Below are 144179 nucleotides of genomic sequence, written 5' to 3' on the forward strand. Positions count from 1 at the left end.
AATTTGTCAAAGCCAACAACATGATTACTAGTATACTTATCAGTCATTTTTATTTTTAAAATTAGCATTTCTCATAAGGAGAGGCATTAAATATTCTGTGTGTATTTGTGTATAGTGAGTTCATGCTGAGGAATGTTGCTAGAAGACAATGCAATTCATATTATAAATATGGTGTCTTGATAATAGATAACTCTTAAGGACATGTAAGAGAGCCAGTTTGGTGTAGTGGTTAAGGCATCAGGCTAGAAACCAGGAGAATGTAAGTTCTAGTCCTGCCTTGGTCACGACGCCTGCTGGATGACCTTGGGCCAGTCACTCCCTCTCAGCCCTAGGAAGCAGGCAATGGCAAACCATTTCTGAAAATTCTTGCCAAGAAAACTTCAGGAATTTGAAGTTTTCTTGGCAAGATTTTGCCAAGAAATTCTCAGGGCAGTCACTGAGAATCAGACATGATTGAACGAAGTAAAAAAAAAAAAGCATGTAAGGGATGTCATCCTTTAAGAGGCTTGGAGGTTGAAGTCTGATACATACATACATACAGACATATATACATACATACATATTTATTTATTCACAGACATACAATATCTTGTGTTAAATAAAGATACTTTCAAGTTGAGCTTAGTTTGTCGAGGCTGTAGTTTCCTGGATTTAATTTTATTTATTTTTATCCAGCCTTTTGTAATGGTTACACTATCTGACCCTGGAGTTTCAGATTGTGCTCCTCTGTTTTAGAACCACATAATCAATTCAAAGCCACCAGAGTTGGAGTTGGTACAATCTATATTTTGTTTGTAAAATACTGATCGGTTTTTACACTATCAGACTCATGAACAGGAATTCAAAGATACCTGATTTATTAAAGAATAGTATGCAGGATCACAGAGAAAGCTGAGAATGATTAAAGCGCGCCAAATTCAAAGTAAAAACCCTTGGTGCAGATGAAATCCCTCCCCTTGTGGAATCTTCTCAAGTTCACAATCCCAGGTGCCCCTAATGGTTTCTGATGGTCTGCGGGAAAAGGCCTTGAACAGATAACATAATTCCAAACACATTCCATTGTACTGATACCATATACAGAGCTTGGTACAAGGTCTCACAGCAGCTCCCTCCCAAACAGAAATGCGCGTCAGCGCCATGGCATGTGAAACGTTACAATGTATAAACTACATTGAATCAGTGAACATGACATACTGCCCCCCCAAAATGAAGAATACATTAAGCAGCAGGCTTCAAAGGATAAGCAAGGTGGAAATGGTTAACTAAATCAGGAGCGTTAACATGGTGAGCAGACACCCATTCAGGATGAGGAAAATGTTTCCATCAGATGAGATACTGCAGGGTGCCTTGAAGTTTGCGAGAATCAATGATGTCCTCGACTTCAAAGTGTTGTTGGCCGTCAATCATGATTGGAGCAGGAGGAGGAGGTTGAGGGTGCCAGCGTGAGGAGTGGTGCATAGGCTTAAGCAAGCTGCAATGGAAAACAGGGTGCAAGCGTTTCAAATTGTGAGGCAGGTCCAATTTAATGGTAACTGGATTGATAAGCTGAACAATAGGAAAGGGACCAATGAATTTGGGAGCACGTTTTTTAGAAGGTTGAGGTGATTTGATAAATTTAGTAGATAGATACACCTGATCCCCAACTTTGAAGTCGTGTTGTAAGGAACAATGCTTATCAGCTTGAGACTTGTAAGCAGCCTGGGCATCAGCCAAAGCTTGTTGAATTACCGGCCAGGAATCAGACAGTTTAACAGCCCAGTCAGATGCAGAACATGTTTGGGAAGGGGGCTGTGGCAGTTCAGGAATGGGAACAAAGTTGTGACTGGAAACCACACAGAAAGGGGTTTGTCCGGTGCTTTGATGCACAGCATTGTTGTAAGCAACTTCAGCAAAAGGTAATAAGTCCACCCAATCGTCCTGATGGTAGTTAATGTATGCTCTTAAAAACTGTTCAAGAGTGGCATTTAAAATCTCAGTAGAACCGTCAGTTTCAGGATGGGACGATGTGGACAGGGTTTGTTTGGTGCCAATCAATTTTAAAAATGATTTCCAAAATTGGGAAGTAAATTGTGTGCCGCGGTCACTGACCAAACGGGAGGGGCTACCGTGGAGGTGGTAGATGTGGAGGAGGAACAGGCACGCCAATTGTGGGGCTGACGGGATGGATGCACATGGAATGAAATGAGCTTGTTTAGAGAAAAAAATCTTTTACCACCCAAATGACAGTTTTCTTCTGACTGGGAGGTAGGTCTACAATGAAATCCATAGAAATCTCGTCCCAGGGGCGGGATGGACTGGCCACTGACTGTAAAAGCCCCTGTGGTTTCCCTCCTTTTCATTTTGACGTGGCACAAACAGGACAGGAAGCAACATAGTCTTTTACATCACATCTTAAGGTTGGCCACCAAAATTGACGCCGTAGCAAATACAATGTTTTGACAAAACCAAAGTGTCCAGCAAGTTTATCATCATGGGAATGCTGCAAAACATCGGTTCTTAACGTTTCAGGCACATAAAGGCGGTGTTCCACCCACACCAGACCATTTTCAAAAGAAATGTCTCTGTTAGCTAGCAACCAAGTGTCAGATTTCAGTGCCTGGAGAAAGTCCTTCTGTAACTGACAAGGAGCTTGCATTTTCCGCTTCCCAGGCTGGGCTGGGGGCGGGGTCGCCTGTGCATGGGTCTGGCTCCTAGTGACAGCAACCAAGCCCAGTTGGGGTTCAGTGAGAACAGTCCCAACCACATCTGCCACCTGGTCAAGGTCCTGAGGTAAACGTGACAAAGCATCGGCCAGAAAGTTTTTCTTTCCCGGGATAAATTTTAACTGGAAGTTAAAACGACTGAAAAACTGAGCCCAGCAAATTTGTTTAGGACTAAGATGCCAGGGGGTGCAAAGAGCTTCCAAATTCCGGTGATCGGGCCAAACCGCGAAAGGGCATTTAGCGCCTTCAAGATGACGCCAGGTTTCGAAAGCGGCTTTTACAGCAAACACCTCCTTTTCCCAAACATGCCAATGGCGTTCGGTTTCAGAAAATTTCCTGGGCAGATAAGCGCAGGGTTTTAAGTGATTTTCAGAATCCCCCTGTAACAAAATAGCCCCAACTGAGGAGTCAGAAGCATCAAAGCGTGCCAAAATTAAACTAAAAACCCTTGGTGCAAATGAAATCGCTCCCCCTGTAGAATCTTCTCAAGTTCACAATCCCAGGTGCTCCTAACCGTTTCTGATGGTCTGCGGGAAAAGGCCTTGAACAGATAACATAACCCAAACAGATTCCATTGTACTGATTTCACATACGGAGCTTGGTACAAGGATCCACAGCAGCTCCCTCCCAAACAGAAATGCGCGTCAGCGCCATGGCATGTGAAACGTTACGATGTATAAACTACATTGAATCAGTGAACATGACACCTTTATTATTTTTATAAATAACTCAAGGCAGTAATCATACCTAGTACTCCTTCCTCCTCCTATTTTTCCCACAAAAGCAACCCTGTGAGGTGAGTTGGGCTGAGAGAGAGTGACTGGCCCAAGGTCACCCAGCTGGCTTTCATGCCTAAGGCAAGACTAGAACTCTCAGACTCTTGGTTTCTAGGACAGCACCTTAACCAAGCTGTTTGTAATTTTCATCTTCTGAAATGTTTTTTCAACCTTTCAGTCTAGCCTTCTAGCTCTGGAATTTTCAGGCAGTTCCCCGTTAAAGTACTAACCAGGACTAGTCCTGCTAGGTTCTGAGATCAGCCAAGGTTGGTTAGGTGCTGCCAACTGTTGGTGGTTAGGAGAGTGCCTCTATCTGTCCTTCTAAAGTAGAGTACAGTTTTGTGTCCCATTTGTGATGGATGGAGTTCCTAAATTGAGACAATAAGCCAGCAGGAATGCAGAACCACGCCAATGCTCAGTAGCCCAAGCCATTGTAGCCAAGCTGAAGGATGCTGGGACTGTGTATATGAAATGGATCTTCTTCTCTTCCTCTGAACATAATATGCATATGTAACATTTGGAAATATATTACCATTAACTCAGGTTCTTTATGAAGATCGTTGAGGTGATTTCTAGAATTACAACTAAACAAAGTTCAAAGATGTTCTCAAAAAGAATTCAGTCTAGTTCAGTAGAAGCCATCTGAGTCTGCCCAGAAACATTTTGCTACCTAAGCAAAAGGACACGGTCTTCCTTCTTCCCCACTGTCCTATATACAAAAAGGATCTTGATGGGTAATTGAATCATACTAATACTAGCAACAAGACAGCATCCTCCACTTCAGGCTACTCTGAATTTTATTTATTCAATAATTTATATGCTGCCTAGCAAATATTTTCACATGAATGATACAAGTGCTCCACATTACTAGGTTCTTGTGTACAATCCTCATTACCTGCAGTAAAGGGTTTTGTGAATCTGCAGATTTTTGGTTCTGTCTGGAGGAGGACTTTTGGAGAAAGGATGTTTGCATATATTTGATACATGTGCAAAATGGTGGATGGACTTTTCTGCTAGTGTAAAATAAGTTTTAGGTCTCATTATCTGTGGTTTTATTATCTGCAGTTATGCTGCAATTAAACCCCTGCAAAAAAAAAACCTTGTATGTTGGCACGTTTTCAGCCATCCTCACTGGGATTCATGAGAGCCATGGTCTAACACATCTGGGAAAAGTCTGTCTGTTCGGCATCTCTCATCGCTTGCCTAATGATAGGACTGGCTTGGTGTCCTTCTTGCTGTTTACACTATTCACACTGTTCAACATAATTAGCATAAGCTTTAGAAAGAGGTGGAAATAAGCCACTTACTTCTGTAAACTGTATTTTCCACAGGAAAACAGTTCTGAGGCCTGGGCAGCTCAGGTGGACTCCCAGTAACGTATGATACAATGTCTAGGGCCAACATTTGGCCAGAAAACATTTCCCCCATAAAGTAAGTTCAGCATTATTTTAAGCTGTTTGGCTCTGCCTCCCTTTTAATAAAGAATAGGTGCACCGGGGGTGTTTTTTGGCATTCCTTGTTTAAACAAAAGGGACATGTTACTCTGGCACCTTTATGGAACAGCCTAACATTTTTACCTCAGCCAAAACAGGCAAGGCAACGGCTGTACACAGCCTGCTTTGTGAGGTCTGGTTAATGAGGTGTGACTTTGAAGGCAGGTTAAAGGGCCCGCGTGACTCACTAACAGGTGAAAGGGTCAGCATGGTTAGCTCAGATATGCCCCCTGCTTCAGGGAAAGCCCCGCTGAGCCTGCTGCTCCATCAATGTGGTTTTTCTGGCAGAGTTATGGAAACGCTTTGTCACTCTGGCGGTTTTGCCTCCCCAGTTTAGCCAACAGCCCTCTCCTTCTCAGGCACCAACTGTGGCTGACCCTGCTCTTTCAGAGATCAGCCAAGTTGGGTGAGGTGCTGTAACCTGCTGAAGCAGGCGGTGCTGCTGAAAAAATGCTCCAAATTAACTACAGCCTCTTTCAGTGCCTTTCTGAGCCAAGACATCAAATACCTTCATTTCTCTGTAATATTGTTCAGAGAGGCACAAGGGGGTAAACAGCCTGAAAGCAGAGTGGTTTTCTCTCTTGCACTGCCACGCTGCAGGCAAATGCCAACTTTTTGTCTCATAAAAAGCAATCTTAGGAGTGATGGAAAGAAAGCAAGATCCGCCCTGTCCTCTGGCAAGCTGGGAAAACAAGACTTGGGCATTTTTAATTGAGGCTTGCAGAAGACAAAGAACTGGAGCTGGCATAAAGTGCTCAGCATTATCTCCCTTCATGGCAAGCACCTTTTAAAAAATATCTGGCTTACTCAAGCATACCACCAAAGGGCATCCGAGAGTCAGCAGTCCTGTGGCGTTTGTCCTTGGGCAACTGCCAGCAAAACCGGTTTCAGCCAGCAGATGTGTGCGCAAGCGGCAGAAATTCAGCTTTTCTGCCCCAGATTCCTTATGTCTGGCTGATTGTTTCTTTCTTTTTGTTCTCCCAGACCCTCCTGTTTTAGAGCTGCTTGTTTGCTTTAATTGTGACTGTCCTATTAGAAGAAGAAAAGTGGCATGCTGGACCTTTGTAACAAAACTGAGGTTCTGAATTATTTCAAATGTACTGTGAAGAATTTTAAAAGCTGAAACGGAGGGGCTTCCCTCCCCTGCACCCTCAAGAAGAACAGATAGCATTTGAAATAGCTAAAGCTTGTTTAACAGCCTAGCCTGAAGCAGCTGCTACAATAATTGGTGTGGAAACCAAATCCTGACCAATGGCACATCAAACAGCAACTCTTCCACCCAGGTTTTTTTTCAGTCTGCCTTCTTCTGAAAAAAGCACATGCTGCTTATTTATCTAATATGGTTGTACCATTATAGTGGTGGATGAATCTGTCCCTGAACCAGTTCATCAATGTGCTCCTGTGGAGTTCCGTATTTTACCCTATTTTTTGTGGGCAAGGTAAAATATGAAACTAAGGGGGTGCAGATATATGCACTGCTATGGTAATCTCCATCCAGTTCCATCCACCCTCCCTTAAGTTTCTGTGTTGCTTTGATCAGTGCTTAGTTCTTCTATTTCAGATTCTGTTACGCATTTTTGTTTTTAGGTACTTTGTAAAAAATTGAAGGTAAAATAATTTTTAGTGATGTAGTAAATAATCAACTATTCCCAAAAGATTCATGGCACACACACAAGGGTATACAAAATGCCAGGTATATTCTTCTGCTCAACAAGCAAGCACAGATGTGGAGTCAAACAGAATTTGTGTATTTTGGACCAAAGCTGCTTGCATGGAATAATCTATAGTTAAACTACAGTCCTTAGCAAGAAAACCTAAAGTGAGATGTCAAAATATATTTTCAGAACTCAGTGTATTTTCATTGTATAGAAGCATTTTAGGAACTCCTATAGACCTTCCTTTTTTTTTTTTTTAATTCATTCAATCATGTCTGATTCTTGGACACTGCCTGGACAAGTCCCTGCAGTTTTCTTGGCAAGGTTTTTCAGAAGTGGTTTGCCCTTGCCTCCTTCCTAGGGCTGAGATAAAGTGACTGGCCCAAGGTCACCCAGCTGGCTTTGTGCCCAAGGCGAGACTAGAACTCACAGTCTCCTGGTTTCTAGCCTGATGCCTTAACCACTGCACCAAACTGGGTCTCCTTGTTACAGGGAATATAAGTATTCCCTTATTACAGGTTGATGTTTTGCCCAAACCTTGTATTATTATCAAGAATCTTCACATAGTTCTGTTGAAACCATTGATTTTTCATCCATATTTCTCCCAAAAAGACTGCCTTCCCATCCCAGGTGGTTTTGGCAGTATATCTAAAGCCTGTCTCTTTTCACATGAACCTGTTTGTAATAAACCTCATAAATATATCCTACAGTCTATGATAGTGGGTATTTCAAGCAGGATTTTGATATCCTAAATATGCAAGTCTTCCTGAGCAAGAAAAGATTCACTCCTTGCCAACTTTCAGTGGGCTGTAAAGACTATTTTGTAGATAATTTTGAATACTGATTTATTTCTGTCTAATTGCAGTGTTGTTCTCAGATGTAAATAGCATGTTTTTTGCTCCTTTGTTTTTGTGGAGGGCTGTGGAGATGGCCTTGAGGGAAATATTCAGAAGTCATTACAAAAACAAAACCCCCAGCAGCATTCCTTGAAGCCTGTGAAAGGTAGGAGGTAGGATTAGGAATAGATCTGGGCTGCCTCTTCCCTGATTCACTGGGGTAAAAGAGCAAGGAGTAGGGGGTGGGGAGGAAAAACACAATCAGACCTGCAATATTTTGTTAATATAACCATTCCAATCAATCTTAGTTCTAATCTTCTTGTGGAGTTGTTTCCTGATCTGGACAATCTCAAAGGACCTGACAGTTCTGGCCTGAAACACTCAAAACTTGATCTGGGTACCTGATCAATTTGCAGACGTACCGTAATATACCTCTCCCTCTCCCTTGCATTGTGGAATGGCTCTAGTGTTAACAAAATGTGTACTTCTGCAGTAATAACAGTAGTTGAGCTACAGGAGAAACTGAATGACACAACAGAGTGGAAAAGGGAAGCACTGAGGGTTTTCTGCTGCTCCTCTTCCTCATTTCATATTAGAAATTTGAATAAAATAATAGGTGCTCCTTCTTCTCTGAGCCTAAGATGTTCTTTTTTTAAGGATAAATGACCTTGGGCCTCACTTTTAATTATCTGTTTATTGTTCAAACGGGAAAAAAAATAAAGGCAAGATGCAAAGCAGAGAAGCACTTTACCTTTTGTTGGCTCTATCTATCTATCTATCTATCATCTATCTATCTATCTATCTATCTATCTATCTATCTATCTATCAAATTTCTATCACCACTCATCTCCAAAAAAGGGGGATTCTGGGCGGTTTACAATAAAATCAGCAATTAAAACCATAAAAAATATAAATTACGATATAAACAACCAATAATTAAGAATGAAATAAGTAAAACAACTGCTTTGTAAGTGCATAACCCTTAGAGAGAATAGGAAACTTAGAATCTATTCCAACTGCACTTATTTGGGTCATGTGACAGTTGGCATGCTCTTGCAGAACAGCTGCTCATATTCTGAAGGGTAAGGAAGTCTGGACCTATACTGGTGCTGAGTTTGTCTACAGAGCAGTTTCTTAACCTTGGCCACTTGAAGATGTGAGGACTTCAACTCCCAGAAATCCCCAGCCCAAGTATTTCTGGGAGTTGAAGTCCACACATCTTCAAATGGCCAAGACTGAGAAACACTGCTATAGAATGCCAAAGTTCACAGAAGCTAGTGTAGGATGTCTCCTTGAAGGGCTGTATATGAAAAGTGAATTCAAGTATCCTGGCTCTTATTTTATACAGTAAGCAAAATTTATTTAAATAAGAAGATTGTTGTAAAAACTATGACTCCACAGGAGCAAACATAGGAGGAAAAAAGAAGGCCGGGAGAGATGCCTTAGGAGTGATTTAGGAAGGGAAGCTTTGCAGAGCAGAATGGCAGGTCCTTCCACGCACAGGGAGCGGCGTGGGAAAAAGAGCTGAAGGCAAGAGTGGGAAGAAAGTATTACAGCCATGGAGGAGGAGTGGGTGGAGCAGAGACTTATGGAGTGTCTTGGAGATGCACATAAGGTGTGCAGAGATGAAAGTGTGTCCAGGGATATATTGACCTGTGTATGGAAATCCAGAAAATTTAAAGGAAGGAAACATTTGGTGGAAAGAATCACTTGAAGTTTACTATCCTCAAAGTTGCAATAAGATTGTATATGGAACTTCCTTTGAGAAGATACCTATGCACATACAAACGTACTCCCTTTGATACATTTGCAAATGACAACAGTGTTCTCCTTTTGGAAGAGGCAGTTAACTGGCACAATTTTTCCCCTTTTTTATAACCTGGGGTACTTGCATGGTGAAAAGAACTTAATTCACTGGTAACACAGATACATACTTAGATTCAGAAGGTTATAGGTTTGATCTCTGGCAGTTAATATAAACAATTTTTACCTGAGATTCCAGAAAACTCTGCCAGTCAGAATAGATTCTTAAATTACATAGGGAAAAAGCCTGATCCTGGTATAAAGTATCTTTTCATGTTGGTATTAGCCTTGAGAAAACTTGAAGAGTTCTGCTGAAACCAGTGGGAGAATCATACAGTAACTGCACTCCCTAACAAGCATTCCAGGAAGCACTGCTGATGAGAAAACTTCTGTCAGCAGAGATCTTGTTCTGTTGTGAGAGAATGAACAGCAGTGCTGCTAAAACTCCCCTCCTGCTTCTCCAAGTTTCACTCACTAAAAAGTGAGTGAAACTTTTAGTTGATGCTAACGTTAGGTACCTTAGACGACCGACAGGAAGCTCTGGCATGGGCTGGTCCATGAAGTCACGAAGAGTCGGAAGTGACTGAACGAATAAACAACAAAAAACGTTAGGTGGCTCCCATTTGGAAACTTTGTTTAATGCTTCCATTGTATCAAAAGGAGATGCAAGATTTCCTGAGCTGCCATGAATTTTAAAGCACAGCAAAGGAAATGGATTAGACCCTCTAGAAAAGACTTTAAAAAAATTAGCAACCCACTTTGGCTTGATCTCTCTTTAGTTTGCTTATCATCTGTGTTTGCAGCCCTAAACCAGTCCTCCCCACTTAAAAAAAGTAGGGTGGGAATCCATGGATGAGAGAAAGCACTGTCACTATTAGCCTGGGGAAGGCTTGAAGAATGATTATCTAACTAATGGAAACTCATTAATGCTGTGTTGAGGCGGCTTTTTTTAAAATGGATTAATACTGAAATTGTAAATGACAGATGTTAATGGAAAGGGGAAAATGGAAGGGCTGGCTTCTCTTTCCTTTGCCAAATGCAAACAGGGGTGCCATACTTATTTTCCTTAGCTGGGAATGGGCTGAAAAAGGGTAAGCATGAAGAACAGTGTTCAAGAAAGTGAAAGAATGGTTGCTTTTTAATGCTCCTAAATACACTCTGGTCACCTAAACTATGAGCAAGGCAATTAGTCAAGGGATCTCCCTCCCCCCACACTCTTCATTTATCCCCACTATGTCAAACTGGTTCAATACCTGAATTGCTCTATTCCCCAGTCAAAAGCTACTTCAGAGAAACTATGTCACAAGCTTTATAAAACCAGTATTTATTGAAACATTTCATGCCACATAGTCTCACTGGTACAGCATTCTTCCTTTAATAAAATTATAAAATTTCTTTGAGTTGAGGTTTATGCCCATGTCATTTTCTTGGCAACTATATGGGAGTGTTTGTAGTTTGCCACTACATTCCTTTGGGATTTTTTAAAACTTCACAATTTAGCCTACAGGATTCTAAAATTCTCCTCTCTCTCCCTCCCTCCCTCAAATACACGGCTAATTTAGTAATCAAGAGAAGACAGACAATATAGTCGTATGCCTCTTAGTCGTTGTAAACAAAAGGAACTTGCTTGGGAATATCATGTAACACTCTAGTCATTCTACCCAAACACACTGCTCAATCTATTATTGTGGTGAGGATGAGATTAATTTACACACTAACACTAGGGTAACATCATCGCTAAGCAGTATGGGTTAGACAGGAAAGAATGTACCTAAAGCAGAATGGTTGAGCATGATGGGCACTATAGTTGAATACATCTAATTTCTCATTGAGAAAATGAGTTTAGACAATGTTTTGAACTTAACTTCAGATATTACTAGCTATAGGTACATTCTTTCCTGTCCTAACCCAGAAAGTACAAACAGGTTCTGAGGATTAACAAATCAGATTTAGTGGAAAGTTTTACTGGATTTTTGTCTCTTTCCCCAGAAAAGTATGGGTACTTCAGATAGTATTCTTGTAAAACAATTTGTACCAAATTGCAAGTTTCAGGCAACTTAATTGTACTTGTGTAACTATAGAATAGTCTTGGTTAAATTGAGATAATGAAGGCATGGATTTATAGCTAGAAAAACTGCGCAGAACAAACCAACATGAAAAGAAATGTAACATTACAATAAGAGGTGCTATTTTATTTTACAAATGATTTGAAATGTTCATTCCAAGGGTAGATGGTCATAAATTAGAATACAGTATCTTGTTAGACATCGATGCTTTTTAAGACATAGCTACTATCTGGCAGGGTTTTTTAAAGATTTATTTTTATATATAACTCAAGGCAGCAAACATACCAAATACTCCTTCCTCCTCCTATTTTCCCCACAACAACCCTGTGAGGTGAGTTGGGCTGATGGAGAATGACTGTCCCAAAGTCACCCAGCTGGGTTTCATGCCTAAGTATTTTGTATTCAAAAGAAAAATGCACTAATAAAATCAGAAACAGAACAAACATATGGAGTGAAAGAATCTAAGGCTGTTCCTGTGCCCTATCAAGATTGTGTTAATACAGTAGGTTCAAGTGGGAAATGGACTATTTCCCCTCCTCTCAGTTTTTCTGTTGAGATTTTTTTTAATACACAGCTTCTATTTGATTGGTCCAAATAGAACTATCCCAGCTCGAGCTAGTGTAATTTTCTCTTTTGATCACATTATCAGGAGAACGGGACAGCTTTGCACTCTGTGGATATATAGCCCATTCTGACACATCCCCAATGTGCTACTTAATCTCCTCCCTTCCTCCTAATATTACAAAAGCACCAGTGATGTCCTTTTTCACATTTTCATGGGCAAGATTTGGAAGCTGGAAGACAGTTAAGTCAACTGTCTTACTAGATGCCCTTTGAAGGAACTGGCAATTTCTAATGCCCTGGGATTGTAGGATTGCAACCTCAGTTGCAACTCCAATAATGGAAGTTCCATTATTCAAGGACAGCAAACACTGTTTTACTAGTGTAACAAAATTTAAAAGGGCTGTTTAGTAGTGGCCATGCAAAGTTTACTCACAAATCTGTGTTACAAAAGATAGTGAAAGGTGATGATTTTGATACCATATGTAATATTCCTGCCCCTTTTAGCCATTCCTTAAGAGTAACAATGATATGCCAATACAAGCTTTTTTTATGTTCCCATGCCTAAACATTTATATTTATTGTATTTCTATCTACTCTATACAAAATTTTGAAATGTAACTTCAGGGAAGAGTTATGAAATTATGTAGAATAGATCAAGCTAAAATTAATCCAAATTATGTAAGATATGTTGACCTTGTCTTCTATATTGTGTGGAAGTGATTTTTCTTAAATACTTTTCTACCGATCTACCTACAAAATACCGAGAATCCACTATTCATGCAATATACAGCTTCAGGCAAATGCATGGCAGGAAAAATATGTGCTTCAAGTCTTGAATCACAAGCACCCTCAACATCCATACTTTCCCTGTTGAAAGTATGTCAGCAATACAACCTGAATTATATGCTCACTTTCAACCCTCCCCTCTCATACTTACCTTAGGACAAAATTATACTCTTCCAATTACAGGGGCAGTTCAAATCGATACAAAGGTGGGAGAAAACAGATCATTTTTCTTATGGAACTAACTGTTTTCATTAATTTTTCATTAGACCTGCTTCGGTTTCACTATCCATCACTAGCGGAGCTGCTATGCAGTAGATTACATTTCAGTTATCTTCCATGCTTCCAGGATTTAGTAGATATTGCTTGATAATGCTGCAAGCATTGTGGCTTTAACTTTTAATGATCAATAATGTACCAAGAAAAGGTATCATTTTTGTAGTAGTAACAGTAGGAATTGTCTCACTTCTCTGAGCCAAAATGGTTTGTCATCGGAGTAGGTTCTGAAATAGAGTTTGAACATGGATTACATAAACTGCTCATCCACACTTATTTTTTAAAAAGAATACTGCATGAAAAGTAACTAAGAACTATTGTTAGTTAAGCTTGTTGCTGTATAAAACAGAGAAGTAGGTTTCTTTAGTCTATGGAGCAAGAATGATCATGAAAAAGGAATATTAAAATTTAAGGTGGCTATTAAAGTACGTATATGGATTCTACTGCCACAACTTAGAACATCTTTAGTACACATAACATTAAGTCATATAGTTATTAAGTTGTATATTTGTCTAAACTGATGTGCAAAATAAGCATTCTGATTTTTGCTAAACATGATATTTAAATTATGTATTGTGCCCATGGTAAGGTTCGGTAATACTGTTTTAAAATATAATATACTGAAAACATCAACAAATTCAAACAAATGCAGTGTTAATATGCATTCAGCTATAGCACTCTCTTTAATAAGTAGTCAAATTTCCAGTGTTCTTCCAAAGTTTTGAATGTTATAGAGTAAAATGTACTCAAAGGGAAAGCAGCCAGGAAGTATGCCAATGGCATTATGTGAATCCTCATATTGGCAAAAACATGCCCACAACCTTTAGATGGACATTTGAATTTCATTGTTTGTTCACATTCTATATCAGCCTTTCTCAATTTTGTGACCTTGGAGGAACCCTTGAAATATTTTTCAGGCCTTGGGGAACCCCTGCAGATTCAGGCTCAGATATAGGCCAGAAGTTACAAAATGATTATACTCGTTTCATGGGTAGGCCTGTATATTTGCAGTAACAGTGCTCTTAAACTAAAAATAAGGAATGAAACTTACCTTAATGAGAAGTTGCCTGAATTTGAAATAATTTTTTTAAATAAATTGTGATCTCCCAGGGAACCCCTAGTGACCTCTCACAGAACCCTAGGGTTCCATGGAACCCTGGGAGAAACTCTGTTCTATATAAATATTGTTTCACTATGGTGCTGTGACACCTCCAATTAAAGCCAATTTTGGCCACTATGGGCAGTGTATATTATTAGACTTCATTAGGAAACCACTTTTCCATTCTTTCAACTTCATAATTAAAGTGCATATGAGATATATAGGAGAAAAGAATTATTTGCTTCATTTTAATCAATAATATTCAATGAAAAAGCAAAATATTCAATGGAATAGCTGAAGCCAGTCTTTGCAAACTACTACCAGATGTCCATTCTCTTCAAATAAACCAACCTCAGCAAAGGAATCTTGCTAATAAATATGGATCACTCCTGAAGACACCAGTAATTAGGATAGATAGGTCAATAAACAAGGTGGGAAAAACTACCAAGCTAAGTTAAGATTTAATTTTAAACAAAAGCCAGACATATGTGAAATTTGTTACAGAGTTCAATTAACATACTGTATAGCTATAAGTCATAGGCTGCTGGAACCAATAATTAGGCCAAGCCTGGCACCTCATAATGAATATTTTCCCCTGGAAAGACAATGCTGACAAAAAACATAAGAGAGTACTCTTTTTGTATTATGAAGGAATTCATTTGTCACTGGCTCCAGCTCAAACTAGAGAGACAGCAGTTCCCTGGATCCATTCCATTCCACTCCCCACCCAGGATAGAGTCTTAACTATAGTTGCCCATTGATTGGTGTTTCCAGCCAATATGATATTGTTATAATAAAACTTCAAGATTAAATTTTTATTATTGTATGATTCCCTCACTGCAAACAAACACTGTCTCAATAATGCAGTAGTAACACATAGATCCTAAACCCACTGAGGTTCTTTTGTGATCAGTCTGTTCAGTAGATACAGTTTCTAATCAGACACTGATTTATGATTTTCCCCTCTTGAGGCATGTAATGATGGTTAAATGTCATACGCTACAAATAACTGTATAAAACTTCAGGAAAGGATACAGCAGAACTAGACTTCATAAAGATTATGGGGCTGCTAGCTTGAAAATGGCAACTTAAATTCTCTTCCTTCCTTTGGTGTCTAGCTCAATTTATCCCATGTTTTAACATTAGTGTATATTCCTGACAGTTATAACCAGTAATAAGAAACAGACACGGGGATAGGTCATCATCATAGTATTTATTTTTAAAAAAGCTTAGTTTATAGATAGGAAGAGGGAAATTTACACAGGGCAGTTTGTCAGCATCAACCAGGATTTGTTTTTTAAGTTGTAGTTTCTATATAAGTTAGAAGTACTAAATCAAGCACTTCATAATTCCTTAACGCTACACTTAACAATCAATAATTCATAGCTATTGTTATATGTGAGCTCAGCTGAAATGAAGCAAATGCAAATTAAAGTTATAACCTATGTGGTTGCTTTTTCTTTGTACTTGTATTTAAGAACAAAAATAATGCCTGCAGATGTGTAATAATTTTTATACTACATGTACAAAAGAAAATGTACAACCTATTAGGTTAAGTTGGGAAGCAGTTAGTATAATACAAAAGAAAGGGATTGGCACCTCTTTTTAAAAGAATTTTAGTTTTTCTCTAAGAAATAAATGGATAAATAGAACAAAAAAGAAACCCCAACCCTCCCATATAATTTTGAATTATAAATACAAGATTGAGACAGTTTTGGAAGAAGTAATAGCCCCAAATACAGAACATGTGATCTAACATGTCCATATTTTTTGTTAGGCGTGGGTAATCAAATCAGTGAGGAAATAGCCAAAGATAACAAGAAACTTTAATGCAAAGTATTGATCTTACTCCTGGTGATCCCTTACTCTCTCAAGAAATAATAAACCACTCACATTGAAGTCTGAAATATTTAACTGGCCTGAGGGGCTTGGAGCTTTCTTGGTTTCATTTCCAGTGTAAATAAACCTCAGGCTGCAGGAATGTCTGCATTCAAATGCCACTTGTCCAATAGCAGTAATTCCTAATAGAGAATTCTGAAGGATAGGAATGACAGGATAAAATAATTGGTTTTAGTTTCTGAACAAATAGTAAAAAAGAACAATGGTCAATATTATTGCAGAGTTTTAAAAATCTATTTCCCTCCCCAGTTCCAGTTCAGTTTACTCTCTCTTTGGCAAGCTGGTGATCAAAGAAAGACAAAGACATTGAAAGAAACATACAGAATTTAGATAAGCATGTTTGTAAATATTTAGACTACTTGTAAAATTCAAAATCAGATTCTATAGCCTAAAGATGAGCAGTAACTAGAATCCCTTGAATAGACAAGCTGGCATTTGCTCCGTTTGATGCAACTTCAGTCATGCTCAACATGGAGTTGCAGTATGTGTAAAACAAATATCCTTTCTCCTAATTGCTATTAACCTATCCAGTGGACTAAAACCAGTAAGCTCTAGGTTACTTCTAGAGCTTCAAGACTACTGTTAGAGATTAGACGCTTCTCTTCATCAGTGTAATTTCAACTTGATTCCTGTCCTGTTTCTGCATCAAGTACTTGGAGCATTTCTTACTGATTGAATCTATAAAAGCTATTCTCCTGGTAGCGTTGAAGTTGGGAAGCATCCGTTACTTATTAGACTACTCAAACTACTTTTCGTCACACTGCTATCGTCTTCCAGCCTGGGACAAAGCTAGACAACATGGAGCTGAGGCTGCAGCCTATTCTGTATCTTTGACATTATGTTTTCCCTTCCTTTACATACCAGTTTGGGGAAAGTGTCTGCTCACCACTGCCATTAAGAGTTGTCAAATAAGAAACAAATCTCTACAACTTTATTGATCAGGCTCATTTTTGAGAGAAATTTCAAAACTTCTACATTAGACACTGGGTGGTCAAAGAATGCTTTTAAAAATAATCAAATACCAAAGAACTAGAAAGAGGTATTTGTATTGGTAAAAATGCATTCAAAACCAATATAAGCAACAATGATCAATTTGCCTTCAGAAATTCGTTTCATTTGCAACTCTGGCCACATTATTCTGAGGAAGATCATATTGTCCATTTTTTCCAGTATATGTTCCCAGCAGTCCCTTTGGTACCACTTAGATCATGTTGAAAGAATACGTAATCTTGGCAGCTGATGTTCCTTCCATTTTTTATAAGTTACAGCAAAATACAGCATCCACTGGTGCAATAAAATGTAGTTTTTAAAAAAAAAAAAAAAGCTAAATTATAATCACCATGTATTAGAGAAATTATTACCCTGTAAAAAGAGAGCTGCTCACTTTTTCTTATTTAATATATTTATTGCTCGTATCTACCGATCTGATTTAATAAATGACATTTAACGAACTGTTCAAGATTCTGCTCTCTTTGTATACAGCTAATCAGTCTTACCAAGAAGTCTACATTTTGTTACCCCTGCATCATGTTTATTCAGCTCATAACTTCAGATTCCATGACTGACCTAAAGTACAATGTCATCGACATTCCAGTCCTCCACAATCAGTAATTCAATTCATAAAATAACATTCAGTGAAGAAATGTTTATCTGACTATTAAAAGAATTAGAAAGAAACAAGATACAACGTCTATTTCAGACAACTGAACGAGAATGATGAATTGCCAACAAAGGCTCCATGTCCTATAAAATGCAACACAAAAATCACAGTAATATTGAGCTGCAGCATTTATAAGTGGGAAGAACAACTTTCAACAACACATACGTGCCGTCATTTTTCTATCAAATATCCTACCCAGAGTTTTAACCATGTAAAGCCTATTGACTCTTATGAAGTATGCCACATATAGAACAAGAAACCATTTCTCATCATCTCACTCTTAAAATTCAATGTCTGGACCCATTTTTAAAATAAATGGGGGGAATTGTATAATATTAAATATAAGTACGGATAGTGCTGTTAAATTTTATTTTTCTTATATGTTTGTAGATTTTTCTACTGATCAAGACTGAAAAGGTAGATTTTTCCAGCTTTTCTGTTCCTTCTGTTTTACCATAGTGCAAAATAAGATAAAAATGCACATCCATTAAGATTAATTTCCATTAAATGGAAAAACAATCAGTTAACAATAATCCAAATTCAGCAATACAATATTACTGCTATTGTCCAAATTTACAGATTTGAAACCACAAATTCAGTCTACCTTCTCAATGAAACTGTGTTAATATTATTTTTCATCTTATCCAGCATTTTTACCTTAACTGCTTATGATACATATCACATTGGATAAATGAAATTATATTTAATTTTACAAGCTTACATTTCTGGGGTAGCACAAGATCGCTTTTGTCCATCAACATATTTTAGGGATTTATTCTCCTAGCTGTTTCTTGATATGTACTTAAGGGAAGTATGTAATTAGGTTATTTCACATTAAAAAAAAAAACCCTCAGGGTAATGCCTTTAGCCTTCACTGGTAAGAGCTATATTAGATGGATTCTTTCTACTTGAAGCTCTGAATTCAAATTTTTCCCAGTAAAGAATCACCAAAAAGAACAGAAGTGTTAATAGCGTTAGATTGCATATAGAAATATACTTTGTGGGAAAGGATACTGGAATAGTTGGTAGTAGGCAAGCAAAGCATCATTTTCTGAACAGTTTGGGACTTCTGTAATATAATTTGCAATCTCTTTTGAGAGTAGTCCAAACCCACTGAGACAGTTAGTATTACTTGGGGAAAAAAGGCAATTTTATTAGCATAACTTGAACTAAAAAAGGCAACTGTGTTGGTCCTTGGGAGAGGGTCTTAAAAACAGGTAACGTAAAAGTCTTATTAAGACCAACTTAAAAGAAGCAATGCGGTAATTTTTTACTTTTACAAATTTATTCATACTCCCATCTTTCCATTCTTGTTTTTTTCAAAAAAGACATTCAGTTTTTTCCCAAACTTCACATTAAAAAATAGGTAAAGAAAAAAAAAAGATGATAAAGTAACAGAAGTCCCAACTGCAACATATCCCAATACTATAATGCAGAACATATTTTGCCTACTAATAAAGTTAAATTTTCTCAGTAATTTTCCATTGTATTGGGAAAAAGAGTCAACAGACAATAATCATTCCTACAGGTCCAGACAATATGGGATTTCTTGTTTTAGTAAAATTGTAGATTGCGCATAGATGAGTTCACGAATACCAAAATAATAAAAATGTGTATCCCCCTTTGAGTTAAACTTGACTCCTGGTAACTCAGTGAACATGTCCACATAATTTTCTTGGCAACAGCATGGAAGCAGTTTACTGAATTAACACAAAATGAATTAAGTCCCAGTAACTGGTGGTGGTGGTGGTAGGGATCTTTCCCTTTTTGAGAAAGCCAAAACAATGCAGAAAGGAAGCATACTTTGTAAGAAAAAAAATGAATGTAAGACTTAAAAGGATAAATCTAAAAACCCTAATGAAGCTATACCAAGCAGAGATGTTAGGCATAGTTAAAGTAGTTCTGTAAATCTCCAATTAATTGCTTTACCAAGTCTTTAAAAAAAGTTCTACAAAATTCTATGACTAGCATTGGGATTTTACCATACAACCACCTTTTCAAACAAGGCTAAAAAATCAGTTAAGAAGAGAAAGTAGCACTATAAGGTGCAACAGGTTTTTTTGTTTTTTTTGCTACAATGGATTAGAGTATATCACTTTTTTTTTTTTACTAACTTCCTCATGCCTTCATATTTTTTTCGGAACAGAATTCATCACTGCTTACAGTGCAATTCTATACGTATCTACTGAGATCAGAAAGACTGATTCTCAGGTAAGTGTGTATGGTATTGCAGCCTGTAAATGCATAAAATTCATAACAAAGTGAGTTAAAAGCTATTTTTTTAAAAAAAATTACCTTATTTTGTTGTTCAGTGTTGATTTTAATAGTTCATTTTAAGAAAATTTATTGTACTTCATATATTATCAAGTTAAAAAAAACACTTTTGAATTCACTAGACTCAAACCAGGGCCACTCTACTACATAATAAAAAATTCTAGATCCTTTAAATTTTAGAGAGAGAGGGAAAAAATGTTCACATCTGTCAGGTGGACAGAAGTGTATGACTTCTGTACAAGCTACATTTTAAATTGTTTCTGACCTTTTCTTTTGCAATGAAGAAACTCTTCTGGAGTTGTGTTAAGTCACCTCCAAAGCAGACATCTGTAAACTTGATTCAAGGTGTATACACTGAAAAGCAGATTGCCATTTAACAATGGAAAATGGAAAAGAGATGTTAGCTTCCAGTAATGGCAATGGCTTCTTCACTGTCAATAAGGCCTTACTAAGGCCCAGGAGACTTAATGGCCATCACAGCACCAACCTCACTTACCCATTTTTATTTTCTTTTGCAAATGTAATGTTTCACATATACATATTTTACACCTTGAAGTTATTATTACTATTCCAAATGCTCCCATTCGAATACAAGCATGGTCTCTATATTTGATATAAACATGTCTTTATTCAACTTTTCATTCTAAAGCTGTTTTGGTGTCCCAACTGCACATGAAAAAGGTTCCCCTTTTGTTGCATAAGAAAAAGTGTCCTTAGTCCAGAGGTTCTTGCTTTATTCGAATGACAGAGGATGAACGAGATGTCCTTCTGAGTTCTCGCTTAAGTACATATTCACTGAATTGGGAAGAGTCTACTCCTCCTCCACATGAGCCAACAATTTCAAACCCTCTTTGTTGCAATCTCTCAAGTACCTACAAAACAGAATAAGAAGCTGTGTAAGTACAAAAATGCAATTCAGCAATCATATTCATTCCAGTTCCATCATTATTAAAATGTATCTCTGAAATGCTTCTCTACAGCTGGTACTCAAAGCCTGATACAATAATCATCCTTATGACTATATGATTATCCCTGAATTCTAACAGAAGATAAGAAACATAGGGCAATTATGCCTTAGCCTTATTTTTAACCAAAGTATTCACATACATCATGCAATATTGTTTTATTTACAGTAAACAATTTATGATAAATAATTTTAGCTTTCTTGAGATACTTGACTATTTTAGCTCCATTTTGAAAAAGGTAATCCCTGGCCTGTAGTTTTTACCATAAGTGTTCAAAGACAGATTGACAGATAAATTGGTCAAATGAGTATTAAGATCAGATTTTTTAAAACCCAGTTTGCTTAATTACAAAATAAAAACACATTGGTTGACTTCATAAATATATCTATAACTATTGTCAATTTATATAGCCACTCATATCACAACATTTAAAAATAGTACAACTTAATATAAAACAAACAACAGACTAGGAGCCAAATCAATCTAGACAAATAATATCCATACCACTAACTAACTAACTCTCTGACTCCTATGCCTGGGATAGTCAAAGGAGTTGCTATTTTCATGCCATGCTATAGTGTGGCCTGTTTGTTTGTTTGTTTTGGGCTTAGCATAAATGAAGCAGGCCATGTTTAGAACATGCCTAGTTACACATTTATTTTTTCTAGCTAACATCTAAGGATGTAGAGGCCTGAATAGTTGTTGAGCAAATATACTAGCATTTAATCCATACAAGACAGAAATGCCATTGGTCAGCAGGAAAGTTGATCTTGGACTAATACATATAATCTAAATGAGGCTACCTTCTCCTTGAAGAGTTTTATCTGTTATCTGGGTGTGGTCTTTTAACTCACTTGGATGACAAGATAGCTCCAATGCTATAGCCAGGAGTGTTCATGTTTGGCTGGTGAACCTGAGCAGATACGATTATGGGCATATAGGTTGAAATACTGAAATAGTTTCTAAGCAAATCTACTCTTGAAATATTGTGATTTATGTATTTTATTAGTTTTTAATCTTATGTTGTAAGCCACTTTGGGATCCTATATCTAAAAGATACATATTATCTAAATAATACAGATACTCATATCAAAATATATTTATAATAATAATAATCATTACTTTGAACAGCTTACATCCTTTAATATTATTAAACAACACCTGCCTATCCCAGGTCCTTGGGAAGAACTCGATAGGTGGAGAAAAATGCCAAATCCAGTCTAAACATCTGGCTGGCTGTGTGATCATCCATAATAATATCATCCAGGCCTTTGGAGAGGATGACTGATGCCCCTTTCTTCCTTTCTGTTCCCCCCTGGATTTATTTTCTTTGCCATCATTGTTATTTTGTTTTGTGCTGTTTTGTGGGTATTTTTCTATTGTTCTTTGTTTTTAATGTTTTAACAATGTAAACCACTCAGAGTCGCTTGGAGTTAGGTGGCATATAAATTTAATAAAATTATTTATTATTATTAATAATAATAATATAGTAAAATAAAAAGGTGGCATGTACTCTTGAACTCTCAGTGTTGTTCAAAACAGATCTTATATGTGGCATCCTAGAGTGTAGAGAATTTACAGAAATTCCACCAGCTGTTCAAATCAATGGCTTGCTTTCTATATGCTGAATTGCTTAAGCTGTTTGATTTTTATGAACAGGTTTGCACTGAACATTTTATATCATAAAATGGAAACGTTATCCTCCACATGGGGGAAAATATGGTATTATTTATTTTATTTTATTTTTATCCCGCCTTTATTATTTTTATAAATCACTCAAGGCAGCAAACATACCTAATACTCCTCCCTCCTCCTATTTTCCCCACAGCAGCAACCCTGTGAGGTGAGTTGGGCTGAAAGAGAGTGCCTGACCCAAGGTCACCCAGGTGGCTTTCATGCCTAAGGTGGGACTAGAACTCACACACTTCTGGTTTTTCAAGAACTCTAGAAACTGTTCTTAGATGCATTTGCATGCTCAATTACCTAATGTAGCTATTTTCAGCCTTGAAACCTGTGGAGTTACAGGTGAGGACCCAACTGAAATTTGTGTTGATTGAGCAAATAATTGGGGACAGGAGTATGGCCTTGCTCCTTCCATGTATTCAATGGCTCAGTGATTATACTAGTTATTCCAAAATCCATCACTTTAACAAGAAAATGGATAGAGGGGAAAATATTGCCTACAAAAGAAGTTATGCAGAAGTCAGAAAACAGAGATGCAATCTTTGGTTCTGTGATATTATTCTGCAGTGAATTTAGATAACCCAGCAATGCTGAATTTGAGTTGCATTTCTACTGTTTTAAGAAAATACAGCATTTCTGGTGCACAGAGGTTATTTAGGAGAAAGCAGACGTCACCAGAACTTTTGACATGCTTGGGCATTATGGATAGCATAAATTTAATTTAATTAGATTAATTTAAATTAATTTAATTTAAATAGATCAAGCCAATGATAGGCCTCATAATTTTTTTATTGTACATTTCCTTCTGAAAATAAGCTAAGAAAAAAGACCATATATAGAAAATGAAGGAGGGCTAGGTTACAAAAGAAAAGTATAAACAGGTGACTAGGAACCGTAGAACAAGTGTTAGGAAAGTGAAAGCTTGGAATGAGCTGAGGTTAGTAAAGGGAGTTAAAAGCTACAGAAAAGACTTCTTTAGATATGTTTAAAAGTTAGCATGAGGTTTTCAAGAACTAGTTTTCCCAAACTAACCTTATCTTAAAAACAAACAAACAAAACAGGTATCTTCCTTAACAGACTGTGAGAATTCTGTAGAATATCTTGTTCAGCAAAGCACAGCAAACTATCTTGTGACATGTTGATAAGCAAACTAATGAAGTATGACTAGATGGCATGTCATTTAAGTGGATTCACAAGTAAGCTCAAAATTATACTCAAAGAATGTTCATCAGTAGTTCCTCATCAAATTGGAAAGAGGTATCAAGTAGGGTGCTATGAAGTTTATCTCTGAATCCTCTACTCTTCAGCTACTTTTCTATTAATGACAAATGAAGAGGTGAAGGGAATGCTTATCACAATGCAGATGACAAACATTGATGGGATAGCTAATGCTTTAAAAGACAGGAAAAAAATCAAAATGATCTTGATAAATTAAAGAAATAGGATCAAAGTAACAGAATGAAATTTTATAGAGGTAAGTACAATATATGTCAGTTAAGAAACAAAACTCAAATGGTCAGCATTGGGAATACATGGCTTGGTAATGTTACTTGTAAAAAAATCCTGTCTGGTCAAGCTCCACCTTGAATACAGTGTCCATTTCTGGGTAACACACTTTAAGAAAGATTCAGGACTGAAACAGGTTCAGAAAAAAATGGTAAGGAAACTAGAAACTAAGTCCTATGAAGAAAGATTGAAGGAATAGGATATTTATAGCCTTGAGAAATGCAACTGAATATGAATAGCTGAAAGAATGCCATACAGATCAAGACCTGTTTTCTCTTGTTTTAGTGCAAAACATGAAATAATGTATTTAAGTTACAAGAAAGCTGATTCTGATTTATAGTTAAAAAATAGGACAGGCAGTTTAACATGAAATTACTCAGAGAGATGATAGGCTCTCCTTCACTAAGTGTGTTCAAGAGGAGGTTAGACATCCATATGTCTGAAATTTTTAAATTTTAATTCCTGCATTGAGTAGGGGATTACATTACATTGTATAAATGGCCCTTCATGGTGTAAACTCTTTCACCCATTTATTTGTGCATAAACGAATGCATTTTTAATTATATTGCATAAGCTTAAAGAGTGCAAAAAAGTAAAGAATAAAGATACAAAAGGCAAAACAAAAGTAAAAACTTTGTGAGGGGAATTTTTGTAACACATTCTCCCTTCCTTTCCATTATCTTTCCCTAACCACTACCTAAATATTTATGCTACATTTTTAATATTTAATATTAAACATTGGAAATTTTTGCTTGTATCTGTTCAAAGTCTTTTAATCTATTCTTAATTAATCTCAGTTCTTTTCCTAGAAGCCATATGCCAAATGTCTAAATCTGCCTTGCTCTGTAATGTGTCATATATAAGGGAGCTATTCCTGCTTAAATTTGGTTAAACTTTTATTATGAATACAGATCGAAAAAAAGACAAAGAAAGAAAAACCTAATACATTGATTACATACCTGAACTGAATTGAGATGACAATATCCATTTAAAGGAAATCTGATGACATGTGTTGAGTCATGATTCCAACCTGCATTGACTGAATTGCACATCACGTCACCAATTTCTGGGAAAACCTCTTCTATTAAAGACTTATCTCCACTTAAAGTAATTCTTTCTCCAAGATCCGGAGCAACACGTACAACCAAGCACTCACAAGATTTCGAAAACCGGCCTGTCTCCCGATCCTGTTTCCATCTTTCCATTTCCCCTAGCATGGGCTGAAGCTGAAAATACTTTGCTTCTTCATATAACAAACTGTAATCCTGAAAGATACATAATGTTCAGAGCCACAGTGGAAAAAACGTATTTCTCATTATGTAGTATGTGAACAGTTATTTATTTCAGCAGCTTATGAAGATCTCTACATTAATGGAAATCTCCATATTTTTCAACTAATAAGAACTTATGGATTTTTCACATTAAAACAAACAGGGAGGCTGCTGTATTGTTTTGTGTTTTTATTCTCTTCCAGGTGTAATGCACTTACTTGGTATGTATTACTCACTGCACTGAATTAGCTTACACACACACACAAACAATTTTTTCCCATATTTTATTGTATTTTATCTTATGAAGATACATTTTATCTTCACATTTTATCATACAAAGAGAAAATGTATTAGAAAATATGGGATTGGAGTGAAGAGTCCACACAGTATGACAACATCAGTAATTACTATGTGGATTTTTTTACAGGTCTTCCATAGAGTTCTGTATTTAATGCATACTTGGAAAAGAGAAGGAAGTGTGAGCAAATAGAATACATGTTCGCATACAACTATTCTCTAGTCTAGATCATTAAGGATACATGTGAAACCTTAGAGATACGTTGTGGATAGCAAGCTTGGAGACTCAGTTTGGAAGATTAAAGTAAAGTACATTAATTGCTAATATTTATTTATTTATTTTAATTTTCTATCCACCTTTATTATTTTTTATAAATAACTCAAGGCGGCAAACATACCTAATACTCCTTCCTCCTCCTATTTTCCCCACAACAACAACCCTGTGAGGTGAGTTGGGCTGAGAGCGCACGACTGGCCCAAGGTCACCCAGCCGGCTTTCATGCCTAAGGCAGGATTGGAACCCTCAGTCTCCTGGTTACCTGCCATAAATTGGTTAAAAATAACACTGTTTTGGGACCATACATTTTCTTGATGGCTTTTTTTTTTTGGTCTCAACTTTTTTTTCCGTATCTCAGTGTGATATTCTAAGCAAGCTACTCACATACAAATGTATACAGGTCTGCCTAGAAACAGATTCCACTGAGTTCAATGAAGCTCACAAATAAAAGTAAACCAGATTAGAAAATACTTACATACTATACATTTGGTGTATCTTAAAAAAGACTTTAAAAAGTTGAACTAGTCATTCAACTAATCCACTATTAGACTTTTATTATAGTAAATAGTTTAATAAGTGTAATAATTTACACTGAGTTTTATGATCTGCATTTGTGGTTTCAAATTTTAAGCAGTTTGGCAGCAGTATTGTATGTCTGTTCATGAATATGCATATTAAACTTTACACATTTAACAGGCTGTACAACTGGAAACTACAAAGAACCTAAACCTAAACTTCAGTATAATACGTAATGCTCTTCTGAGGCAGACTATTTAGGCATAGTGTTGTAATAATCTGAAGATTATTGCTCAAGAAGGTATCTATTACCTCTATTTAACAACATACTATCTATCATCATTTTTTTAACAACGTATCTCTAAATTTCTGATTTCTAAGAATCTGTACAGATTATTTATAGCATACGCTAAAACTTACATGCACTCCCCATCTGCCTGACCTTACCAGACAGGCAGAAACTACCAGAGTTAGGCGGTCCTTCAAATAAGCATGGCTAGCACCTTGAATTACACCAGGAAGCCAGTGGTAACCAGAGCAGCACACAGAGTTGTGACATCACGTGGACATATCATGTCATGTCTACCACTGCCTGCACTGCTGCATTCTGGACCAGGTGTACCTTCTGAATGGTCTTCAAGGGTAGCCCCATGTACAGCACACTGCAATAGTCCATCTGTGAGGTGACTAGAATGTGATTATCTGAAGGCCCTTCCGATCCAGGAATGGGCACAACTGGCTCACTAAGTGAATCTGTGTGTAATCCCTCTTGGCCACAGCTGCACCTGCTCTACAAAATGACCCCCAGATTATGCACCAATATCAAATGGGGAAGTGCTACCTCATCCCAGACTAAAGACAGAAACCAAATAGCCATTTTTCCTGTTCTTTCTTTTTGTTGTTGTTGCCTATTTTGCTTTGTGATTTTCTTTTTTTCTCAACATGCACAAACAATAATAAGTAACAATACAATGGAGACCTTAGTATTAAGTATTCAGCTTAAGACATAAACCTTTATTGTACAACAAATATTTTGATGTAATTTGCAGTTTTTATTAATGCTATATTTAGCTTTGGATGTAAAATTTAAACAACTTTATGCTTATTAACACCAACATTTCAAATCATAGTTAACGCTGATATAACTTTTTCTTTTTTTCTATCTTTAAAGGTCTAAGTTATGTAAACATTAGTGTTAATAATCTCTAGTCAATACTATATAAATACCAGTGTATCAAAATAATATAATGTATTACTTATGTCTTATAATAATATAATAAAACCAATTTTAAAAAAGGCTAAAGACAGAAGCCACAGAACTGGAAGGCCCAAATATATGCAGCCACTTGGTCTTGTCAGGATAGTCTGTTCCTCCCCTCTAGACTTGTAGATACTCCATACACTGGTACAGGACCTTGACAGCATCACTGGGATAGCCCAAGGTTGAAATGTAGAATTGGACATCATCAACATACTGAGGATATCTTGTGCTGATGGATATATTTCTAGATATAATGTGATCTTGGTTTGATATAGAGTAAGGGATTATTATGGAAATTGCTATATATTCTTGTTCTATAAATTTGGAAGTCACTTATGTAATCTTTAAAAAAAAATTGTGTTTCTCACTTTTTTATTTTTCTCTTTGTAGTTTTTTGCTTTTTTGTCGTTTTTATCTTTGCTTTAAACTTAATAAAGTTCTTATAAAAAATGAGGATACCTGACTTCAAACCAATGGATAATCTCACCCAGTAGTTTCACGTAGATGTTAAACAAAAGGAGTGAGAGCTTCAAGCCCTATGGCACCTAAAAAATGAGGGGCCAAAGGCTTTATGTTACCTCCCATCAACACCAACTGGAACTGACCACAGAGAAAGGAGGAGAATCACTGCAGAATAGTGCTCCCTACTCCCAATCCCCACAGCTGGTCCAGGATACTCTGATTGATAGTACTGAGAGCCACTAATAGGTGAAGGAACACTATGATGGAGGCACCATCCCCATCCCAGTTCTGCCAGTGGTCATCAGCAAATGCAACTAATGCTCTCTGCATATTGTCTACTTAGCAATTATTTACTGTTATTGAGTAGGAGTGGATGCCTATCAGGAGATAGAGCCAGGGTTCAAACAAGCAAAGCAAGGATTATGTAGAGGCAGAGGTGACAACAGGAAAAAATAACTTTTAGAAGCAAATAAAATGATGTTCAAAGCAAAAGTTTATATAGTTTGGCCCATACACTACAAAGCATTAATCTGAGTGTACATTTTTTGTTTCAGATTCCAGCAGCAACCCAGTGCAAAGAGAAAGGCAAATGAGGAATGTAACTCCAAGAGGCTAACAAGAAAGCAAACTAAAAAGAGAGAAAAGGAAAACAGACAAATATACTGAGGACTATATACTCAATCATCACCCATTTTCCCTAGATTAAAAAAATACAGAAAGAAATGAATAAAATAAGTACAGAGAAGAAAATAATATGAGAAGTGAGAGTATCCACACTGAGGAAACTGTAACACAATGTTTGTTTATTTCATCTCTGATTTCCACTTTTTAAAAACTTCAGTTTTTTAAAAATGTTAACAACAGCAATAGTTGCCAAACTCATCCCCTCATTAATCCCAATATTGAAATCTTACAGAAGATTAGTTATCTTTTCAAAACTGGCTTTAATTGTTTTATATATCAAAATGGAAGTAGTAGCAAATTCATCCTCATCATACACTGAAACTGTAGTTTCATTTCTACTTTGCCCACATGAAAATAAACATGAATTGTTAACAAGAGAATATATTTACTTTTTAAATGACTGACCTGCCTCAAGGAAAGAAAAACATTAGAGGTAGGTAAAAACAAACAAACAAAAAACAGATGCTAATCTCAGAAGGACATATCCGTGAATAGGTTCTTTCCAGATACCAAGTGTCATTTAGGATAGAATGCCATAAGAATTCTTGTGAAAGGCAAGTCAGTACTAAGGGATTCTGTAAACATTGCAGTTTAGATCTGTGACTAGAGCTTGGTCTCATTTCATCAGTCAAATATATTTTAGACTTTCCTACTGAGTAAAGAAGTAGAATCAGATGTAACCTGGAGCTTGTTTTTTAACCTCGGTACATGCAACCCCCTTTTTAAAAATATGGCCCTTAAGCAACAGGAATAAAAACATTGCACAATATTCTTCACTTCTTTTCATGGTACCTCCCCCATCTGATTTGAATGCAAACAAATTTCATCTTAATGCATTCGGGCACACCTTATAAAGATGTGATTAAATAAAGAACAGGGAAAAATTAACCCTGATGGCATTCCAATGTCAGAGATAATGTAACAGAATAGAGATCTCAAAAATACACTAGGTTTTATATTTTTAAAAGGTATATTTTTAAAGTTTTATTAAATTTCAGAGCCATTATAATTAATAAATCTTTAAAACAACCATTAGTAGCTTGTAATTTGATATATATAAACTAAATAGCAATATAGCAATGTAAATATATTATTATTAAACAACTATATACTTTAAAAAAGAAACCTAAGCTACTGTATATGGTAAGCAGAAACTGTAACAACAATCCTATATTAAATTACCTACAGAAGTAAAAACAAAAGGAAAAAAATTCTTAAGAAAGGGGGGGATTAAAAGAACTGACTAAACAAAATAGAAATTCAAACACCTCAACACATACATTTTATGTAATTATCATATAAATGTGATTTATATACACACACACACACACACACACAAGCAGACACATATTCAGACTATTTACATTATGTAACTTCAATGTTTTTGAAAGTCGTGATTCAGGTTTTAAATAATGAATTGAATCTACACATAAAGAATCATATTATCTAGTCTTCCTCTCCTTTGATATAAAGGTGTTTCAAAGGACGAGAGTTGACAAATTTCACTTTTAGAGTCTGGGATTAAAGCATTCAATCCAATAATTAATGTTTGGGATTTAAGCATTTTGTAAGTACACAATCACCTTTTTCACCACAGTCCAAGAATCCAAAGTTCTACATTGAAAGATTCCAGATACTTGGAATAGAATTTAACTGACATTAAAAGATACATTTCTTAGGAATTAATTAGAAGTATTCCCATTTAAATAGTATAACATTTTTTGAAATAGTATGAAATGCTTATGAGTCCAATACAGTAGATTTTAATTTTATATATCAAAATGTAAGATGCTTAAAAGTCCTAGCTAGAAATAAAGCTAAAGCTTATTTTTAAAAAATCTGATGGTAAGTTGAGTTTAATAGTAGAGCAAATTACTAATTGAGGAGAGCCAGTTTGGTGTAGTAGTTGAAGCCCAAAATATTAAAAGGACAGCAGATTTGGAAGGCTTGGATAAAGTCGTGGGAAAGTAAATTTAACCACTTCTTTATAAGTTGCTGTCTCACAATCACAGGCAAAATAGAAGAGAAGCCCTATATGACTAATGGCATGAAAGAACCAAAAGTTATATAAAGTACAGCTCTTTTTGTTTATTGCATTATATCCCATCTATTCTCTTTAAGTTCAAGGTGGTACACATTTTTTCCCCTAACCACCGTGTGAAGTAGGTTAGGCTAATCACCCTAAACTTTCCAGGTCTAAATTCAGCATCCTAATCATTTTTGATGATTATTGGCACTGAAATTCTTGGTAAGCTTCCAAAGAAAACATGGTTAGCAAAAGATTATCACTGAGGACATTTGGGGATTTGGGGTAGAGTATTAAATTTGAAAACTTATAAAGACACGCAACATGCAGCGGGTAACATGGCTGCTTACGAGCCTTCATGCTTGAAATCAGCCAATCAAGAGATGGCAGGAGATCTAATGCATTTTAATTTTAAAAGTGTCAGATTCCACAATCAAAGGATTGTTGATTCTTCTGATCGTGTTTGCCTGCAATGATGGATCAACGTATGTCAAGGAGAAAGATGGGAGGGGGGAACTGCAAGGAGTGTGAATCACTGTTGTTTGGGCTGGAAAGGGGGGAGTCAAGGTCATGCTGCCAGAGGCATCTGCGGCCGGTATGGCTGACTGTTAGAGGTTGGGTGAGAAAGAGACAGGAGGGGGGAGTGGGGCATTGGAAAGTTTTAATGAGTGAGTTTAGGCGGGAATCTTTTAATCGCAGCTTTCTTCTGTTCTGTACACTTGTTCTCAAGAAATCTGAATTCTGCATATTCCAATTGTGCATGAGTTGGGTCAATATTGGGACTGATGCTGTCAGTTCTTACAAAAAGTATTAACGTACTTTACATTCACTATGTAAATTTGATTTTTGTGTAAGATATACACTAGGAGGGAAAAAACGTTTTCCTTCAAAACCAGAAACCATCACCTTCCAGAGGTTTTGCTGAAATGTTTTGGCCAGCACAGGTTGAGCAGAAGAATGTTTTGGTTGCTTCAGCTTTTGGCAAAATGAAATCCAGATCAGATAGGCTGGCATATGTCACCCTCTCTCTGCCCTCCAGTTCCCAGCACAGCATATGCCACTAGTCTGCCCTCTTCCTGCACCTTCCTAGTGCCTTTCTTCCATCTCCTCATGCTGCCAATGTTCAAGCGCAGCACCCCCTGCCCCCGTTCTTAGCACCTTGCCTTCCTTTGCCTTTCCTTTCCTCACCTCAGCTGCCAATATCCTGGATTTTTCTCCACTACCTCCAGCTGAATGTACTCCAAACTAAACAATCCCATCTTGTTCTGCACTCGGAGAAAAATAGCCCTGTTTCATTTTGTGGACAGACCAAAACTTCTGAAACAGGCATGTTTGGGCTGAGGCACAGCCACCCAAAACCAGGTAAAAATTTGGCACAACCATTCTTTTCAGATTAGAAGCTGAATTTTGCTTTGTTAACTTCAAATATTCATTTTAATGATCTATTATTTGCCAGAACCAACCAAAGCAGTTATTCCTCAAGTGTTCTACAATTGTTAACTGCTGTTACTCAAACAATTTCCTCATAATCCTTCCATTATTATGAAGAAGATGACAATAAATACATTTTCACCTTGAAATCATCCGGTATGAGTAGTTTTGAAGTTCGTAGAAAATTCAAAATATATCTGAACATTTGGCCATCTCTGTCGATGAAGTAGTGCTGCTTCAGGCTATCCAAAACAATTGGCTCTGTGCCATCAAATAGCCTCCCAATTCTGAAAATAAAAGAAAAATCAAAACCAGCATGAATTTGCCATCAGCATACATAGCCATTAGTAGGAAATAAATCCTATCATCCTAATGGCTTGATTTCATAGTTTTGCATTGTCTAGTTAGCTAGTTACAATGAAAACAGAGGAAAAAGGATATCATCTCCATTTCTATAGCTTCTTAAGGCTGATCTGGGAATAAACCAATCTAAGTGAGGGTTTTGTTTTGGGGAAACATGCATAGGATTGTACTAGGATTGTACTATAAAACATTCCCTAATACCAGATGAAGGCCTATCAAGTTATAAGGACCCTTACCCATTTCCTTTAGTTAAAATAACTTACAACATAACCTTCAGGACAGAGATTAAAATGGCCTTCTCTGCATCTAAATAGTCCAAGAATTTAAAACCTGAAATTATTTTTGTTATATTCAAAATATTTAAATTTTTCATTCTTCAAATTTGACAAAAAAGTTCCTAATCAAAGGCTCTTGAGTAAATTGTCACAACGTAAGAGAACATGTCCCTTTATGGATCACTAACTGTTAGCAAAGAATAGGAATAAATGGGCAATTATCTCAGTGGATAAATTGTCATAGAAAATCTACGTGATTGCTAGGAGTCAAAAACAACTTGATGGCACATAATCAATCAATCAATCAGATCTCAGTGGAAAGGAATAAGAAGTGGAGTCCCCCAAGTATTCATATTGGAACTGGTGGCTTTTAACTTGTTATAAATTACCTTGACTTGGGGATGAGTGAGTTTGGCCAAGTTTGTGACTGATACTAATATTGAGGGAGCTAAAATACAAAAGTAATTGTGAAGGATACTGATACAATGGTGAAAGATTAAGCAAACGGCAAATGTAGTTCAATTTAAGTAAATATAAAGTGATGTACACTGGGGCAAAAGAACTTAATTTCACATATAAACTGCCGAGGTCTGACTTAACTGTAATTAACAAATAAAAAGATATAGAGATCACAGTAAATAGCTCAATAAAGATGTTGGCTTAGTATGTGGTAACTGTGAAAAAGGCAAAATTCCATGATAATTAGGAAAATGATTAAATATTAAAAAATACCAGCATTAGGAAAGGAATTTAAAATTAAAATGTCCTTATACAAATCGATAGCATGTCTGCAACTTGAATAATGTACACAGTTCTGATTGCCAGATTTGAGAAAGGATATAACAGAGCTGGAAAAAGTGCTGGTTCCAAAAGTCAAAGATAATAAAGGCATTCTGGGCTCCATTTTCTATTATGCCTCGCCAATCAGCTATAAAAACTAGGTTCCTGCCTCATAAAGGGGACACATTTTCCTGTGCTGAAGGATTCTACCCTCCTGTGCCCATAATCAGCAATGATAGCGGTTTCATAAGAAAACATTCAGTTACCTTAGAACAATTTAGCCTAATTCAAAGGTCACCACCTTTTTATAATTGCGAGTTTCATGTTCTTTTTAGTAGGCACATCTTCTATTTTGAAAGCAAGTTATACACAGTATATTCAAAGAAATTGTAAATAAGGTACTAATTCTGGCAAAGGCAATCAAAAAACAAACTGGTGGTGATGTTCTCTGCTGTGTTCTCTAGCATCCCAGGATAGATTACCTCTGTCTTTTTGCTAAGTACATGGACACATTTATAAACAAAAACAGTCCCCCATCATTTTTCTCTAATAATGGTTATAGGGCCTATGTGAAATCTTAAGAGAATTCTTGGAAGTAAAGTTGATTCTCAAGTTGGTGCTTTGAAGCATGTCACCGTCACATTTTAAATTTGTTTTTTTTAGTTATACATTTGAAAAAAGAGTGGAATGGGAGACTCTATAAACATCACAAAAAGTGTTTGTAAGTTCAGTAGCATCCATCTCCTTTTTGATGATACCACTTGAAATCAGTGTACAACATTTTGGTCAAAAGTAAAATGTTTGAATCCATTTGTTTTCCATAAATATCAAACAGATTTTAGTAGAATAAGGACATATACCATATCTCTATTGCTGCTGCTTCTATTAATTACCTGCTGCCCCACCTTTAGAACACAACATTTATTATCCAATGTTCTGACCTGTGTGTGTGCTTTTTTCAGACAATTTCTACGTATATTTCTCATTTAGACCATTTTCTGTAGTAATCAACTAAAGTTGGGAAAAGTAGCGGAAAATGTAAAGTGAGTGACTGTATTTTCAAACCATCTGTCTTTACTTTGTGGAATCACTGACCTTCTATTGAACTTCCTGAACATCTATTTTGATTTTCATGCTAAAAAGGGTGCAACTAGAAACTAAGCTAATGCTAAGTAGAGTGGATTTTATTTAAAATACACTTTAAAAGACTCAATTTAATTATTTAAAATACAATTTAAATAATTAGGAAGATTTTACTAACCACTATTTTTAGTAAAAGTGCTTTTTTGATTTGATTACTAGCTTCATTTTAGAAAGTAGCTACTGTACATGTAATATAATAGCTCTGGTCTGTGACCATAATAAACTCTATCTATTATATTACTTAAGGCAGCTTATAGCATTTAAAATTGACTATATTGTATTTTAAAGAAAAATTGAAACACAAAAAAAAATACAGAAAACAACCTGTGGAATATATAAAAATGATAAATCAAACAGATGTAAGAGTCAATGTTTGCCTACAGAAAGTATGTCTTTTTTAAAAAGGGGGGGAGGGAGGGAGGGAGTCTTGACCTGCTGGCAAAACACTAGGTGAGAGGGTGCTGACCGAGCTTCTGAGGATAAGATGCTTCCCAGATTTGGTGTGGCCATGAAGCAGGCCCTTTCATTCTCAGCCAGCTCTCTCTCACAGTAAGAACACATCAGTCTTGAGGGAGTGGTCAAGCCAATCTGAATCTTTGGGTCCAAAGCTGAACCCAGAAACATGTCCAAATGCTACAATCCATCCTAACTGGTTGAAAGCCTATTTCTCAACTGTTTACTTGACTAAGAACACTTCTACCTTGTCTGAAAAAAGTTTATATATAACTTTTTTCCCCTCACCTAGTCAGCCACCGGATACTTAGAACAACAAAACATTATCTGGCTGTATATAAAATAGAAATAGCGCTACATGCTATTCACATAAACTTCTCCACATAATCTGCATTTCAAATTCATTATTATGTTCCCTGCATTTTGGGATAGTGCACCCTGCATTAGTGAATAGAGGGTATATCTTGGCTTACTTCTGCACTGTATCTTCTCAGAAATAGAGTAGTAGCCTGTCATCCCTTTTTCAAAGCTATTCATTCCTGTTCTTCCACTCATCTTCCTCTGAACCTTTTTGAGTTTGTCTGAACCTTTATAAAAGTGTGGTACCTAGAACTGGACTTTATTATTCAAGGTACGACCTGACCAACCCCAAAGTAATTACTTCCTGTGGTTTAGAAACTAAGTTTCTGTAGTTGCATCCTAAAATTGCACTATACTGTACTTTTTTGCAGCCAAATTGCACCATCAATTCTTACTCAGTTTTCAATCAACTATTCCAAGAACTTTTCATCAAGCCAAATCTCTCTCATTCTATACCTATGGTTTTGATTTGTTTCCCAGTTGCATACCTTTGCATTTATCTCTGTTAAATTTCATTTTGTTATTCTCAGCCAATTTCTCTGTTTTTCTCTTCTGGTATACTAGTTATCCCATCTAATTTTGAGAAATCTGCAAATTGGATAAGCATTCCATCTCCTCACTCAGGGTCATTAATATGAATTTTGAAGAGTACAGGCCTCAGAACTGAACCTTGTGGACTAGTGCTCAGCACACCGATTTGATGTACAGTGCAATTTTAGGACGCAACTACAGAAATTTAGTTTCTAAATCACAGGAACAGAAAATTGCACAGAAAATCTGCACAGAATTTTGTAGGAATAGATCACAGGAATAGAAATTTGCACAGAAAATCTGCACAGAAATTGAATAATAAAGTCCAGTTCTAGGCACCACACTTTTATAAAGGTTCAGACAAATTCAAACAGGTTCAGAGGAAGATGATCCTATGAAGAGTGAAAGAAAAGGGAGTCAGTAGCTTTGAAAAAGGGATGATAGGCTAGTACTCTTATTTCTGAGAGGATATAATGCAGAAGTTAGTCAAGACATACCCTCTATTCATGTAGTGCAGGGTGCACTATCCCAGAATGCAAGGAACATAATAATGGATTTGAAATTCAGAAATGCAGATTATGTGGAGGAGAGGTGGTGAGTGGTTAAGGCAACGGGCTAGAAACCAGGAAACTGTAAGTTCTAGTCCCGCTTTAGGCATGAAAGCCAGCTGGGTGACCTTGGGCCAGTCCCTCTCTCTCAGCCCAACTCACCTCACAGGGTTGTTGTTGTGGGGAAAATAGGAGAAGGAAGGAGTAATAGGTATGTTCTCCGCCTTGACTCATTTATAAAAATAATAAAGGCGGGATAGAAAATAAATAAAATAAATGAGCACCTTCTGAGTATGATTTTCAAGGCAGCTATGGATTCAATATGATTTCATCCAGCCCACACTTAAGTACCGTGCTAATTAAGAATGTCATGGGGTGCTTTGTTAAATGCATTGTTGAAATCAAGACATAGTTGTCAGGCACTGGAGAAAGCAGATGTCTAGAGCCATTTCAGTTGGTTCTCAGATTTGAGTGTAATATTGAGACATTGATCACACTTATGAATATGTATGGCAGGTCGTACATCCATTCTGGCCCTCCCTTATCTCTTAGTGGCTTCAGATACTATCAATCATAGCATCTGTCTGGACCAGCTCCGGGGGTTAGGAGTGGGGTGCACAGTATTGTGGTTTTTCTCCTTCCAGGGTTAGTTTAAGTTGGTGTTGGCAGAGGAGAGATCTAGCCCCAAGTCCCTGTTTTGCTGGGACACACAGCTTCTACACTCTTCCCACTTCTATTTAACATCTACATGAAGGTACTGGATTAAGTTATCCAACTGCACAAGGTCAGGTGTCATCAGTATGCTAATGATATTCAGCTGTACATATCAGCTCCTGGCTGACCAAGTGATGCCATCAAGGTTATTTTTCATGTGTGGAGGTTGTGAGAGCCTATATAGGGAGAAATGGGCTTAAGGTCAACTCCAGCAAGACCAAGTAGCTCTTTTAGGGCATCCTACAGTAGCTCTGGGGATTTTTCTATCAATGGTTCTGAATGGAGTTGCACTGCCCCAGATGGAGCTGGTGTTCAACTTGGGAGTCCTCCTAGACTCTTGGCTCCTGCTCAAACAGGTGGCAGCTGTGGCTAGGAGAGCCTTAGTATCTTATGCACCAACTGCACCCATTCTTGGATTAGGAAGCCCTGCTCACAGTCACTCCTGTTTTGCTCACCTCCTTGTTGGATTATTGCGATGTGCTCTATGTGAGGCTGCCCTTGGAAGACATTCAAAAACTACCGCTGGTCCACAATACAACAGGATGAGTAGTTATGGATATACCTTGCTAAGTCCATGTAACACTACTGCATGAGCTGCACTGGCTCCCAGTAGCTTTCCAAGTAGAATTCAAGATTCTGTTTGTCACCTCTAAAGCCCTTCATGGCAGGACTGCCTGTCTCCAATTATTTCTGACTGTCTCACACGGACCAATAGGGTGGGTATGCTCTTGTTCCCCTTGCTTAAACAATGTATGATGAAACTTAGAAAGTGTGCCTTCTCTGTTGCTGCCCTGTGAAACAGCATATCCTCTGAGATTCAGATGGCTCCAACCCTGATGGCCTTCCATAAGGTGTTAAAATGGCTTTTCTCCCCAGCATTGGGCCAGAATATTAACCAGCCCATTTTTCAGGGGTTGTGGATGTGGACATGTGTGTCACCCCTGCAATTACGTATTTTTTAAAATGCTTTTACTGTTCATTATAATTATTACTCACTGTCCAGTATTTTATGTTGAGTGGGCAGCCATGTAAATAAAATTTCATTGAAGTTACCCAATTAAAAGAATGATATAACATTAGTCAATGTTCTTGACAAATCCATGCTGACTTCTGGTAATTATTACATTGTTCTTAGGAGAGTTATAAATAGCCCTCCTTATGATCTGGCCTAGAATCCTCCCAGCTACTGACATCAGAGTGACAGGTTTGTAGTACTCTAGTTTCTCCTTTTTGAAAACAGACAGGATTTTTAAAGATAATTATATGATGATCCAGAGGTTCTGGAGCTATCATTTTTGTGATACTAATACCCCCAAATGGTAAAATGAATTTGTGTAATCCCTCCCCAGTGAATAAAACTAATAATTTCATTGGAGTCAGGGTTCAGCAAGAAATATGCCACCCATCCATCCATCTCATTACAAATTAGTTGTAACAACCTTACAACTTTTAATATAATTTCATTAGAAATAAAACAAAAGCAAAACTCAATGTTATTTAAATTCGTATTGTCAATGAATTAGCTTGTTCAATTTTATATAACTCCTGAAATCTGGGTTTCATTTTGAGGACAGCCACTCTCTTCCAGTAAAGTCAGGAAAAAAATGGTGTTTCCTTGTCCTAAATCACCTTCTCTTAAATGCTGCAGCTTGCAAAGTACTCTTTCTCCCAGCACAGTCACACTGAGATAACCATTACAGCAAATCTTCTCATTGCTTTCCATCTTGGTGCTTGTAATCAGCCAATCCCCAAACTCTTGCAATTTCTTTCTTGTTTCAGCCCTTCTTCCTATCCCCCTTTCATAATTCCCCCTACAGAATGAGTGTCAGGTCAGATAGTCAGAGCTTTGCCTTTAGACTTCCTTATGCAAATGTGGTGTGTTAAAAAAAATCAAAAAGAACATGCTGGTTTCATACAATGATCTGGAACCTTCATGCTGATTTGTATCCAGCATACTTTTACATCAAACTGTAAGCCTGCTCAGAAACGAGGATGAGGAAGGCATTCTCTAGTGACCTGTCATCCACTGTCTTGCAACTCCCCTGGGGGTTGCAATCCACCCTTTCAAAAATGCAATGCCAGCTAATTCCTTCAGTACCCTAGGATGCAATTCATCTAGTCTTGGAGATTTAAATTCAAAGCCAAGAGGTATTCCATGACCATGTATCTTTCAGGTCAAGCCTCAATCTTCCCCCTCTATTCTGTTCTTCATAGTAGTCAAGTGGAACTTATAACCTCTTTTCTCAGACAAAACCAAAATAAGAACAGAATACCTTCCCTTTTAATTTACTATAAAGCATTTTGCTATCTTAGGGCTCATCCACACAGCCTGCATACCACAGTGCAAAGATATCCCACCTATCTTTTCTGGAGGACTTATCTCATAAACAGGCTAAAGACATGTTTTGGGGGAAGATAATCTAAAGACATATTGAACAGAGTGCCTGGATGTTACAAACATCACCCCAGCATACAGGCTGTAAGGTGATGGGTGGTGGTTTTTCCCTAATCATTGTCCTACAGTACTACCAAAGGAGCTGTACAAACAGCAGAACAACATGGCTCTGTTCCAGATGCATGTTAAAGACACACTGTTGGGGATATGCAGTTGATGCCAACATGATTGGCTCTGGGATGGGAACAGTGCAAGGCAAAATGACTACCTGGAAAAGCCCTTAATTGATCAGCTGATACTTCCTTTTTAATTTGGACGTACCTAAATAAGCTTGTTTTCTAAGTAAATTTAAAGCCCAAAGCAAGCTGGTATTGGTGAAGGATGCTAAGGTTGTTGTCACACCAACACTACACAGATTCTCTGTGAGTAGTTGTTCTTAATGTCTTTTCCCTCTTTCCATGTCTTAAATGCCTTTTCTTTTTATTTTCAGATTTTCACTAAGCCTTTTGTGCAGTCACATTGGCTTCTTCAGCAGTCTTTCATTTCTTCTTCCTCACTGCCACTCATACTGAGCTTGTTTTTCCATTAGCATTCCATCTGCTATAGAATCCTACTTCCCACTGCTCTGAGTTTATTAAAATTCACTTTCTTGAAGTCCAAGATAAGCATTCAACTACAATCAGCTTTTGTGTGTGTGTATGTGTGTGCGCCTTTGAGTCAGTGTTGACTCCTGAAGACTGCCTGGACTAGTCCCTGCATTTTTATTGGCAAGATTTTCGGAAGTGGTTGCCATTGCCTCCTTCCTAGGGCTGAGAGAGTGACTGGCCCAACATCACCCAGCTGGCTTTGTGCCTAAGGCAGGACTAGAGACTTACAGTCTCCTGGTTTCTAGCCTGGTGCCTTAACCATTACACCAGACTGGCTTTCAATATGCTTTAGTTTCCCTCAAAATCAAGAACCGTAGCATTACCTGATCTCTTTTCTCCAATATACCCACTATTCCTACTTTCTAGACTATGTTTTCCTATTTGCCAGATTAAGAATGGGTTATCCTGTTGTGTCTTCCTTCATCTCTCACCACTCTTCCTCACTCTGTGAATGAGAAAATTATCAGTAAGATAAATCAGAAAGGATCATGCTTAGCAGAGTTTCTCTTTCAACAGCCAGGGTAATTAAAGTCCACATTGATTCTACTACTCTTCATGCTTCTTAAAAACATAAAATTTGCTATTAGAAAATATTACACGTATATTTTAGCTCAGGTGAACTCTACAATAGTGGTTAAAGCAATGGGCTAGAAACCAGGAGACTGAGGGTTCCAATCCTGCCTTAGGCATGAAAGCCAGCTGGGTTACCTTGGGCCAGTCATTGTCTCTCAGCCCAACTCACCTCATGGGGTTGTTGTTGTGGGGAAAATAGGAGGAAGAAGGGGTATTAGGTATGTTCACCGCCTTGAGTTATTTATAAAAATAATAAAGGTGGGATAGAAAATAGATAAATAAATAAAACAAATCGCCAAAATAATTCACTTGAATTTCTGAGCAGGCTTGAAATCTTTTAACACACAATACAAATTCTCTTCTCTTTCCAATGCTTTTGTTCCAAACTATGTCTTCATACTACTACCCTGATCATTTATAATTAACCTTCTTAGTCTTCATGGTATCTATTAAATCGTATCTGTCTTCATATATTAGCTCATCTTATTTTCCATTCTTTTAACATCAGTGTATGGTCAACAAAGTTCATGACCTTTATGACTCATAAAGGTCATGAGTCTCAAGTCAGACTTCCCTCCTAGCAATCTGGATATAATTAATCCCCAGAACAAGTCTCTCAAAACTGTGATTAGTAATTAATTAGAAGGAGGCTAAGGTTTCAACACAAGAATTCCAATCCGTATTCTACTTTCAAATGAGAAACCAATAGAAGCAAACTATTATTTTGTAGTTTGACACTTAAACACCTAAAAGAGATTTACATACTATGTAAAATTGAACAAGAATTTTCAGATAATTTTAGATTAATACTACATATAAAACAATCTTAAGTATTACTGGAATCACATTAATTATCAATAATTAATGAAAATAGCTTATATAGTAATAATCATAAATCAGAATAAAAAAATTAGAAGATTTTTTTATTAAATTTAAAAAATCCATACTTTAACAAAATAGGCAAGTTCTAATATTATAAAGCCTTATGTTAAAAGAAACCCAAACTTTGGATGCAATACAGGGCAATGTGCAAAATTATACTCTGTAAATGATTCCCAAATTAAATTAAATTAAATTCTGTATCAAACTTTTTTCAAATACATTATTTTTGACAGTGATGCACACTCTCCTGTTCTGCAAGGTTCATTAGTCTATTGTTCTTCTAGAGAAGGAATCACATGCAATGTCCACTAAGAAGCATAAAGTATCCTGGCAGCTGTTATCATAAACAAAAACAACTCCATATACTTTGCAGAGACATATGGTTTAGTGATGTTTAGCCCTGGTCAATTTTCTTATGTATTTTCAGTGCAAGAATGAGGATGTTTGTCTCTGTTGTGAAGGCAGGGCAGTCCGCACTGTTTTGATAACTGCTGCTTGAGTTCTTATGTCACAAGTTATTCTCACATTAATATTCTTTCTGATTTTTGTAATGAATGATTTAGTATTCCCCATTAAAGCAACATTCTGCCTTCCTTCTTGTAGAACACAACTCTTTATCTAAGGTCCTTACATCAGGGTCTTCATCTCCTACCTTTCACAGAATTCAGTTTAAAGCCCTCATGATCAAGCTTACCATGCTTTGGTCAAACCCATTTTTATTAGTCCTTAAGAAGAGCAGAGAGCCAGTTTGGAGCCAGTTTGGTGTAGCGGTTAAGCGATCAGGCTAGACACCGGGAGACTATGAATTCTAGTCCTGCCTTAGGCACAAAGCCAGCTGGGTGACCTTGGGCCAGTCACTCCATCTCATCCCTAGGAAGCAGGCAATGGCAAACCACTTCTGAAAAACTTTGCCAAGAAAACTGCAGGGACTTGTCCAGGCAGTCTGAGAATTGAACACGATTGAATGGATTAAAAAAAAAAAAGAGCAACCCGCCTTGTGCCAGTAATTCATCACTTAGATAATTTGTATCATGGTTTCAAAACTAAATCTCCCACTGACACCATTTGCACAACCAGTAAGTTATTTATGTATTCTTTTTTCCCCTTCTATTTTTTTATGGCATGAAGGATGACAGCTTCACTAGCAGCCAGTTTCTTAAGACTCCTTCTTAAACTTTTGTAGTCTATGATGATTTGTCCCCATATATATTAGCAGGAAGAAATAACTGTTTGTGGGCTTGATGGATATTGGAAGTTTTGTCACATCCAAAATATCTGCTCTGGCAGACAGCATAGTTCATGAGCTGATGAGTTCAGTGGTGTATGTTTAGTTTTAATCCTAGTAGTGAATTATCAACTATCTTAACTCTGGGAAAACAGCTGCATCCCCTCTGCCCTTCAGGGATCGGCTTCCTATTCCTATTCTGCAAGGTTCGTTTTTCTTTCCTGGAAGGTTCACAGCTTGTTTCTTCTGTGAAGGTCTTAAAACTATGTGCCAGAATGAACATTATAATCAATAATGTTGATTCTGGTTCATTTTCTATGGCCTGCTGCCATGATAGACTTTCCTTTTGACAACTTTTCCAAAGATTTCAAGTCAAAGAGACATAAACTCAAAATTCTATTTGTCAGGCCTGAAGGAAAATGCTTTACTCACTCACTCCCCCCCCAACTTGCTCTTTGTCTCCCTTGCACTAATGCCTATTCCCTATCCAGATCTATTCCATTCCTCATCAGCAACCATTATTCACCACAGTAAGATAAAGGCTCAACTATGAGTTTACACATAACCATTCTAGAAAAACAAACTTCTAAGAGAGTTGACACTCATTATTCACTGGGTTTCCATTCCATCCAAACAACTTCAGGTAATAGGACTGTGAAAAACATACTTTATACATTGGCCATTCTGAGCTTGCATAAAATGCACATGCACGCACATGCGCACACACACACTTTAGAATGTGGAAACATGCAACCTTTTACTGCAGATAACAATGTCCAGTCTGCATTTTCTATCCATGCCTATGCAAAGCTGTAGAGAATGAAATTTCAGATATCACCAGCGATCTGCACTAGTGATAGTATTTGTGGATAACAAAGATATTTTAATCAATATTTTCACATATGGAAAATTGCTTTTTTTTTATCACTTCAGTTCCATTGTCTAATTTCTTTTTACTTTTCAGGACCATTCATTCTACGAGTGGCTCTCACTATAAAGTCTCTTCATACTTAAATTATGCCGTGATGCTTCTTCCCCTCTTTGTACCTCATCCTCCTTTCCTGAAAGGTCAGTTTCTTACCCATGCCTGCATTTGTTTAAGGTTTGTTTCTGAACTTCCAAGCAGAGGCATGATGAAATTGATAGTTTTTGTCAGCTTCACTGTGTCTCAGGGCAGAAACAGCAATACAGTTACAGGACAATGAACAATTCACAAATTTAACAAGATTGAAGATTAGAAAAGTTGCTTTTGTAGCAAGCAAATAAACAAATACAGTATTTAAAAATGAAATAAATGGACTGGTCCTCTTGACATTTTTCAGAATCCTACATGTTTCAGAACAAGGACGCATTTTGCCCTTCAATTATGATTCATACCAAACATGACTGAAAATATGAGTAACGATAGGGGAAATGTTAAACACTTTGAATTTCACTTTGAACTTACTGTACGGTTGTTTCTACTAAATTGTTCTTATAATTATCAACAAGACATGGGCTATCAGATCAGCTACCATAATAGGACCCAGGAATAGGAACTAAGGAGATTATCATGCCTCTTAACCCATGTCTTTTAAAGAAAGGCCTGGGGGCAGAACATTCATTTGAGCACTGTCTTCTACTTTTGTAGCATCCTATATCAATGTACTGTTTTTTTCTATTTTCTTTCTTGTCCACTGAAGTCAATTTCAGGAACTTGAAACACATCTTCGAATCATATTTTAACTGATCAGTTTTGCTACATTGAATGAAAAATATTCCAGTTTACAAATCCTTATTAGGTCTAACACTCAGAGTATAAATAATGCAGATTAGATAAACATGTTTCTGTTTTATATTTAAACATATTTTTCTGAGTTGTCTAAAAGTATGATGAACAACTGGTTCTCTCATTCATAAGAAGTCTAGTGGCAGTTATCAAAATCACAATGTGGGGAAGGGAACCACAGCAGTAGAGCATAACTGGGAGGCCCTCCGATCAGTCACTCATGCCCTGGTCATCTCCCATATAGACTATTGCAATGCGCTGTACATGGTGCTACCCTTGAAGAGTATCTGGAAGCTATAGCTGGTTCAAAATGCAGCCATGTGAGTAATTTTGGGTGCCCCAAAGATAGCACATGTAACACCTTTGCTGTGGAAGCTGCATTGGGTGCCAGTTTGCTTCTGGGTCCAATTCAAGGTGTTATTACCTTTAAAGCCCTACATGGCATTGGTCCAGGTTACCTGAGGGACCGTCTCACCCCCCATTGTATCAACCCATCTCACCCGGTCAGACGAAGAGGGCATGTTGCGGACCCCGTCTATGAAAGAATGCCAATTGGCGGGGCCCAGGAAGAGAGCCTTCTCTGTCATTGCCCCGCCCTATGGAACACTCTCCTCCCAGAGGTGAGGAAGCCCTTACTGCCCCAGCCTTCTGGAAAGGGGTGAAGACCTGGCGTTGCCATCTCCTGTAGGGTGTGAGGAGTAACCAACCCTGGGGGTGTTTAGCACCCTGAAGATGCTCCCGGAAATTAAGAACTTTTTAAACATCTACACCTTGGATTATAGTATTTATTTAAGAATGGTTTTATTGTATTTTTAATTTGTATTTATTTTTGTTTTTATTGTAAACCACCCAGAGTCACTATGTGAGTGAGATGGACGCTGACTAAATTTGAAATATAAATAAATAAATAAATGATTGATCGATTGTCTGCAGATTCAGTGCCTGCTATGCATAAAGGCTGCTCTGATGAAGGAGCAGGTGAGGGGTTGGAGGTTGCGAGAGATGGCAAATGTAGGGGAGACCAAAGAGAAACCTACAGGGAAAGCACCTGTTGTATTACCATTATCAGGCCTGTACAAACAAACTTCCCCCACCCTTCTATGGTGGCTGGCTTGGCCTGGCCTGGCCTGATTACTCAAGTAGAGAAGAAAGTCTTCCTTAGGGGGGAAGTAGAAGAACCAGAGACTATATAAGTAAGGAGCTGCTGATATGCCCACACCTGAGGCTGGAAAGCTTATAATAACTTACTGAGAGCAACTCCAAACTGCTGCTACAGAAGACTTTACTTCCTTAATTAGGTATTTTATTTTGAACATTCTTTTGAATTCATTGTTTGGACTGCTGAGGCTCCATTGAGTCTGTTTTTGTTTTCAAACCCTGTCCCTGAATGCTCAAGGGACTGGGGAGAATAAACTTCAGCAAGTTCTCTTCACTTCTGGAGAATCCAGTGTTTGCTTTCTGTTAACTTGCTAATCAGCTTTCTACTGCTTGGTTTACAAAGGTCTTCGCCACACACAAATAGATGCAGGCAGCCTCTCATTCACAAAAGTGTCAGGCTTACAGTTCCCTCCACTATAAAAGCATGCACACACACACAGACTTTGTTGTTTATTCGTTGAGTTGCTTCTGACTCTTCGTGACTTCATAGATCAGCCCATGCCAGAGCTACACACACACACACACAACCTGGAAGAGGGTTTTGCCACTAAAATTGTCTATAAAACGTGCCTCATTTGAAAATAAAAGTTAATTGCTGAAGTTCTTTTGCTATCACCTTAACCTTCCTTCTAATAAATGTTACAAATAAGTTCTGAATGTTTTATTCTTTGGATGAATTTTACCTATCCATATTGCTAGGAAGAAAGTCTGACAGATTTTTAAGGTTGCTTATTTTCTATAGATTTATTTAATCAAACCTTTTGAGATATTAATAATTTCATAGTTGTTCTTAATTGTTGCTCAGAAAATAACAAATGACCTATAAAACAGGACTTAAAAATGCTGATGCCTGTGTTCCATTTTATAAAGCAAATGGATATGAAAACAGAATGCTTAAGATTTTAACTCATGAAAAATCACTAAAACTAAAAAAGCCAATACGATGTAGTCATTATATCTCTGGACTAAGATGGGGGGCACCCAGATATACTAAACCATGAAACCTTAAGTCAATCACTCTCTCAGCCTAACCTATTCTACTGAATTCTTGTGAAGATATAATGAGCAATTATGTATATTTCCTTAAACTTTGGAGGAAAGATGGCATTTAAATGTAATAAGTGAATTAAATAAATAGCAATCGAAAAAGAAGTTTATTGCTAATATGATCATATAAAAATTAAAACAGAAATAAATTAATTTTTAAAATGTGCTCCTTGGAATATCTAGGCATTCCCAATAAAAGGCAAGCAATTTAGGGACAGAAAGTATAGCTGAAGTTACCCATTCCTTCACTTCCTTTTCAGAAGGCATCTGCTGTCTAGCCTTCTTTTAATAGAAGCCTATTCTCGGAAGTCATACAGTTGAAGTTTTCCTTCACATAATTTAACATTTTTGTGAATATTTCATTCATGAGCACTTTATAAAGTTGCAACATAAAACCATTTGTTTCTATTTTAAAATATGATGTTATTGAAGCTAAGGGCAAGAAATGAAAGCAAGCCCAACATTTTATTTTTACACATACTCTGGCTAGTACTAGTTTATCCCAACATTTATGATTCTTTCCTTACAAATCTAGGAGTAGGTGGGCAGCTATCCAATGTTCACCTTGTTTCTTCTGCAATGTATTATTAAGATAGCGATACTTTTGATGAATTATCTCACACAAGGGCCTGAAGATAATAGATTCAATAGATATACTTAAAGGATCATTTGTCAATTTAGTATTGACTATTTGGACTGCTCTAAGACAGGAAGAGAATTCATTTTTTTTAATATAAGCTGTGAAGCCCTGAAGCATCATCTTAAACTATTTAAAAAGAAATCAATTTTCAGATGGATAAAAGAAGCCTAGAAAAGTCTTAATGAACCTGAGTAGATACTCTGGATCTCATTCAGCTGAATCTAACAATAAGGCCAAGTAAGTTTAGAATCTACTTCTCAAAAAAGACTTTATGGGCTGGAAACGTTTGTTGCTACTGTTTAGAAGTTGTGGTTATGGCTCCTTGGCTGAAGCCATAAATTACTGTCTTAGTACCCAAAACATAATGTCTACTTGCACAAGAGTGTAAATTAATTACTACCTCTAACAGGAATAAAAGGAAAAGCAGTTGTGCAAACTAGATCTTTCTGTTTATGTATGAGGGAGGAAAACACTGTATCTTGTGACCATGTCCCACTGCTGTAACTATTATATTCAGATAATTCCACAAAGCAGCCATAACACTGTACAGGATATGTTTTTCAAATAACATTACAGCCTCTGCTTTTAAATTATACCAGATGTGTGCTATGTGGCTGTGGAAAGGGAGCTGTCTTCTGTTCCTACAATGAAACACTGACAGGAAAATCTGTCTGATATAAATGTCTTCAGGAAAACTGTTGCAGGAGGAACACAAACAGCTTAATTGCACTCATAGCTCAACTAGTATGGTGGATATCAAGTATGGTGAGAAGCATCTGGGCTCCCAAAATACGTCTAAAAGGAGCAATGATCAGGCCACTTCTGAAGAAACCAAATTTGGAGTCATAACATTGGTTATGCTGACTTGTTATTGATGAGGGTTTTTTTTAAAACCCTGACTGCTGTTTTTAAAGTGTGTTGCCTGTTTTTCTTGTTGTTTTTTAATATTGTTAGCCACTCTGAAACCTGAATTTGAGATGGGTGGCCATATCAACTGAATGAATCAATGAACTAAATAAATAAATATAGACAGACAGGTCTATAGCCGATATTCCCTTCCTTGGCAAGGTGCTTGAGCAGGTAGTAGCCGATCAAGTCTACCCTCACTTAACAAAACTGATTTTTTAGATCCATCTCAATCCAATTTCAGGTTGGACTACGGAACAGAAACTGCCTTGGTCATGCTGTGGGATGACCTGTCCTGGGAAAAGGACAGGGGGGAGTATGACCCTCTACATCCATCTGGACCTCTTAGTTGCTTTCGATATGATCAGACACAGTGTCCTGGATGGGCAGTCAGTGGGGGGACTGTATTACAGAGGTTCCGCTTCTATTTAGAAGGCTGTTTCCAGAAAGTGGTGCTGGAGTGTTGGTCTTCTGCCTTATGGCAGTTGGGTTAAACAGTCCCCAAGGGCTCGATTTGTCCTCCATTCTTTTAAACATCTATATGAAACTGCTGGGAGAGGTCATTCAGCAATGTGGACTGAGGTGCCATCAATATGCAGATGACACCCAGCTCTACTTCTCCCTTTCATGTAACACAGGTGAGGCAGTTGGTGTTCTAAACCAGTGCTTGGACAGGGTAATGGACTGGATGAGGGCCAATAAACTGAGACTCAATCCAGGCAAAATGGAGTTACAGTTTGTGGGTAGTGCACATGTCCACTTGGGTGATGCCTCTGTCCTGGAGGGGTCCAGACTCATCCTAAAGAAGCACGTTTGCAGTTTGGTAATGTTCCTAGATCTATCACATGTCACTAGAGATCCAGGTGGCCATAGTGGCATGGAGTGCCTTTACCAGCTACAACCTTACTAGGACAGAGACAGCCTCACAACAGTTATTCACACCCTGGTCACTTTCTGGTTGTACTACTGCAATGTGTTATATGTGGGGTTGCCTTCAAAATGGTCCAGAAACTTCCATTAGTTCAAAAGAGAGCAGCTTATGAACATATGCTAGTTCTTCACCATTTACACTGGCTGTTCAAACCAAACTTACTATTAATAAACTACAGCTCATACTGGACAATGACACTGCACTTTCTCAGGTCCATACTTGTATACAGGCAACTACCCAACCTGAAGCAAATTCTCATAAGTAAAAAAGAAACAACAGGAAAATTATGCTAACATAGGAACCAGACCCTGCCAGAAACCCCGATTATCTACTGTACTCTGTCCCCATATCTACCCCAACAACACAATCACAGGCCTCAACAGTACACATACAAGATTAGACGTGTCTTCACATGCTTTTCCTCTAATGCGATACATACAATCATCTGCAAACAATACCCCTCTGGATTCTACGCAGGACAAATGGGACAAACTTTGTGCACACACACACACACACACCAATGGACACAAGTTTGACATCAGGACTCAAAACTAGGCCAAAATAACAGCAGAGGATTTTAATCTTCCAGGATACTATATTGCAGATCTCAAAGTGACAATTTGAAAAAATGAGACTTCAACAGCACTACTGAGCAAAACACTGCTGAACTTACACACATCAGAAGGTTTCAGCCTATATCAAAAGGTCTCAAGAGATATGTTTTTTTTTAAAAGATATTACAATTATCATAGATAGTAATTATAATCTGTCTCACATATAATCTGCATCTGGTCTTCCCCTCCCCCTGAGTCATCCCTATTTAAATCCCACATCAGTCAAGCTACTTACTCTATGCACCTGATAAAGTAACCTAAAGTTCACAAAAGCGTATCCGTTTTAATAAAATTTGTTAGTTGGAAAAAGATGCTACCAGACTCCTGATTTTTTGTAAAAACTTCAAGGAATTCAGTTTCCAATTTCCCAACTCATTATTCAAATAAAGATTTCTGGAAAATATTAAAAAGTGTTTGAATTGGTTAAAATAATATTTTCCTAGGTTACTAAAACTGCAAAGTGGAGTTAAATAGCATAAAGTAAGAAAGACAAAGACAGCCAGTTTGCCTTAATGGGCACCAGGCTAGAAACTGTGAGTTCTAGTCCCGGCTTAGGCATGAAGCCAGCTGGGCAATCTTGGGCCAGTCATTCTCTCTCAGCCCCAGGAAGCAGGCAATGGCAAACCACTTCTGAAATCTTGCCAAGAAAACTGTAGGGACTTGTCCAGGCACTTGCCAGGAGTCAACACTGACTTAAAAGCACAAGACAAGACAAGACAAGACAAGACAAGACAAGACAAGACAAGACAAGACAAGACAAATGTAAACGTTGAGTTAAAAATATAATGGGTTGCTTTACTAAATAAAAAATAACATTTTAAATGTCATACTTCAAATGTCATATTTAATCGCATTGTTAATATAGGATTGTAATATTTACCACCTTAAGAGAGTGATTGTATCTCTGAGTTCAGAATGCTTTAACTTTTTAAAATGCCTTGCCAGCTCTCTGTTCTAGTGACAGTCCCTTTCTTCTGATAATAGCTTTGATTCTATCTCAGAATATCTGGTTCAATCTTTTTCTTCTTCTCTCTCTGTAATACAAAGGAAAGACTTGCTCTTCCTCACAACACTTTATTTAGTTAGAATTGGCCAGTTCCTTTATCACTGAAGAATACAACAGAGCTGAAAAGGTGAGGTCAACAGGTAAGTAATTTTCTGATTCACTGACTAGACCTTTGACATCAGAAATGAAACATGACATTCAAATCACTTCCATCAGCAACTAACTTTCACTTACCTCAGATTCCACTGAGGTAAAAATGGCTTTTTTAAAAAATTAAACTTTCCTTAGTTGCAGGAGTACCCTTTGTGTTACACAGCTGCCCCATGAATTTTTAGTATATTTTGTAAGGATTTGGGGGGACAATGTTATCTTCTGTGTTCCTTGGTCTGGGACTTTTGCACTTGTTTTTCCCCCTTGGAGTTAGGCTGAAGGGAGGAATCTCTACTAAAAGGGATTTGAACTGTCCAGCTAGAGTTTAAATGGCATTAGGATGTTCCATCTGCTTTACCCCCGTCTATGAGAATTTCTCTCTTTTTTTTCAACTCTCAATCTATCAGTAGGAAAGCATATCCTTTCTCAGATCCATAGAAGATGTCAACCTAGCTTCTATTTCATTTTTAACTGAATAGAGCAGCTTTCTCAAACTATATGCTATATGGACCAACTCCCAGATCCAAGCTAGTATGACCATTGTTAAGAACCCTGGGAGTAGAAGTCCAAATATACTAAATGTGATACTCATTAGTAGGAAAATACTTGCAATGGCAATTAAAATTTTGATCACCTTGAGTACAATAAAAAAGGCTTAACCATCTTGAAATAATTGAGATTAAAATTTATATCAGATGGTGCTCTCAAAAATGCACTCATGGGGTCCAGAGAAATGTGCTGTCCTGGGCAAATGTATGTCAGCCAACAGCAGCACCCAAACAAAAACCATCTATGCCACAAACAGTAGCAACAACAATACAAAAACAAAAAAAGAAAAGGTCTGAGTAGAACTTAAGAAGAGAGGAGAAGGCCAAGCCCTAATAGCACTCTATATGATTAGATAAAGTTTTGATAGCTAAAATATCAGTTTGAAGAAAATGGCATCAGATTCAAAAGATCTTGATCTTTTCATGCTTCCACTTTAACTTGGAAACAAATCCCACAAATGATAAACCTTTCCAAACACAAAGCCAGCAAAAAGGTGGACTAGAGCCAGCAAGAAACATTCTGGAACTTGGCAGCTACATCCTGAAGCTTCAAACATGCCCTGTGGGTGGCCATGGGTGTTGGCTGCAAAGCTACAAACAGAGTCTGTTTAGTTCTGCAATTATATACACATTGTACATTAAACTACTTAGCAGCTATATAGCAATTTAGGAAATGCCAGCATAACATAAGCTTTTCCATTTAGAAATGTACTGGATGGAGCTTCGAAAGATTTCCCAGAATTAAATATTATTTAATTATTATGCTTCAAAATACTGAAGAATTATGACCAAAACCTGTATCTATGCTAGATTTAACAAATTTGTAACAATCCAGGCAAAAGGAAGATGAAAATAAGATCGATGCTTTTAGCAAAGAATCCATTAGTAGCAAAGAACTCACTAGGTTTGTGGAGTGAAATGAATTTGAAATAAGTATTTTCCCTGTAAAAGTTATCCTCCACATAAAGAGCCTTCTAAAAAAAGTATATCTTAGAATAAATTACTCTTCTGAATCTGTTACATCTATATCATCCAGAAGGCTCTTTAGTCTCTAAATGGTTCAGATAAGGTCCACACATGTCCATGTTTGTTTTCTTTCCTTCTAAGATCCACTTTAACAACTTACACTACTGAAAGTAGTAGGTATCCTGCCTATTGACTGCAGCCCTATAAAGATCTGCCATTCAATGCATCTATAGAGATCACATTTCTTATAGAAAGTACTGCATTTTAAAAGAAGCAGAAAGGGAGAAAAGGTAATCACAATTCTTTCACCTATATCTTCTACAATATTGACACTGAGACTCTCCTTCTCTAATTGTTAAAAAGCATGCCTGCTGACTTCCTCACAACCAATGGCAAAGAAGGGGAGAGGAGAATAATAAAATTATGAATGAGGAGCCATGAAGAAGCCACAGCTGCCTTTTCTTTAACTATGTACACTGTTCTGAGCTTTTCTTGCAAAAAGGATAGGGAAGAAATACAATGAATGAATAAGAATATATTGCAAGAGTAAGGTAAGAAGAGTGAACTTGACTAAAATAGTATTTGGGATTGTTTTAATCATGAAAAGCAGGATAAAAATGGTGTAACATAGTGTACTAGGTTTAGGACTATAAAAGCTAATACAATATGTAGCCAGGACTGAACTCATTATGCCTGTATTCAGAAACAAGAACATATGCCAGTTACAGTTCAGAACTCTTACATATTATTAGTATCTGAAAATACTCAGTCACTGCACTTCCCATCAGCAAAAGAGAACTTGCTATTTCAGTCAATAATTGCTCCAGCCATTAACTTCTGAGGAGACACTACAGGTAGTCCTTGGTTAATGACTGTTTAGCGACCATTCAAACTTATGACGGTGCTGAAAAAGTAGCTTTATGACCAGTCCTCAAACATGATGGTTGCAGTATCCCCGTGGTCACAAGATCGCCATCTGCGAACTTCACAGCTGGATTCTGACAAGCAAAGTCAATCAAAAAGCTGGCAGTAAGTCGCAAGTCACAGCCATGTGATGTCATGCTTAATGACCATGGGTGATTTGCTTAATGGCCGCAGCGGAACTTATGTCGTAAGTCCAATGCAGTCACATGATGTTTTAATTAACAACTGCCTAGCGATGGAGTTGCTTGTCCCAATTGTGGTCGTTAAGTGAGGACTACCTGTATAAAACAACTCCCTACTTATTTTTTTGACATAGCTCTTCTCTACCAGCCAAGATGACTCAATTACAAATAGCTAATACCAAAGAAAATAGAGCTAAAATGTTAATTTCTCTGAAAAGGACAGAGAGTAACTGACCAATTTGTGGCAATCTAAGAAACAGCGTATCATTCATCTTTTATTCCCAATTCTAATAGTCATATTAGATTTAACAAGACAAATATAGGTATTTCAAAGATCAAACAAAAAATCTAATGACTAAATCTAAACACATTGCATAGTTTTTTATAAACTGAAGGCATGTTAAATTGGATAATGCAACTAATGCTAGCAATTAAACTGTAAGCTAAATGTACAAAAGCTGGAAGGCGTATTTGATGTACCCAGCTGGACTGTGAAAGTAGGACCAAATGCAAACAACTTATAGTGTGAAAAACCCTTCCAAGATTTTGGTCTGGATAGGGTAGAAGAAATGGAAAATTAACATAGCAAAATAGCCTATAGGTTTCTCTTAGTGAGTCAAATCATCACAATTACCTTAACATTTATACATATTTGTTAGTCAGAAAAGCATCAAATCACTATACACTTATCTAAAAGTATGTATTTTTGGTCAGACTGGATCACCCAAGATCAACACTATAATCCATCTTGACAAAATTTGAGTTTCCTTTATATTCTACTCTGCTATTGTTTTATTGTGTCAAGTATTTCAGGGCCTTTTACTATCTGTTGTTTCTCAATTATATCATGCTCTCCCTACAAATTCTATAACGTTCACATTTTATAAAAGAAGTGGAAATAGTGCATTCCTAATCCAAATGCTAGAAATCTACAATCCTTCCCCTAATCTGTCACCAATGAATTCTAATAATGTTTTTCTGAAAATAAAAAATGCAGTCTTTCTGCAGAAAAGAAAGCTGATAGAAGAGAATACATATATTTGGTTACTTTACAATTTGTTCTCTATCAAAGCTAAATAAATTCTTCATAAATTGGCTATTATCCAGATTAAAAATAGAGAAAAAAATATGTAACCCTTAAGAAGACTCAGTTATTTCACTATACAAATTCAGTGACTATTGTTTGTAGGCAGGCACAACTGATTTTCGTTATGATTCAAGCAGAAGTGACATTACAGGTAGTCATCGTTTAGTGACTGCCTCATTTAGCAATTGTTTGCAGTTGTGATGGTGATGAAAAAGTAACTTTGTGGCCAATCCTCACATTTACAACCTTAGCAGGTCTGTAAAGCAAAGCAAAGCTGAAGTAACATTGTAAGCACAACCATGGTTTCACTTAGTGACCACTTTGCTTAATGACCAAGTTGCTGGTCCCAATTGGGATTGCTAAATGAGGACTACCTGTACAGGCAAAACTACAGATAGTCCTCACTTAGTGACCACCTGTTCAGAGACCATTCAAAATTACAACAGCACTGAACAAGGAGACTTACGGCCAGTCCTCAAAGTTGCAGCCGTTGCAGTGTCCCTGTGGTCACATGATCATGATTCAGTTGCTTGGCAACCAGCAGGCAATCATGAGATTGGCATTTGTGACCTTTACTGCCAGCTTCTGACAAGCAAAGTTAATGGGGAAGCCAGCAGGAAGTTGCAAGTCATGGTCACATGATGTTGCACTTAACGACAGTGCGTGATTCACTTAACAACCGCAACCAGAACTGCCAGAAGTGCCAGAGTAGGTTGGCATGGTCACGTGATTTTTTGCTTTACAACTGGTTTGCTGAGCAATGGAGTTCCCAGTTCCAATTATGGTTGTTAACTGAGGACTACCTGTACTATGCTAGATCCAGTAGGTTCTTTGTATGAGTATGTGAAGAACAAGTTTCATATGAATTTCCCAAGACAGCTCAAAGCCGAGAAATTAACTAATGTAACACCCAATATTACTCACTAATTATATGCTTGCAGGAAGTGGGAGGGTGTTGAATTTAGGTTCCCCCTCTCCATCTTCTACTCACCTCACTTAATTTGTGATCAACACTATCAACAATTACAGAGTTGATCACCTGACTGGCATAGAGGCATCAAAATCAAGCAAAGGTTTGATTTGAAACTGAAAAAAAAAATTGTGGGTTTTAAGTATTTTGTTACCCAAGACCATCTACTGTATATAATCTACTAGGGCATTCCCAACTAACTTGCATTTTTCTCTAACAAGAATATCAAGATTATATGAACTCTAGTAAATTATATGGTTTCTAATGGAAAAAATATTTTTATTCATCTTATCAAGTATATTTTGGACAGTAAATATTACTCTAAAATGCAGCTATTACATGCCTTTGATTCTTTAGAAACCGCCTGGACTATATGAGAATCTGATGAAAGGAGTACTTTTTAATTAATAATCTCTTTTGAACTAGCGTTACCTTTTGAGACTATGATAGTTTGTGCTGCACAAAGTGGGTAGGCTAGAAGAAGAGAGTTGTCCCTCTTCCTTTTTGCTGTTTTTTTCTTCCTGCTGCTCGCTTGCATGCTTTAAAAACTATGTGCTGCTGGTATTACAACCTTGCTACATACCAGATGCTTCTGTTTACTAGTTCTGTGTAGCCACATAGAAAAGTCTAGCAACTACCATAATTATTCTGAAGCAGCTTAGTCTAAAGAGCTTCTGGAATAAAGTAGCTTCAAGGAAGTAGAAACATCTCTTTCTCGTTATAATTGACTGGATAACTTTGGTTTAGACAGCAAGGGGATGTTTTAGGGCAGGCCCTTGATTAACACATCCATTGTCTGAAAAATCCAGACATCCATATGAAAAGAACAGCAATACAAAAGCCATTTTCTTGTAAAGTAGAATAATAGAATTATAGCATTGGAAATGACCACAGAGATCATTTAGTCCAACCCATTGCTCAGTGAAGGATCCACTAATGTATCTGTGACAGAAGATCATCCAGTCTTTGTCTGAAGACTTACTATGAAAGAGAACTTACTATGTCATGTGGCAGTCTGTTCCACTGGCTGACAGCTTGTACAGTTACAAAGATGCTCCTGATGCCTAGCTTGAGCTTACTTCCTTGTAGTTTTAACCCACTGATTCTGGCACTGTCCTTTAAGCAATAGAAAATATGTCTACCCCTCTTCTGTGTGACAGTCCTTAAGATTTTTGAATGCTATATTTCCCCTCAGTTGTCTTTTCAACAGGCTAATGATGCCTAAATCCTTTAACTGTTTCTCATAGGGCTTGGTTTCCAGACCTTTAATCTTGGAAGCCCTCCCCTGAAATTTGCTCTGATTTGTCACTGTCTCTTTTGCACTACCCTCTGAGCAGGACAGAGTCACATGGAAAAATTACTTTCTATGATCTGGACCCTATGCTCTTGTCAATGTACCTCAGAACAGCATTTTGCTTTTTTAGCAGCTGCATCATTAGTTATGATAAATGCTAAGGAGTCTCCCATCAATACATAATGGTGTTGTAGAAATGACTGAGAAGTTGTCAGCAGCTGTACTGAAAAATACAATATAAGAGATCAACCTGCAGTGACATGAGTCAGGTGGATGATGCAAATAAGTGGCTCCTGAGCAAAGAAACATTGTTTGTTTTGCTTTAGTAAAATGTTTTCCAACAACTACTTTAAGGCACCCAGAAATTTAGGGCACACTTTCAAATGAAAAGTTTAATACCAAATAAAAGTATAGCACAAAAGTTGGAAGGAAAAAGGGAGCAAGTTAACAGAGTTTCTGGAAAAATGCAACACAGTCCTCAGAATTACCTTGAATCAGGATATTTAGTTAGTGTGGCCAAGCTGCTGGTATACATGTGCCCACCCACGTCAATATGAACCGGTGCATTGGATTTTGTGAGCTGTGCTGGTGTGGGGATGCCTTGATTGTTCAAAGGAGATGCAGGGGACCTAGTGATCAGAGGTCTTGACATATTGGGCCGACTGTCCTGTAAAAAGACACAAAGCATGTTAGGGAACTGATCTATTTTAGGAAGTGAACAGTAATATAACAGTAATAATAACAGTAATGAATAAAAAATAACAGTAATAAAATACTAAACACTCACACTTAGGAGTGAATAAAACAAAAAGTTACCATCAATGTTTATCTTAAAATATAATTTTTAAGAATCAGTTAAGCTTTAAAAGGTTGAAATTTAGTTGCACTACAATTATAAAGTCCAATAAATATAGTGTTGTTTAAACCTACATGATGGTAAGGCAATACTTTCAGGCTTTTGGCTAAAAACAAAAACTGATCAATGCTCTTATTGCAGAGGCTGGTTAAGTCATTAAAGTCTATTGATTTAACACCCCAGTTTAAAAATATAGTTTTCAGGAAGGGGGAGAGGAAGCTGTCTGTTGTGCCCCAAACCCTTCTAGATGCTTAGCGGTTAGAATAGGTAAATACAAACCCTCAGCTCTTCCATTCTGCCAACTCTTCTCTTGAATTTCCAAGTCACATATCACGCAAAGAGTAGAGGAAACACCTGGACTAGCCAACTGTTCATGTACTGTAAAACATGGGGCACCGAGAGCCTTTGAGAAAGACATTTTCCATGTAAATATTATACAAGTTGTGACAGATGCCCCTCTCTGCCCAAGTAAGCCACTATTCCCAGCAGCTTCCCAAAGAAATCTCCAAAAAGGAGCACCACAAGCAAATGCAGATGAAACAAACACCTCAGTCAAACTGGAAATGCAATGTCAGTAAAAAGCAAGCACTAGACCTGTGCACAGTTAGGGTGGGGCAGAGCAAAAGGAAACATTTTGCTGAAGCCAGCAAGGCAGACCAGTTTCAAAATTATGGAATGTAAACAGATCTAAATCTGGTCACATTTCTAAGACAGTCTTACTCTTAACATATATACTCAGTAATGAATTTGGGATATATTGACTGAGGATACCATGTATTTCCTAGATTTTTCAGGAAGAAAAGCACTATATTACAGTAAGCATGCTGAAGTACAATATATTTTGTTTATATTCCAATCCATTTAATTGTACGAACAAGTGTTAATAATTTAGTAATATTTAAGGAAAGAAAAGGAGTGCTTCCTAAGTGGCCTTGAGCATGTGCATCCTTCTAATAGTGTAGTCATGTATGTAACTTACTCAGAAATAGGCTTAACTGCATTCTCAGTTAACTCAAGGGAGACTACTCCTGAATACAACTGTACTTTTCTATTCATTACGAAGATCAGGATTGAAGACTACGTCAAAAAATTATGGGGACTACAGAATAAGAAATATGAAGCAGGACTTCCAATTCTGAACAGCAGAATGCTTAAAATAATTGAATGCTATTACTTTTTTTAAAACTATGCCCACCTCACAGTTTAAAGTATCTCTTAGCTAGAATTATGAGGTATCACCTAAGTGTATGATGTTGACCTGCATATCAACTGAATTATCTGGATCATTTATGGTTAAAATAGGCAATTTTTTCTATTGAACGAGCTATCTGTCACAACTGGTCACACTACAGGAAATCACATATAGGAAAATGCATAAATAGAAAAAATACTTAACTATATTATACTTTTATATCAGGTTCTTTCAAATGAAAGAAAGAATGGCAATTTTATTCTATAACTGAAGGTATGTTTAAGGATTCCAGATACACAGCAATTTAACACTAGATCCAGCTAATGAGTTCCAAAGAGAGCAATCAAAGCAAATCTGTGTAAAGAAAAAATATTTTTTTACTTCTGTTCATCCCTATTGGCAGACTGCTATGAACTTAGGTTTTTCCAGCATGGCCAGATCCTATTTGGAGAAGAACAACTACTAGTTTATTTATCAAGCAATCAAGGGAGTGGGAAGACGGTTATCAGCATGTAAAGCATGTGGCTGTGTGCTCAATATTAGAATAGGACATGACACTGATAAAGTGTAAAGTTTGACAATATCACACAGGTTAGATTTAAATGTATTTGGAAGAGGTGAGATGATTTAATACAAAACAGAATAATCACAAGCAAAGAAAAATTGCCATATAGAATAAAAACATCACACATGATTTCCTTTATAAAACCTTTTTCTTCCAATAAACATCACTATTAAGCTTTGGATAATATCACAAAAAAAACATCATATTCTGCCATAAAATATTTTCAATTTGGCATTAGAATATAAACAATAATATTAATGCCAGTTAAACTTCTGATCACCAGTCAGTCTACCTTACAAGCCTGCTTATTCACCCATTTCAGATTTTGTGAATGATGTACATGGAACTCCTAGTCATCTATGACTGCTTAATGGGACTGCTGTTGTTGACCTAGTGAACCGTCCTAGTTGTTCCTAGGTCACCTGCCCTGAGCTTTCATCTCTGGGAGTTTACAGAACACTAACTGTGATGGTGGGCCTGTCACTGACAAAGTGATACCAAAGAGGACTGCCCAAATGGGAGAGAACAAAGCTATCAGCCATTCTCCTGGACTCTGGGAAAAATAAAAATCTTATGCAACATTAGATTTGTTAAGAAGGGATCAAAATATGTTTTGGTAAATGGGGAGAGAAGAACTGCCCATATACTATTAAGAAAGTTAGAACACTCTTTCCAGATACTGGAAATACAGCACTCTCAGGACTGTCCCTAGGTCTGTATTATCCCATTGTATCAGCAGAGATTCATAGAGTCGTATTAGTCAACCCATCCATTTTGTGATAATGTTGCAGAATGCCAGATAGATCTGTAATCAAACATCTTATATCCATGATCTCATTGTGGATGAATGGATTGACCTGGTTTGTATCACTGAGACTTGGATAGCAGTGCTGGGTTGCCCAGATTTAATCCAGCTATGCCAATCTGGATACATTGTACATCATCAAGGTAAAGCATTGCAATGGGGATGAAGGGCAGAACTGAAGGCATCCACAGGGATTCCATTTCCCTTACCATGAAACCAATTACTTTGAAGTCTGGATATGAGGACTGTATTTTGTAAGGGGTCAGAGGGACAGAATAGGGCTGCTGTTGATGTACCAGCCACGGGGTTATCCAACAACCTCTCTGACTGAGCTGGAACTGGTCTCCTGTGTGAGACTCCTAGGAATCTGCCCTTGGGGACTTTAACATCCATGCTGAGAACCTTGGAAATTAATTGACTTAGGACCACATGGACAATGACAACAAAGGGCTGTCTTAGTACATCAGGAGCCTGACACACATGACTAGATGGTGAACCAATGAAGAAATGAGTGCATGTTAATTTGTGGTCATGATCAGATTACCTTCTGGTATAGTTTGGGTTGATTGCTAGTCCATTTTAAGAGAGTGAGCAACTAGTGGTTTTTAAAAATTAATTTGAGTTTTAAAAATATTATACTTAATATTCCTTTAAAAGCAAGTAAACTACATAACTAGATTACTAATGTATAAAAGACTATATATTTGAGAAGAAAACCCCTAATCTATCATCTAATACATTATATGCTTAAAAAAATTAAAGCCCTGCATTAAGCTGCCTAAAGGGGAAAAACCCTAGGAAATAGAAAAAAAAAAACCAGAAGAAAAATACTTTAATAAAGACCAACTAAACAAACAAAACTACTCCTGCCCCCCCCCCCATTGTTGTTGTTTATTCGTTTAGTTGCTTCTGACTCTTCGTGACTTCATGGACCAGCCCACGCCAGAGCTTCCTGTCGGTCATCAACACCCCCAGCTCCCCCAGGGACAAGTCCGTCACCTCTAGAATATCATCTATCCATCTTGCCCTTGGTCGGCCCCTCTTCCTTTTGCCTTCCACTCTCCCTAGCATCAACATGTTCTCCAGGCTGTCCTGTCTTCTCATTATGTGGCCAAAGGATTTCAGTTTTGCCTTTAATATCATTCCCTCAAGTGAGCAGTCTGGCTTTATTTCCTGGAGGATGGACTGGTTTGATCTTCTTGCAGTCCAAGGCACTCTCAGAATTTTCCTCCAACACCACAGTTCAAAAGCATCGATCTTCCTTCTCTCAGCCTTCCTTATGGTCCAGCTCTCGCAGCCATATGTTACTACGGGGAACACCATTGCTTTAACTATGCGGGCCTTTGTTGTCAGTGTGATGTCTCTGCTCTTAACTATTTTATCGAGATTTGTCATTGCTCTTCTCCCAAGGATTAAGTGTCTTCTAATAATTAAAATGTCTGGCTATTCTACTGAAATTGTATTACATTTTCAACTTCAATTTTTGAATAGTATATGGAACCCAAATCACATGGAATCATATTCTCTGGTCTTGCCTTTCCTTTATACAAAGCTAATTCAAAGGCTAAGAGTCAACAAATCTCATTTAGTCAGTTTTTAGAGTTTGGCACACATGTATTTTTCCAGGATTATATAATAATTTTCTCAACAGTCGAACCTTGATATACGTAAAGCTCTTCATAGGTTGAAGATTCCAGGTTTTGGGGACATAATTTAATAAAAAATTGTAATATTTGACCAATCTGGTTCATTACCATAATATTTAACCGATAGGGACAAGTGGACACGCCTATAGCAACAAAGCTCCTTTAAATTTATTACATCTTTGGCACAGAAATGATGTGTGCCAATCCTTTAAAAAAATTCTTTGATAGGGGCCCTATTATTGGTCACACTTATGGATCTCTGGCAAGGGCGATATGGGGGCAGTCGATAGGGGTGAGAGATCCAGGCCGCGGCCCCTTCTAAGTGGGGTGCCGCAGGGTTCAGTACTCTCTCTGCTCCTTTTTAACATCTACATGAAACCGCTGGGTGAGATCATCCATCACCACGGGATGAAGTATCATCAATATGCGGATGATACCCAATTATACATCTCCATCCCGAGTGAAGTAAGTGATGCCATAGCCACCCTTTCCAGGTGCCTGGAGGCTCTGGGGATCTGGATGGGGAACAACAGGCTTTAACTGAACCCTGGTAAGATGGAGTGACTGTGGATTAATGGCTCCTCGGTATCTGGGAAATTGTCATCTTTAGTTCTGGATGGGGTTGCACTGCCCCAAACAGACCCAGTGTGTAACTTGGGGGTCCTCTTGGACTCATGACTCCTGTTCAAAAGCAGGTGGCAGTCGTGGCCAGGAGGGACTTTGCTCAACTTCGTTGTGCACCAGTTACGCCCTTTCCTAGACTGAGAGGCCCTTTAAACTGTCACTCACACCCTGGTTATCTCCCATATAGACTACTGTAATGCGCTCCACATGGGGCTACCCTTGAAGAATATCCAGAAGCTACTGCTGGTCCAACATGCAGCTGTGCGGGTAATTTTGAGTGTACCAAGGTCAGCACATGTAACACCCCTGCTATGCGAGCTGCACTGGGTTCCAGTTTGCTTCCGGGTCCAATTCAAGGTGTTGGTTATCACCTTTAAAGCCCTACATGGCATGGGACCAGGCTATCTGAAGGACCGTCTTGTCCCTGTTACATCATCCCGTCCCATTCGGTCATGCAGAGAGGGCATGTTATGGACCCCATCTGTAAAAGAATTCCATCTTGCGGGGTCTCGGAAGCGTGCCTTCTCTGCAGTAGCTCCTGCCATTTGGAACATTTACCCCCCCGGAGGTGAGACAGGCCCCCTCACTCCTGGACTTCCGGAAAAAGTCAAAAACCTGGTTTTGTCAGCTTGCGTGGAACCAGAAGGGAAATAGCCATTCTTGGGGATGGCTAGTGCCCTAGAATGACCCCAGAATGGCCCTCACGGTCACGGTTTGACAGAAGAACTTTAGCCATCTGGATTTTATTCTATCTATATTTTTATTGTTATTTGTAACTATATTTATACTTATTGTATTATACCTGTTTTGAATTTTACTCTAGTTTTATTGTAAACCGCCCAGAGTCCCACTTCAGGGGAGATGGGCGGTGATAAAAATTTAACAATTAAAAAAAACAAAATTTTGGAAAATATTTTTTTCCTGAGCTAATAGAATGTTTATGTTGTGATTCCTTAAATTTTGGGTCACATTTTTTAAACCTGAAGCCATCAACTGGACAACGTAGAATACTACAGTTCTCTATTCTAAATTTCTTGTATATTGTTCAGACTTATTTCTGTGATTTTTTTTTTTTTAAATGGTGAAATAAACTCTACGTTTAGACTTGGTAAAAGCCTTTGCCAATAAACTCATAACCTCTGGAATTTCAGAGGCCCCAAGGGCATTGAGGCCAAGCAACAAGCAACAAATGTTTAATGGTATATTTTCAGCTGTTTTAGGTAAACTGAATTCAGGAATGAGGACCAGTTAGGATGGTCCACCCTCAAAGACTTATGGAAGTAGAGCAACTCCTGAACGTTTTGGAGGATTTTTATGATTGGTGCTCCTGCTGAAGCCTTAATCTTACTATGAAATAATGAGAAGGCTCAGGTTATTCACAGAATAACCCCTCAAAGGGCACCTTGTTTTACTAAGGAGCACCAAACAATGGAGGATACAGAGCACAGATGGCACATAGTCAGAATATGATTGAGCACAGAATAGAATGTACTCTAATGCATACCATGTTGCAATTATGGAGGGAAATAGGACATGTTAGGCATAGTAGCAATAAATCTTGATTTTCCAGACACAAGCCCATATTGAGAAACATGTTTAAGTAGAAGCTCACAAACATGACAAGGATAAATCACTTGCTTTATTGTAGACAAAAATGATCTCATGTACAAAAAGAGGATCTGCCTGTTATAGTGCACATTTATAGGTCTATGCTCCAAGGTTTACAGTAGAGGCATTTTTCCTCCCATTTCTCTGAGTCAAAAGATATTTGGCCACTCACCAGCTTCAGTCCTTACAACTACTGTGCCTGCAAGGAGCCTCTCAGCAGGGATTTCTAGGTGGTTAAGGAAGTGGCAAGTGTTGGTTGGACAGATCAGCTGGATCCCAGTTTGGAGAAGCAATGCTTGTGATGCACTTTATGGTCAAACTTGCTCAAAACTGCACTGAACTGGGAGCCAAACCAGAAGCAGAGAGATTATCAGCAAACTATATCAGCAAACTATATGATTATTTATTGAGGGATCAGTTTTCAGCCACTGAGGGCTGAGGAACTGGACCCGGTCCTTGCAGGCACCTGCTTTGATTCTTGCTCTTTATAGTTTTTAATTAAGCCTGTAGGGATGTCAGAGTTCATAGAAACAGCGGTGAATACCTCATTAATGGAGGCAATTAGATTTGTAGATTTAAAAATATAAATGATCCAACACCTCTGAAAGAGAACCTCTCTGGCCTTACGGCTTTTATCAAGCTACTGTCCTGTTTCCTAACATTACCTTCTTGGCCAAAATAATTGAGTGTGAAGAACTGCAGCAAATGCTGAATAAAAATGATTTTTTGTCACAGTCTGGTTTTAGAGGTGGTTTCAGCACAAAAACTATTTTGGTCACCCTGGCAGATGACCTTTTAAAGAGGCAATGGGAGTGCCACCTATTTTTTGATCTTGTGGCAGGTTTTGAAACTGTAGTTCCCATGAGTTGGGAAATAGAAGCACTATACTGTAGTGATTTGATTCCCATTCAGGGGATGACACCCAAAAGCAGTGCTGGGGAGCTTCTGTTTGGTTCCAACGCATCTGGCTGTAAGGTTCAACAGGACTCACTGTTGTCCCCCATGCTACTGAATATCCATATGAAACTATTGGAAAAAATCATCTAGAGGTTGGAGTGCAATACCATCAATAAGGAGGTGACACACTCTCTCTCTTTTCCATCTGAACCAGGAGTGATGGGGGAACTGCTGCATCACTATGTACAGGCTGTGAATGACTCAATGAGGTCCAATACAGGAAGGCCTAATCCCTGGATGATGGAAACCATTTGGCTGGACAATATTCATATCCAGGAATTGGCCCAACCCCATTATTGGATCACTTGGCACTCCTTCTCCAGGACAAGGTAGTGATTTGGGGGTGTTCTTGGATGCCAATTGTCACTGAAGGCACTTGTAACCTCAGTGACCAGGAGCATCTATGCACAGCTTTAGCTGGTGACTCAACTGCAACCATTTATGGATAGAGATAGCCTGACTTCAGTAATGCATACGGTGGTAACATCTGTCAAGTAAACTACTGCAATGCATTCTACCTGGGCTGCCACTGACAATGGTCCAGAGATTACAGCTGATGTGGAATGCTGTGACCAGGGTATTATGGGGCTATGTGGATGATGGGTAAATGTTATCCCTATTCTGTGAGCACTGTACTGGCTGCCAATAATATCTGGAATCCTGTACTGGCTGCCAATAGTATCTGGAATCCTAAGCTGCTGGAATTTACAAGCCCTACATGTCTCTGAACCTGGCTATCTGAGAGACTGCCTTATCTAGTACTGGCCACACTGTAACCTGACATCTGATGTGAAAGAATTTCTGATGAACCTGGCTATAGAACAGATCACTAGGGCAAAACATCAATTAGTGGGACTTTAGAACCAGACCTTTGGAATAAACTTCCAGTGGATTTGAAGGAGGTCTCCTTAATTCTTTAGAAACAGCTATAGACCTGTTTACCATGGCATTTGTTGAAATTTCAGAATTTCAAGAAATTACATTTTATTTTAAATATGTTTAGAATTACAATATTTTAATGTTGTAAGTTTATTTTAATGTTCCAGATTCTAATATTATTTTAGTTATAGGGAAAAGAAATCTAAACAAAATAAATCAAGATTGAAATAATGTATCATAAAACTATATGTTTCCCCCCTTTCTTGGGAGAGATGGGAAGTAATAGAAGTCTGCTAGGTAGCTAGGTAGCTAGCTAGCTAGCTAAATAAATAAATCTAGTTTGCTTATAAAATATAAAATAAGCATGTCTTAAAGAATGAAGTATTAAAACATATCTTATTTTAGTAGAAATCTTCTTTTCCATACTAAGTGGTAGGAATCTATTTGCTAATGCCTGTTAGGTACATTAAATAGCAAGGGACAGTAGGATAACAAAATAATTCTATAGGAACTTTGTGTCTTAACCAGCCCACTCCATATATGCGTGTGTGTGCATCTGTATCTACCTGTCTTTTAATAGTCACAGGATAATAGCCCATAAAATGGAAAATGTTCAAAATTTCCATGACAAGGGGATATAGTTTCCTGGAAGATATAAAGACAAACCTTAATTCTGATTTTACATTGTAAGTAAACAATGATTTGTCATATAATGCTTCTATTAAATGCAACAGAGAAATTTATTGCATGAAATCTTAGAAAATGGACCTTCATATATGAGATTGACAATAGGAAAAGAAGTATTTGTTCTACAAATGGCAGCATTATTAAAACTGAAAAATAGCAAAAACAAACAATTACTGGAAAAACTGATCCTTTCAAAATTGTAACACTTCCATCATACCTAGGAACCCAGCACCTCATATTATTTTAATACTTTTTCTCTACCTTTGCCAAACCTATTTGTCTAATTCCTAGTGGCTTAAAAGACTGCATACATGTATGTAGATGATTCAATTATTTGCTCAGCTTAAAACATCCCACACATGCAAATTTGAATAAGCGTGCATAAAATATGCCTTATGTGACAGTCCTCATATCTTGAGATACTATAAATTGCATGCTATACAGATTCTCAAGCGTATATGCATATATACCCAACACAATCCAGTGCCTACATGCAAGTGTTATATCATGTATACCACTTCCAATGAATTCCATCACTCAAGCAGTGATGAGTTTGGGGGCTGAATGGCCGTGGTATAACTTTCTGGTGTCCTGATGTTTCACTAGCAATTGGTTCTTCTTCTAGGTAGACTTCCAGTTGGTCTACCAATTGGAAGTCGGGGTATACAAGGAACCAGGTATACCCAGTTAAAGAAAAATGCTGCAATAATCCTTTATTATTTTGGAAGTTGATTCCTCTTTATACTCCTTTATAACCAGCCCCTTCGCTCCTGGACTTCCAAAAAAGACTAAAGACCTGGTTTTGTCAGCAGGCTTGGAATGGGAGGGGGAATAGTTATACCTGGGGATGGCTAGTGCCCTAAGTGATTTTGAGGGGCTTGCTACACTCACGGACTGATTAAAATCTCTTGCCACTTAGATTTTACTATATTCTTATTTTATTGTATTGTTGTACTGAAATGGTTTTAAGTTTTAACTGCATTTTATTGTAAACCGCCCAGAGTCCCCCATGAGGGGGAGATGGGCAGTGAATAAATTTATAAATAAATAAATAAAAACCAACCAGGAACCAACTTTCTTGGTCTACCAGCTATAAGTCTACCTAATTAGAGAAAAGTTTGCCAGGAACAATATAAGTGTGCAGCTAGTCCCTGTTCAGTTGCTTATGGACTGCTGAGAAGTACACTATAAAGCAGCTCACTCTGCCTCTAAAGACACAAGCTGCAGCTACCAGCAAAAGTCAGGACACCAGAAAACTAGACCACAGTCATTCAGACCCAAAGCTTATTACTGCTTGAGAGATACTGGCCATAAAAGCCTACACCAGTAAATTCTATCAGTATTCTAAACCTTGTGGAAGAAATAGTTTCATTGCTGTATAAAAGCCTTACATGATTTATCATGATTTATCAAATGGATTTTAAGTTATCTGCATTAGATATGAATCTCTACCATTCTAAATGTTCCTTATTTATTTACTTACATATGCCTCACATTTCCTTCTATAATACCAACTTCTTAAAATCTGTAATTCTGTATTATTTAGAGCCATATTAATTGAACATATATATTATTCTATTTGATATTACAAATAGAAGTGATCAACACTTTCAAATGTTGAGGCCTCAACATTTTATGACTATATACCCTATAATTCTGTATCCAACAAGTTCCACCCTATATACATTTGTAAGTAGAAGTAAGCCCTACTGACTTCCAAAGGACTTACTTCTACACAGTATAGGACTGTAGCCTGTGAGATAAGGTAAAGAATCAAAGGGTAACTAGCATCATTTATATTCTCAAAATAATCTAAATTTAATAGAATTTAAATGTTGTAATCATTTTTTCACTTGTTACTTATGCTTAAAATACTGCCTACCAGTATGACAGAATTAAGAAAAAACTCTGAATAACTGCAAAGAGATGTACAAATTCAATAATAGGAAATCTGTACGAAAGCAGAAAAATGCTGCAATAAAATAACCCTTTATTATTTTGGAAGTTGATTCCTCTTTATACTCATGCATATGAAAAATGACTTAGCAAGTTAATCATTGCCCAGATCACGTAATCAGCTTCCAATCAACATGTTCATACCATTCACACCAGCACTGGTTGCTAAAGATTAACATCACTGAGGTTTAAAAGTTGATTTAACAATTCTTCCATTGAGAAAGAATGAAAAACCTATTTTAAGGTCACCTAAAATTGATCAAAGGAAGTTATCACATAACAGGTTTGTGTAGCACTACAGATTTGAAGACAAAAGATGCCTCAGAGAACGTATCGGAACCCACACAACACCTTTCTCCAACTCTTTAAAGCAGCCGAATCTTTTCTCTCAGCAACTGCAGTGCAATCCTGGGAAAAAACAGTTTAGTTCAAGAAGTTGCAGACAGGTACTGTGTGTTCTGTAACAGCCAATCGTTTTATGAGCAGAAAGTTCACACTTCGACAATTTCACTTACCTTATTCCAACTTGGCTTAGTTCCAGATTTACTGAACTAATCAATATTTTATTTGATAACTTGAAAAGTTACCTTAAAAAATAAGAGATGAATCATGTTTTTATCTGTAGATATTAAAAAAAACCCTTTTAATAAATACAAACCCCCCACACCTCTGCATTATTGTCACTATTTTTACTGCTTTTCACATCTCTTTGTATCCATTGTTTTCCTCACCTATATCATGCTTTAGCATGATTAATAATTTTAAAACACAATAAATTGACTTTTTCATTATTTAATTCAGCCGCTCAATGGCCAGTTCTAAAGTTTTAGTCAGGCCAAAATCAAATTATGTCACTGACAACAACAAGGTGTATATTTTTATGTGCATTTTTCTTTTTTATATAAAAGTAATATCAACAGGCATCAAGCCAGGTTGATATCACATTTTACTGACATAAAGAGTCCCCCTTTTGGGGGGAGATGGGCGGTAATATAAATCTGGATAATAAATAAATAAATAAAACTTATTTCAGTGCCACAATGCAGGACAGCGTGTTGGTCCAGTTACCCGCATACTATCTTGACCCGCATTTCCAAAACATTTTAAAGAAGATAAAAATATTCATGGAAATTGATTCCACAATATGGCACAACCCTCTGAGAAGGTAGAAAAAGGATGCCTTTTGTTATTAGCCTAGCAAGCAGTTAATCCTGAAAGATAATTTGGGTGATCAAGCTAAAAGCCTTTAACCCAAATAGACTTTTCCAGGGCAACTAAAACTCTCAGCTCAGCCATGGAACATTTAGAAGGCCAAGAATGCTGATAAGCTGAGAAAAGATACTGAGAGGCAAGAAGAGTAACTCCCTAGAAAGAAACTATGTTCATGAAATACTGTCCCTTTTTCAAAACCTTATTGTCTTTGTAGTGCTACTCCATTACCTCACAATTATACCCTAATTGCCTTTGTGACCTCATTAGACACATGCATCATATCCAAACACTTGATGTTGTCTATATCCAATCAAATAACTCTGATACAATCTGATGTACAATCTGATGTATATTCTAATTTGCATACATCTATAAAGGGATTGTAGATCCTCCTCTCTTTAGGCCTGTCTTTGTTGTCAATAAACCAATTTGTGTTTCAATGTAATGTATTCTTTCAGTTTCCAGATAATCTGTGTGCCATATAATATATTATGCTTTAAAATTAAAGGTACAATGTAATATAACATGTTTCACAATGTCTTACAAATGATGTGTTCTAGTCACTTGCTCTACATAGGTTTTAAAAAGTACTTTAAATGCTAAAAAATGGACTTGATTACTAAATTTGGGTTTTTTTGATACTTTAGCAATTAGCTTTCATTTTTCCTGTTTTGAGCAATATTAAACAGAAGATAATCCATGACTGTGTAGAAATAATGAATGATGTTAGCCTGGCAATGATCTGTGTAAATGGGAAATAACTGACACTACCAGAAGGAAAAGGTGGGCAAGTGAATTCTATGGTACCAAAGAGCAACCAGCAGCCCTATTCTTTAGCCTTCATTGTAACAGCAGTGGATTTGCTACTGCAAACAAGTGGACAGTAGAAGAAGCACATTAGAATGGAGAAGTATTTTTATTACAGCAGAAAACTTCATCTGGAAACTTCATCATACCCTGTTATGGTTAAAAAATTGTGAAATGCTATTCTTAGCATTGAAGTAATATTGCTTCATTTTCAAGGCTGTTACAAAGGGTATGAAATTATTGCTGCTTTGTATTTTGCATCCTGGAAACTATTAGGTTTATACAATCCAACACAAAATCTGCTATCACTGAGGCTAGATTTACAACATTTAATTACCCAGATTGAACATACCACATTTTAAATAAGTATCTTGCCTAATCTCAGCTACAAACTCTATCTGTGAAATCTAGCTTATATTGTTTTACAAACCATGGTTAAATAAACCTTGGATGATATGTGATATCAGTTTCTGAGTTTCCTTAGCCCTATGGCCAAACACACAATTACATGTTGTGTACATTTAAATTTGCCCTGAAGAAAGAGAAAGAAATTGCTGGATCAACCCTACTGTTTTGAGGGCAAAGTAGCCTGTCTCATGTAGCAGACAGAAACCCTCCCCTCTACCCAAAGTCAACTATCAATGCAATGTTTAACCAAAAAGCTGTAGTCCTGGGTTCTTTCTAATGTATAATTAAATACTTAATAAATCAAAAATTCATTGCGGGGTGTACTATGCTAAAGTATAAATGAGATATAAAGATAACATATATTTAATATGATGTTTGTAACACCAGAGTAGATTATGATTTTATTGAGTAGATTGCACCATTTAAAATAGAGCAGATCTGTCCAAAACTGTAAAATAAGACTTCTGTTCAGCCAGTAAGACTTTTAGTTCCTTTTCTCTGCACATTCTCCTTTCCACTGCCAATAAACACATTCCAGAGTGTCACCTAACCTCTATAGAGGTTTTAGAGGCGGGGGGGGCAGCTTTGGGGGCAGAGAGTGTTTATTCCACTAGTGTTCACTGGTTGATGCACATCATACAATTTCATTTGAAGAAAAACTCAGAAATCTGATATTATGAAGATATTATGAACATAAATTCTGTTTAAAGGTCCAATCTAAAAAAGCAAAAAGGGATCCCTTTCAGCAGACTCTAAAAAAAATTATTTTGAAGGTCATGATAGGCTTTCATGGGCAGTATCTGTTGGGCAGCGTCGGGCTCTAGGTAAAAATCTGTTGTCTAGACCACGGTCACTAAACCCTCAAGCCCAACACCGCCCATCATTATACCTTCTTGAATAGGGTAGGCTATAGGGTGAAAGACTCCCAAAGGAATAAGAAAATCACTGAAAATCAAATTGATATATCTACCAAGGATAACATCAGGAAAGGGATTATTACCTTGCTTCCTCCAGTTCTACCAGCAATTTGCTAGATCTCAGCCATTAGTTTAAGTCTGCATGGCAAAATTTACTTTAAAAAAAGCACTAAGTTTAAAGTGCTTTTTAAAAGAAAGCATTTTCTATTCAAAATTTGAATCAACTCTTTATTAACTAGGAACATCTATCTTTCAGCAGTAATGTCAGAAAGCTTTCCTGAACTGTAAAGTATCAGCACTCACAGTTGCCATCCTGTCACATGGGGGGGTTTCTCCTGGTAATAAATGAATGCCTACAGCATAGCAGACTGACTACTGTGGCAGAGCAAAACAATATATTGTCATCAGCCCTGGAGTGAATTACTTGCAGTTTCACAGAAATGGAAGAAACCACAACGCTATTCAAAGCTAATCTTTTTTCAAAGCAGGGTGTTTATCTATTCAAATCAAACCACCATGAGCTACCAAGAAAAAGTACACTGCAAGACAGCAGTTGCAAGGAACCCTGTACCTTGTGAATGAAAAGGAGTTTACCATTATTATTAATGTTAGAGTTACCCACGGAAGGTATGGTAGGACTCACAGAAGTAACCTATGAGTCACAAGCTGCCGACAGCTATTGACTGAATTTAGCCCTCAGGTGCGTGCATGCATGCACTCTCTCTCTCTCTCCTTCTCTCCTTCCCAGCCAATGTTTTCCTGGTCTCCCTGCAGCCTAGCTAATTACCATTGGAAGCAGCCAAACTCTGAACCAATCGGTGGGCTCCTCAGACTTTTCTAGTCTGTTGTGTGGCTAGAAAAGCGATAGGATTGCTCATTATAACACATCAAGTATTTAAAGTATGTATACATTCTTTTGTGTCTCCCAAAGAGACAAAGATGACTAAAGCGAGCAAACTAAGTTATGTCTCAAAGTTTCTTGAGCCAGGCAGCCAGCACTTACATCAAGCCTCCACAGTCTGTAACACACCAAACTGAAACTACTTACTAGCCTTTGGATTAAGGCCCATCAGGTACTTGACAACTTCCCCATTTTTTCCAGTCCTAAACAAGTAGCAAGAGCAGATATTGCCCTATGCTAGCAACCTACATAGTTCACAGACTATGCTTAGTTAAGCAATAATTTTTGTGTGCCCGAATTATAGCTTTTATTGGAACATGTATCAATAATTAAGTGTTTACTAGCTGATTAAAGATACTTTTGGGGGACTATTGCACTCCTGGAAGACAGCTAAAGATAGATACAAAGACACACACACAACATATCGAACCAATATACAAATACTCTTGAAATTCTCAATAGGTTTCTTTTGCTTCAGTTAACTGTGAATGTGGCTTATCTGCAATAAAAAATAGTTTCTCAGAAGCTATTATTTTTGTCAAAACAACTCAACCAGCTTAATTCATCTTGCCAGATCAACACAATTCTATAAATAAATTATAGTGACTACAGGTGAAAGTAGGTACAACTTCCCTGAAAGCTATTTCAGTATCTGGACTTGCATGTTTCCACTCCTGAAGATTACAAGGGAGATTCTTGCACAGTATATACCTATATAGTTACTCATTAATTAACAGAATTAAGGCAACAAGCAGGAAATAAGGAGAGCCACCATTTAAGAATTATGTTCACTGTCTTGAGATGACACACACACGCACATAGATATATTTAAAAATATACTACTACTACTACTACTATTACTACTACTAATAATAGTAATGACAACAGCAACAGCAACAGCATGCATAACTTGGTTTCCTAGTCTGGACTACCTTGGAGGGCTGACAGGTACCCAGAAAAGCATGGTGACTGGCAGCGCACAGAGTACCTCATTCACACTCACAAGGAGAAGTCCAGGGGAGATGACGGAGCTTTGTCTGGTGAAGTTATCTGGGATCTGTCTGAGTCTCTGGATATTGAGGAAGTGGACAGGGCTCTTTGTTCTGTTAACTCTACCATCTGTGGTTCAAATCTACCTGGTTAGTGAAAGCTACCAAGAAGTTGATGAGAGTCTGGATGTGGGCAGTGATTAATGCATTCCTGAATGAGCAGATTTATGACAGTGGCCTTGAAAAAAGTGGCAATGTGGCAATAACTGACTCTGATTATTAACTTTCCTCCAACCTCTTTTTAGAGAACTTTGTTGAGAAGGAGAGAGGGCTGCAGTTAAAAAATCGTGGATGAAACTGGTTATTTGTATCCTTTTCAATCAAGATTCCAATGTAGGGTGGAAACCACATTACTTGCTCTTCTAGGTGATCTATCGCAAGATTAGGATGGGGAGTGGAAATCTGTTTCCGCTGGATCTGCCTTCTGTACCATTAACTACAATATCTGGGCTGGCTGTAAGGGTTAAATGGGGGGCATCTTTTGGTGGTGGTTTTCCTTCCTGAGTGGACAGTTCCAGACTGCATGTGTAGGTATATGTGTATGTGCATGAAATAGAGACAGAAATTAAGTCTTCGGACAATTCAGTATTAGAAGCTGCAGGGCTTGGCCCTTTTCCTCCTTGCTATTCAGCATCCACATGAAGCAACATCATTAACTGTTGGCAACCATTTGTGGGCGCAGCTTGCACATAATGTGGCAGAATTTTGCTACTTTTAAAGAGATAGATTTATCCTGGTTGTCTCACAAATAATGCAAATAAAAATTATTGGAGTAACCAGAAATTTAAATAAAAGAAGGGTAATCAACTGATGGCGAATGTCCCTGTAGAACTGACAATACAAAAGAACATGAGCTATGGTTTCTATGGCAGCCGTGTCACAGGGGCAATATCGAGTTTCATAAGGGGTTTTCCTATATTCCCCTTCCAAAAAAGCTGTGGGGAAAACATTAAATCGAGCTAAAGATAAGGCTCTCCTGAATTTGGGAACTGTACTGTGATATAGATACGAAGCTGGTAACAGCTGCATGTTATGTTGCAGTGAATGGTAATAAATTGTCTAACATTCTGTATTAATACAATCTGGGGAGAAAAGTTATTCTATTTGGTGACATGGATAGAAGGGTAAGAACAAGAAGAGTGGGCATATAGGAAATGACCCAAGAATTAACAAGAATATTTGTTTGGCAAGTATCAATTTAGAAAAAAAGTCTGTTTCAAATACACTGATATAATTAAAGTGTAATGAGATGTTCTGTATGCCAGATAGACAGCTATTTGGTAGTGTCATGCATAGCTTTGGAGGTAAACCAGACAGGGAAGGAAATGGAAGACTTAAAAGAAAGTAGAATGAAAGCAAAATGGCTGCAGGAAGAGAAAAGATGAATCCTGTATGAAAAAAATATTACATCTGAATGGTTGAACAGAAAGTAGACATAAAGAAGATTATGAATGACATGGATATAGTAGCCAGGGAAAGGCTTTTCTTGTTCCCTTAAGACATTAGAACCAAGGTCACAGAAGGAAATTGACTGAAACAAGATTTAGAAAGACAATAGAAAGTACTTTTTCACACATCATATAATTAACCTATAGAATTAATTATTAAAAGTCTTTGTCCACTTCCTTCATGCCTGTGCATATTCAATATGCCTTCAGACATTAGATGCTTGAGAAGACAAGATTTGTATACGTAATTATCTTATAATATGTTCAGAAAAAAATAACTGAATTGATAAAAAGTGGAAATCTGTGGAGTTTATAAATAAGAATAAAGAAAGGAACTGACAGAGATGACAGAGACATGTAAAAGATTTTAAAAGCCTTAGGCATGAAAGCTGGCTGGATTACCTTGGGCCAGTCACTCTCTCTCAGCCCAACCCCTCACAGGGTTGTTGTTGTGGGGAAAATAGGAGGAGGAGGAGGAGGGAGTATTAGGTATGTTCACTGCCTTGAGTTATTTATAAAAATAATAAAGGTGGGATAGAAAATAAATAAAATAAATTAAAAATAAATATGCAGTGACAAAATAACTCTGTATGAGATGAGTAAGAATTACATGTTAATTTTTAATGATTAAATCTATACCTTAGCCTCTATTTTTTATCAATAACTGTAATGTTATGTAACACTGCAATGCCAACTCTTTAATCATACACACACACACACACACAGAGGAAATAAGATAGGAGCAATCTAATCACACCTTTAAACATTTTTGCCACATTGTTATTTGCCAACTGTCAATGAAAGTACTGCTTTATTTATCATACAGAACTTTAATACCCAAGCATGCATGAAATAAGAGTGAATTACATATATTTAAACATTTAACACATTTTTAGCAGTATTATATATGTTTTATGTGTACTTAGCCATTCACGAAACTGGAAACATTAAGTATGGAGGAGCAGAGGCATCTAAGCAATTTCCCCCTCCCATGCCTACTTGAACAAAATTCTAGTTATGCCCAGAGATACTGTATAAATTATCTGGATTAAAGTATCTTGCTAGGATGTGAGTTTATTAACTATGGTTTGTTGAACATGTCACAACAGACATGTACTGGCATTATGCTAAATCAAAGCCAGGCAAGCCTCACTGTGGCATACAGGTAGTCCTCGCTTAATGACCAGTTGCTTAACGACTGCTCAAAGTTACAACAGCCTTGGAAAGCGTGCTTCATGGCCCATAAAGCACTTCTGGCCGCCATGAAATGTTGCGGCCCCCCCCACAGTCATGTGACCGCATTTCGGGTGCTCAGCAACCGGCTTGCATTTATGACCGGTTGCCAAGTGCCCCGCAATCATGTGATTGCCATTTGCAATCTCCTCTGCTGGCTTCCCCAAAAGGTCAATGGGGAAGCTGGCAGGGAAGGTTGCGAGCAGAGGGGACGGGAGGGAGGGGAAAAGCTTCATGGGGCTGCAGGAACGAAGCTCAAATCCTGAAGATTTCTGTTTTGTTCTTGCAGCCCCACCAAGGATTTCCCCTGTGTGAACAGAGGGGAGCTGAAATCCTTCGTCAAGCTCTTTTGCTCTATCCACTTAACAATCTGGAAGATTGCTTAACAACTGCAACTGGGAATGCTGGAATTGTGGTCACTGAGCAAAGTATGGGCATCTTGTTTAACCACCAATTTGCTCAACAACTGAGTTTCTGGTCCCAACTGTGGTCGTTAATCCAGGACTACCTGTAGTGCAATATAAAAATTTATTTATAACATTCCTATAGTGCTTCAATCCAAATGGACTCTAATTCAATTAAGGTGTGATGCTCATCCCTCAAAGTCAAAAGAATTAGGCATCACTTTGTGCATGCACATTGCATAATATGCCACAAAAACAGAAGCTAAGAATAAGGTAGTTAAATCTATATTTAGGACATCCATTTCCCTAATATTTTGAGTCACTGGTCTGCCTGAACATTAGCAGAAAATGAAATAAATAGGATTCTTCATCACTGACAATATAGTTTTCTCTGAAATAAAGTACTGTTGGACTGACAATATGATACAATCCAATTAACACTTGGCTACCAATATATGCTGTGTGATTTACTGCAAACAGTAAATAAAAACATGTCTCAATTACATTGCATAATGAAACATAATACAATATAATGAATCTCCACAGTCTCTCCCTCTGCTAGCTACTATAATTTGTAATGGAATTTTTAATCGATTAAAGGCTAAAAGCCAGGGGCTTCTCAGAAAAGACAGATGCACAGAGGTTTGGAGATAAGTAAAAATCTGCCAATTAATTACCAATTAATACAAAAAGGCTAATTAAATTTGTAGTACTTTGCTTTTATTTTATATTGATATTTTTAAAATGATTTCTTCTAAACCTCAAGTCACTACTTCTTCATTACATCCAATTTGGGAGAAATTTCAACATGAATGAATGATAAGATTAGCAAAAACAACCAAAGAACTAGGTATAGCACTGGGTTAATGCAATATGCTTATTCATAGTTAATTATCTCAACTGAATGTTCTGGGTTCACCCACAGGGAACCAGAGATAAAACATTAAGGCCAGTACATTAAGCACATTTTACTGTCATAATATCATCTCTTTTAAATCAGAGCTGATCCTATTAGAGAACTAGGTCGTAAGATCTCAACCCTAATATTTGACACTGCTATAAATTGCAATAAATGACAATTCTTGAAAATACCAGTATCAAGACAAATACTATGATTCAGTCAGAAGTAGAATCGTGATCTCACCTGTGTCAAAAAATCTGCAAACAATTTACTTATGTCATTCAATGAGTATTACAGTTCTCTTGCTTCCCCTCACTACAAAATCATTCTCCTAAGGTATTATCAGCGCAAATGTGCAGGAATTATATACATGCATTCTGGATGCCAAGTTCTTCTACTGGTAAAAGTATCTATGAGCAGAAGACAATCTTGCCAGTGACAGAAAGGAGACAATTTTAGTTGACTGTTCTTTTCCCTATAGCCACTTGCCCGCCCATCTTTGTTGTAAGGCATGGAGATTCTCCCAGTCAGGGAGTTTGCATGAAGAATTGGCAAAAACTGGCTCTATCCTTTTCTCAGTTTTAGATCAAACACATTCACAAGAGTTTCTGTTCACGAAAGGTCTTCAAGATTCATGGCAATAAATTGTGTACAGGAGCAATGCTTCAAAGCATTAGACATGTCCTGTAACTGACATATGACTAAGTTTTTCTTGTAACGTTATGTTTCCTAATGAAGTTGGTCAGGAAGGAGGGTTTTCTTTCAAATGTGCTCATGTAGAATTCTTAGGTCACCAATGCTACTACCCCATTTAATAAAATAGTTTTATAAAACTGCTATTGCATTACACAAATAATAAATGCAGCAACCCCTATTCCTTTATAAAATCAGTATTCAAATGTCAGAACTTCCTTCAGGTATGCACTTTATAAGTTCCTTCAAATGATACTGAATCCAAATTCTACTGACATCACTTCCACAGAATTGACAACATATAGTCCATTAAGCAGTAACTGGTATGCTGATATTTCAGAGCCATCTTCACTGCCCCTCTCCTTTTGAAAAAGAATAGAATACACATTTTTCTGACATTACAAAAGGCAAACGAAAGAAGGAAAGGAAGAAAAAAGTGGTGAAAAAGACAGGGCTTCCAAAGTGATTGAAAAGCTGCATAACTAATTACATACCAACTTCTAACACAATACTTGGTATACTGGGGTCTGTTATCAAGTTTATAGCTCAAGGCAAGGAGACAATACAACCCTACATTCAATTTAATTACAGCTCATGGCTTTTGCAGCAGTTGGCACATTTCAAAGAGTTTAGCCACTCATTTATTTCTAGACCATACATAAAATAAGGCAGCTTACTCTCATAGAAATTCACCAATTAAAACTGAACATTTTCTGATCTCTCGGCCTCTGCAAGGAGAACTGAGCAAAAGGGAATCTTTTTCCACAGCAAAAGCACGGAAGCCTCATTTAATAGGCAAATGCTTTCAGGCACCTAGCATACTAGTCTGTGAGTTAAAGTTTTGATGTTTGTATACTGGGGTAGTAAATTATTTAACTATTTTGAGAAAAGTGGAATTTATGAGATGTCACTGCAGCACATCTGACAGGATCCATAGATTGACTGAGTTTAAAACAACACAAAATTAAATGTTTTATAAGTTTTTAAAAATAAATGTTGATGAACTATTGTGACAGAAATTGCAAAGAAATTACTTTAAGAGAAATGCAATTACAAGTGAAAAGACTCAAGCCATCCACAGTAGAGTGGTTCACATGCCATTGCACTGCTGAAGTACATCACCTCAAATACATTTAACCCCTCTGCCCCCTCAACTAACATAAAAAAACCTCCACATATCTCTAGATTGCATTACTGTAATATACTCAGTGTGCGGTTGCCTTTCGAGATCATCTCTAAGTTTCAACCGGTCAAAATACACTTTAGTACTGAAACTTAGAGTTATCCACAGATCAAAATACATTAACTCTGATCTAACACTTCTTTCACTGCTTCCTATTTCTCTGTAAGATCAATTCAGGTGCTAGTTCTAGCCTTCATTCTTTAAAAGATTTAGAACTAGTTTACCTTTAAGACAAGAGAATGTTCTCTTGTACAGGCATGCTGAAAAAGAAAATCAATAGCAGAGGCCTTGTTCTCACTGTCATTTCCTATACCCCGTAATATATGCCTGTCCGATTTGATCTGGCAGTGTTGGTGCACTCCGGGTTCCTTCAATTAAGCAATGCCATCTATTGGGAGCTCAGAGGTGCACCTTCTCTGTCACAGTGCCTGCCCTCTGGAAGGAGGTTCCCCCTGAGATCCAAATGCCCCCACTCTGATGGCGTTTTGAAGGGGCCTGAAGATCGGGCCTTTGGTGGGGATGACTGAAGCCTACTTTGAATGTGGGTTGTTTTCTTTTGCTTCCACCTGGTTTGTTATTCTGCCATCAAACAAACCTTTTTTGTTTCTTGTTGCTTTTATTATCATGTTTTTCATTTATTAATCATTTGTAAACCACCCAGAGTCACTAGGAATTGGGCAGCATATAAATTTAATAAATAATAATCAAAAAGTTCAACCAATAAGCAAGAAGACCAGGATATTTTACGTAGTGATACCATGACTCTGGAATAGACCTTCAAATGGAATCTTTCAGGCTTACTTTTAGTCTTTCTTTTCACAGAAATTTAAGGCAAATTTTTGGCTGTCTAAATAATTACGCAACTATTTAGTTTTATTGCTGCCAATTATAGTGTTATACATGTTACTTACAAAAAGATTAAAAACTTTTGATCTTGTCTTCAGCATCCTTTAGGTACATAATACTGGACAAATACTGTTAAATAATTAATGTGAAAATATTCATGACCTTGGGTAAACTTCCTTTCCTTATATACAGATCCCAACATGATCAAGCACTTGTATAATACTCTAGCATTAACATCAACCCACTCTTATGCTACTTCTTCAACTGCAAGAAAACTTTGTGACAAATAAGATGAAATAACATGCCATCGAATGCTTTTCCATCCAAATATTGGAGCAATTATTCACAAGAAGCATAAGAGTACATCTAAGCTATAACATTATGTCAGATTTCTATATCTAGCAATGTTTTTAAACTGAAGATCTTCTCTGGTTTATGATTTCTAATGATTAAAATGTTAGAATGCTTCCTCTATCTGTTATCTAGAAATGGATCAAATAAACATGTTAATATGCCTTTCCACCATTCAACTGCTGTCATGTGGTGCTTCTTGTTCACCCTTCATGCAAATAAGGAAAAATGCACTATTAAGGCCAGAACACATGACTTCTAAGCTTTCAGTACATTCATATTTAGAAGTTAGTACCACGTCTAAATATTTGAACTTCACATATCTATGTATGTTGTTCTGCAATAGCATTTCTATTTTAAAAACTATGGTACAGTCTTCCTTCACTTTATGCTATGGTTACATTCTCCAAAAACCTTGCATAAATCAGATTTGCATAAAGCAAGCACCGAACCAGTGGAAAAAAGAAGGCTGAGGGATATGAGGTCAAATTTTGTAACCCAAATGTATTAACAAATATGCTAAAAAAAAAGCCTTATTCTTAAGCAGTATGTTACTCAACTCTGAATGGCCCCCACTCTGATGACGTTTTCTTGACTAGTGATCTATATAGAGTGAAAACATTCTCTCCATCTTTCTACAGCTAGATTTTTAATGTATATTATTATAATGGCAGACAAAGAGGTAGAATGCACCAAAGCACCACAAATTTTATTAGCATTCTTTGTTGTCACGCACGATAGATTCACCCTGGTTAAAATCTTGTCTGAAGGCTTAAGATCTTTCTTTAGCATTAACATGGCATATTACTTCAACTTTGTTTCTGGTGTCAGAGAGGACCTTTTCCTTTTGGGTAAGGGGGTTGGACATGATGTTGATGGCCACTTTGACTGCATAGCAACAGTACAGTAATAACTACTGTAAGTATGAAAATAAGTCAGAAACAGGATGCACAAATAGAACAACCACAAAACAAAATGGTAGATATACTGTATGACTGTGGGCATAAAGGGGTTTTGATAGGAAACTGTTTGAGTACCTTTGGCAGGAAGAAGTCTTGGCACATTTCCAGACCTTTGGTGCAGACTGAGTATGTTGGTGTAAATTGTGTTAACAGTTATTTTTGGGGGGCATAAAGTGAATTCTTGGGCAAAAATGATCAACTGCATAATAGTGAATTTGCATAAAGTTAGAGAATCCTGAACATAAATTTGGACCATGCTTCTCTGTGGCAAGTATAATTATGTAGTGACTCCCAAATCTAACTGTAGATGACGACTATTTCATAAATACACATTACATATGTGGAAAACGCTGTAATACATGAAACCATTGCGTTCTTCACAGAAACTATGCAGTTATCTTTACTTAGAGGTAATGCCGAAGAATCTAGTAAACATACACGTATGTTTTTTCCTTGCTCTGAGATGACCAATACAGTTTCATCACAGAAACTAAGGATGATTTATTTTCCATTTGCAAATCAGAGCCATCTATTCTATGTAAGAACTGTTGGTGTAATGATCAACGCATAAACGTAGTATAAGGTCATCAAATTTAATATAATTGATTTCATTGTATATATCATATCATAGGCACAATAGGATTAAATACCAATATTATAAAATTATCTAGACAATTATTAAATTCCTCAAGTACGTCTGAGCGTAATGTAACTTTCCTGATTTCAGACGAAATCAATCTTTTAATTCTGCATTTCATTAAAACTGGACTACATCATTTACTCATATAACTGGCAGTAAGTACATCTTCATAGTACTATGGTCAATAAAACTTTCATTCTATGACCTTCAAGACCTCAAAGCTATCATGAAAGCAGCAATATTTGTCAATCATGGAATTCATTGGCATGATACTTGATGAAGCCAATTCAGTTATGACCTGAAACATCTATGTTTACAATTAAGAATAACAATTATGGGTCAAGTTAATGACCTGTTGATGGCCTTTGGCAATACTTCAAGGCTATTAACCCAAACTGTCATTCATTTCTTCTAATGCTCTATGAAAATATCATTATAGCCTTGTTTATATTAAAAGGGAGGAGAGCATGTATCTATGCATATTTTTTCTATTTTGACATTTGTCATCAAGTTTATAAATGTGAGTGACAAATGTTGCAGTTATTTAAAAAAAATTAATTGTGGATAATTAACATTTTTCATTAAAAATATATATTGTCATACCCTAAATTAAATATTTTTACCTCCCCAACAATTTTCTGTAGAAATGGGTAAATAAGCAAATCACCCTCACCCAAAAGATGGCAGTATTATTAAGCTATCTCTATACATCTCATTAAGTGTTCAATTCTTGCAGATGGGGGGGGCAGGGGAGAGATACGAACACATAACGACGTGTCTTTATTCTATCCACAACATGTAGTATTTCCTCAGTCTGGCTGTTTTTCTTATTTGAAATGTCTTATTTAAACTGTCAGCATTAACACTGACTATATAATACAAATTCACTTTTGGCAAGTTTTCTATATAGTTATGGGAATATATGTATAAATTATTAGGTTAAAAGACTATATAAATTATCTGGCAAAAATTATTCTCAGCTTAAAGAGCCTTTCGCTAATTTCAGCGATATGCATTGATGAGCTACATTTTTATTTAAGTATACTTGTTCAAAACAGATTTCCTTTGTATTATTTGCAGATTTGAAACACAACAACAAAAATCTGAAAAAATATTTTCAGCTGTCTACAACTTCACTAATTAAAATACTTTTAAGCTGAAAAAACAGAATGTTTCATACACCAACTTCACCTACACATCAGTGGATCTCAAATTATTTATGCTGTAAACCAGGAAACCAAAGGACAATACTCTACTTAAGTGGCCCCAAACTCCAAACAGTAGAGAGGTCACATGTATTTCACAGAAGACAGATGCTGATGCAGCCATTCACAAAAAGGGCCTTTCTTCAATCAGCCTTCAGGCTAGCTGATTAGCTGGCAAACTCCTCTGAAAGGGTCAGTTTGTACAAAACTGGTATTTCTACTCTGGAAATTGTTCAGGCATGATATATACCTGTATCCACAGAGCACAGCTCTTTCAACACTCAGTTGAATTCAGTTAACAATGAAGCCAGGATCACTGATTATGTTAAGAGTCAACTGCAATGATTCTGATGCTTCAAACATACTTTATGGGTCTATGTGTATTTTGACACTATAGGAACCAATTTGATTAAAATCAAATTACTTAATATTATTCTTCAAAGTACCTTGCATACTCCATTTTAACAAACCAAGAGAAAGACTCCTGACAAATCATCTGTTGAGGGCTTTCAAAATGTGAATTATAGCACCAGCCACTGCAATTGGAAAACCTGTTTGCTTAATTTCAGGTATACAGGATGTTGGCATTTTGACAAGAATCTGGGCAGATCCAGTGACATCCTCAAACCTTCTGAAATATTTCTCCCCATTTCTGAAATTAAAAAAACCAATGTCCTAATAGCTACCAGTCCCATAACTTTCTCATAATGTGCACAAAAGTTTATGACTCTCTGGCAAGGATGTGAGACTTCCCAAGTCTTTTCTTCATCACCTGGTGGGATAAACGAAATACAAAACTTTGTCCAGTTTCATGGTATCCAATGCTAAACGCAGAGAACCAGAACAACTGCCATCCCAAGAGGTGAGGGAAACGTAAAGTTCTCAAAGTTGCCTTAGCAGATACTGTTAATTTATACTGCAAAAAGCCTGCTTGAAATCAAGAACAAGCTCAACAGCCACCTATCTTTTGGAAGATTTTTCTGCTAAACCAATTGGCGGACTGAAGAGAAGGGGAAAAGGGGTGTGCATGTGGGGTGGGGGGGAGGAGGCATTTTCTTTTTTGGTTACCTGTGTGGGGGAAACCATTGCAGGTGAAATGACTGTGGGAGAGTTGCTGCTCCTCGGCCCGTTGGCTTCAGGGATGAGGAGAGGCAAGGGGTCGTGTTTCACCGAAACCACCACCACGGCGGCAGTGTCGAGAGGCTCGGCAGGCCTCATGCAGAGTCTTTTGGGGGACGAAGAAGGGCCACAGGCGTCTCCCCCCACTGCGGCCCCGCCCCCGGCAGCATACATGGCCTCATGGGAGCGCTTGGTCGGCACCAGGACGGCAGCCGCTTCGGCCTTCACGCTGGGATGGCTGTCGCCGTCTTTGGGGAGAATGTAAGTGTTGTTGGCGGGAACGGGCGGGAGGCGGGCTCTGCCGTTGAGGCTGTAGAGACCTCCCCCGGCGGCCCCCGAAGTCAGCTTGGTGCCAATGCCGGCGATACTGTTGAGGGTGGCGATGGAGACGGCGCCGATGCAGTGGTTGGTGTAAGTCTTGGAAAGCTTGGCTGCCTTGGACAGCATCTGCATACGGGTGCCCAGCAGATTCTTGCCGATGGCCTTGTTCTCATACCAGGTGACGTCGCCCTCACTGCAGTGGTCCCGCGGGCGCTGAAAAAATGCCTTACAGAGCGGGTTGCGCTTCGCCAAATACTTGACGAAACTGGCGTAAGGGCAGAACTCCGTGCCGGTTTCGTACATACGCGGCAAATTCTCTTCGTCGCTGCTCTCCGCGCGCTTCTTGCTCCAAGACGACGAGCGCGACTTATGATACGGTCCTAGGGCCTTAAAATAGACGAACTTGCGCCCGTCCTCGTCCATGGCCAACCCGAAGGAGTCCTCCTCGAGCTCGCGCTGGTTCTCGCGGCCCCGCGTGCAGAAGTACATGCACGTCTCGAACCAGACCTTGTTCAGGAGCCCGAAGGGGCTCTGCGTGCTGAACACGTTGCAGGTGTAGAGCTTCCGCAGGTCAGCGCGCGTGATGGCTTGCTTTTGCACCACCGGGCCAGCGCCTTGCTCTTCCAGCTTCCGGATGACGGCGGCCAGGGTCAGGTTAGCGGCGCGCAGCTCCGGGTCCTTGGTGAGGTCGAGGGTGCGGCAGTAAGGAGGCTCGTTGAGGTAGCGGTTGAGCGAGCTGCGGATGCTAATGAGCGACGACTTGGAGTAGAGCTGCCCGCTCTTGGAGCGCGCCTCGGCGTAGAAAGAGCGCAACACGCGGCACAGCGCCCCCTTGTCCATGGTTTCGAAGTCGGGGCTTTGAGCCTTCTCGCTCAGGTACTCGCGGAAGATGCGCACCGCGTACCGGGTGGCCAAGCGCGTGTTCTCGCTCAGCCGAGCCCGCTCGGGGCGCTGCAGGAGCAACTCCGCCTCCGGGTCCGAGTCCTCAGCGGCAAGAGGCGCCACCGCGTTGCTAGCGATCGAAGCGGCCGTACCACGGGCGCTAACTGGCACGGAAGGGGCGCCACCTGCAGCGGCCCCGATGGCCCCTGTACCCCCTCTCCTGACCCCTCCGAGGCGGCCCCTGACGCTGCAAACAGCAGCTGTAGCTGTATTCAGCAGCGCCCTGGTGCCCTGGTCCATACGAATCATATGGCCCGGCACCTCCTCAGGGTCCCACGCGAGTCCCATCATCACATCCTCTTCCTCTTCCTCGTCGTCGTCCAGCAGCAGGATTCCCCCATCGGCGCCCTCCTCGTCCCCCGTTATCTGCACCTCCTGTATCTCATCCTCGTCCTCCCCGTCCTCGTCCTCTCCCGCGCTGCAATAGTGGAGGGGCCGGTGGGGGCCACCCCGGCTGGGCTGCCGGTCCCCCGCATTGTTCTCACCACCTGCACCGCCACCACTGCTACCGCCCCCGGTGCTCCAGTCTCCGCCGGCGCCGCCGCTGCCAGGCATTCTCGCCATATTGCCGTCTCCCTGCCAGTCCTCGGGCAGGGCGCATGCGCTATATTGGACCGCAGCGCTGGAGAGCTTTTGTGTTTAATGACCTTCAGCTACCGGGAGGCAAAGCTGGGCTCTTAAAGGGGCCGCGCGCTCCCAGTGGCGGTGGCTGCTGTGCGATGAATGGGGTGGGGAAACAGAAGGGAGAACTGGAAAGAAGGCGTGGGGTATTGGTGGGGAGAGACCTCACCAAAAAGGCACAGATGTGGGAAGCTAATGTAGTGCAAAGGATTACTTTATATTGGCCCATGCAAGCACCCGCTAGAAGCCCGAGACTGACATTCACTTACCCAAGCCTCGGTACGGTGCCAGCTGCCGTCCGTTAAGTGATGCCCGAAGAGCAGCACGGCAACCCCTGCGCGCTCATTGCTTAGGGGAGAAAGGGAAGGCCTCCCCACTCCACTCCCACTGGCGACTGAAGGAAAGGGATGGGTTAGGGAGAGAGCAGCTGTAATAACAGCGGCGGCAGCAGGTGAGACCCACCAGGAAAGCGGGAGAAGAAAGGGGGCAGGCGGCTAGACGCACAAGGCAGCTCCTCCCTTTTGAATTCCGGCAGCCGGGCGCGGAAACGCGGCATCTTTCGCAGCCCCCGAATCAGCAGTTGGGGGCAGCGGTTCGGAGTTGTCGCCAGCAAAGGAGAAACTTCACGGATCATCATCACTTCGAAACGACTCCCCCGCCGCCCCCTCCCTCCGACCATCCCACCTAACCCTCCGCCCCAAAAAAGAGGATTGTTCCGACTGCCTACCAGGCGCGCCGATCTCGCTCCTCCTCGACTTCACGGCGAAGGCATCGAGCGGTCTTCGGTCAGCCAGACACGACAGGCTGCGACCGGAGTCGAGAGCGGCGGATCACGCAAGAAGGCGGCTGGTTCGTCCGAAAAGGGAAGCCAAAGGGGAGAGTCGAGCAGATCCCCAGAGGTTTCTCTGTCGCTCCCCGAGCGGCCGCCGTTGCTGCGGATCGGGAGGCGACCGAAGCCTGCGAGTACGCCAGGCAGGCTCTCTACAAAAGAAGGAAACCCGCTTGTTTCCTGCCTGGCGCTGGTACGCTGAAGGAAGCCAGCGGCGAGTACCGTAGGAAGCCGTCAGGGCTAGCAAAGCCCACACAGTCCGCAGCCAAAAGGCAAATCTAGAGCTATTCCCCAGCCTGCGGGGACAGGCAGCTGCAACACGCGCGCACACACACAGGCTCTGTCTCTTACACACAAACGCGCGCACACACACGTGGCACAGCCTAGCCCTGCAGAGCATAGCTATCTACATGTCTCGTTCTTACAGACGCGCATACAGTATTTGCCTCTTCTCCCCGTTCCCGCCTCACTTTCCAGTCCTCAAAACCATTTCTAGGTTTTGAAGCAGGCGTCTCCCTCGGGCCAGGCGGGACTCGGCAAGCCCTCGCGCTGCCGGCAACCGCCCTCAAGTTAGTACCTGCCACAATCCCTGGTTACCGATCCCCCCGTCTCTTCCCCTCCAGCCCCAAGTTCGCTTCCCCACGCATTCCCAGATGCCGCCAGTCATTCCTTCCCAACTTTGAACAAGAGGGGCGTGCCGGTCGGCCTGCTCTCCTTCGACTTGACTCCCTTCGCCGTTTTACGACAACAGGACGATGGGGACCGTGGGCAGTGGGTTTCTCAACAAAAGCAGGGTTAAATAAAAGCAAGCCACGTGTGTACGGGCATCCTGACAGTTCCTTCCTGTGACAGCGGGGGAAGCGTGCTGAATTTAGGCGCCCGCTCTCTTTTCCACACACACACACAGAAGAGTTACCTTCCCTTCACTCCTTAGCACAAACACACACCGCTCACAAACTTGGCGGTACCAAACTGAAGTCACCGGGTCTTTGCGCTTCTCTGGATGGAGCAAACTCCCTTTTCACACACTGACACCCGCCTCCCTATACTGTACTTTCACTGAACAAAATTGTGGGGAAATCTTGTTTAGCAGCAGACAAGTCAAAACTAGCAATCGCAACATCCCAGATATGATTCACAGATAAGGTCAGAAATGACAGTTTATTGCTATTCTGATCCCTAAAATGGGCTGGAGATAATTTAACAACACTGGAGTACAAGTGTGTGTGTGTTTGAAAAAGTGAAATGGAGCTGAGTCTATTTTGGGAAAGCTAGATGACACCCATTTAAAAAAGTAATTCAAAAAACAAAGTTAAATGTTTGAGTTGATGTTTAAAGTTCCAGGAAAAATGATGTTGTCTATAAGAAATACTCATTTTTCTTCCACAAGAAAGAATCCCATGTTGCAATAGCTAAATGCTGTGTGAATAAAAATAACAAAACTCAGAACATTTCCAGCACAGTGAGAACAGCATTGGAAGGCTTCTGGTGGGGTGAGAAAAGCTGTTTTCAAACTTGGAACAACTGTTTCAAGCTTAGGATAGTACATTTTGAGCTCAAAATATTTTCCACTGAGAGTGCTTTGCAAATTATTAAATATTTATGTATTTTAACACTATAACATTTTTTTCTCAGCAGATATTTGAAGATGTGTAGGTTGTAGTAGAGCATGAGCCTGATCCTATGCATGTTTACTTGGTAACTGCAATGAGTTTAACTGGCTATCAGTCTTCTAATGAAGATGTTTAGAACCTGGTATATACATTCACCTGTTTCTATCTTCAAAATATAAAAGTAGTATAAAATATTTCTGGGGAAAGACTTTGTATTACAGTGGGATTTTGTTATTTGTTATTCATAATTATTTTGGTTAAAAAAAAAGAGAGTTCAAAATAGGAATGTTGCATTGACTCCCAATCATTACATATTTGTCTTACATTTTATAATAGTATTGTAGTGCCAGCCAATAGTTTCTGTGTCTAGATACCAGAAGCATACAAATTAAGTATATTTATTCAGACAGTGATCTGGCTTTGTTATGTGTTATTATTAAGCTTGTATTACAGGCATATCCACACATCCCATTTATATGTAACCCTGCAATAAAGAACCAAAAGAGGATTGGCCACAAAATATGTGACATGTGAAGCATGTAACTTGGTGGCATATAGTTTGTTTTCATGAAGATTAGTTAATGCCAATGGAAAGATCCTGTGGCAGGGAAATCTATGTCTGAATTACATTTTTATTTCATGGAGTCCCAGACTGATGCTCAAGTACAGCAAACAGATACCTAGCTTAAGCTTCAGAAAAGGGCCTACTTGGCTAGCAGCATCAGCCTTTTTTTTTGCTCTCTTTCATATATGTTGTGGGAAATCCTGCTTTAAAATACCTCAGTCTATTTCAGTGTGTTAAAAAAAAACATAATAAACCTGCAAATTCCCAGGACTTGCTAAAATATTTTATTAAAATAACTGAAAGGACCAAGGGAGAATATATCGCAGCAGCATTGTGTCAGCATGTTCTCGTCTTTGCTCTCCAGCAAAGGCAAAGTGATAGGATAGAGACAGGTATTCTTTCCCTACCACTTTTCAATGAGGTAGATTACATTAAGCTTTAAAAGGCATTAAAAACCTGGCTTTTTGAACAGGCCATGGGCTGAAACATTTTGTGATGCTGCCAAGTGATGACTGAAACTGTTTTTTTTCCCATTTAATTTCCCATAGCATCATTTCATTTGTATACCTTGCATTCTGATGGTTTTTATTAAGTTTTTAATGTAAGCTGCCTTGAGTCTTTCTAGTTTAGCCATCACGATCATCATCATCATCATCATCATCATCATCATCATCATCATCATCCTCATCCCAGAAGGAGCCCTTGGTTGGGTCTCCCTTGCTGCTAAGGTCATAAAGGAACAGGGACGCTAAGTACAATAAACAGAGTGAGAGCAGGTGAGGCACTGAAGGCATGAAGGAAGCCAATCCACTGAGAAGGAACTCAAAAATCAAACCTGAAGGAACTCAGTGGCAAATACAGATGTTTTGGCAACTTCTGTACTGTTGCCAAAAAAACCCACTATATGGACAGGGCTGAAACTATAGACAACTTTGGGTGTTGGATGATTAGATCTCCAGGTAAGAAGACACTCCTAGTTACTGAGATAGAAAACCGAACTGGAGGAGATGATGTGACCAGACCAAGTCATAAGGACATCTGGTCACTGATATTGTCTGTACTGAAAGAAGAGTTGTTTTGCCATTGGAGCATGAAATATGAGAAACACAAACCAAGAAAATTTGAAATTCTCAAAAGTGGAAATGAAGTATATAAAATATGGTGTTTGGGAATGTGAAAGTAGATGAACAACAGTGGGCCACTTTAAATAAGTTTATTACAATATCCAGAATATGAAACTTAAGAATGGAATGGAGTATATTCAAAAAGGACATAACTAAATATGTGCCTTGCTATATCTCAGTAAACAACAGAATAATATTTATTAGAATTAGTGGATAGTCAGTGAACATTCAAGTAATGAAAGTATTACTACAGATGCAATGATGGAAGACACTGAAGAATTCTATAGCAAATCGCAAGAAGTTCTAAATGCAACATCTAGAAAGGATATATTACTATTATTTGATGATTGAACTGCAAAACCTGATAAATAAGGATTGCCCCCAAGTGGTGTCTCCCTGTTCACAGATCCAGGACTGCTCCTTGATATACTGAATTGCTCCAAGAGATGAAGCAATAGAAGAGAGACTTGGAATAAAAACAAGAAGCAAACACAACTGGACATAGGTGTGAGCTCAGATATGGACCTGCACTATGGGAACAAAGCACCAGGATTTCTCAGCTGTTTCGTATCCAGCAACACTGTTTAAAGTGACCTAGACATTTTGGGGAAGGATGGGCTAGAAGAACCTGCAGCTGGCTGCTGTAACCCTTTTGCTAAGCATTTTGGAATAAAATCATCATATGTGCTCAATTGCACAGTGCCTGGAGTCCAAAGAATTGATGAAGTGGTGTCTTTAATGTTCTCCTGGATTCATGTGAGCCTATGGATCTTGATGAAGTGGATAGGATATCTGTGAGACAAGTTCTCCCCCTTAGGGTTGATCCTGGTACAACCTACTAAGGAAGAGATGAGGAGCTGGGCTTGTTGAACACCTCTTTGAGGGGTGGATATCACCAGCCTTGAAAGAGGCAATGGTGCACCTCTCCCTCAAGGGAGATCCCTCAACTCATTCATATTAGACAACTATTACTCTGTACAACTACCACTATTTGTAATTACTGTATCACTTTTTTGGGGGGAGGAATTGTTGAGAGGGCTGAAGCTACAGGAGTTCTTGGATGAAGTAAAATCCAGACCCTTTTCAATCTGGGCATGAGACGGAAACCATACTGGTTACTCTTGTTGATGATCTGCAGCAAGCTTAGATTGCAACCCTCTTGGTCTTGCTGGACCTCTTGGTGGCCTTTGATATATAGACACTATTCTGTGCTGCCTACAAGGATTGAGAATGGGAGACACCATTTTGCAGTGGCTCTAGTCACTCCTGAGCAGGTGGTTCCAGTCAGTGTGGAGTTAGTGGAGGAAGAAAGGTTGAGCCCTTGGCCACTCCTTTATTGGATGCCCTATTGCTCAGCCCTTTCCCTCATACTATTTCACATCTGCATGAAACAGCCAGAAGAAGTCATCCATTAGCATGGGATGAGATATCATTATGCTGCTGAAACCCAGTTGTATGGTGGAGGAAGACTGGACCTGGTGTCTGAAAACTGTAAGGGTTTGGAAGGGAATAAACAAACTCAGGCCTAACAGTAACAAGATGGAGTGGCTGTTGATTCAGAAGCTATTCCATATTAGAGTGATTCCAGTTTTGGCTCTGGATAGGGTTGCATTCCCCCTGAAAGGGTAGGTTTATAATCTGGTTTTTTTTTTCCTGGAATAGGAGGTGTTCACAACACTCATTCATGCCCTTTTCATCTTTATTTTTCTTCTGAGGAGCCTTTATAATGAACTACAAGGTACTGTAAGAACTACAGTAAGTGGAAGCAGAATGGTTCAGAATAGGAAAGTTTAAGACAAAACTGCATATTATCATACTATCTAATTAACTTGGAAAGCAAATATAAGAATGACATTTTGGAAAATAAGACAGTTGGAATAAAACAAATCAAAACAATAACAATTTGAGATATATAGACAATACCATTCTGTTAGTTGATAGTGAAGAAGACTTAGAAGAGCTCGTTATAAAAACAAAAATGGAAACTGCAGAATCCGGATTAATGTTACATATTAAGACAAAAGCAATGGCAATTGGCAAGTTTAGTGAACTTACAGATGACAGTAATGGAGTGAAAGCAGTAAATAGTGCTGTATTTTTCAAGTCAAGAATAGATAAAGATTAGAGAAGTATAGAATATTGGATTTGAAGCAGAAAAGGTGATATGGAAGGGATGCAGGCTGCCTCTGTCATCTCCTTTAAGGGAGCTGCATGATCCCAAGAAAATACATGTTTGAGCTAATAAGATGCAACAATATGGCTTTTTCCTGGGACCAATTGGCAATCTAGGAAAAGAAGCAACTTCTTTATGGATGTGCCTACAAATGCAGCATGCATAGCCACACCCTCTCTAAAGCACTTTTTGTTTCAGATCCAAAGCATTCACATCCTAATGAATAAGATAATCCTTATGCTGGAAAGTAAAAAAAGTACATTAATCCTAGGGAGGAAGGCTGTGTCAAGTTTAGACAAGATCATGCAGTATAAGGATATTTCTCTGACAACCAAGATCAACATAGTTAAAGCAGTGGGTTTTTCTACTAGTAATGTATTCTTACAAAAGTTGGTCATTAAGTGAGAGAGAAAAAGAAAACAGATGCCTCTTCAAATTATATGGAATCTGGAAGTCTTTACTAAAAGTATTACAGAATGCAAAAAGCACTATCCAGTCCATTCTGAACCAAAATAAACACTAATTGCTCCCCAGACACAACGATCCGCAAGTAAAAACTCATATATTTTGGATATACAATGTGAGTTTATGATGGGCTAGAAAATACTATAATGCTTGGCAAGATTGATAGGAGTAGAACGGAAGGACAACAGCGAAGATAGATAAGCTGGATGGATGGATTCAGAAATATCCTTGGAAGAGAGTTATTGGAAGTGCTACAGATAGTCCCTGGAGAAGTTGATATGTTGGGCAATTGTCCATACAGTCACCAGAGGTTGGGCCTGACCTCACAGCATCTAAATTACAAACTTCCTCACAAGAAATAACCAAGTTCATTGGAGTTTACCAGTAAGAGAAATAACATTGAAACCTCATTGGGGGGTTACTACCATTGATCTCAGTGAATTTTCCTAGACTGATAATCTTTACAGAAGTGAGTGTGAGGAGGAGGTCAGGCAAAGCCCTCTAGAATAAATATTAGTGTTTTACAATAGAAAACATGGTTAGCTAAACAAAATGAACTCATGTTCTGCATTCAGTGTTTTCCAAATTTCTAAGATGAAACATCAAATAAATAATTTCAGGTTTAGAAAACTGACATCAGTTAATAAATGAAACAATAGAATGGAGTATGAATACTGTAAATCTTATCTGCCAAAGCAGTAGTGAATAATATTGCAACACATTTCCATGGATGAATGGGTGAAAATCGTCTGTTTGCTTAACAGTATGCTTGGAACTCACATGAACTAAAGATTTGCAATCAGGTAACTCAGTAATCATTTCACCCTGAGATTTAGAGCAACAAAGCTTACGTTCATCTATCTTTATATTTTGTAAGCTTAGACTTGCTTTCATTATTGTTTGCTGTTTATTTTTATACACCAAACAATCACACCAAAATTATCATACAAACATTCATAATTGCCATAAGGTGCAGTTTATAGAAGCCAAAACGGGAAAAGTACACTCCATCTACCCCGGATCTAAAGCGCTATTTTCATGTCAGATCTGAATCTGAAGCATGAGGGGAGAAAAAAGCAAATATCCAATATATGAAGCCAAGATGTGTACTTTAGATCTGAATCTGAAGTGCACATCTTGGCTTCATATATTGAATATTTGCTTTTTCTCCCCTCATACTTCCTAATCTATAATTAATTCTAGTCTTTTCAGCTACCTTCCTTCTCCTCCCTTCCTCTCCACCCCAGATTTATTTTTCATTTTGCCCAATGGAAGGATTCAAAGCTTGCATGCTATTTTGTCTTTGTTGTTGTTTATTCATTAGTTGCTTCCGACTCTTTGTGACTTCATGGACCAACCCACACCAGAGCTTCCTGTCGGTCGTCAACACCCCCAGCTCCCCCAGGGACGAATCCATCACCTCTAGAATATCATCTATCCATCTTGCCCTTGGTTGGCCCCTCTTCCTTTTGCCTTCCACTCTCCCTAGCATCAGCATCTTCTCCAGGGTGTCCTGTCTTCTCATTGTGTGGCCAAAGTACTTCGGTTTTGCCTTGAATATCATTCCCTCAAGTGAGCAGTCTGGCTTTATTTCCTGGAGGATGGACTGGTTTGATCTTCTTGCAGTCCAAGGCACTCTCAGAATTTTCCTCCAACACCACAGTTCAAAAGCATCGATCTTCCTTCGCTCAGCCTTCCTTATGGTCCAGCTCTCGCAGCCATATGTTACTATGGGGAACACCATTGCTTTAACTATGCGGGCCTTTGTTGTCAGTGTGATGTCTCTGCTCTTAACTATTTTATCGAGATTGGTCATTGCTCTTCTCCCAAGGATTAAGCGTCTTCTGATTTCCTGACTGCAGTCAGCATCTGCAGTAATCTTTGCACCTAGAAATACAAAGTATTTCACTGCTTCTACATTTTCTCCCTCTATTTGCCAGTTATCAATCAAGCTGGTTGCCATAATCTTGGTTTTTTTGAGGTTTAGCTGCAAGCCGGCTTTTGCACTTTCTTCTTTCACCTTCATCATAAGGCTCCTCAGTTCCTCTTCGCTTTCAGCCATCAAAGTGGTATCATCTGCATATCTGAGATTGTTAATGTTTCTTCCAGCGATTTTAACTCCAGCCTTGGATTCCTCAAGCCCAGCATGTCGCATGATGTGTTCTGCGTACAAGTTGAATAGGTAGGGTGAGAGTATACACCCTGCCGTACTCCTTTCCCAATCTTAAACCAGTCTGTTGTTCCATGGTCTGTTCTTACTGTTGCTACTTGGTCGTTATACAGATTCTTCAGGAGGCAGACAAGATGACTTGGTATCCCCATACCACTAAGAACTTGCCACAATTTGTTATGGTCCACACAGTCAAAGGCTTTAGAATAGTCAATAAAACAGAAATAGATGTTTTTCTGAAACTCCCTGGCTTTTTCCATTATCCAGCGGATATTGGCAATTTGGTCCCTAGTTCCTCTGCCTTTTCTAAACCCAGCTTGTACAACTGGCAATTCTCGCTCCATGAATTGCTGAAGTCTACCTTGCAGGATCTTGAGCATTACCTTACTGGCATGTGAAATGAGTGCCACTGTTCGATAGTTTGAACATTCTTTAGTGTTTCCCTTTTTTGGTATGGGGATATAAGTTGATTTTTTCCAGTCTGATGGCCATTCTTGTGTTTTCCAAATTTGCTGGCATATAGCATGCATTACCTTGACAGCATCACCTTGCAAGGTTTTGAACAGTTCAGCTGGGATGCCGTCGTCTCCTGCTGCCTTGTTATTAGCAATGCTTCTTAAGGCCCACTCAACCTCACTCTTCAGGATGTCTGGCTCTAGCTCACTGACCACACCATCAAAGCTATCCCCGATATTGTTATCCTTCCTATACAGGTCTTCTGCACATTCTTGCCACCTTTTCTTGATCTCTTCTTCTTCTGTTAGATCCTTGCCGTCTTTGTTTTTGATCATACCCATTTTGGCCTGGAATTTACCTCTGATGTTTCTAATTTTCTGGAAGAGGTCTTTTGTCCTTCCTATTCTATTGTCTTCTTCCACTTCCACGCATTGCTTGTTTAAAAATAATTCCTTATCTCTTCTGGCTAACCTCTGGAATTTTGCATTTAATTGGGCTACTTCTAATGTCTCAGCAGACAGCCATTTTGCCTTCTTGGTTTTCTCTTTCTTTGGGATGTATTTTGTTGCCGACTCCTGAACAATGTTGCGAACTTCTGTCCAGAGTTCTTCCGGGACCCTATCTACTAAGTCCAGTCCCTTAAATCGATTCTTCACCTCCACTGCATATTCCTTAGGAATATTAGTGAGCTCATATCTAGCTGATCTGTGGGTCTTCCCTAATCTCTTTAGTCTGATCCTAAATTGTGCAAGAAGAAGTTCGTGATCTGAACTACAGTCAGCTCCAGGTCTTGTTTTTACCAACTGTATAGATGTCTGCCACCTTTGGCTGCAAAGGATGTAGTCAATCTGATTTCGGTGTTGTCCATCTGGTGAAGTCCATGTATAAAGCCGTCTCTTAGGTTGTTGGAAGAGAGTGTTTGTTATGCACAGTGAGTTGTCTTGGCAAAATTCTATCAGCCTATGTCCTGCTTCGTTTTGTTCTCCCAGGCCATGCTTACCTGTAATTCCAGGTGTCATTTGACTGCCCACCTTAGCATTCCAGTCTCCCGTGATGAAAATAACATCTCTTTTAGGCGTGTTGTCCAGTAGGTGCTGCAGATCCTCATAGAACTGCTCTACTTCAGCTTCTTCAGCATCTGTGGTTGGGGCGTATATTTGGATCACTGTGATGTTAGATGGCTTGCCCCGAATTCGAATTGAGATCATTCTATCATTTTTTGGATTGTATCCAAGCACTGCTTTAGCCACTTTACTATTAATTATGAAGGCTACTCCATTTCATCTGTGGTCCTCTTGTCCACAGTAGTAGATCTGGTGGTCATTTGATGTGAAGTGGCCCATTCCAGTCCATTTCAGTTCACTGACGCCCAAAATGTCTATCTTTAATCTTGACATCTCACCAATAACCACATCCAATTTGCCCTGGCTCATAGATCTTACATTCCAGGTTCCAATGGTGTGTTGATCCTTAGAACATCGGATTCGCCGTTCACCACCAGCACCTTCGGCTGCTAGCTGTCCTTTCGGCTTTGAGCTAGCTGCATCATCACGTCTGGGGCTAGTTGAACTCATCCTCTGTTCCTCCCCAGTAGCATTTTGACCATCTTCCGACCTGGGGGTCTCATCTTCCGATGGTATACCGACATATCTCTGGTTGTACTGATCCATTTAGTTTTCACGGCAAGAATACTGGGGTGGGTTGCCATTACCTTCCCCAGGGATCGCATTTAGTCTGACCTCTCTGTCATGACCTTCCCGTCTTGGGTGGCCCTTCACGGTTTAGCTCATGGCATCATTGAGGTGCTCAAGCTCCAGCACCACGACAAGGTAACGATCCTTTGCTGAAGATTTTGTCTTTACACTAGCCTAATAAAAGTAGTCCCCTAGTGAAGATTTTGGAATGTTACTGCTGTGATGATTAAGAACATAAGGAGGTCTGATAAATGAGATCATAGACACATTTAGCCCAGTATTGTGTGTCCCATAGTGGCTAACTGGATGCATTCAGGAAGCTTGCAAGCATGGACAGAAGGGTGATATGCTTTTTCCACACTTGCTCTATAGCACTGGTCTTTAAGGTATGTTTCCTGTGATGTATGATAGCCTAGATTTCCATGGATTTAACCAATCTACTTTATGATATTTTGAATTGATGGTGATCACCATATTTGATGGTAATGAATTCATTCCACATATTATGTATTAGATAAAGAAATAAAAAAAGTAATTGAACTTGTGTTGGGCAGAAAATAAATGTTTTATTCATTATTATTTTTGTATTTTATGATGTTTTGTAGCTGCCTTATGAATTGTGTACATTAACAGTGAAATCATTGTTCTTTATGAAGTTCTGATCTTATAACTCTGAACAGTAAGATGCTGGTCTGTTTCATTGCTATCAGTTGCCAATTATATAACTGAAATAGTTGTAGAATCTTTTTAATTGCAAGTCTTGAGTTCATAGGAGCTGCTTGCATGGCTATTGTTAAATAAACAAACAACAATTATTCTCCAAGCCTAGAAAAAAACAGTGTTGCAATTAACATTTGCAGGTGCATATTGTATCCATTAACACATCCTGGGAGAAGATGCATTAGGTTATGTTAAGTTATTTATTTCAGTCTGTTGAAGCATTTAATACATTATGTATGGAGCTATTTCTGTAATTCAATCAACTATAGAGGAAGTTACGTGATACCAAGCCAGACCTCTAGCTTAGCTTTATCGAGACTGATTCCCAGCAGGTCTCTTGGATTCCAAGCAGAAGTCTCTTAGAGACAGTAGGGATAGAAAGTCTGACTTTTTGCAGGCAAAACAGAGTGCTCCATTACAGAGATATGACCTGTCTGTGATTTATTATTATTGTTGCTTCATACTGTTAGTTCTCCTCCAGGAGTATTAACAAGCTCCCAATAAAATATGCAAGGGCTGTTATTTTAATGGATCTTTATAATATGGGCCTTGTTGTTTCTAACTATAACAGGCCATTATTAGTTTCCTAGAAAGCCCCTAAGGCCTGATGCACATACAGTATTATTTCTCCCTAAAAGGTGTCTTCCCATGCATTCATTGGATGTTGGTGACAAGAAGCAAAGGTTAACAGGACTTATGCACCATTAACGTATAAGTATATACGTTAATGGTATAAAGAAGGGAATCAGTTTTTTCACTACTGCATGGCAAGTTGCACAACCAAGCCTCTTCTTTTCTATGCACGGCTATTTAGGCTGCAGCCTTCCACCCATTTACATTGGATATATTAACAGAATGTCAGTATTTGTGATATCACTGTACCTAGTATTTTTTTTTTCAGTTTAGAACTACTCATTTTAGCAGGTCACAATACTTATTTAAAATATGAGATGAATAATGTAGTTTGGAAATAAATCAGTCTGAGTAACAAGAAATAAGGCATACTTGCTGCAGTGTTTTTATGCTGCGATAAAGCCTGTTACTGCCCTACCTAACAGATGCTACTATTATACTATCTTAAAGCAACTGAGAAATGTGTCACATGTCACATAGCCAGATTTTTCTTCTTTAGGAATAGCTGTAACTAATGTATCAACACCTGCCACCATCTAGAAAATCCTGATTAAGGAACAACTCAAATGCAAAGTTAAGTCTTTAAAGAGACTGTAGTCTCACTCCAAAGAAAGTAGTGGTGTGTAAAACACTTCAAATTCAAAATGTTCCAAATTCAGAACAAGAAGTGATCAGAACAGCTGTTTCAAACTTGGGACAGAGCATTTCAAACTTAAAACATTTTGAATTCCAGGATCTTTCTATTGAGAATGTAACCTTTTAAACATTTTTTTTTAGTTTGGGGCAGTTGTTGCAACCATTTAAATGGTGTTCCAAGCTCAATATAACCATGTTTTGAGCTTAGTATAATCAAAACATTTCCAGAATGTTTAAAATGCAGTGCTTTGAGCTTGAAACACTTTGAATTTGAAACATTTTGCACACTAAGAAAACCTGTTTCTTGATCCATATATCTACAAAGCACAGTTATCTGGTTGATAATCTATAAAAATATCACAAAATCCTGTAAAAGAAAATGTAACTGGTCTCGTTCCCTGTGAAGATCCTGATCATTTTCATCCACAAATCTCTGGTATTCTTCCTATGTATGACATTCTAGACATACATAGTATTCATCATACTAGACACTGAAAGCCTATAGAAATTATTTAATATTAATTCATTCTTTAGTGTGTTATGAAATATATGAACCATTACAAATGTCTTGTAATATCTGCAGCTCAAATTCTCATGCACACACGGTGGATAGTCACACCAAAATTACAAGCAGTAAAAAAAAAAGTCTTGCAAAAAAGATGTTAGGCCATTGAAATCAATTATCTAAGACATACATTTTTCTCTTAAGACCGGAGAGAGGGGGGAGGAGGAGATGACAGGATTTTGTCTTTCAAAGTGCTATTGACCTACAAACTGCTTAGGGAAATGGAGGTGAATAATATTTCAGGGGTAGGGCATTTATGTGGGGAAAGATCTAAATATTTTTATGTCTGAAATGAGCTATTCAAATGGATAATCTGAACTGGTCTTTCATCATATCAACACTGAAAACGTATAATTCTTCAGTCTGATGTATCATCCAAAATAATACTACTTATTTTAATGCTGAGATGAGTAAGAAAAAGGCTGCTACTTGATGTTTCATTTCCAGAGCTATTGTTTTGAACATATTCTAGATTTAGATTTCTATTTCCTCTCATATGTTTAGAATAATTCAGATCCATGTTTTAATGACGAAAACTGTAAGACCCAAACTTTCGTAATTGGTGATATTGAGATCTATCATACATGCATTTCATTGCAGCCTCATTGCAACAGTTCCTAGATCTCAGATTTCACTTCTGGCTCAAACACACCATGTGCAGGAGCCCAAATAAAGAGGAAATAAGCTTGTAACATGAGAGTTAGTTTTAGAATCACCATGTTCCATTTAAATGTAAGCTATGATAGAGTTTTTAAAGGTTAATAAAACAACTCCAAGCAGCTAACAGCAATCTTGCAAAGTAGAAGCGTGAACCAAAAGAGAACTTGCACATTAAGCTTAATTACGTTCAGAAATCAATTCAGTTTTCACACTGTAGTTAGATGAAGAAAAATACAGATAGCTTACTTTTATTCAGTAGATCTGGATAAAAGTAGATTCATAGTAGAAAGTGTTTAATCATCACTGGTTCTTCGTAGCAGAGGATGGTTGGGGGAGGACTGCATTCCTGCAGCAGCTCCTGCTTGCATGCATGCCCATGAGGTAATGGAGACTGTTAATCCCCACACCCAAGAAGGAGAAGGAAGAGGAAGTCAGGTGACCCACGTGACATCCCACAAGCACAATAGAGATGCGATTTGCTAGAGAGACCCCTTTATCCTTATGAAACAATGCTGAGTTGATCCCTGATAATTCCAACAAGCTAATGATGTAAATACATGAATATATATATTTAAATCTCTAATCATATTTAAATATAAACATATATTTTCATATATAAGTGGTGAGAGGTGGTTAGCTTACTGTTTACTTCAGATGGAAAAATTTTACCAGATGACAAAAGAAAAAGCAGAAGAACTCAACTCCTATTTTACCTCTGTCTTTATATCCAAAGGAAATAGTACAGAATGGAAATGAACACAACTGGGGACAGTGTAGCTCAGTAGGGAATTTTTAAGAATTTGAATGCCTAATGAAATTCAGACCAAAACAATGAAAAAACTGAAGATTTGTCAGGACATCTGCCAATTATCTTTGAGGAATCCTAGAGAACTGGGGTGGTGGTGGTGGTGGGGATAACATATTGGTGATCACAGTGTTAATTCATAAACCATGGTTTATGAACCACAGCAACTAGGTTCACACAACACACAAAGGACAATCCAAGCAAACCACATTTTAGCTTAGCATGATTATTATTTTAACACTGCCCCTATTCACATAATCTAGACAGCCACACTGTGAGGGAATGAAGCTGGGGTTGCTGTCTGCATTTGGGAAAAGCAGCTGTAGCCAGGCAGAAATGCTTCTCACTCCCCACTTCCCCAAGGATAGGCTCAACTCATCCCTTGTCCCAAAGGGCAGTAAAAGTTTACAGCACCAGAAACTTGAGATGAGCCCATTCATTCATTCATTCCCCCATTCACAGTTTACTCACAAGCATCCACACCAGAATTCCAGGTGTCTGGCTAACTGAACCACACCCTGGCATTTTCAGTAACATGCCAATGTCCATAGGCAGCTTCACCCCACCCAGGCTCTTGGCCTACAGAAGTGTAGGTGTGTAAGAGAAAAAGAAGACAACACAAACGAAGCGGGAAGCGACATCTGAAATGTACAACTATCACAGGCAAGCAAGAGAGCTATCGGTCAACTGCCAGGACCACAAGCTATGCTAAGTAGCTGATTGTGGTGTGATTCCTGCCTGGAGGTTGGCTTAGAGCTTGGCCTGGAGCTCGGTATGAACCAGAAGAGGAGCAACCACAAGGAGGCAGCACCGAATTCCAACAAGCGCAAGAACTTTTGGAGGGAGGCAAAGGTTGTATGCCACTTTACAGACTTTAAGACTTTTATTTGTTGTAAGGACTAATAATCAAATATTTATGTGGCAATACCAACTTGCAAAGCCTAGGAGGGTGGAGTTAACCCAGGGTAAAAGGAAAGGTGTGTGCTACAATAAAGTATTTTGTACAGTTATCTTCTATGCTGTGGTGTGTCGTCCTTGGAAAACAGAACCTTCACACACATCAGTTTCCAAAGCAAGGCATCTTTTGCAAACACTGAGAAGTTAAACTGTAAACGTTTGTGCATACATGGACATGTAAAATAAAGGTAATCTGGTTGGTTAGACAAATAGAAAGAAGCAAGTATTAAAAGAATAAGAAGGCAAAAGAGGGAATAAAAAGCGAACCTTACAGGAGAGTCTTCCGTTTTCCCTTCCTACCTTCCAGTTTCAGAGAGAAAGGTCATCTTAACCATTATACGTGGACAAGGAGCCAAATGATTGCATTGTTTCCACCGAGAGAAAATTAGGTTATCTTGGAGCTTGAGGGCAAGAAAACCGAGCGTTTTAAGTATAGCTCACAGACCTGGCATCAGCACTTCTATTGCCATCACTTGTCAGAGATCAGAAGACAAACAACACAGGTACACTCGATCTAAACAGGTCACAAACCATATCCGAAGAAATCAGTGGAATTTGGGCTACAGGAAATAAAAATCAAATTTGTACTCTACAAATACCTTTTCTCATAAAAACACAGGGACTTGCAAACAAGCTTTTGGAAACATCACTAGAACCTACACAGAAATATCAGTGTCTTTGTGCCTGGTTCAAAGTGTGTCCACTAAACCAATGTAAGATTTAATGTTAGTGTAAGAAACCAATGAACAGGGAGGAAACAGCCAGCAACCCAGCAGAAAGGGAATTAGAATGCCATCAAAAAAGCTGCCTTCAATATAACTGGAGCAGTCATCCATTCCCCACTTTGTTTGCTGCAAGATCACATACATATATTTCGGATCCGATCAGGCCACTGTGTTACTTCAGCGTGGCTTTTATTTCTGTTCTTGATTAACTAATGCTTCTTGTGTTGTCTGTATTCAGAAAAGGGGTTAATATTACCTATTATTAATTTAAATGAGCCAGCATGTAAACCAAAGAGTCACAAAATTTGTGCAGGCAAAGCAGGAGTACTATTAAAACTTGTTCCCATTTTGCTAGTACAAGCAGGCTGTGGGCTTGCCAGGCAAAATGGGTGCACTGTCAAAACTCACTCTAGGAAACTAGGTGTTTCCACCTGGACATTTTTTAGCCAAATTTTTGGAGTTTCAGATTTGACTAGACAAGTATAATTGTATACCTTTGAATGGATTTGTATCCACTTATTTGATATACAGTAAATATGTTGCTTGTTTAGCAGGAAAGCCAAAAGCTGTAGATTGAATTCATGTATGGAGAAATATGTGCATAAAAGACTTCCATTTTTCTCATAATCATAATTCAAAGGATGCAGCATACTTAGATGAACCACTATTTAATGTTTACTCCCATATAAATGGACATAAAATAGGACCACTGAATTTTTTCAGTAAATGTCCAAACCAATCGATATATCACAATACAGAGTCACAGGATTTATTATTATAATACCTCACAACTTGGCATTCTTCAAGGGAGTATTTGTGTTATTTTCAAAACAGAACTGCATTGCTGGAACATTCATACATTCAGTTTTGATTACTTAACCGCTCCCCACAGGTGTCCATTCCTAACAACAAGGACAGAATACAAAACGTTTGTTGTGATGTTGTCATGGGCATTTACAGAGGGGAACAAATTATGGAACATCCATTGTGACATCACAGTACAAACTCCAGTCCTTTTGTTCTTATTGCAATGTTGCACACAAGTACTATATGTAAGGAGCAGCCATTATGTCACGCTCTCAAGACACATGTTTGATTACTTTGATAAAATCATAGCTTGCTGTGGATCCCTCAAGTTTCCAGGCATACATCTCAGTTTATTGATCCCTACCCTGCCCAAGAATATTAGTCAGAACATCAATTGCATTGCATGTATTAGAAGAAAAATAAATGCTGAATTGGATATCATCTGTACAATCACATCCTAGCCATATTAAGGTAATCACTCCAGAGGCTTTACATGGTAAAGTGCAGGAGAATAACAAAGTCTTGAAGAACGTTAAAGCAACTGCCACAGGCAAAACGAAGTCTCCCATATTACCTTACTGAATCAGCCATCTCAGAGCTCCAACCTTAATAGTTTTCCCAGAAGAGTATTAGGGTTGATGGTGTCAACAAGCTGCTGAGAGGACAAGAAAACCAACCGGATTGTTATCCCATATCATTCTTTCAGCATATGTCATCCAAAGACTTCGTTTCAAATTGAGGTCTGATGCCAGATTATAATAGGTCCAGAAAATAAATTTCATCCAAGTGAGCCTGCAGTTGATTAGTGACTATTTACTTAAGCAGCTTGCCCAGGAAGCTGATGATGGCAATCAGTGATAACTGCTTTCCTGTTACGGTACAGATTAGGTTTCTAATCTGATCAAGGTTTCTAATCTGACCACTACCTCTTTCAAAGAAGTCGACACTGCTTCTCTTTCAAAGGTGCAGAAAACCAGGAGGATCAAAGTCAAGACTACAAATGGTTAGTCAAACTTGACTAAGTATCTTATCAATATTTGCACTGTCAGGTCTCAGAAACTGAAACATATTCAACACATCCGAACAAAATATTGTAGACTATATACAATAGATTAGCAGTATAAATAGATTATATACTGCTATAATTACTTACTATAAATTTAAGCCATTTGAGAAAGAAATAACTGCATTCGTAGTTGATCATAAACATGTCACCTTGACTACATCTTCTGGGCCAGACTTCAACAGATCCATGACCAACAGAAAACTTTTGCTAGCTAGCAATGTGGAGATACAACGGATTTTTCCCCACTGCAAATACACAGAACAGGGGCTCTTGTTTATCTTCATTTGGATTCAGCATGAGTTTTCCTTTTGCTGCATTCTAGCCATAATCCTACTTGCTTCACTGCTTTAAGCTCAGAGGAATACCAAGGAGTCATATGAACTCAGGAAGCAGGATGATTAGGTACAATCATATTAACTGCCTGGGATGTTAAGTTTCAGAGTGACTACTCCATAGATAGAAACATCAATAATAGAACTCATTTTAAGAATCTGCATGTGATGATTTATTATCGCCCTTTCCACTCAGTATGGACCATTTGAGAGACAAAGTACATTTCTATTGAGACCGAATAGCTACTTCATACCTGTATGTCCATCCAGGGCAGATACAGTTGGGGCGGGAACAATTACATCTCTGGGAAGAAAAGTATTTCCTTAATATAAAATAAGGATATTACTAATTCTGCCTCTTAGTATAACGAACTTCATATATCTAAAGCAAAACTCACATTTTTCCTGCAGCAACCATGCCTTTTTGTATCATAACTGCATGGAAATAATATATACAGTAAATTAAATTAACTTGCTTTGGATTCAAGGCCATACAGTATGTTTGAGACAAAGAGTCAAAAAACATTCAGAATACTGATTATTATCTGGTTCTTATATCTAGTATTTCTATAACATAGATATTAGTGATTGCATTATCCTGATGGATCCCAAATCTTTGCAGATTTTATTACTTGATAATTAAAAAATGGTGTCAGACAAGGAGAAGAGGCAGGACAGTTCTAAATACAGAGGTTAGATACATCACTTGTATCTAACTAAATGCAAGTACAGTTTAATAGCATCCTTTCTAAATCTATTGGATAAACAGATTCCAGAATTCCATGTTATCTTGGCCAAAGCTGGCTGGGAATTCAGGAAGTTATCATCTCAACATATCTGGAGGGCATCAGATTGCAGAAGGCTATGTCAGAGTAACAGATCATCCAGTGTGGATGATGTCACTCTGCTAGTGCTTGCTTTCTGTCCCCCAAAGCAAAAAAGAATTGCTAAAGGTCCCCATTTTGTTCCCCATTACTTTCAGTTTGGTCAAATTTGAACTGACGTAGTAGGATTCATAGCAAACTCTCTTTTATTTGCATTATTAAATCACCTCTGGTTTGACAAAATCTTTAAAATTCCCTTTTCAAGTGTCCATCTTTGAATTTCCTTGTATCTTGTGCTTTTTAAACTAGATTTATCAAGTTGATTTTTCATTCCCAGAAAGTTTTTTATTCAGTTTTTTCCTTTTTTTTAAAATCTTGCCTTCCTGCTGGATTGTTGGTGTAGGAGTATACATACTTCCTGTGTCTTATTATGCTAGTGCTTAAGAAGTCTGATGCTGGGTCTAAAGATTTTAATTTCCTCCCCTCATTTACTCCTTCCCTCATGCTCTAAACATTTGTTGAGCTATAATTTCACTTCCCTATAGACAGCGTGAGGGACTGTATGTCTCTTTTAAAGATTGTATATGTGGAATTATTTCCTAATTCCTTTAATCTTGGGTCTACCCAAAGGATTCACAAGTTTTAATATGTTATAACGTTAACAGAGCAATGGCATGAATGCTTACTCAAAAGTAAGTCCCACTGATTGGGTAAGCACAACACAGTAAGCTGTATGGCTTGCTTGTTTGTGACTTTGCATGTTGAATTAATCTAATTACTGTGATTTATTAATCATAGCTTATGGAATACCCAGTTAATTTTGACTTCAAGAAGTCATTTTTTCAACAAACCTTGGTTAAGCAAAACATGGTATAGAATAAACTTACCAGCTAAATGTATTCTGCTAAGCATAATAAATGGGGGGGAGGGTTGTTCAATATGTGCAGACATTGTGCTTTGTAAACCATGATTTATAGCTTTGCATACTGTATAAACACAGCCACTTATAGAGGGTTAAAACAAGAATGATAGATCATTGTGTTAATGGATTTCCACCAGATATATGTATAGCCTTAAATAAGGGTAGCTTGTCTAATAGTAACGTCTGGATTACAAAATCTGCTATTTTCTCAAAGCTTATATTGAAGCTAGTGCTCATTTTATGTCATAAACCCTAAATTTTGTGTTGTCATTATTTTGTACTAACATGTTTGTTTTGCTTCTATGGATAATGTATCATTTGGGATTTCTGACACAAACAACAAAGAACTTTCATTTAGGTTTTGAGTGAATTTGATTTTGTGTTTGGGGAAGCTGTTAAATAGGAATCCCAGTTCACTCTGTCAGTAAGCACAAATGGTGGCAGCAGAATCTGAGACTTTGTGGCATAAAACTTTGGAATAAGTTCTGAATACACATTTCACTGGACATTAATTTCAAAAGCCATTGATGTTATTAGCCATCAGTTAACTCTGAAAGGTTTTTTCAGCAAAAGTATTGAAAGAGGGATAATACAATGGAATCAAAGTAAACTAGCATAATGTTTAATGGTGCATTAGAAGACTTTTAAAGTTTATTATTTTTGCTGCAGTGCTGTAGTTGGCTGTGTATGGCGATGGCATCCCTGTTTTGAAATGTTGTATGGCAAAGGCCCAGTCTTTCCTGATTACCTGGAAACTTATTTTGTACATACTAGTGCTTCCCAGTCTACCACTGTCCTTCGCACACATGATACTATGGCCACTTCCCCCATGACCTGGGCACTAGAGAGTAACTGAGTTATTCTGCTGCAGGGAAAAAAAAACAACAGAATCATAGATGTCATAAGCTTCCATGGACTAATCTGAGATAGGTACTCTGCTGCACTCTGTGATCATGCTGCCAAGGTTAAATGGCTGGACCTTGATGGCACAGTCTTTTTTGTTCTTCTCCTCAAAATTAAGGGTATGAATGTGAGCAGCAGACCTCCAACTCCCCCACTCCCAATGGTCTGAAATCACTACAGTGATTTTGGGAGTGGAAGGCTTCTTTAGAGGCAAATCACTGCCATTACCACATTGAAGAAATGAACAAAAACAGACTGGAAAAAACTAGGCCCTATCTCCTCCAGTGACATCACCTGTAACTCTGGATGACCTTAGTGCACTTGGGAGACTAAGTCACAACCTCCAATCCCACTGTTGGGTATGCTGTAGTTGTAGATCCCAGCACTAGGCAGGTGGATGGACTAAACAATCTCTAAGATCCCTTCCAAGCCATGCATTTTATTGTTCTATTATATGCTTCTCATCCCTGGACCAAAGCATGAATGTACAAATACCTTCCAAATGTTGCTAAACTGAATCTCCTAGCTGGGGCTGCTTACCAGTGCAGTTTAGCAGCATCTGGAGAATTCTATATTGTGCACTAGTAATCTAGAATATGCTATGGCTCCAAAATGCACTAGTCATGGGGTGAGCGTAACTACAGTGTTTGCGATTCAGCCCTGGCTCTACTCTCTCACACACTTCATGGGCGTTGACGTAAGAGAATCTTTATTGCAGTATACGAAGGAACACCTACTTCTGAGGTGCCACATGCTAAACTGCTTTTGTTTAAAAGCTGCATGAGAAGGAGAACTGTACAAACAGCCTGCCCCTCCCCAAAAGGAGAGAAAAATTCATTTGCCGGCTTTCTTCAAGTTATGTATGTACTGAAACCTTACAGATTACATTTATCTAAATGCATAAAATGCTACCATCAGTTCACAGTTAATTAAATGGCAATGAATGTGAAGAGATGTAAAAAGAAACGTCTGGGCCAATTACATACTGTAAACTTATGAATGACCATTTAATTGAATTATTCTTTGGATTCTCTTGCCATTTGAGGGTACTGTTTATCATTTTTTTTTCTCTACATCCATATGAATTCATGCTTGACAGCCCAGGATAATACCCATCTGATGGAAGTGTTATGCTGTAATGAATGTTTTCATTTTAAGAATGTTACACAATCCTTTGTTGTTTCTGTAATTCAGGCAATCCATGGAACCATTTTGAAATTACAAGTATAGGATTATATTTTATATTCAATTTAAGGATGGTTTTCTTCAAAGGAGGCAGTACAGCCAGCTGTGAGAGGCAATGGGTGCCTAATATACCTAATTATGGAGAAAAGAAATGGGCCTATATGACCCTATAAAATTTCTAAAAGACATTTTGTACTGCACTAGGACAAAGAGATAAATGCTTCTAATAAATCACATTGTAATTTATTTCTCAGTGACTACATACATAAATCAAGTGTTTATAACATTCTTCTTTCCTCATTATCTTTTAAAGGACAAAGATACTTAAATATACAGTATTTCTAAAAAGAGATTAACAGAATTATTAACAAAATAACTGAATTATAAAACTGCTAAGTCAGAATCTCTTTATGCATAGACATTCATTCATCCCTTTACACTGAGGGCCATGCCCTCTCATAAGACCTTCTGGTACTCTGAAGCTTTACTGTCTAGAAACAGCTCTACTGCCTCATTGACTCCTTGTAGGAGCAAGTCTGATGTCTGGACTACACAGAGTATGTGCTTCCCATGAGATAATGCATCACACTTGGCAGAGAAGGAACAAAAAAGGTATTTTCTTTTTGCTTCTCAGGATTGTTTCCTGAGCTGATATATAGGACGCTAAAAGCATCTGGACTTCCTTATATACATATACATTTTCCCCACAGATTAAAAAGACAAAATGGGGTATGAAAATTGGATAAGAGTACATGCTGTCAATGTGGATCAGTGCTCTTCTCCATGGGCTATAACCATTCAGAACTTTAGTTGAGATTAAGTTTCATCCAAAAAAAAAAGTTTGAATACTTTTAATATTGTGTCTTTCCTTCACAGCTTTAATTAATAAGCAGGTTTCAAAATGTGATTAATAACCAGGCTTCAACATCTGGAGCTCCTTCTGAGTGGGACACAATGAGATTTCCAAAATGCAAGTGGAACATAGTATAGTGTAAGGCACATAGGCACATAATATAGCGTAATATCCATTGTGTTTATAGTATGAGAGAACATAGCTTGTACTATAGAAGAAATGAGGGTTGCCGGGAAGACCATGTATTTTTGGTAATTTATTTTTTCAATCAAATGTTCTATTTATGAATGTGCATAAGTTTATCTGTCCATTTTCCATTCTTACATTTTATTTATTTATTTATTATTTATTAAATTTATGTCACCGCCCATCTCCCCCAATGGGAGACTCTGGGCGGTTTACAATAAAATAACACTAAAAACATAGCCATCTAAATTACCATTAAGATATAAATAAAATAAATGAAAAATCCAAGTGGAGATGGAACACAATCACTAAGAGGTGCTGTGGCGCTAGCCACCCCCAGGTGGAGCTATCGCTCTCCCCCTCCCAAGCAAGGCGGCAGAACCAGGTCTTCAGTTTCTTCCGGAAGTCCGAGAGCAAGGAAACCCGTCTCAACTCCGGGGGCAAGATATTCCAAAGGGTGGGCGCCACTGCAGAGAAGTCTTGCCTCCTGGACCCTGCTAGATGAAATTCCTTTACTGATGGGGTCCGTAGCATGCCCTCCCTGCCTGACTGGGTGGGGCGGGTCGATGTTATGAGGATGAGACGGTCCCTCAGATACCCTGGTCCCATGCCATGTAGGGCTTTAAAGGTGATAACCAACACCGTGAATTGGACCCGGAAGCAAACTGGTACCCAATGCAGCTCGCGTAACAGTGGTGTCACATGGGCTGATTTTACAGCACTGGTAACTGTCTGCGCAGCCACATTCTGGACCAGCTGAAGCTTCCGAATACTCTTCAAGGGTAGCCCCATGTAGAGCACATTGCAATAGTCTATATGGGAGAGGACAAGGGCATGAGTGACTGTTCGGAGGGCATCTCGGTCCAGGAATGGGCGCAGCTGGCGCACCACCCGGAGATGTGCAAAGGCCCTCCTGGCCGCGACTGCCACTTGCTCTTCGAGCAGGAGAGGACCCCCAGATTCCGCACTGGTTCTGAATGGGGCAGTGCCACCCCATCCAGTACCAAAGATGACAACTTCCTGGAACCCGAGGGGCCATCAATCCACAGCCAGTCTGTCTTACCAGGGTTCAGTTGAAGCCTGTTGTTCCCCATCCAGACCCCAACAGCCCCCAGGCACTTGGAAAGGGTGGAGACCGCATCACTTACTTCACCTGGGATGGAGATATATAGCTGATTGCTATTGGCATATTGATGATACCTCATCCCATGGTGACAGATGATCTCACCCGGCGGTTTTATGTAGATGTTGAATAGGAGAGGAGAGAGTACCGAACCCTGCGGCACCCCAGGGTTTTTGTGCTTTTCATAGCATTTTAAACAAATTGTTCTTTTCTGGATCAGCAATTCCTTGAATTAAGATCAGGTTTCCTTCCCATCTTCCTCTCCTCTCAGCTAGTTGACCAACTTCTAAAGGATTTCAAAAATTTATCTTAGTAGTCCTTTTTCTTCAGTTTAAATTATTTCTAATCAGCTTCAAAGTATCTACAGATACAGCCCACTCTAGGGAATCTTTGGAGCAAGTGCCCTGTGAGTCCCTGAAGTTGATACCCATATCCTAATTCAAGGATGGGTCAAACTCAGGCACCCCTCAGTTTGTTGCAGCACCAAAGCATCCTGGGAACACAACACCAAAACTTGGCAAAAAAAAAAAAAGGAAAGGAAAGGAAAGGAAAAAAAAAAGTGACTTTCAGCAGAACATTTTGAGTTTTTAAATTTGTTTTGGAGCTGTCAAGAGGGAAAACTAGTAGTGGTCTGCCTCTGAGAGTTTCCTGCTTTGATTCCTTTCCTTAATACCCTCCCCCACAAAGCCTGAGAAAATTACAGAGCTTGATCTTGCCTGGACTTCTCCATCTTCTACTTCTTCTGATGCAGGGAGTGGGCCTTGTAAGTCATATCAGAAAAGGGTGCTATTGGCAAAATATTGTAGATGGGCTGGAAGACTAAACTAGGTTCTGTTGTGAAGGAGAGCTGGCTTATCAGGCAAATGGGTGTGTTGAGATTCCCAGGAAGGCCGCTTAGTTCTTGAAACTGAGATGCTTCTGAGCAGATTGCGTTATGTGCTGTGTATATGTACTTCAAACTTGCTCCTGCTTAAGAAATATTGCAATTTCATATGTGGACTGTTCTGTCAAATGCATGTGACTTGCAGCTTGCAGTTCCCAAAACAGTACAAAAATAGATAGAAACAAAGCAACATCAAATAAGAACTCCGCTCCAACTTAAGACAAAGCCCAAACCCAGTGCAGGTCAAGGCTACTGGAAGTTTTTAACTCACTTGAAAAGGGACAGGTATCTCTTATGTGGCTGTCCCAGTCAAAATTATCTGATAAGCTTTGCCTCCAGTACAGTATTGCTTAACCTTGGCAACTTTAAGATGTGTGGACTTCAACCCCCAGAATTCCACACGTCTTGAAGTTGCTAAGGTTGAGAAACACCGCTCCAGTATATACTTCATATATGTAGCTACATTGCCCTGCAAAAGCTGCATATGACCAAAAAGGTTAATTTTATCAGGTATGTTACTGTTTAGACATGTAAAATACCTTATTGGACAAGAGGGGGGTGATTTCCAGTTTCAGTGACCGATAGATTTGTCCTTAAGTTAGCATAACCCTTGCAATCAGGCCACCATTGGTTCCTCCATCACAGACTTCTGGATGAGTGGAAAATCATAGAAAATGACAAGAGGGAGATTTATTTTTGCTTTGCTTACAGTCATGTCTCATTGCTTCCCAAACTCTCGACCTGAAAGGTTCTGTGTGACGCCACCTCCCTTCCAAATTGTGATTATGGCCAACTGATGTTTTTCATCATCCTAATTCCCAGTCTTGTTTAACTTTATTTCAGTTAATTTGCATCCAACTTTTATTTTAAGGAAGAGACACCCCTGGTTGGGGGCGGGGGGAGAAGACAGTTATTTTCAACAAACAACAACGAGATCCATTTTTCCAGATTCACGCTTCTGAAATGGAAATGAGTCAGCACGAACAATCTCATGGTGTGTAACATGGGTCAGGCTATTTGCAAATTCTACATCAAATAATTATGCATATAAACAACGTATGATAAAGAGTATACAGAGTGGAACTGCACTTAAACACAGGGGAACACACCACAATTTTATGAAAATATGATTCATGATAAACTAAATCTTGACTACTTTGTTGAAAGAGTCCAAGAGACTGGATTTATCAGATTGCCAGGAGGGATGAAATAAAGGAACTGGAAACCCCCATTGGTCTCAGTTCAACAATTCAGTCGAATTGTGCCTTCCTAGAGCAACTTCATACTGCACAGCCTAGATGCTACAAGTGGTAAGTGGGATTGACTTTTGTGTGTCTCAGACATGAGAAACCAATGGAATACAGTAACAATAACCACATGACAGTTCTATTCCGCCAGGTATAAAGTTCCTAGAATTCAAAATGCTTCACTCTGGTTATGTCAGTAACTCAGCAGGTTTAGACCAACAAAGAGAAAGAGTCTACAGTGTGTAAAAGACTGAGAAATTACTGGAATAGCTCAGGCCATCTAGTTGTATTATAAATAAGACCTAAACTTTTCAGTATTTTCTTTTTTCTTCATTTCTCTTTTCCTTTTTTCACAAGCAAAATTTATATATAATTTTCTTTAATTTGAGAACAAGAATAGTGTTTTATGTATGTTAATTAGGTATGGTATTTGTTTTAAAATTAATATACATTTTATACTGTATTTTAATTCTTGTTATTCTCACCTTTATGGCCTCCTAGGTGGCCATAAAAATTGATATGGACAAATAATAATGTAATTTCATATTGCTATTACTATTTTTGCAGTTTTTAAAAAGGCAGATCCCTATTTAAAGAAACTTGCATCCTCAAGCTCACAAAGAAAACTTGAGATGACCATCAGCTCATCAGCATTTGTGAACTTGCAAGAACATAGGACTTAGAACTTCTTGAAAGAAAGGCAAGCTAATAATTTAAGGTAATAATTTTTTTATCATGTACCGTTCAACGAAGACTATGTTTTGTTACTCATTAGTTCAAATAAATTGGGGAAATTAAGCACACAAAATTTTGTACGAATTTATTATTTAAACTGTAAAGAATATCAAATAATGCTCCCATTTTTTATAAAAGGGTAGCAACTTTAAAATAATTATAGTATTCATAATTTGTCTATCCCATTATATGTTGGTCATATTAATGAAAACTTCTGTATGAAGTCCTTACTGCTTTTTTACAGTAAAAAGCCAGGGAGCAAAGCTTCTCTAACTGCAGGTCATGACCCCCAGCAGGTTGTGAGTAAAGGGAAGGGGCACAAATAGTTAAAATTAGAATAAAATTTGCATTTTAAATGAGTTTCTTCTGAGGAGGAAAAATTAGATTATAACCTACAAAAAGTAGGACAAGGAAATAACGTCTAATAAAGCAGGGCAAATTAATTCTTGGGTATTAGCAACTGTTACACTAAGGCTGACTGAAAATCCAAGGAAAAGAAAAGATGCTAAGGCTATCCAACTATAAACGTAAAATTATAATGAAATGCAAACACTTAAAGATTTGTGCATCTGTGTGAAAAAAAAGGATTTTCCCCTCCCCCCAGAAGATCCAATGTGCCTTTATGTAGCAATGGTAAAAAAAGCCATCCAATAATGTTCAGCAGGCAATTGAGTGACAATTTTTTCCTGGCAGATTTTTTTCCTTCAAAGGCAAAGAGTTGAACAACTACAAGAATAGCATTGTTGGTTAGATGTGTGTGGAAGAATGAATTATTTCTAATTCAAGGTGTTTTCAATAGTCTTGGGTTTTTTTTTAATGTTAGCACATTAATACCCTAGTAAGACTTTACCATCATATGTATTTGAGTACTGTACTATTGGAATGTAAGGGGTCATCTTTAAATTTTATTTTATTCACTTTTTTCATTTTGAAATCAAACCTCATATCCACATCACAGTCATTGGCTTTCTTCAAATTTCAGTTTCTAGATCAGTGATGGATTTTTATTTTGGTTTTAAATATACTATTTTTCTTCTGTTTTGTTTGTATTTTTTATTGTAATCCACCTTGAATGTTAGAAGAAACGGAAAGGCAAAGTATACATTCAGTTATTTATATAAATAAATGTGCAAATCAACAATCTTATTCACAGTTGAGTGCAACATCCATTTTGTGAATGCAAAGGGAAGAGCTTTTTCCTCTATTTTTCTTTTGGGGGTATATCATAGTCATGCAAAGTTTTCTTCTTGCATATGGAGGGGGTTTTGTTCTTGCTGCTGCTGCTGCTTTTTAATTGAATAGGGCACTTCCTTATATAAAACAGTTGCTTTCCTAGATTGTTGTTTATTCGTTTAGTCGCTTCCGACTCTTCGTGACTTCATGGACCAGCCCACGCCAGAGCTTCCTGTCGGTCGTCAACACCCCCAGCTCCCCCAGGGACGAGTCCGTCACCTCTAGAATATCATCCATCCATCTTGCCCTTGGTCGGCCCCTCTTCCTTTTGCCTTCCACTCTCCCTAGCATCAGCATCTTCTCCAGGGTGTCCTGTCTTCTCATTATGTGGCCAAAGTATTTCAGTTTTGCCTTTAATATCATTCCCTCAAGTGAGCAGTCTGGCTTTATTTCCTGGAGGATGGACTGGTTTGATCTTCTTGCAGTCCAAGGCACTCTCAGAATTTTCCTCCAACACCACAGTTCAAAAGCATCGATCTTCCTTCGCTCAGCCTTCCTTATGGTCCAGCTCTCGCAGCCATATGTTACTACAGGGAACACCATTGCTTTAACTATGCGGGCCTTTGTTGTCAGTGTGATGTCTCTGCTCTTAACTATTTTATCGAGATTTGTCATTGCTCTTCTCCCAAGGATTAAGCGTCTTCTGATTTCCTGACTGCAGTCAGCATCTGCAGTAATCTTTGCACCTAGGAATACAAAGTCTTTCACTGCTTCTACATTTTCTCCCTCTATTTGCCAGTTATCAATCAAGCTGGTTGCCATAATCTTGGTTTTTTTGAGGTTTAGCTGCAAGCCAGCTTTTGCACTTTCTTCTTTCACCTTCATCATAAGGCTCCTCAGTTCCTCTTCACTTTCAGCCATCAAAGTGGTATCATCTGCATATCTGAGATTGTTAATGTTTCTTCCAGAGATTTTAACTCCAGCCTTGGATTCCTCAAGACCAGCTTGTCGCATGATGTGTTCTGCATACAAGTTGAATAGGTAGGGTGAGAGTATACAGCCCTGCCGTACTCCTTTCCCAATCTTAAACCAGTCCGTTGTTCCGTGGTCTGTTCTTACTGTTGCTACTTGGTCGTTATACAGATTCTTCAGGAGGCATACAAGATGACTTGGTATCCCCATACCACTAAGAACTTGCCACAATTTGTTATGGTCCACACAGTCAAAGGCTTTAGAATAGTCAATAAAACAGAAATAGATGTTTTTCTGAAACTCCCTGGCTTTTTCCATTATCCAGCGGATATTGGCAATTTGGTCTCTAGTTCCTCTGCCTTTTCTAAACCCAGCCTGTACATCTGGCAATTCTCGCTCCATGAACTGCTGAAGTCTACCTTGCAGGATCTTGAGCATTACCTTACTGGCATGAGAAATGAGTGCCACTGTTCGATAGTTTGAACATTCTTTAGTGTTTCCCTTTTTTGGTATGGGGATATAAGTTGATTTTTTCCAATCTGATGGCCATTCTTGTGTTTTCCAAATTTGCTGGCATATAGCATGCATTACCTTGACAGCATCATCTTGCAAGATTTTGAACAGTTCAGCTGGGATGCCGTCTTCTCCTGCTGCCTTGTTATTAGCAATGCTTCTTAAGGCCCACTCAACCTCACTCTTCAGGATGTCTGGCTCTAGCTCACTGACCACACTGTCAAAGCTATCCCCGATATTGTTATCCTTCCTATACAGGTCTTCTGTATATTCTTGCCACCTTTTCTTGATCTCTTCTTCTTCTGTTAGGTCCTTGCCATCTTTGTTTTTGATCATACCCATTTTTGCCTGGAATTTACCTCCAATGTTTCTAATTTTCTGGAAGAGGTCTCTTGTCCTTCCTATTCTATTGTCTTCTTCCACTTCCGCGCATTGCTTGTTTAAAAATAATTCCTTATCTCTTCTGGCTAACCTCTGGAATTTTGCATTTAATTGGGCATATCTCCCCCTATCGCTGTTGCCTTTTGCTTTCCTTCTTTCTTGGGCTACTTCTAGTGTCTCAGCAGACAGCCATTTTGCCTTCTTGGTTTTCTCTTTCTTTGGGATGTATTTTGTTGCCGCCTCCTGAACAATGCTGCCAACTTCTGTCCAGAGTTCTTCCGGGACCCTATCTACTAAGTCCAGTCCCTTAAATCTATTCTTCACCTCCACTGCATATTCCTGAGGAATATTCGTGAGCTCATATCTAGCTGATCTGTGGGTCTTCCCTAATCTCTTTAGTCTGATCCTAAATTGTGCAAGAAGAAGTTCATGGTCTGAACTACAGTCAGCTCCAGGCCTAGTTTTTACCGACTGTACAGATGTCCGCCACCTTTGGCTGCAAAGGATGTAATCAATCTGATTTCGGTGTTGTCCATCTGGTGAAGTCCATGTGTAAAGCCGTCTCTTAGGTTGTTGGAAGAGAGTGTTTGTTATGCAGAGTGAATTGTCTTGGCAAAATTCTATCAGCCTATGTCCTGCTTCGTTTTGTTCTCCCAGGCCATACTTACCTGTAATTCCAGGTGTCATTTGACTGCCCACCTTAGCATTCCAGTCTCCTGTGATGAAAATAACATCTCTTTTAGGCGTGTTGTCCAGTAGGTGCTGCAGATCCTCATAGAACTGCTCTACTTCAGCTTCTCCAGCATTTGTGGTTGGGGCGTATATTTGGATCACTGTGATGTTAGATGGCTTGCCCTGAATTCGAATTGAGATCATTCTGTCGTTTTTGGGGTTGTATCCAAGCACTGCTTTAGCCACTTTACTATTAATTATGAAGGCTACTCCATTTCTTCTGTGGTCCTCTTTTCCACAGTAGTAGATCTGGTGGTCATTTGATGTGAAGTGGCCCATTCCAGTCCATTTCAGTTCACTGACGCCCAGAATGTCTATCTTTAATCTTGACATCTCACCAATAACTACATCCAATTTGCCCTGGCTCATAGATCTTACATTCCAGGTTCCAATGGTGTGTTGATCCTTAGAACATCGGATTCGCCGTTCACCACCAGCACCGTCGGCCGCTAACCGTCCTTTCGGCTTTGAGCTAGCTGCGTCATCACGACTGGGGCTAGTTGAGCTCATCCTCTGTTCCTCCCCAGTAGCATTTTGACCATCTTCCGACCTGGGGGTCTCATCTTCCGATGGTATACCGACATATCTCTGGTTGTACTGATCCATTTAGTTTTCACGGCAAGAATACTGGGGTGGGTTGCCATTACCTTCCCCAGGGATCGCATTTAGTCTGACCTCTCTGTCATGACCTTCCCGTCTTGGGTGGCCCTTCAGGTTTAGCTCATGGCATCATTGAGGTGCTCAAGCTCCAGCACCACGACAAGGTAATGATCCTTTGCGGAGGCTTTCCTAGATAGCTATTCTAAAATTGAAGGATTAGTGAGTGAGCTCAAAACCCAATACTTGCATAATATTCACGTAAGTCTTTGACTAAAACAGTGCTTTGGGGAAAAAAAGGGCAGCACACATTTTCTAAAAGCATCTAGAGGGAAGTAAAAGGTGAGATATCATATGGCACAGTATTTCAGGAGTAGCATCTGCATTTTAGAATTCTGTGATAGATTTGGTGTTTGAAAGCCCACACATTTATAAACAAGTCCTTGAATGCAGAACTATGCAACTCAGAAAACACTGTGACACAGCCCTTTTCTCTATGGATTACCCAAATCATGCAATGTTTTACCCATGGAACAGTTCTTGATATTCCTTACTATGAGTTTATAGCTTTTTTTTTTTTTGGTAATTCACTGAGATTTATGTCCAGTTATGCAGCCTTATTTATTAGTCTGGTGAATCTTCTTAAGTTATCTAGGATGTTGTTGTCCTGATTACCAGGAAACACACTGAGGCGAGGACTTGGTCTCTAATATTTATTAGTAGTACTTAACAAGAATCCTAACAAACTGAGAAAGCGTGGGAAAACCCAGCCATATAAACCCCAAAGGTTAAGGCGGTCCCGATCTGTGTCTCTTTGAATGGCTGAACAGTTCCTCAGTGCTACGCATGCGCTTGACAGTCTGGGTGAGAGCCCCCTGCTCGCCATCCTTACTCATGACAGTTGTGCATTGAAATAATTGTTTGATGCATGAAATTTATCAGTTCAGTTCTGCTAATAGAACCTTTGGCTCAATTAAGTGGGGAGAAGGGAATGTTTGCTCCTTGTCTCTTCCTCCTGCAGCTTACTGTCTCTCTCAAAAAATAAGGTAGGATAAATTGGAAGGCCATTGGGAAACTATGAAGTTACACTGGAGGAAAGAATCTGCTAATCCTACCATAATCTCTTTTTATTGTCAATAGTAGTCTCTACTGAATTGCTTGAATTTGGGAACACCTTGAATTGAAATAAGTAATTATAGTTACTTAATGTGGTAGCTGTTTATTGTTTACAAAGAGTCACAGGATGCAATGTCTTCTTATCAGGCAACAGACAAATAACCTACCCTACCACCTGTAGAGTCAAGACTAAAGAGTTTGGGATGCTTTAAACTAGGAATATTTTTTTAAAAAAGACTGTGAAGACACCTGGCTGGAAATTAAAAATTGTATCTGGTGTGAATACAGATAAAAATAAGTGCTTCTCTCACACTAGTGCTCAGGAGCGTAACATGCATATGGCTTTCCCACAATCTGTGTTTCTGATCATTCTGTATTCACGATCATGAAGGAAAACCTACACAAATTCAAAAGGGTCCCTCATTGCTGACTTTTGCTGAACTGTAGCATACCATGAGTCTGCCACAGGATGCAATGGCTTTCACTCTCACCTTACTCAGCATCCTTACTATATTCTCTAACAGGTGGAACTTTTTAAAGTTGTACATTTGGAGGTTAAGTCCCTCACCTACTCTACGCAATGATTATACTCTCATGAGCACAATTGTTGAAAAGGCTTTATTCATCCAATGAAACTGGCAGGGGAGTCACAATGTACAAAAGCTTTCATTGCATAAATTCAGTCAGGGAGGAAATATGCCATTTGGATTAGAACTGTTTTTCATAGCAATATTCACACATATACCGAATGCAAGGCCCAAAATCTACTTTACTTTCCCATCCCAGTATCGCACATTTAACAGAAAATCAATGGTGAAGTAATCTATAAATATATGCACTGAATAGCTCTCAGTACCAGCAGAAACACAAATTATACAAGATTCCCATTGATATAGAGCACCAAAGCGCATACAGCAGCATATAAATGGTCATATCATATGGCAGCATCATGAATGAGGGGCTGGCAGGTACTATCCTATTTGCTCTGCTAACGTGGCTGATATTAAATGCAAAAGGCGCAAGAACTGTGATTAAAAGTTATTGTCGTATCAATTGCTATGGTATAATTTTGTAACTATGACCATCTAATTCAAATCAATTAGGTCTTGATAAATAAATCTGTTTGTATCTTTTAAAGATGCATTGTCATGGATTTATTTCAGCAGCAGTTTACCTAGTGATGCTGCACCTTTTAAGTCATCTGCAGACATTACTAAGTAAATACTAAACACTGTTAATAAAGACTAAATCACCCATCTAATCCATATGTAAACATGTAAATAATTAAATCTTCCTCTTACTTTTCTTGAACTTTACTGGAAACATACACATTTTATCTGTACAGAAGTATAAATGCTTGTTATGGGGTAACTGGATCCCTGTTGATTTATTTCCAAGTATGCATGCTACAAAACATCCATTTTCTAGATCCGCCCAGAATTTTTAAAATCAAGGCTAGTATCTTCATTTTAAAGGTGGAGTGTTTCCTAACTACTTTTATGGAGATACACTGAATGTATATACAGCCTTCATTCTATCCATCGCTATGTAAAAAGTATTGAAATAAATATGTTTTAAGATTACAACCCTAGTTGATATTATTCAAACTCAGGTTAGAAATAACCGTAAACAAGACACATCTTAGCTACGAGAGAGACCTCTAGTGTGTGCTAGAACATCTTGTGTCGTGCTTCAGGCATAATTAATACACCAAAATCACTGCAGTCATTTTGCATACGTGATATTAAATTTCAGTAAATGTCTCTGAGTGAATTAGTTTTAAATGTCCTCCTAAGTGCACAGTTTAACTCAAATGGCATCAGACTAAAACTAAGAAAGAACAATTCTCCCTTCCTTTCCAAAGCTTCTGCATTATGTCTGATCACTTTCAGTGATTTGATTTTATAGCTGAATGATCAAAAGGTCACCAGCAGTGTTCAGACCTTTATATCCAAGATCACAAAGACTTTGCCTAACAGTGTCTTGTATTCCTGCCAGATCAAAATGTCAAAAATAAAGCATTTTATAAACCTATAGTGTTTATTCCATTTAATGCTGTAGGGTGGGGTTTAAAATAACTGGTCTCTTTGATTTATTTAATGACCAGTAGTCAGTATGCATATCTAAAACTAAAGAAAACAGGATCTGAAATTAATCCCTGCTCTAAATCTGACATATTTGGGGGCTGTATGGCTGGCTAAGATAGTGAAAGTTATTTAAAAACTATCCATGTCTTTAATAGTAAATTCAGAAAGTCTTTTAATTTGGAAGCAAAATGGTACTATCCCAGAATAATTGAGAGGTTCCTACATAGTTGGAATAATACCAGAAATGTACATTTGCAAATGAGAGAAAAATATAATTAAACAGAAAATCCTCAATAAACACCTGCAAGTTATCAGGCCATAAAAGATACTGAAAGAGATTGAGCCTACAAAGCAATGTGGGTCTAAAACTAGGATAGTGATCTTGTAACATATGGGTCACAGTTTATTGTCACAGCCCTATTTCGTCCACTCTGAAATCTCTGGGCATTGGCTGGGCTATTATTTAAGGCACATAGAATGGGGGTGGTGAAAGGAAAAGGGAGACATTAAATGAGCAATCAGAGCTAAGGAAATATAGACAAATGCAGTCATAAGCTTGGAGAAAGTATGCAGGAGCCATTAAGGGAAAATAAAAGACAACTTAGTCCTGGCAAAGAGGAAGATGTGAGAAAAAACTCAAAATAGGTCTGCCTTGACTCCGTTTAGTATAAGAGGTGACAGGGAGAAGCTCTGGAAGACTTTCAAGATTCTGTTATTATACCCTACAATAAAACATTCCCGCAAGCCTTGTGAATTCTGTTTCCTGACTTGCCCTACCTCGAAGGGCTCACTGGAAGCTTATGAGAAGCAGTGAGAAATTCCAATAAACAGCTGATGGAAAGTTGCCAAAAAGAAACATAGAACAGGAATAGCCAACCTTTCCTTGGCCTAAAGGACATTAGAAATGTTGAGAGACTGGGATGAGCATGCAAAATGGCTGCCATGTGAGATATGTGTAATTAGGAAATGGGTGCTATAAGAGCATGTCCAGCCATAAAATATCCATTTACCTGAAGGCAACCTAGCTTCCATCCCATGGAAACGCTGTCGTCCTCAGCTTTTCTTGTAAAGAAATATGATGCCAGAGGCCCATGCTTTGCAGCAAACCAGTTTCCTATTTATCATCTATCCATCCACCCATCTTTCACTCTCATTCATTCACTTTATTCGTTCACAGAATTCCTTTAATAAATATGAGAAATGGAGCTAGTGGGCACCAAGGGAAGTCCTGTGGGCTCAGTCTACCAATGGTGTGGAGTGTCAGTCTCTTAACTTTCTCCTCTGGAGGAGGGAGATGTATTAACACGGAACAGTTTTTCTGTTTCTTGTTCCTGCCATTAAACTGGAAGGGGGGATTACATTCTTAGAAAAGAAGGATGGTAAATTGACTAATCTGAGGTTACTAAAGGAATTATTTCAGGCTCAAGTGTTTCAGCTAATCCCCAATTCTTCTTCAAGGCAGCAACCCTATCTACATCCCCACTCAGGTAAAAGTCTGAATTGCATAATTTATAGTTGAGTGCTGTAATGCTAAGTCTGGCTGCAGACTGACTCCACCCCCCCTTCTTGTGGGTTAATTGCTCTTCATTGAAAAAACCAAAACCAAAAGACACCCTCATCTGTTATTCAAAGGAAACTGGGAGAGTACAGAACTTCCTGGGGGGCTACAGATTATGGTGGGAAGCAAATTCACCAGCTTGCTTTTTTTGGTAAGGCCACTCTGGTGGCTGTGAGTGAATCCACAATACACTCTCAAAATCCCAAATGTGCATATCTGTCCAGAAAAGGTTCCTTAACTGAATTTTATGGAACAGAGTATGTCTTACAAATGCGTGCACACACACACAATCATAGTTGTATATATATATACAGCTCTACAACAGCTTGTATCTCTGGATGTTTACTCAAAAGTAAGTCCCACTACAGTCAAAGGGCCTTACTTCAAAGTACACTGTGCAACTGCACTTTCATTAACTGTGCATTTGAAACATTTATGTAAAAATCTGTTATGCCTAAAATATTTTAGGCATATTAGGAAATCCCCTTCTTTCTTCCCCACTTTTTTTTGTTTTTCCACTTTCAAAGTAGGACTCTTAAGGAGTCTAACTGCTGAGAAGGTAAAAGCCATTTTCCTTATTTTTAATTTGCTCAAACAATCCAAGCATGCTTGGTACCCAGAGGGTGTGCTCCAATAAACTTGTATGTGTCTGCCAGCTTTGTTGATTGAAACCAGAAGGCGAACATTTCTGAGAGAATTGTGATGTTATAGCTGTTTCCTTTATTTCAACAGAAAGGGAGGAATTAGGGAGAAGGGAAAAAAACAAGCAAAGACTTATTTGAAGATAACTGTTTGCATGCATTCCAAAGAACACTAGGGCATTTCATTTGAACTAATTGTGTTTTATCCACTGAGCTGATGCCACTGAGACTGAAGAACAGCTAAAGCCACAGTGATACTGGATGGTGTACCAGCATATTGCTACCCTCAAGCAGCAACTTTCACTGGGCAGTCCAATCTTACATATATACCTCAGACAGGTCGTTTTATCCCCCATCCACCTCATGTTGGGCCTGATCTGAAAGGAGCTCCCTAAACATCCCCAGCCGTAGTAATCATGTAATACTTGCCTCCAAATGCATACCTTAGAAGTACAGTGGGTTCTTTCCAAGTTCAGGCTAATGCTGAACCCAAATACTTCAACTTTGTGCATCAACACCCACATCTAGAAACCAAACCACCGTTTTTGACTACCATGGGTGCAAGCCCAGCCTGTGATCAATTTACAGATCAGTATGCTGTGGTAGGAGTAAATCATGGTTAACTAAATTATGAGTGTCATGCGAACACAGCTGCTGGTATACAGTAATTAATTTCTTTTGAAAATTGTTTTTCATCTGCTTTTAACCCTGTATGCCACCCAGACTAGTTTTGAATTGGGCAGCTGTACAAATGTAATAAATAAATCAAAACACTCAAGTCTTCTGAATCCAGTCTTGCACTGTTTTCATCCCACAATTGTTGGGGTTGTTTGCAATTAGCAGTGAAATAGGTTGGGAAACATTGTGCCTACGCTCGGGTATTACTTTCCTAGGGCAGCCAGCCTACGTACGGCACGCGTTTGAACACGTTTACACAGTAGGAAATCCCCACCAGTTGTTTCCGTATTCACGCCCATTGAAAATAACTAATTTCTATCTCCAGTGACGCATCGCGAATGCGTTGCACGCCCGACAGATTAACACCCACCGCTTTCAGCGGCCAGTTTGGAACAGGGCTCCTTCCCCTACCACACAAGCCCGCTCGTGGCGTGCTGTGCAACAGAATAAAGCCTTCACCAGTTCCTTAGTAGTCACCCCCTGGGAGTTGTATGCAGCCTCGAGTCTTCTCGTAGAGGAAAACTGACGCTGTTTCCGAAGGCAAAGCTCTGGCCCTTTAAGACGCCCGGTATACAGCTCGGAAGGCAGGCGGTAGCCTCGCAAAGGTTCTGACTCGACGAGCGGTACAGGAGGTAACGCGCTCGTCCTCCAAGGGGCCTGCCAGAGGGGGGCAGCCGTGAGTGGCACGCTAAAGGGAGACGGCAAGGACGCGAGCCAAGGGGTGCCACCAAGGAGTCCGCGGGAGAAGCGGGCTCTCCCAGAAGCTCGCGTCGCTGTCCGCCTGCAGAAGACGAGCCTTGCCCTTTCGCCTCCCTCAATCCTAATTTGAACCGCCTCAACCTGGACGGGGGAAGAGGAAAAATCGTCCAGAGCTGGGAAAGGGGCGGGGTTGCTGGGTAAGCCCGGGCCATCCTTCGGCTGGCGCGCGGAGGAGGACGCGCCTCCGCCAGCCCGCCTGGTGGGGAAGGTGCCTCTTGTAACACAGAAAGCGAATGGCCCTGGGGCAAAAGCTGAACACACGCACGCGCTTTCGCCCATAATGGCGTCTCTCGTGCAGCCAGCTGGGGCGCTTGGGGGCGGAGAGAGCCGCCGAACAATACTAGTCTAGGCTCCGCTTGCGGCCCGTCGTTCCCCAATGTTACACCGACGCTCTTCGGAAGGAGATGTGGCGGCGACGGGGAGGGTAGGAGAGGGAGAGCGAGCAAAACAACCATCAGCCCGCTGGGAAAAGCAACTGCAATAGGCTCGCGCGCGCGGCAGCTCGGCTAATTGTAAAAGCAACCGTTTATGGCGGCGCCACGCAACGGGATGGATTGGCTGCGCCCTTTGGAAGAGGGCGGCGAGGAGGGACGGTGTTATGGGAATCGGGGAGAGGGAGAAAGTGATCACTTCCAAATCAGTAGCCGCTTGGACCAGGCGAGCTTCGTAGGCGAAAAGGTTGCGCGAGAGGCCGCTCAGAGAGATGCCAGAAGGAGTGTTCAGTCGCAGCCCAGCCCTCCCTCGCAAACTCACAGCGCCCCAGTTCCAGTGAACCGGGAGGCTGGAAATCTGCCAGCCCGGTGTCTCTCCTCGTCTATTTCTAGGAATGTGCGGCGCTCACCCATTGCCTGGCACATGCGTAAAAGCGAGTTGCGCCCAGCGTCCCAAGCAGACCCTTCTTCGCAAATAATAACAAACCCGTGCAGATCTTACCTGAAACATTGAAGCCGCGAAGTGTGTGTGTCTCTTTTTCCGAGTCCTTTTTTCTCTCTCTTTTTCCTTCCTTCCTCTCGATATTTCTCTCTCCCGGCAGCGATCTGCTCTCTTCGCTATACCAGAGAGAAATGCAATAGCTTGGCTAAGGTAGACAGAACAAAATACAAAGAATAGTTGCTGCAGGGGTTTTGAAACCCCTCAAGGCAAGGATCAGGATACAATTAGCTCATGTCTCTACCTCAGTCTAAATCAATCTCCAAAATAAAAGTTAAATTAAATTAACTGATCGCACGGGCGTTGAATTGATCTCTCTCAAAATGCACACGCACATGTATATATTTTTTCCAGATAATTCTTTTTTGTTTGTTTGGAAAAAGCAGGCTCATTCCAGCCTCCAACTTGCTTTTTACTTTCCTCTTGCACAGAAAAGCTGATTTTAATCGTTGTGATTAGTTTTGATGTAACGTTTCCGCGGGCGATTTCTGCAAATGGATGGCGTGTTTCTTTGCCAGAAGAGGGAAAAGCAGCAGATGATGATAATTATAAGGATTGTTGGTTGTTTCTTGTTCTTTTTTTAAAAGGGCATTTAGATCGGTCCCTACGCTCTTCCCAGTTGACCTAACGTTACCACTGTATTGAGGTCGCCCAACTTGTTGATTAGGAACCCCTCCTAATTTGAATAAGGGCAGATGATAATTTCGCAAGGGAGCCACGCATTTTCTGATCCTTTGGCTATGTAACTTCCCAAATGACGTACATAAAAATAAGCACATGGAGTCTACTTTGCCCCAATCAAGTCTGAATCAGTGCCTGGGGGTGATACACAAACTCATTTCGAATGTTCAACCATGCAGAATTGCGGGAAGATTGAAGGAGTTCCACTGAATTTTTATTTCAAAACAGCAAAATTAAAACAAAATCTCTGTAAGCGTACTCAGGAATTTACCGTGAAGGATCACGTGAGCCTGTCATCGATTGTGGCTAACTTTCTCCAATTATCTAATTAAAGTGGAAGAACTCTCCAAATATTCTGGGCTGGTAACTACTACTTCCTGAAGAACCTGCAGTTAACTGCCCGAGTAGTTTTATTGATTTCAGTAAGCCTACTCCAATACTAACTTTAACTCTTACATGGTGTTTGTTTTTTTTGACAAGGAAGGTTAAATTGGTCTGTCAGTGCACATAAAGTCTACAGTGACTGGAATATTATACTTAATTTAAAAAATGACTATGTTGCACTTGGCTTTATATATGAAGAGCATTCAAATGTGACGAAAACTGCGGGATAAATGTGACCATGGCCTTGGTGCTGCTTTATAGCCATTACAGGGTGAAATAAATCTAAATAATTTTTTTCACAGCTTATTGACTAGAATATTTATTACAGTATTCAAAATATACTCAGTATATAGCGTGTGTTATGCAAACTTAGGAAACACTACTAGGTTCCAACACTTAGATGTACAGTCCCAGCATATTTACACAATCAGGTAACATTAAGGATGATTAAAAAAACAAATAAAATGGGATTTTTTCCCACAAATCTGGGGGTCATCTCTCACGTCCTGTATTCTTCTTCAACAGTGTGATTGTAATTGATTGATGCAAAGAGTCTGAGTTTCCTGTAAGCCAACTTTCCAAGCTAAAATACCTAATATAAAGTCCTGGATAGAATTAGACTATCCAATCCCATGTAAAGATATTTGGTGTTAAATTCTGTTGTAATCAGAAGCACTTAGAAGTGGAGAGCCGGAGCCACTGTGAGCAGTACTTAACGTTAGACCCTGTTTCCCCAAAATATATATATATAAATGGTTTTTAAATGATGGAAAGGAACAAAATGGGGTTAATTAATGACTTCAAGGTACACTTCACCATGTTAATGTTATTTATAAGACAAAAATTTAATAAAGAAATCAGGCTGTTTTCCATATAAGTAATTATGTGAATATTTAAACAATACTTTACAGTAGTAGATTTATCTACATTTATCACTTAAATGTAATGAAGGAAAAACTTGATTAAAATATTAAAATGCTGCTTTTATTTCGTGGGTAGTCAAATTTTTTGTTGATATAATAAATTGATCTAGATAAAAGTTTATTAATCTCTTCTAGCAGTGAAAACACAAATACATAATTTGAATGTTAACACATTTTCTAAAGAAACTGTTGAAAGGAATCAAAGTTTGTGGGGATAAAAGAAAAGAGCTTGTCTTTCTGATTCAACATTTTACATCCCATAGCTACATACTGTACATTATATATGTACACATATAATGTGTACATTATATATGTACACATACATACATACATACAAAAAAGCCTAAATTGCTTTAGCTTTCCTCTAATAGAAAGTGCTTTGTCCATTCCACTCATGCATCTTGCTGAAGTGCCTCTGCAAAGGAGGGTTGTCTTTTGGCTCTGTCCCTGAAGGTCTATCAATTCAGAGCATAGTGAGCTACTGGAAGAGTAGAATCCTTACTTCTAATACATAAGGTGACAAACTGGGAAACCCAAACCCTCTTCTGTATGAGAAAAATATAAAGCACTGGGATATTTTTGTTTAGGGAATAATTTGGGGAGAGCATCTCAGTTACCATGGGAAACCACAAGTGCAGCAGACCAAATGACTCCAGATGACTGGTGGACCAAACTATTAGCTGCAGAGAAAGTCTCTGCCTACCTTGGAGTCATTAAATAATGCGACTTAAAGGCAAAATTCTTTCTGACCCTGAACAAAACAGTCAAAAACATCAGTAATACCCCATTAACTGGAATCTTACCAAGGAAAAGTATAACTGAGGACAATTACATACCTCCCAATTTTGTACCTGACATCTCATCATTTTTGCCTGCATCACACAGACTCTACCAGATCAAGCCTCACCAGTCAATACCTTGTGCAAAGATATCTGTTCCTTGCTGAGAAATAGCTTCTCAGCCTTCCACCGAACTTGCATCCTTCATCTATTATGGGTTCTTGACTAAGAACTCTGGAAGTTGCAGCCCTAATGCATCTGGAGGACACCAGATTAGGAGAAGGCTGTTCTAAAGGACAATATGAGTCCATGCATTTTGAACATTCCTTTTGTCCTTTCCTTTCTGCAGGTTTATCTTCTGCAGGCATTGATGGGTATTTTCTGCACTATCCAGAGTAGTGTCTCCCACTGCAATTTAACATATCTGGTGCCCTATATACATTCCCTCTTCCAGTCTCACTAATTATTTATTAGCTTCTCATATTTACTGGGTATTCACATGCATTTCTCTGACACAGCTTCACAAACAAAAAACACCCTCTTCTAAGAAAGGTTTTGATTGGAAAGATTGAAAACATACTTCTGGGACTGAAAATAAAAGAAATTGTTGCCCTGCATGTCATTTTCTTTGGGCTTCCTATCTGTTGTCAGAGACTATCCGGTTGCGCCTACTGTTCTCATAACATCCTGCTCTTCTTCCAAGGAACCTAAACCTCTATGAATTACCTCTATTTACAGAGTTATTTATACAGCAATCAATGTGTATTGATTTAAGAAAAGTTAAACCTGGAGCTCAGTGATAGAGCATATATAGGCATACAGAATATCTCAGTTATCACTCCTTGATATCTCTAGATATTGCTCAAAAAACCTTTGCTTGAAAGCCTAAAGAGTCATTGCCAATAAGTTTCAATGATACTGGGTGAGAGGACCAGGGATCCAATTCTAATTTCCTCATGCATTTTGACAGATGTCTCCTTGGCTGTATCAGAACAAGTAGAAGCATGTAGCTAACCTTTGGTGTTCTTCAAAAAGGTAAGTCGGATTGGACCTTGTCAGTACTCAGATGGGAGATGACCAGCAAATCCCAAGGCTTATGCTAGACTGGGAGTTTGGACAAACGTGCTGGAAAAAGGCAATGGCAAACCACTTCTACATGTTGTTGCCAAGTATATTATCTGGCTGTGTTCATATAATCATCAGGATCAATCTTGAGTTGAAGGAGTTCTTCTCATTACCTCCTTACTCAAGGGCAATATACTTCTGATTCTGACATGCTTGCTGTTCTGGGGATTGAGGAGCATATAGTAGCCTAGTGAAAGCACGTGGATGTTTTTGCAGACATCTGAAATTAGTAAGATGGCTAGAATGCATTGTGAGTAGGCAGAAGTTGTTGAAGAAAAAATTAGTACCACTTTCATTACTAGGGCCAGCATAATTATCCTAGAAATAATTTGCTCCGTTATTCCAGAGTTAATTTGTTCTTGACAGCAGCTGCCGTAGCTCTGTGTTCCTATTTTTAGATACTGCTTAGTTGTTGAATATAATTTTACTGAAAAACTGTTCCATTTTGTTTTATCTGGCACTAACTTTGAAGGGAAATTCCTCCTGTAGATTTTACATAAATCTGGAACATGTTTGTGAACAATCTGTGAACTCAAACTGAGAGGGGTATTCGGGTTTTGAGTTTTTTTACTAAAAACTCCCTTCTGGTTATAATTAGCTTATGGAAAACTAATATCCTCCACCCCTCACGTCATCATCAATATTAACCCTCAAGAAAATGGGAACTTTTTCAAAGAGAAAATGTTCTTAGCCTTCCACCAAACTTGCATCCTTCATCTGTTATGGAGTTCTTGACTAAGAACTCTGGAAGTTGCAGCCCTAACGCATCTGGAGGACACCAGATTAGGAGAAGGCCGTTCTAAAGGATACAGACAATATGAGTCCATGCATTTTGATTTGCTGCTTCTTGTAGAAAACAAGTATCAAAATTAACTCCATGAGCATGTCAGTATGATTTCAATTTTTTATACTATCATGTTAACCTGATCCTAATCTCTGAAATATATAACACCTAAGAAGAGACATAAAAACAAATAAATACAAACACCTCTATTTAACAATCCATGCCCAATGCATATTTTGAAGTTTAAGAGCGTAATGCTGCTTTTAGAATAGTTACATGCTTCCTTTCTATTTTCTCTCCAAACTCCTCTTCAAATTTCTGGAGGCAGCATCTATTCCCCCAGCCAGCAAGGGATGTTAGATCCTTTTTTACTCATCAGATACCATTCTTCATTCCCAGCCTCCTATGTGTACTCAGGAAGATAAAGTATGTGATGGTCATGCAACTGTATGACCATCACATACTTTACAGACTTCTCATTGTTTCACAGATGCAACTCTAATAATGTCACTTATTTTGGGGGGAGAGAATTACATCCATATGGAATTTTCACATTAGTAGATCATCAATACTGTCAGTACTGACCACTTCCAAGCAGAAAAAAAGATAATATACTGATGGAATAGAAGCCGGTACACTGTTCACAAATGCGAGATTTAATGGCCTCCTTTACCCTTAACTTTAAGCCATAATAGATGGGTTCTCATGTCATGTTACTACAAAAGCAAAGTCATAATAGACTTTAGTATTAATTGTGAATCAAACCAATATCTTCTTAGGGCTTTTCAATTTTATATAACTTGTTTGGCCATTTCGACCAAGCGCCAAGCAATTTTTATTTTAATTATATAATTGTGAGTTCGAATACAACTTTTTCCGCACACACAATTCTACTGTGTGTCTCTCAATATCATATTATATATTTATATATACCAAAGAGCATTATTTTTCAATCTGGTCTTTAATGAAACTCTAATCTCCAATTCTGCAGAAGTTTAGTGTGTGTCTCAGGTTTGGTTCAATCGCTTTTACACAGCCTGGATTTATGTGACAGATGGTTCTAATTAGAGATTGCAATCAGGACTGGCCCTCACTAAGTTGGCACTACAGACAACATAAATTTTCCTGCTACCCTCAGGCTTCTCAGGGACCAATATAGTCACTCCATGACTTTTCCTGGCAGTGCTGATCCCCAGTATTCAGTGTCTTTATTTAACAAGTTACTCCCCCAAAATAACCATCAACAGACATTGTTCTTGTTTTTAATAGAATGGGCAAGTGGGAAGAGGAGAAGATTCTGAAGTAAAATTAAGAGCTGTTTAATGAAGAAAAGAGGGAAGCCTGATAGGGGCTTTGAATCCTGGGCCTGGGATGGAAATGACAATGGACTTAGTCTGAAAATTATGCAATCTTGGAAAATCACAATATAGGGTAACTGCCCCCTTTCCATTCTTAGAACCAGCTGTATCTACAGTGATTCACAACTTGAGGGTAGTGTAAATGATATATTTTATCTAAAGCTTTAAAGATACTATGGTGTATCTGAAGGCAGTTCTGTTTGTAGCACAATCTGTCTTGTTTGCAGTTCATCTGGTATAGAACTACTTAGCTTTGCTTCATTGTCCTATTGCCTGAACCAGAACTGTTCATGAGATACCTAATAATGCAATAGAATTGCCTTGAAGGCACTATATAAATTTATATAAGTGTATCTTTTTGTGCATCCTTTGGGTGTTAGAACTTCTCAGCTTAGCTAACCATGAAAATAACTGTCATGTAATTCCAATAGAGGTGCAAAATAATATATATATATATATATATATATATATATATATATAATCAACAAGATTAAAAATATCCTAATTTTATGTCTAGTGTTTTGTATTCTTAATCTTCTGAAACTTCACAACAGAAAATGTGAACGTTTTATTTTATTTTTCAGCAAACACAAAAACATCAGAACAATTAACAACATATATACAGATGAGACCTTCAGCAAAGGATCGTTACCTTGTCATGGTGCTGGAGCTTGAGCACCTCAATGATGCCATGAGCTAAACCGTGAAGGGCCACCCAAGACGGGAAGGTCATGACAGAGAGGTCAGACTACATGCGATCCCTGGGGAAGGTAATGGCAACCCACCCCAGTATTCTTGCCGTGAAAACTAAATGGATCAGTACAACCAGAGATATGTCGGTATACCATCGGAAGATGAGACCCCCAGGTCGGAGGATGGTCAAAATGCTACTGGGGAGGAACAGAGGATGAGTTCAACTAGCCCCAGATGTGATGACACAGCTAGCTCAAAGCCGAAAGGATGGCTAGCGGCCAACGGTGCTGGTGGTGAACGGCGAATCCTTTGTTCTAAGGATCAACACACCATTGGAACCTGGAATGTAAGATCTATGAGCCAGGGCAAATTGGATGTGGTTATTGGTGAGATGTCAAGGTTAAAGATAGACATTTTGGGCGTCAGTGAACTGAAATGGACTGGAATGGGCCACTTCACATCAAATGACCACCAGATCTACTACAGTGGACAAGAGGACCACAGAAGAAATGGAGTAGCCTTCATAATTAATAGCAAAGTGGCTAAAGCAGTGCTTGGATACAATCCAAAAAATGATAGAATGATCTCAATTCGAATTCAGGGCAAGCCATCCAACATGACAGTGATCCAAATATACGCCCCAACCACAGATGCTGAAGAAGCTGAAGTAGAGCAGTTCTATGAGGATCTGCAGCACCTACTGGACAACACGCCTAAAAGAGATGTTATTTTCATCACAGGAGACTGGAATGCTAAGGTGGGCAACCAAATGACACCTGGAATTATAGGTAAGCATGGCCTGGGAGAACAAAACGAAGCAGGACATAGGCTGATAGAATTTTGCCAAGACAACTCACTCTGCATAACAAACACTCTCTTCCAACAACCTAAGAGATGGCTTTATACATGGACTTCACTAGATGGACAACACCGAAATCAGATTGACTACATCCTTTGCAGCCAACGGTGGCGGACATCTATACAGTCGGTAAAAACAAGACCTGGAGCTGACTGTAGTTCCGATCACGAACTTCTTCTAGCACAATTTAGGATCAGACTAAAGAGATTAGGGAAGACCCACAGATCAGCTAGATATGAGCTCACTAATATTCCTAAGGAATATGCAGTGGAGGTGAAGAATCGATTTAAGGGACTGGACTTAGTAGATAGGGTCCCGGAAGAACTCTGGACAGAAGTTTGCAACATTGTTCAGGAGCCGGCAACAAAATACATCCCAAAGAACGAGAAAACCAAGAAGGCAAAATGGCTGTCTGCTGAGACACTAGAAGTAGCCCAAGAAAGAAGGAAAACAAAAGGCAACAGTGATAGGGGGAGATATGCCCAATTAAATGCAAAATTCCAGAGGTTAGCCAGAAGAGATAAGGAATTATTTTTAAACGAGCAATGCGTGGAAGTGGAAGAAGACAATAGAATAGGAAGGACAAGAGACCTCTTCCAGAAAATTAGAAACATCAGAGGTAAATTCCAGGCAAAAATGGGTATGATCAAAAACAAAGATGGCAAGGACCTAACAGAAGAAGAATTGATCAAGAAAAGGTGGCAAGAATATGCAGAAGACCTGTATAGGAAGGATAACAATATCGGGGATAGTTTTGACGGTGTCGTCAGTGAGCTAGAGCCAGACATCCTGAAGAGTGAGGTTGAATGGGCCTTAAGAAGCATTGCTAATAACAAGGCAGCAGGAGACAACGGCATCCCAGCTGAACTGTTCAAAATCTTGCTGTCAAGGTAATGCATGCTATATGCCAGCACATTTGGAAAACACAAGAATGGCCATCAGATTGGAAAAAATCAACTTATATCCCCATACCAAAAAAGGGAAACACTAAAGAATGTTCAAACTATCGAACAGTGGCACTCATTTCACATGCCAGTAAGGTAATGCTCGAGATCCTGCAAGGTAGACTTCAGCAATTCATGGAGCGAGAATTGCCAGATGTACAAACTGGGTTTAGAAAAGACAGAGGAACTAGGGACCAAATTGCCAATATCCGCTGGATAATGGAAAAAGCCAGGGAGTTTCAGAAAAACATCTATTTCTGTTTTATTGACTATTCTAAAGCCTTTGACTGTGTGGACCATAACAAATTCTGGCAAGTTCTTAGTGGTATGGCAATACCCAGTCATCTTGTCTGCCTCCTGAAGAATCTGTATAACGACCAAGTAGCAACAGTAAGAACAGACCATGGAACTACGGACTGGTTTAAGATTGGGAAAGGAGTACAGCAGGGTGTATACTCTCACCCTACCTATTCAACATGTACGTAGAACACATCATGCTACATGCTGGGCTTGAAGAATCCAAGGCTGGAGTTAAAATTGCTGGAAGAAACATTAACAATCTCAGATATGCAGATGATATCACTTTGATGGCTGAAAGCGAAGAGGAACTGAGGAGCCTTATGATGAAGGTGAAAGAAGAAAGTGCAAAAGCTGGCTTGCAGCTAAATCTAAAAAAAACCAAGATTATGGCAACGAGCTTGATTTATAACTGGCAAATAGGAGAGAAAATGTAGAAGCAGTGAAAAACTTTGTATTCCTAGGTGCAAAGATTACTGCAGATGCTGACTGCAGTCAGGAAATCAGAAGATGCTTAATCCTTGGGAGAAGAGCAATGACCAATCTCGATAAAATAGTTAAGAGCAGAGACATCACACTGACAACAAAGGTCCGCATAGTTAGAGCAACGGTGTTCCCCGTAGTAACATATGGCTGCGAGAGCTGGACCATAAGGAAGACTGAGAGAAGGAAGATCGATGCTTTTGAACTGTGGTGTTGGAGGAAAATTCTGAGAGTGCCTTGGACTGCAAGAAGATCAAACCAGTCCATCCTCCAGGAAATAAAGCCAGACTGCTCACTTGAGGGAACGATATTCAAGGCAAAACTGAAATACTTTGGCCACATAATGAGAAGACAGGACACCCTGGAGAAGGTGCTGATGCTAGGGAGAGTGGAGGGCAGAAGGAAGAGGGGCCGACCAAGGGCAAGATGGATAGATGATATTCTAGAGGTGATGGACTCGTCCCTGGGAAGCTGGGGGTGTTGACGACCGACAGGAAGCTCTGGCGTGGGCTGGTCCATGAAGTCACGAAAAGTCAGAAGCAACTAAATGTATAAACAACAATACAGATGAGACAGTAGAATTACAATAGAGTCAATCCTGTTATTACTGAGATAACAGGTAGAGTAGAATAATAGAATGAAGAACAAATGAATAAGCTTGAAATATGCTTCAAAAGCCAGACTTTTCCAAAAATCAAATTGATGTTCTTCTATAGACAACATAGGATGGATAGTCTTTGATACCTTGTATTAAGGAGGAAGCAGTTTGAAAAATATGATTGTTTATTATTATGTAATAATATAGAAAAACACCTTTATTATGGAACAGACCAACAACACTGACTCAGAAAAGCTGAAAGTACATCATAGTAGTGTTGTAAGATACTACATGGATGGAAGACTGTGAAAGAGAGAGCCAGCCCTATCATTAGGCAGAGTAAAGAGGTTATTTAAGGAAGCACATTGAAGGCCTCTTTAAAACTCCATTTGTTTAATGTATTGGTTTGCAATTCTGAGATACCAAATCTATGTGGGAATAAGCCGTATTGAACATATCCAAGCAAAGATTGTGCTTGGGGTTATTATATTATATATTATATAATAATGATATGATATGATATGATATTGCAACAAACATAGTGGACTCTTTCCCTGCCACAAGGTGTTGAGAGAAGGGAAATATAACAAGTAAACAGACCAAAGAAATGTTTCATCCAATTAATCAGTGAATTATTTCAGAACTACCTTTCCCATTTTGAATGTTTCATATGCATACTCACCATGCAAATCCTTTTACTGAACTAGTGACCTTCAAGGATTTTTCTCTTGCATGACACTGGAATTTGTGTCTTCCAATAAATGTGAATGATAGGACATTCACAAAAAGAAAGAAAAGAAATACTTTGTCATTCAGTATATGGCTGAATTCTCATATTTGGTACCACAAGATAGAGCAATGGTTGCCAGTTTGAACAACTTTAAAAAAGAATTGCATCAGTTTATAGAGAACAAGTCTACTAATGGCTGCTGGCTATGGTAATCAATTCCAGCATCAGAGTAATTCTGCCTCTCAATACTAGCAGCCAGGAAACCTAAGCTCAAGAATGCCATCATGCCTATGTCCTCCTTGTGGACTTCCCCTAACAAGTGGTTTTCCACTGTATGCCAGATTAGAGAACTTGTGACTGTCACTGCACTACAAGTTCCAGCAGTCCCATCAACATGTCCAGTGATGAAAAACGCTGAGAGGTCTGGTTCAGCAACACTGTAACTGAAAAGCCACAATATCTCCTCCTCTGGGCTATAGGAATAGAATACTGCATTAGGTAGCCCCAGTGTCTCATCCAGTATTTTTTTTGTCAAGGACAGCAGTATACAGTATCCTTATTCATACTGGGTGCATGCATAGCAGATTTTCCCCACATGATATTCTCCAGTCTTGTGATGCAATCATGTCTAGGGACAGGGGACATCTATACTGCTGGACCCCTTTCTTCTCAGTGGTTTCTCTTGTGTGTGTGTGTGTGTGTGCATGCATATTCACAATTGCTCATGTTATGCACCCTATTTTAGGATACTTAACCACTGTGATTTTTTTGAGTAGGAGTCACACTGATCTTTCCTAGCTACTGTCCAAGTTCCTTTAACTGGAGGTGCTACACATTGATCCTGAAAAACTGTGTACCAAATATGTTTTGCTAGTGAGCTCTGATCTTTCTTGTATGTGTTTTGTTTTAAGACTATAAAATTTTTCAAAGCCCACTATCTTTATTTTTCATAAGTATGTTTTTGTCGCTTAACAGTCTGGGATTCCTTCCTTAGTTTTGTTTTGTTTTATTTTATTTATTTTGTGCAGAAGTATATCAACCATCTGTTCCTTTAATATGATATTCTTAAACAGCTGTCAGCAGAATCTGTAGATTTAACTCCTTTTTAAAAACTTTCCCCTTGAGATTTTTAATTTCTTTCTTTGCTTGAAGTTACTGGATGCATTTGTACAACAAGTTTATCTTGGGTAAGTTCAAAATTTAGTGTGTTGTGAGAACTCAGAAAGTGGTCAATTGAGGATCCAGAGAAGAACCATTCTAACTTCAAAGTATTCTGGGTGACTCATTAGTCGAAGCTCTTCCCTTGATTAGGTTGTGTTGTAAAAATCTAAACACCCAGTAACTTTGCCCAGAAAGTTCAGAAACTGAAATGGAAATATTGAACAGCTGAAAAGACAGCATACTCCATAAAAATTGCTGTGACTTTGACTTGTTCAGTTTCTGAACCATATTTCAACAGCAACTTATATATAAGCTCTGGATGCAAAATTTAAACAGGATAATTGATATACAAGAATGGAAATATCAATGGGAGACAAATAGCAAATTTACAGTGACTATTACACTACGAGAAAACTAGTATAAGACTTTTTTTCATTAGTTTATTACTCCAGTCTTAATTGTCAAAATGTATACTATAATGAAAATTGTTGGAAACGTAATAACCAAGTTGGATCATTCTTTAATATCTGGTGGCACTGTCACAAAGCTCAGCAATTCTGGAAGACAATTCATCACAGAATGACACAAACTCTAAATATTGACCTTCTGTTCTTGTCAGGAGGGTTTCTGTTCAATATCACCAAGACTTATATTGCTATGAAGTATACCAAATTGGCATTTTAACAACTGCTACACCTCCTCCTAAAAATTGCATTCAATTCCTTCATTAGAGACCTGGTATATTAAAATTTTGCAGTATGCATCAATGTCAAAAATAACTTCATATCTAAAAAATAAACATATAACTTTTAATAAAATTTGTTAGTCAGAAAAGGGGCTGCCAGACTCCTGATGTTTTGTCTCTTGATATGATGTAGTTAACTATGCACAAGGTTTTATCAATTCCTATAATGTAGTTCTTGTAAATATTTATTTAGGAAATTTTAGAACATGTATTTATTTAGAAAATTTATATGGCTGCCCATCTATCATATGAACTCAGGGAGTCTAACAACAATCAGCAAAGACAATATATTATAAGCTTTATATGCCAAACAGAAAACAAGATTAAAATAATTGTAGTACAATAACAAGGCACCATGTAACAAACTCAACCACACAAACCATTCCTATAGTTGGCTTATCTATTACCCTGGCCTGACACCTTGGGGAAAAGCCAGGCTTTCATGGCCTTTCAGAAAGCCAAGAGGGTCCAGGCCTTCTGGGTCTCAGGGCAAGCTCTGTGACAGAGAACACCCAGCTCCTTCATCTCACAAATTGGCATTGTTTAGTAAAGGAGACCTGGAGCATACTCACCCTGTCAGATCTGGAGACAGGCGATCCTGCAAGTTACCTGGCCCTGTGCCATGCAGGTCTTTAAAAGTGGTAACCAGCCCTTTGAATTGTACCTAGAAGCCTACTGGGAGCCAGTGTAGCTTGCACAACAGTGGTGAAACCTGGATGAACCTCAGATTGCTGCATTCTGGATCAGTTAAAGCTTCAAAGTGTTTTCAAGAGCAGCCCCATGCAGAACACATTGCAATAATTCAGTGAGGAGGTGACTAAGGCATGAGTTACAGTGAGCATGGCCTCTGACAAACTTGTGCAAAAATCCTCCTAGCCATGGCTGTCACCAGATGTTTGAGCAGGAGCTGTGAATCCAGGAGGACTCCCAGATTGTGCATCAGCTCTATCTGAGGAATGCTACCTGCTGAGAGTCAAATATGAAAAATCTCTTGATTTGGGTGGCCCAAAATCCAAAGCTACTCCATCTTGCTAGGGTTGAGAGTCAGCTCTTTACTCTTATAGTTTTAAAACCTACTTCAGTAATCCTTCCTCAGGTTAGATTCTTGCTCTCAGGAATGTTGAAGCAGACACACAGAAGGCTTCAACCTTTCAACACATCAGGCATCTATGGTGAAAACGATGTGAGCATATATGGTTTCTTATTTGTCAAAGGAATGGCTGTGTTCTGAAAGCACTGGGCAAGGAACATCCTGACTTGGTGTCCTTTGGCTGGCTGGCTTTCTATTTTGTACTCACTTATCCAATATAAGTGGGATGGTGCTGGGGTTTCTAGTTGCTGTTCCTTCTACTGCCATATACATTGATTTCAATCCTCTAAGGAAGGTTCGCCCTGCAGTACCATAAGGAATACTTGGGGTTCATCATTCTTTGCCTGGTGGGTGACTACTTTCATCAGGGGAGGCAGGATTAGTAAACTGCATCCTTATTTGTATCCTGTACATATTTGATACTCCTCTGGTGAGTAAGGATACTTTATTCATGAATTTTGGGAGGCTCCAGATAACTTTGCCTTTCATTAGAATATCTCCTGTACTTTTCCATCATCTTATTTTTTTCTTCCATCCTTTTTCTTACCATAGAAAATCTGTTAAGGAGAGAAAGAGAAAATAACTATGCAATCTACTTTGGCAGAGCTAAAAGCCCTTGGTCTGGAAGCACATCAAAGGAGCTTTATTCACCCAATAAACAGTTTAAATATATTATTGGAAAAACAGGGGAAACATTTTGCAGCTTTGGGTATTTTTGTACTTTGAAAAATTGGGAAACTTTGGGAAAGGCGATAGGGGATGATAAAAAGTCTTGTTCTCCGTCACACAGTTTCTATTCCTCATAAGCATCCCTGGCTTGCTTCTGTATTGCCCATTTTACAGCAATAAAGTTGACATATTGGTGATCTCTATATTCTTAATGTACCTGAAAGAATGTTAAGGTTACCCATTGTTCTTTTTATCTGATTCATTTTGGCGCTGCAAAGTGCATCAGTTTTGTAGAGCACACTTGTAAATTTCTACAGATTCTATATATTCAGATATGAAGGAATGTAGTTCTTTAGATGGGTTTGCTGCACAGGATGTTATCTTCTTGGTGTCATGACATTATTGATTAATAAAACCAAGCCACATATATCTTTCTATAATTTCATATGTATTTTACATTCACATAATTATTGTTTTAAAAGTATTTAAATAGCAACTCCTGTGTGGCCTAATCAGATTTGCAGCATTGATCCTAATGAAAATGCCAATAATAGGTATAAATAAAATCTGTTTTATAAAATAATTTTAATCACCATTATCTTACATTTATTTTTTGGAAGTGATATATCAGATAAATTACTACTGTCTTGAATCATTAATGGAGTTGGGTTACAGTAGTTGCTGGCAGGAGATTGGTATGGAGGACATAGAAATTCCTGGATGGACAGGTCTATGGGATTGGATGAATCTAGACGTATCAATTTTTAAGATTGGATTAGATACACCATACAAAGAAGGAAAGCAAGAGAAGGTGTAATAAGTTTTAGAGAGTATAGCACTCAGTCCAGGTTTGAAAGGGGTTTATAATCTAGCATAGCCTTGCCCCAGCGGAACCGTCCAGATACGTTCACCTACTGGGAGTTGTAATCCAATATGTCTAAATGCTATTAAGCTGGGAAGGATGTCCTATTAACCAAAGAAACCAAAACAATATTAAAATCTATTAAAGGCCTGATGAAACAACACAATCTTTACCTCATTTATATAGTAGGAATGGAGCCAGCCTGACTCCCTCAGGAGGGAGTTCATAATTATACTGCTGCTACAAAAAAACAACTTTTTGTATGTGCCAAAAAGATTGTCTTCCTGGTGATGAGACAGTGATGGGAATTACAGATTTGGGGCAGGCTTATATAGGAAGAGAAGCCTTTCATTTGGAATGAATATCTATAAAATCACTCAATTGAAAACTAAAGACTATAGCTCAATGATAAATTGCAAGCTTTTTGTTGTTTTGAACAACAAAACTAGAAATGTGTCAGAAGGGAAATGGAGACCTAGATAGTTATTATTATGCCACTGGGGATAGGAAGTAACCTTAAAATAGACAAGGATAGGATAAGAGAGATTAGTTAAATTAAATGCGTTCAAGTTTCCAGGGTCAGATGGATTACATTCAAGGGTACTGAAGGAAGTAGTGGAAGTGATTGCAGAAGTGCTCTTGGTAATCTTTGAGAACTCCTGGAGGACTGGCAAGGTTCCAGAAGGAGGAGAGCAAAAGTTGTCTCCATCTTCAAAAAGATGGAGCAGACTTGTCAGCTTGACATCTATACTGGGAAGGGTTTATAATCAGTTTGGATTATAAAGCAGGTTTGTGAGCACATGGATAGCTATTCTAAAGTTAACAGAAGCCAGCTTGGTTTGTCACAGATCATGCCTGACTAATCTTATCTTCTTCTAGGTCAGTAGATCAGGGAGATCTATACACATAATGTACCTGAACCTCAGCAAAGCCTTTTACAGAGAGTCTCATGATAGTTTCCAAAATCAAAGAGTAACATATGAGCTAGATGATACTACACATGCTTTCTCTTTAATTTCTCTAATCCTTGTTTGTTCTTAAGCATCTGAGTTGGTTTGATTCATTAGCTGCAAAGTAAAATACATGTAACAGTTTGTATAGCCAAGCAACTTCCTAGCATGCCCAGGCCACTGATATATATTCTACTTTTGTGGATCAAAGAATCAGTTGAACATCTCTGGCTGGCCCAATTGATTATACCACCTCTGTAGAAAAACAGGTGCCCACAAGAGGACGTATGGTCTATGCTGTTTTCAACTGAGTCTGCATCTGTATATCCCCTGAGTCAGGGATTATCTCTTGCTGGCAGTCTGAGTTTCAAATGCACTATATTCTTTGGTATCTTCCCAGTTTTTTTAATGCAACTCAGTCATTTTTAGTTAATACACTCATCTTTCTGTTTAATATCCTACAACTGTGGCAAAGTCACTATGGCTATATATACAGAAGCTTCCCAACTGCCTTTCTGTACTTCCTGTTGTTTGGCAGGAGGTAATTATTTTCATTCCTTTTTAGAAAGCTTATCTCCTTGATGTACTAATTTCCTTAGCTTCTGTTAATTGTAGGCATTTAAACCCATATTTTATTTTCTGCTTATGACTGAGAAGATAGCATTCATCTTATTCTGATTCTGTTTGAAGGCCAAGGTAATATCTGATGTCTGCTAATTTTTCCCCTTGTTTAAGCATTTTATAATCTCATGACTATCTTCTTTCTTCCGATTGCATATAATCAAATG

At 38.6% G+C, this 144179-nt stretch overlaps 1 protein-coding gene across 4 annotated transcripts; it reads right to left on the minus strand.

Annotated features, from left to right (window-relative positions):
• Positions 1-19901: 19901 nt before the first annotated feature.
• KCTD1 (potassium channel tetramerization domain containing 1) lies at positions 19902-88402 on the minus strand. 4 transcript variants are annotated; one of them, XM_063299218.1, is made up of 5 exons: positions 88011-88402; positions 57834-58012; positions 32408-32552; positions 25000-25305; positions 19902-20758 (listed from the first exon to the last, which is right to left on the minus strand). In XM_063299218.1, exons 2-5 carry the CDS (start codon positions 57995-57997, stop codon positions 20600-20602), a joined length of 774 nt encoding a protein of 257 aa, XP_063155288.1. In that variant the 5' UTR covers positions 57998-58012; positions 88011-88402; the 3' UTR covers positions 19902-20599. The 4 variants fall into 4 exon arrangements, with proteins under 4 accessions (XP_063155288.1, XP_063155289.1, XP_063155286.1 ...); XM_063299219.1 differs by lacking the exon at positions 88011-88402 and adding an exon at positions 87553-87750; XM_063299216.1 differs by lacking the exon at positions 88011-88402 and adding an exon at positions 85349-87308.
• Positions 88403-144179: the final 55777 nt, after the last annotated feature.

Source organism: Candoia aspera, chromosome 3, assembly GCF_035149785.1.
Source record: "Candoia aspera isolate rCanAsp1 chromosome 3, rCanAsp1.hap2, whole genome shotgun sequence".
NCBI classification, from domain to species: domain Eukaryota; kingdom Metazoa; phylum Chordata; class Lepidosauria; order Squamata; family Boidae; genus Candoia; species Candoia aspera.

Excerpts from the sequence above, each read along its gene's own strand:
- KCTD1 (XM_063299216.1), bottom strand. The coding sequence starts at position 87,226 with ATGGCGAGAATGCCTGGCAGCGGCGGCGCCGGCGGAGACTGGAGCACC. Across the intron at positions 58,013-85,348 it reads CAATGGTTTCCCCCACACAG|GACAGTCGGCCCAATATGTC; the intron begins GTAACCAAAAAA and ends GTCTTTTTACAG. Across the intron at positions 20,759-24,999 it reads GTCATCTCAATTCAGTTCAG|GTACTTGAGAGATTGCAACA; the intron begins GTATGTAATCAA and ends TCTGTTTTGTAG.